Source organism: Arvicola amphibius, chromosome 2 (assembly GCF_903992535.2).
Source record: "Arvicola amphibius chromosome 2, mArvAmp1.2, whole genome shotgun sequence".
Classification (NCBI taxonomy): Eukaryota; Metazoa; Chordata; class Mammalia; order Rodentia; family Cricetidae; genus Arvicola; species Arvicola amphibius.
Window position 1 is genome coordinate 150,055,006 of NC_052048.2, and position 143,040 is coordinate 150,198,045.

At 44.6% G+C, this 143,040-nt stretch overlaps 1 protein-coding gene, 1 long non-coding RNA gene and 13 other non-coding genes across 29 annotated transcripts; 10 read left to right on the forward strand and 5 right to left on the reverse strand.

Moving 5' to 3' along the window:
* Positions 1 to 21,204: 21,204 nt before the first annotated feature.
* Positions 21,205 to 43,794, reverse strand: Krba1 (KRAB-A domain containing 1). 14 transcript variants are annotated; one of them, XM_038318038.1, is made up of 21 exons: positions 43,415 to 43,794; positions 42,512 to 42,652; positions 42,241 to 42,355; positions 41,010 to 41,158; positions 35,430 to 35,556; positions 34,913 to 35,032; positions 34,300 to 34,449; positions 33,497 to 33,652; positions 32,214 to 32,348; positions 31,630 to 31,803; positions 30,833 to 30,982; positions 29,898 to 30,098; positions 29,302 to 29,475; positions 28,752 to 28,928; positions 26,866 to 27,018; positions 26,274 to 26,402; positions 25,474 to 25,668; positions 25,243 to 25,383; positions 24,486 to 24,605; positions 24,104 to 24,214; positions 21,205 to 23,066 (listed from the first exon to the last, which is right to left on the reverse strand). In XM_038318038.1, exons 4-21 carry the CDS (start codon positions 41,040 to 41,042, stop codon positions 22,258 to 22,260), a joined length of 3,255 nt encoding a protein of 1,084 aa, XP_038173966.1. In that variant the 5' UTR covers positions 41,043 to 41,158; positions 42,241 to 42,355; positions 42,512 to 42,652; positions 43,415 to 43,794; the 3' UTR covers positions 21,205 to 22,257. The 14 variants fall into 14 exon arrangements, with proteins under 14 accessions (XP_038173966.1, XP_041910370.1, XP_038173962.1 ...); XM_042054436.1 differs by having other exon boundaries at positions 41,010 to 42,355; XM_038318034.1 differs by lacking the exons at positions 41,010 to 41,158; positions 42,512 to 42,652 and having other exon boundaries at positions 42,326 to 42,355.
* LOC119806378 lies at positions 43,779 to 57,036 on the forward strand. 2 transcript variants are annotated; one of them, XR_005284205.1, is made up of 3 exons: positions 43,779 to 44,309; positions 44,514 to 44,674; positions 56,922 to 57,036. It is a non-coding gene; the product is annotated as an uncharacterized LOC119806378 (long non-coding RNA). The 2 variants fall into 2 exon arrangements; XR_005284206.1 differs by having other exon boundaries at positions 43,779 to 43,917.
* Positions 48,043 to 48,114, reverse strand: Trnac-gca. The gene has a single exon. It is a non-coding gene; the product is annotated as a tRNA-Cys (tRNA).
* A 5,528-nt stretch (positions 57,037 to 62,564) lies between the features above and the next one.
* On the forward strand, positions 62,565 to 62,636 carry Trnac-gca. Its single transcript has one exon. It is a non-coding gene; the product is annotated as a tRNA-Cys (tRNA).
* Positions 62,637 to 68,653: 6,017 nt separating this feature from the next.
* Positions 68,654 to 68,725, reverse strand: Trnac-gca. The gene has a single exon. It is a non-coding gene; the product is annotated as a tRNA-Cys (tRNA).
* Positions 68,726 to 72,887: 4,162 nt separating this feature from the next.
* On the forward strand, positions 72,888 to 72,959 carry Trnac-gca. Its single transcript has one exon. It is a non-coding gene; the product is annotated as a tRNA-Cys (tRNA).
* A 903-nt stretch (positions 72,960 to 73,862) lies between these two features.
* On the forward strand, positions 73,863 to 73,934 carry Trnac-gca. Its single transcript has one exon. It is a non-coding gene; the product is annotated as a tRNA-Cys (tRNA).
* Positions 73,935 to 84,332: 10,398 nt separating this feature from the next.
* Positions 84,333 to 84,404, forward strand: Trnac-gca. The gene has a single exon. It is a non-coding gene; the product is annotated as a tRNA-Cys (tRNA).
* Positions 84,405 to 99,159: 14,755 nt separating this feature from the next.
* On the forward strand, positions 99,160 to 99,231 carry Trnac-gca. The gene has a single exon. It is a non-coding gene; the product is annotated as a tRNA-Cys (tRNA).
* Positions 99,232 to 103,128: 3,897 nt separating this feature from the next.
* On the forward strand, positions 103,129 to 103,200 carry Trnac-gca. Its single transcript has one exon. It is a non-coding gene; the product is annotated as a tRNA-Cys (tRNA).
* Positions 103,201 to 104,064: 864 nt separating this feature from the next.
* Positions 104,065 to 104,136, forward strand: Trnac-gca. Its single transcript has one exon. It is a non-coding gene; the product is annotated as a tRNA-Cys (tRNA).
* Positions 104,137 to 107,100: 2,964 nt separating this feature from the next.
* Trnac-gca lies at positions 107,101 to 107,172 on the forward strand. The gene has a single exon. It is a non-coding gene; the product is annotated as a tRNA-Cys (tRNA).
* A 23,089-nt stretch (positions 107,173 to 130,261) lies between these two features.
* Trnac-gca lies at positions 130,262 to 130,333 on the forward strand. Its single transcript has one exon. It is a non-coding gene; the product is annotated as a tRNA-Cys (tRNA).
* Positions 130,334 to 132,518: 2,185 nt separating this feature from the next.
* On the reverse strand, positions 132,519 to 132,590 carry Trnac-gca. Its single transcript has one exon. It is a non-coding gene; the product is annotated as a tRNA-Cys (tRNA).
* Positions 132,591 to 134,173: 1,583 nt separating this feature from the next.
* On the reverse strand, positions 134,174 to 134,245 carry Trnac-gca. The gene has a single exon. It is a non-coding gene; the product is annotated as a tRNA-Cys (tRNA).
* Positions 134,246 to 143,040: the final 8,795 nt, after the last annotated feature.

Genomic DNA, 143,040 nt, shown 5'->3' on the forward strand with positions numbered 1-143,040 from the left:
TCCCCTATCTCCTTTACCACCGCTTCCTAGCTCATTCTAACACAGACCCCCCCCCCCCTTCCTCTTCTTCAGAATGACACCTGCAAGGTCATTTGCTGCTGTTTTTCTGCTTGAGTCAAAAAGCAGCCACTTGAACTTTTCTTCTCCACTTAATAAAGGATCTCTCTGTGAAAAAAGGTGTTTGGATGTAGTTTGTGCCTAATCCGGGGTCTGAAAGGAAGCCCCCTGCTGTGCAAGAGTCCTCTTCACTATGACAAAAGCATCTTATGGAAGGAAGGATTACTTTGGTTCATGGTTTAAGGACGATACAATTATCTTAGTCAAAAAGCAAGTTGGGGAGGAAAGGGTTACTAGGCTTACACTTCATCATTGCTGTTCATCAGACAGGAACTCAAACAGCAGGATTCTGGAGGCAGGAGCTGATGCAGAGGCCATGGAGGGGTGCTGTTACCGGCTTGCTTCCCCTGGTCTACTCAGCCTATCTTCTTATAGAACCAAGGACCACCTGCCTAGGGATGGCACCAATCACCATGGGCTGGGCCCTCCCTCAATGATTACTAAATGAGAAAAATACCTTCATTGAGTCATTTCCTCAACGGAGGCTCCTTCCTCTATAATGACTCTAGCTTGTGTCAAGTTGAGACACAAAATCAGCCAGTGTAACAGTCTATCTCGGTGGGCAAGTCATAGTAATGGGAGCACAAGGCAGCTGGTGACATTGTTATCTCCAGTTAAGAAGAAAGAATTGCATGCTTATGCTTAGTAGACCTTCCCTCCTCAGTTAAACATCACTCTGAATATACAGAGGTACCCAAGGTGTCTCCAAGGTGACTCTAAATTCAGCCAAGTAAGTAATGAATAGCAATCCCCACACGTGGGGTGGTAGTTAGAGGTGGGCTGTGCTGAGTGGCTTTGACTGGCCTTATTTAGAATAAATCTGACAGTTATAATTGTAGGACCCTGCTGTGACAGGCTCAATAGAGGCACCCTCGGGCAATACCTGGTTCCAATAAAGACCACAAACTGAGACGACCCAGGCACCACCCAGGAACAGACCATCCAAAGGAAATTCCTAACGTTCCAAGCATTGTAGATAGGATTACCTGCCAATACACACCTATCGCTTTTCACCAGGACACCCCTAGACAAAAGTCTGCCCATCAGGTGTCCTGAACCTTAGAAATCCCTCACCTCCACCTTTGCTACTGTAAAACCCTAACTGAGCTAGGGGCTTTCTGATCACTCCAATATGTTGGACACACAGAGGGACCAAGTTTTCAAGATTTTTATGTAAGAATAAAGGCTCTTTGCTTTTACATACAGGACTCGGTCTCCAGATTAGTTTTGGAGGAACTCAATAATGATATGGGCACAACAATAATCACCTTTAGTGCTCTTGGGACTCCAGACCCGAATGGTACAAGATGTCTCTACTTTCAGTCTGGTGGTTGGTTCTAGCTCTTGGCTGGGCTTCTCTCTTCCTCCAGGAAGTTTGTTCTGTGTTTCTTAAAATGACAGCTCTGAATCAAAGAGAGTGGGAATAGCCTTTACCTCAGGTCTCATGCAATGTCACATCTGCCATATTCCTGTGAACACATCAAGTCATCAGCCATCTTTGTTTACAGTCTCCTTCACCCACTACTGGAACTTGTGTGTAGATCCCAAAAGAGCTTGGGTGCTTGAGTAGTTCCCCTTTCAGCCATTGCAAAGTTCAATCAAATCTAACCTAAAACTTCCCCTATTTTACCAGCTTGGTGACTTTCTCCTGGTCCTACTGAGGCTACTCAATGACAGGAGAAAAGCCCCAGGTCTCCATGGTCTCCGTCTTGTTTTCAACTGGGACACTGTGGACTCTCCCATAAGAAGACAGGGATTATAAAAAGAGAAAGAAATATCTCATTTGACTCATTAATTGTCACTCAGCAAGGGATCTTTGTGTGTTTGTGTGGCTGGATGCTGTTGGGATACTAACCTTCTATGTTCTAAGAAGCTTTGCTGAGTTCTGTCTGTGTCCTGGCATGAGACCACACGAGGCTCAACTGTTCTCTAATGGATGCCCACCCTTCACTTTCTGCCAAGCTGAGACACCACAAACAACTGCTTTCTTCATTCTGAATTGCTATAACAGCATGCCTTAGTCTGAGTAATTTATAATAAATGCAAATGTATTTGGCTCATGATTCTACACACCGAGTACCCCTTAGCCCAGTTACCTTGATGTATGACATTGACCATTAGAAACAGCTCAACTAAACTAGCAAAGATAAAAAAGAAAATGATTCACTAAATCCATGGGAAGGCTTGTTTGGCCAAGCAGGACAGAATGAGAGGTTTATGAGGTAGTTCCCATGAGAGGAAAACAAAAAGCAAAAAGATAGGCATCTGAACCATACAGTGCTTATGGCCCCCTGAAAAGTAAGATGGGAGTCGGGAGTAGCCTCACATTTCCGTGCTCAAAGCCTCAGCAACTCAGCAGGGAGTTCTGAGCCAAAGATGGGTTGTCAGATGAGCCTACTGGGGGCAGAAGAACCCGGCCTAGTACCCTGCTGTTCTCAGATAGGGCTGGTACTTCCCAGGGAAAGTGTGCTGATGAGCTGAGGTGAATCCTGAACACCAGTGACTGCAGACAACAGCCACTGCTTTCTTAAACTGAGCAGCATTGGGTTTAGGTGAGACATTCAAGGGTGGCATCTCTCCAGTTCCTAGGAATGTAGGGCTCTGATTCAGTCTCAGGAATAACAAGAATCCGTGGTTCCTTTAATCTCAAGATTCCCTCCATGTCACATCCTGCTTTCCTCCTGGGTCATCCCTCACTGGAGAGCAGCCTTCTCCACACAGCAAAAAATATGGTCAATGAAAGCTCTCAAGATTTGCTACTTATAGCTTTTGCTAACCAAGAGAGTAATGCACACACTCCCTGATTTTAAGTTCCTGACCTTGAAGAAGGTATTCTAGCTTGTCCAGCTTGGTGGGTACTCCCTTTTGGACCAATCAGCAGGTGCCAAGAGCAAGACCACAGGAAAACATGGCAGCTATTGGCCAGGCGGGTGAAACAGGAAGAATAAAGGGCTGCTGTAGCACAAATCTAATTGGTCTTAATAAAAACCTGGAGTCAGATATTAGGGGATGAAAGCTGACAGATCAGAGAAGTAAAGCAGCCAGCTAACGTCCTTCATCATTTCACCATTTATGCCCGGCAATGCTAAGCATGCATGCACAGCCCATTTATGGTGGTTCTCCAGTTGTTCCTACCCTGGGCAGTCCTAGATGCTGTGTCATTGTCAGACCCAGGGTTCCACGTCTTCATCTATGGTGTCTATCCACTGTTTTCTGAGACTTCCTCTTCTCCTTTTTCTGTTCACTCCTCTAAGCAGTGCTATCTTTGGGTATCTTCTGTCATTCATTTTCATAATGTAGTAGGTGCTGCGGGCCGGCTTCCTGCCACCTGGCTCCTGGCCACCGGCTTGCTTATGCCCCAAAATAATTACACAGAAACTGTATTCTTTTAAACACTGCCTGGCCCATTATTTTCAGCCTCTTATTCACATCTTGACTAACCCATATCTAATAATATATGTAACACCATGAGCGGTATCTTACCGGGAAGTTTCTAGCGTACGTCCATCTTGGGTTGGAGCTTCATCGCATCTCTCTCTCTGAGGAGAGGCAAGGCAGTCTGACTAACTTAGGAGAGGCGTGGCATCTGACTGAGCCTTCTACCTCACTTCCTTCTTCCTGTTCCGTCTACTCTGCCCACCTATGTTCTAACCTATTAGGCCAAGCAGTTTTCTTTATTAATTAACCAATGAAATCAACAGATTGATAGAAGACCCGCCTCCATCATTTCCCCTTTTTCTGTTTAAACAAAAAAGAAAGGCTTTCACTTTAACATAGTAAAACTACATATAACAAAACAGTTATAAAGCAAGAATTACAGTTACAATATTTATATCTATTTTATCTTTTATCATAACAATGGAAAACTATAACTATCTATCCATTCTTCAACTCCATCAAAGACTCCAGAAAGATATAATACTACCTAAGTAAACAAGAAATAATCAAGTTCCAAACTGTAGAAATCACAGAGACATCTTGCTACCTGGACAGTCACCCAAAGTTCTTTTGTACTGTTGGGGCATCCATCTTCGGCCTACAGGCCCATAAGTATCCAGCAGACATTTCTATGCAGCAGGAAATTTCAAAGGCAATCAGTCACTATCTGCTGTGTCCTTCAGAATGTCTCACAGACTCTTTCTTGAATCAGGAACCCCAAAAGATCATCTCACATTTAGGCAAGTTCAGCAGTCCTCTCTCTAAGGGTTCTCTGTGTCCAGTTTATGCAATAGTCCAGGCAAGAGCAGTTTCTTGCCCAAATGGCTATCAAACTCCATAAGGATCCTCTTCGATGCCCATCATCTTCTTGAAGTAGATTGGTGCTGCCAGGAGCAGACATGTCTCATTGTCATGAAAAGCTCTAAGTTATTAAAACATTTAAAATGCGATATTCTGTAGTCTTTGAAAGATATGAAGAATGCCTATTTAACTTAAATATATCTCTATATATCTAGAAAATCTAACTAACATAACTACAAGTTTTACTATTATTGATGACTATCCATTAACAACCTATATACATTACATTTTTAAATGAACTACACAATCACAATACATTAATCAGTATCAGAAATACACATACATATAAGAAAATTGACCTTAAATTTAAATCACTAAAGCAAAATCCATATCAATGCAAATTATTCATATCTATATCATCATAACATGGTTGAAGTATCTCAAGTGCCATTGGCCTATCCTGTAGCTTGCTTCCTTCTGTAGATGGAGATGTTTCTTAATGTCATCATTGTACAGCCTGTCTCCTCATGTGACGCCTAGAGTCCTCCTGAGACACGCCATCTCAAACACATTCAGTCGCTGTTCTGAGGAGCCTTTCATTGTCCAGGTCTTGGAGTTGTGGAGAAGGCAGCTCAGGACAAGTGTCTCATGTACTTGTAATAATGTTAATGTTATGTCGCTTGCTGACCAAACTTTTCCTAGTGCCTGGAATGCAGCCCTCGCTATCCCTATCCACCTCTTGACATCTGAAATAGTTCCCTCCTTTGAACTGAGGGTTCTTCCCAGATGGACAAATTTGACTGTTTGCTTGAGGTTCTGATTCTTTATTACAATGTTAAAATCTTTGTGCGCCCTTCCCGTGTGTTGTATCTCAGTCTTCTCCATGCTTGCTTTCAGTCCAAGGTTTTCACTGACTTCCACCGCTCTGTTTACCATGGCCTGCTGCTCGTTTGGACTTTCAGCAAGTAGTGTGGTATCGTCGGCGAAACTCAGGTTATTGATTCGCACTCCACCTATCTGCATCCTATCTCCTCATTCTCCAGGGCTGTTGCTATAGTTAATTCCAGGAGTATACTAAGAGTAGTAGTGAGAGGATGCATCCTGCAGCACTCCTACGGTTGTCTTAAACTGATCACTTAGCTCTCCACAGACTTTGACTGATGCAAAGATATCTCTATAGACATCTTCTAGTATTCTTATAATTTTCTCTGGGTACCTGTTGAACATCATTGTTTCCCAAAGTCCTTACCTCCAAATCCTATCAAATGCCTTCTTGAAGTCAATGTAACGGACATATAAGTCTTTTCCAAATTCTTCATATTTTTCTTCCAGTTGCCTCAAAGTGAAGATCTGATCAATTGTGCTCCTGTTAGCTTTGCACCTGCAATGGGCCTCTGCTAGGATTTCCTCTGTTCTGCACTTGATCCTTTGCAGGCTAATGGAGGAGAAGATCTTGCTGCTATGGCACAACAGACTAATGCCCCTGTAACCTGAGCAGTCCAGCTTGTCCTTCTTCTTATGTACGGAAATTATGACTGAGTGCTGCCATTCTGTGGGAATCACTTCATGTTCCCATATCTCCCTAAAGAGTCTAAGTGCCTTGGTCCCTGAGCCTATTGTAGCCACCTCCAACTCTTCTGCCATGATGTCATCCATTCCCGGAGCTTTCCTGCATTTCGCTCTCTTGATAGCTTCCTCTATCTTGTTCCTGACAATATTTAATATTTCCTCATCTCTGGTGTTCGAGTGGCTGCCAAAGTGTTTCTTGTTGTAGTCTATGTTAACAGCATTAGATCTGTTGTATAGGGTGTCAAAGTATTGCCTCCATCTTTGCTTTACTTCCCTAGGTTCTGTTAATAAATGACATGGCCTTGCCCATCTTTAGTCACTCAAATCTGAGGAGCATATCTGGCAGTTATCTGTCTGATAGCTTCGTAGACAAGATGTGTTTTATTATGGAGTCTAGCCTCTTTGACCTCTTTGCAAATAGCTTGTATATACAACTCTCTACCCTTCTTTTGCCCACCTTGCACAGATAGTTGTGGTGTCTTGCTGCCTGCAGATTGCCTCTTCATTTGCCCATTAGCTTCCTTCTTTCTTTCACCAGGTTGGTCTCCTGGTAGCTGCCTTCTCGATGGCGAGACTGGGAACGACCATCTAGGTCCTCTGGAAACCTGGGTAATTTAGTACATGGGTGGGAAGAAGTTCAGCTGGTGGACTAAAGGCTACCACATGAAGAGGAAGAGACCTGGTCAGTTGTCCTCATCAATTCAGACCATGAAACCCAATATAAACAAGCTAAACAGATTCTGGGTGAGAGTCCCAGAATCTGACAGTGCCCAAGTACCTCCATGTCCTAAGAGCAGGACAGATGATGCATCTCTCTTAAAGTCAAAAAGGGGGAAGAAAGCTGATAGAAATAGACAGGGAAAGCACTTCCTCACACTGAAAAGAGTCACAATAAGGACCTGGAATGTGAGAACATTAAACATAGTCGGGGGGATTGGCTTGCTCATGCATGAGCTCAGTCACTTCAGGTGGGATGTCATTGGATTGGCAGAAATGCATTGGACAGGATGCAAGATTATAAACTCAGGTAGAGAGGGAAAACATGCAGCAGGTGTTGTTTTAGTGCTATCCAGTTTGGTCCAAAAATGCATGCTTGGGTACAGACCTGTAAATGACCAAAGTAATCAGCCAGATTTCAGACACTTCAAGTACCTATCATACAGGTATATGCACCAACAGCAGAAGCAGAAGAGGATGTTATCAACCGTTTCTACTCAGATCTACAGAACAAGGTCAGCAAGGCACATAAGAATGGCATACTCATCATTATGGGTGACTTCAGTGCAAGAGTGGGATCCGGAAAAGAATAGACTATAGTGTCATGGGAACATATGGATTCAGACAAAGAAATGATAGAGAGGAATAACTGCTTGACCTCTGCTATGCAAGTGATTTGTACAGATCTAACACAAAATTAAAGCAGGACAAACCATCGAGATACTGGATGTGGGAATCCCCTGACAAATGCACATACAACCAAATTGACTACATTCTGGTCAGCAGGAAACTCTTATCTAGCATCCAAAACAGCCAATCATTTCCTAGTGTTGACTTAGGCTCAGAACACCAACTTGTTATGGCCGACATTCAGCTGAAACTGAGGAGAGGCATGCCAGGCAAGATGAACTGGAAGATAGATCGTAAACAACTCATGGACCCAGCTCTATAAAGAGAGTATAAGAGAACTGCTGAAAAGAAAATAAGGGAAATCACTAAACAACCCTTTACAAATATAGAAATCAAACGAGCTATATAGGAGGCTTCAAAGGAGACGCTTGGTTATGCAAAAAGGGCAACACCAGTAGAATGGCTTACTGCAAATACTAAAGTTTTTAACTCTACAAAATCCTCAGACTGAAAGGGGCTGAGCTCCTCCTGTCTCTATGAATCCTCAGACTGAATGGTCAAGAGATTCTATCTCTATCTGCTTTATATTCCTATCTCTACCTCCCTAGTGCTGGGATTACAGGCATGAGTGTCCCAAGTACTGGGATGAGATTTCAAGTGCTGGGATTAAAGGTGTGTGCTACCACCGCCTGGCCTCTATGGTTAACTAGTGGTTATCTCTACACTCTGATCTCCAGGCAAGCTTTATTTGTTAGAGCACAAACAAAATTCACCAATTTCCTCTTTTTTGTCTAAAGTTATAACTAATATAAGAAAAACTATATATAATACTTACAATAACTATATACAATATAAAAGACAATAAATACACCAACAATGTCTAGTCCATTAACATTTGACAAATTCAGAGAAAATACTCCATATCTATCCTATCGTAGTGAGTCCAAAAGGTTGCACCTAGTTCATCTTATCCTAATTTGCATTAGCAACCCAAAACTATCTTTTTTAAAATATTTATTTATTATGTATACAATATTCTGTCTGCGTGTATTCTTGCAGGCCAGAAGAGGGTACCAGACCTAATTACAGATGGTTGTGAGCCACCATGTGGTTGCTGGGAATTGAACTCAGGACCTTTGGAAGAGCAGGCAATGCTCTTAACCACTGAGCCATCTCTCCAGCTCCCCAAAACTATCTTTTGATGTCTCTCAACCCTATACTCTTTACACTGCATCTGGTAAAAAGGAAAACTATAACTATAAAGTCTTCAACTCCATCAGAGACCCAAGAAGGAAATATTATTACCTTAGTAAGCAAGAAATGCAAGCAAGCTACTTCCAAAACATGTGAGCAATTCCAGAAATAGCAGGCTGCCTGGACAGTCATCCAAGGTTACTCTGTAATAGTGGAGCATCCATCATTGGTTTACAGGCAATATCTGACAGAATTTTCTGTGAAGCAGGATATTCTGAAGGGCTGTTCTACCTTGTCTTAGCAAAGTTCAGCAGTCACTTTCTTTTGTGTTCTGCTTGTACAATTTGTATAGCATATTGCCAGCAGTTGAGGCATGAGCACTTCCTTGCCCAGTGGCTAACTTTTGCCACAAAAGAAAGTAAGCTCCGTGTGGAGTTTCTTCAATGCCTATCATCTTCTCAGAAGTAGATTTGTGCTGCCAGGAGCAGACATGTCTCATTGTCATAAAAAAGAACCTATGTTATTAAAACATCTTAAATGCCATATTTTGCAAATCTCTGAAGTGTTTGAAGATCACCTGTCTACCTAAAATATATCTGTTTGACCTTGAAAACATACCTAATATAACTACAAGTTCAATTGTAATAGGTGACTAAATACTAACCTGTATTTTCTTATCTTAAACAGTTGGTAATAAAAACTTTCAAAGACTAGAAATTTGCATTACATTGTTAAATGACCTATATACATACAATACCTTGAACAAGATTAGAAGTGTATATATAGTATGTTCTAACAATTTGTATCAATATAAAAATTTGTATCAATATAAAAATCCATATCAATGCAAAATATTTAAGACTATTAGTTGATTTTTTTCATTTAAAAGTAGATTCAATAATCTACCCTTATCCTGTCATATCTATATCCCCCTTTTTTCTTTTCAGAACAAGATCCCTGAATCTAATCTCCTTTGTTCAGCTTTTGTTTTCTGATCATTACCAATAACAACTTATAACCAAGCACCCTAAACAATGACAAATATCCATAACCCAATGAAAGACCAAAAACCACCCACTCCACCTCTTGGGAATGTGGGTATCATGTATTTAAATTTACTTTGGATTTAAATTTATTTTGGATTAATTGTCAAGTCCTGGGATAGGCAGCTATATCATTTGTTGTCCAGTCTCTGCATAATGGGAAAGGGCAGGGCTTGTCTCGAATCCTGGCTAAAGTAGTCTGTGAGGTTGGACCATCTCAGCTAACAACCGCAAAATTGTTCTGAGCAGCTTTTAGTCCAAAGCTCATCTTTAGGTGGTGTTTCCAGCTTAGTGGTGTTATGATAGTCCTGGAGGAATTGTTGTGGAGCCTCATCCTCCTCCTGGGGACTTTAAAGGTCGCTGTTAGGCATGGTCATGGTTCTTTGCAAAAAACTTAAACATTTTAAGTGTCATATGCAGCAGATCTCAAAGAGGTTAAAGATCAATACTTGTTTGTACATCCAGAGTACAAAAACTTAATTTCTAGTTACCTGATAGAGACTCAAACCTGAAATCATGTACAGGAAGCTAGCTAGATGAATCCTTTTTCTAGAAATAGGTAATACTCTATAGGACCATTAATATCATGACAAAAATTTAATATATATTATAAATTTTGAGATAATATTTACACCTTAAGAAAAACTTAAGGTCAAAATAAAGCCAAAGGATTATGAGGCTAGTGGCAATAAAATAGTTCCTAAATTTTTTTTTCTTCTGTCCCATATCAGGTGGCTCTTCTGACATGAATTGGATTTTACTTTAACAAGTATGCTTGGGTTTAGAGAAGGCAAGAACTACACTCCAACTCTAAAGCCAGCTTTAAATTGTAAATGGCTGGGACTACAAAGGGACATATGTCTGTAGAGAAGGGCAGAAACAAACATTTAGGAAGATTTATGAAATTTTATCCTGTTGGAGATATAATATACTAATAGGCCAATTTAGTCTTTTTCTTGGAACTTTTTTTCTGGATGGTTTATCCTTCTTCTTCACATGTCTTGTTTGTCTACTGGTCTCCAGATTCCTTAGCTGGATGCCTTCGCTCTCCATAAAAGACAAAACCGAAATCCTGCCCCAACCCTAACTTTGGGGAGGTTCTCTTTTGGCAAGTTATATTTGATCAAATAAAAAGCATTTGTAAGTCTTATAAGTTAGTTTAGATTGAACAGTCACACTGTTAGATGAACTATCACCTCTTCTAATTAAGAGGTCTTTCTTGTTCAAATCTAATCTTTATTTATTTATTTTGATTTTTTGAGATAGGGTTTCTCTGTAGCTTTGGAACCTGTCCTGGAACTAGCTAGCTCTTGTAGGCCAGGCTGGCCACGAACTCACAGAGATCCGCCTGCTTCTGCCTCCTGAGTGTTGGGATTAAAGGCAGGCGCCACTGCCGCCTGGCCCCAAATCTAATCTTTATACTATTTGCTTTATGGTTTCTCCTGAAATTTTTGTCTTATCTTCTAAAGCTGTTCTATCATCTAGAACAGTATTTTTTTTTTTAACAATAGGCATTAGATTTTTTAATTGCTCTGGGAAGTAGTTTCCTCTACAGTGACAGGAAATAACTGAACCAGATTTGGTAGGGAGTCCTTCAAAAGCATCCCCTCAAGGCTGTTCCTGACTCAAGGCAAAGGGTTACCTTGACTGTCTCTTGTTGATCTAGGTTCATTAGTCCAATGCCTGCCTTTGCCACTTTGTTTGGATTATGCTTACAAAAAACATTGTTTCTAGGAATGCCCTGTTTACAATCCTTTTTTAGGTGATCTTGTTTATCACAATTAAAACACTTGACATTTTGATTTTTCTTCACACCTCTGGAAATCCTATCAGCATCATGGTTATGAGATTCACTACTGATTGTATCTTGGACTCATTATTCCAAGGGTGCTGATATTGCCTTTAATGGCCTAATTACCCTTTTGAATTGTGCATTAGCATTTTCAAAAGCCAGAGATTCAATTATTATTTGTCTAGCTTCTGAATCTGATATCATTCTATTTAGTGCTGATGTCAATGTTTGTAAGAAATCAGTGGTTTCCTGTGTAACTTTAAGAAATGACTCAATTCTCTTTCCTACTACTTCAGTTCTGTCCCAAGTATTCAAAGCTGCTGCATGGCATAGAGTAAGGGTGTGGCCATCATACAGAGATTGCCTTTATATGTTAGCATAATCTCCCTCCCCAAGAAGTTGTTCTTGGGAGATTTCCATACCTCTAGCCCCACTTCATTGTTCAGTGGTCTTAGCCTCTTCTTTCCACCAGGTTCTCCACTGTAATTGAAAGCCAGGCTCCAAGACTGCTGTAACCAAGTCTCTCCAGTCTTTAGGGGTAATTATGTTACAAGTTAATCACATTTTTAACATCTGCTTCACAAAAGATGACAGCATTCCATATGAAACTATTGCTTTCTTCAATCTCCTTAATCCACAGGAGTTCATTCAGCTCCTACACAGCCTCGGTTATATCTATCATTTGTCAGTCCCTGTAAGGCTACTGGATAAATGAACGTTTGTTGTTTGAAAACCTTAGGCTGGTCCTCTCTAACCTTAGAATGCAAGGCTAAAATTAGTTCTTCTTTAAATTCCTCTGTCTTAATCTGAATATCTCTATGATATGTTTTAAAAAGTTTTTCTAAAGCCTGTATCTTGGCACTCATATCAACCACCTTTTTTTAGAGATAAACCAAGAATTATCTAATTGATAATAAAGATTATTAAAATAATAATTAACATTATGTCAATCCCGGTTAAGTTGATTCTCCCTTCATTTAATTGATTTAATTGCTCCAAATTTAAAACATGCATTGCATAATCATACAGAGACCTAACTCTTTCCATCGTAATAGTGTTTCCCATTTTTTAATGTGGGAAAGAATTCTCTCTTTTAACTAATTCCTCCCTTTAATAATTCCCAGTTGTCTCACTAAATCTGCTGACAACGATGACGATTCAGAAGACAGCGAAGAGTGAAGCTGACTGCTGTGTAGAATAGAAGCCCAAGAGGGTTTCAAGACAGCTACCTAGTTTGGCAGCAGCCCAAGGAGGGGGTCCAGGAAAAGCCCACAACCCATTGAGAGAAAATAAGTCAAAGAGCAGCCATCTGCTTGAGGGAGTGCGCAAAAGCAGCTAACTCCTGTGGTTTGGAGTCAAAACACCTGTGGAATCTGCGGCAGCGAGGCTGTCACAGAAAAATTCAGACCTGCTCAGAGGGCTTGGGGAAAAAAGAAAGGAAAACCTATCTGGTGAGGCCGTGATTCAGGTGGGAGCCCCCGTGTGCAACTCTGGTGTTTGCTGGTGGCTGCAAAGCCACAGGCAAGCGGCTTTTTTGTGAACTTATGCCCCCAAAAGTTGGATGCCAGATGTGCTGTGAATCTAACTGGTTTTAATAATAAAAAACCTGGAGCCAAATATTAGGGAGTGAAAGCTGAAGAGCTGAGAAGTAAAGCAGCCTCAGACTGAAAGGGGCTGAGCTCCTGTCTTTTCAAACCCGCAGGCTGTCTCCACCTTCCCTATATTCCTATCTCCAGCTCTCTAGCACTGGGATTAAACGCACGTGCCTCCCAATACTGGGACCAAGGGCATGAGATCCCAAATACTAGGATTAAAAGTGTGTGCCACCACTGCCTGGCCTCTATGGTTAACTAGTGACTAGCTCCACACTCTGATCTCCAGATAAGCTTTATTTGTTAGAGCACAAACAAAATATCACCACGAGCTGCTTTTTATCCAGAAGAAGAGTGCCACTAGGCAAATACAAATTGCATGCCTAGTCTATGCATGCTGGTGCACGCCTCTGATCCTAGGACTTGGGAGGCAGAGGCAGGTAAATCTTTGTGAGTTTGAGGCCAATCAGCTCTACATAGTGAGTTCCAAGCCAGTCAGAGCTACACAGAGATACCTTGTCTCAAAAACAGAAATAAAAAATTACTTATCTATTCTAAATAGTCGATACATCTTGTCTCCACTTCCTCACTCCCATTGGCCACTAAACCACTAAATTCCCGCTCTCGTTCTCCTACTGAAGCAACCTTTTAAGTGAAAATCAGCACTTTCATGATTAGTAATCTGACTGTCCCCTGGCTAAGCAGACAACATGCCTATCTCAGCTTCAATTTCCTTCTCTGAAAAATAAGTACAAAACAACACTGTATTGGGTTGGCACCAGCATTAAATAAAATAATGCAAAATGATGATATAACAGAGGGCATAGAACATTCTGGATGTATTTCTTAGCTAAATTTAATTTTACAAAAGACAATAAAACCATTAAATCTTATTTCATCAAACTGATCAAGAACTAGTCCCAAATCTTCAATGCAAGTCCTTTTTAAACACATGTTGAGGTTAGCACATAGGAAGTCTCCACAGGACTGGCTGGGGAGATGGCTCAGTGGTGAAAGAGCTGGCTGTGCAAGCATGGGGACCAGAGTTCAGATCCCCAGCACTCATGGAAAGGCTGGGTGTGGCAGTGCACATCTGACCCCAGGGCTCGGGTATGTCAGAGGCAGACAGATATTAGGAGCCTGCTGGCAAGCCAGACTAGCCAAAATGGTGAGCAGCTAGTTTACTGAGAGACCATGCCTCAAAAAAGAAAGTATAAAAACAATAAAAACAGGCATCCTGTTCCTGGCCTCTGGCCTCCACATATGCACACACAGGCACGTGTGCCCTTGCACACACAGACACAGTGCATAGCCCTTCTTGAGTGTGAGCAGGTCTGTAACTTGGCCTCTAAGTGATATCTATGGCAATGCTGGTGAAGGCACAGAGCTAACTTGCTAGCAAAGCTTCTCTATGCAGGCCTGATATGAGTGTTGTACTGGGAAGCCTGTGGCAGAGAAGCTTGGGTTCTCTCCTGGGCTCTGAAAACAGTTTTCCAGCTAGGCTATTAAGAAGCTGGCACCTCTCCCCTCAGCCCTGCAACCCCAATGAAATGAAATCTGCCAACGCACACCCAGAATGTTCTGTGTCCTCTGGTATATCATCATTTTACATTAATGCCTGTGACTCTAGCTCCAGGAGATCTGATGCTATCTTCTGTCCTCCAAGGGCACCTGCACTCAGGTGCATGGGGGTGGAGCATGCCCACACAAAATAACAATAAAATAAAAATAAGTCTTTGCAACAAAATGTGGGAAAGGAAAGTACAAAGAAGAAAATAAAAATATCTTCGTATGCCTCTCACACTCAAGTGTTTGTTATAGGCTTTCTCTGCCCTGGGCAGTTTTGCACACTTACACATCCTAGCAGGCTGGTAAAGTGACCAAGACTTTGAGAAGTCAGGGGCTTGTCAGGACTCACATGCCTAGGTCACAAGCATTCATTGTCTTGGAATTTGAGGAATCCTTTCAGACAGAACTTTGACAGTGTAGTACAAGAGATTTTAAGATTTGAAATAATGTTACTGAGTCGGAAAAGCCAAACACAATCACAATTACATTTAAAAAAAATGTATCAGCAAATCTAGAAAATTATTCCGCTACCCAGTTTGTTTGGTGGCCTTTCCTTTCTGTCTCACTATTTAAAAGAATGACTTGGAGCCAACACGACATTATACCTGAGACTCCTGTAGCAAACTTCCTGGATTTCTCAGCAGCACCTCTTTGACTGTCACATGACTTTTCACATGTCGTATCATTTGCACTTCTGCTTTCTGTGACTGGTGCCTTACCCGATTCAGTGGTGTAACACCATGTGTGTGTGTGTGTGTGTGTGTGTGTGTGTGTGTGTGTGTGTGTGTGTGTGTTTGTGTGTGTGTGTGTGCCTGGTGTAGTGGCTTGAATGAGAATACCCTGCATATGCTCAGATGTTTGAACATTTGGTATCCAGCAGGTGGCACTGTTTGGGGAGATTTAGGAGGTGCAGCCTTCTTCTTGGAGGAAGCCTTGGGAGGCTACTTTTGAGAGTTTAAGGTCTCTTGTCACTTCCAGTTTGCCCCCTCTCTCTGCTCCAGGCTTGCAGTTGAAGATGTGCCCTCTCTGCTTGCTGCTCCTGCTGCCATGACTTCCCACCATGATGGATTCTTACTTCTCTGGAACTGTAAACCCAGTTAAACGCATCCTTTTTTTTTTTTTTTTTTTTTTTTTGGTTTTTCGAGACAGGGTTTCTCTGTAGCTTTGGAGCCTGTCCTGGAGCTAGCTCTTGTAGACCAGGCTGGTCTCGAACTCACAGAGATCCGCCTGTCTCTGCCTCCCGAGTGCTGGGATTAAAAGCGTGTGCCACCACCGCCCGGCTTAAACGCATCCTTTTACCGGTTGCCTTGGTCATGATGTAAACTGAAGCTGGGATAGGCAGCCTGGGCAGTCAGATGTACTAACAGTGGCCATGGTAGCGTTTTATCACGCTCACAGGAAAGTAACTACATATGGGAAAAGATGAGTGAGTGTGTGTGTGTGTGTGTGTGTGTGTGGGTGTGTGGGTGTGTGGGTGTGTGCTAGTAAGCAGGGTAAAGACACATCCATACAACTAACTAAAGGCCAGGCAGATACAGAACTAACTTGTTCTGTGTGTGAACTTCAGCATCAGTTTGCCTGTCTTTGAAAGGCATCTCCTTCAATGTTGTCAGGCAGAGGAAACAAATATGACCATTCCAGAACATTCTCTTCTATCTATTGGGGCTGCTGAATATAAAAAGGTCACTGCAGCTGGGCATGGTGGCACACACTTTCAATCCCAGCACTCGGGACGCAAAGGCAGGCCATCTCTGTGGTTTGAGGTCATCTGGTTTGTGTGGCGAGTTCCAGACCAGCCAGGGATACAGCATGATATCCTGTCTCAACGACCAATCAGTGCAAAGATGGATAGGCCCAATCGAGGACCTGCGATGCTGAGAGAATTAAGAGTCAGGAACGAAGAGGCACTGGAAGTCAGGAGAAAAGGTGCCAATTAGAGGCATGCCCAGGTTTAGGTAATCTCACTTTTGAGAGGAGTTTATGGAGAGGAGCCTGACAGGCAATTTTCATGTCTTGGAGTGGCTTAAACATTGGGAACAGAACTCTGAATAGGCCTGTCCCTGTTCACAGGAAGCAGGAAGAGCCTGGTCTGACTCCCAAAGGAGACTACTTTTAACTGTAGCAGATGTAATCAAGCTTCCAAAGCTCTCAGTCAGCTGTTGGAGACTCTGACCTGAGAGGGAAAGCCGACTTACTGGGAGGGCAGCCAACACAGACGATGAGGACATTGGGAGAGGAGAGCCGTGGAACAGTGCCATCTAGACCCCATCTTGGGAGCTTGTAGACTCAAGGGACCCAGCCCAGGACTGTGAAGGCCACGTTGGGCACTGGTATAGAATACGCCATCTTCCCAGAGAGCTGACTACATTGTGCTGAGCTGAGCTAGGTCCCACAGTGCTGAACTAGAGGATTCCTAAGATGCTGTAGAGCATTAAAAGTCAAAGTTACAACCAAGTGACACACAGGAACCAGAGGCAGGGGAATAGCAGTTTGAGGCCAATTGAAGCTATAGTGAGACTCCTGACTAAAAAATAGATAATAAAAAGATAAAAGCTGTTAAGTCTCATCTTCAATGAAAGACAGACTTGTCTAAAATTTATTTTCTCTGGTTTCTTGGTGGTGGGGATAGGATAGTGGTGTTAGGTAGGGGTGTGGGTGTGGGGTGAGTTAGGGGTGTGGGTGTGGGGTGAGTTAGGGGTGTGGAAGTGAGTGGGTAGAGCAATCTTCTGGATGATAGCACCTGAACACTGGGACACGCATTTTAACTGTGTTTTGAATGTTAGCCTGAATGTATGTCTGTGCACCACATTTAAGTCTTGTGCCCATGGGGTTTAGCAAAGAGTGTCAGACCCCCAGGAACTGGAGTTATAGATGGCTGTGCTCTGCTGGGAAACACATCCAGGTTCTTTGCAATTACAGTAAATACTCTGAACCACTGAGACATATTCCCAACCGTTTTTAAAAAACATAAAACGGATTTGTTTAGTGGGTTCACTCTTTGTTACTTAGAGGCACTGGATTTATTTTAAATGTTTATTGTGGAGGCTCAAGAGATGGCTCAGCAATTAAAAACACTCAGTGCTCTTGCGGAGGACTGGATTGGGTTTCCAGAACCCACATTAGGCAGCTCATGCTGCCTGTAACTCCACTTCCAGGGGATCCAAGGCCCTCTGACCTCTGAGGGTACCTGTATGTACCTGGTGCACATAAACATACACACATATACACAATAAGTAAAATATTAACTGTGTGCCTGTTGTGTGTCAGGTACTGTGGTCATAGCAGCTGAGGGAGCAGTAATGCACAAAGCAACATAAATCTATAAGGAGTACAGAGAATAGCAAAATGAGTAGCTACACTAGCACCTTGTTAGTAAAGTGCAGCCGGGAAGGGGTAAGGAGGGCTATGGGCCACACTGCAGTTTTAGCAGAGTGGCCAGGAAGATCACAACTGAGGAGGTGACATTTACATTTAGGGACAGTATGTTTCAGTGGCACAAATGAATAAATACAACAGTTTCTATATGTGTTTTCCTACCTTCCCTTCTAGTGAGACAGGGTCTCACTGTGTAAGCCTGGCTGGCCTGGAAATCACTTTGTAGAGCAGGTTGGCTTCCAAGCGCTTGGTCTCAAGGTGTGCACTAGCATGCCAGCTTAAATGGTCATCCTTTCTGAAGCTACTGATTGTGGGATCTTTCTCCTTTAGTTAATGATGGTGGTGGGTTACCACTGGTGATTTCCAGATGCTAAAGTTGGTTTTGAATCTCACAGACATACCCAATGTGATCACGACTTTCTGTCCTTCTAATGTACGACGGGTTGTTGGTATTCTGGTGCGATTTCAGCTTCCATGAACTCCGAGGCTTGCACTGATGTCCTTTTGGATTGTCAGCAAGTTTTAGCTTCAAGGTTGAGGTAGCCCTGTACCAAGCTGGAGGCCAGAGCTCCATGCCTCTGGATTATTTGGTTATTTCTACTCTTTGGGTAACCCATGAGGTTCTTGGCTTTATGAACAACCTTCTCAGCAGTATAAAACTCAGGTTTCCTATTCTTACCAGTCTGCTTATATGTGCTTTATGCTGATGTGAGATTCCCCTCTGTATGCTATGAATATGTTTTATTACCATTGTTTTATTAACTGCCTATGGCAGGGCAGAATATAGCCAGGCTGGAAGAATATACAGAGAGTATGCGGAGTCAAAGAGATACCATGTAGCTGCCAAAGGAGAAAGATGCCCACCCAACGGAACATTACCGGTAAACCATAAGCCTCATGGTAAAATATAAAATAATGGAAATGGGTTCATTTAAGATATAAGAGCTAGCTAGCAATACACCTAAGAGATTGGCCAAGCAGTGCTATAATTAATATTGTTTCTGTGTGATTATTTCAGGCCTGGGTGGCCCGGAACAAATGAGCAGTCTCTGTCTGCAAGGTCTTGGCAGAAAGTTTCTTACATCATCTTGTTACCTTTTACAGCCATAACGTCTACAGTAACATCCTCTTTCATTCCTGAAGACAGGTTATTTGTGCTTTCTTTCTGTGTAGGTATTTCACCACGGGCTAGCTACTTGGATTAGTTTTCATAGTATAATCATTGCTTTTTGAATGTACAAATGTCTGGGATTTGCTATTTGACTCTAGTATGAAGGTAAATTGTGGACAGAGAACACATTCCATGTAATTTCAATACTTTTAAATGTTAAAACTTGCTCTGGAGCTTAGTTGGTTAGGTCAGTTTCTGCAGTGTTCTGCGTACTTGTGAAACAGCAACCCTGTAGCGCAGTGTGCTTACACTCGTGAATTTTGTTAATCAGGTTGTTCAAAATTTTGGCTTCTTTCCTAACTTGTTTTATCAGTTTGAGAAAAGAACACTGAAATCTTCCAAAGAGGATTATGAATTTGAGTATTTTACCTTCTAGTCCCTAGGAAGGATAAATTTGGGAGAAGTGGAGTATGAAAAATAAAGACGAAAATACATGACAGCCAGTCCAAAAACAACAAAAAACAGGAAAGAAGGAAAACAAAAACCAAACCCAGCCAAACAGCCCCAAACTCTGAAGTGGAACAAAGCACAAACTACAAAGGTGTGATCAAGTGTACTGTATCAGTAACCAATGTCACCTAATTGGGGTAAGGCCTCCAAGAACAAAAACTGTCAAGGTGAATTAAGAGGGAAAAGCCTTGCAACTGGGTAATTCGTAGGAGCCACATGTGAAATCCAGAGACCAGCCAGTCCAGAGTTAAGTCATATTACCAATGGGTGACACTACTTTGGTGGAATAAGGACTCTTAGGGTGCTGTAGAAGTCACAGATGTCCCCGTGACCACCTCCCTCAGCCTTCCATCTGCCTGCTCAGTGAGCTGGACACTCCCATTTTTCTGCCCTCTGGGTGACAGAAGTTCCCCACCCAGGTGTGGCCTAGGGTCACTTCCCAGAACAGTACGGGACAGACCCTCCCCGGACCCCACTTCTAGGCCCTAGATCTGCACCAGATTTAAACAGATTGTTCTAGAACAAGCCTCTGCTGGAATTGTTCTCAGTTAATACAGAAGGCTTTCTGGTCATCAGCAGTGACAGTAGTGGGTCCTGGAGGCCTCCTGTAGTGTGACTGTTAGCAACCACCACACTTCAGCTGGTTCCATGTTACAATATGAACCACTCAGGTTCTGTCCCAACTGCCTTTATTCGTCCTGAGCAGGCACAGCAAAGGGAGGAGGTACTTAGCACCCAGCAGACGCCAGGCCCTGGCAACTCAGTCCTGCATTGTTGTTTGTCCACTCGTGCCAGCTGTCTGCAAGGCAGATGTGCCAGGCAGAGCATCACAGGGAGCCCTTTTCACTGACTGGCCTCTTGCTTAGGATTAAAGGAGTCACTCAAGGAGGGCAGACATCCCTGTCCTAGCCAGGGCCACTCACACCAGGTGCCAATTTGTCTTATCAATTTAAGAACACCCAAGTCTTCCAAGTAGGATTATGAATGTGAATGTCCTTCTCCGCCCTCTGAACCTGCCTCACCCCTGCCCTTTGCTTCTACTCCAGCCTGCAAGCAGGGAGCTGGACTTGTCAACGCCCTGTGCATACTTTGTATTACATTCTAGGCGGACGTTTTAGGGGTTTGCCTTAGTCCCTAGGTCAGTGGTTCTGAACCTTCCCTAATGCTGTGACCCTTTAATAGAGTTCCTCATGCTGTGGTGACCCCAACCATAGAATTATTTCTTTGTGACTCTGAGAAGCATGGCTCTAACACACTTTAATCTCTGTGCAAACCATACTCACCAAGTCCCAGGCATGGCCGCCTAAGGGACACTCAAGTCCTGGGTATCTCCAGAGACCAGAGTGTCACTGGCAGAGCAGCACCAAGACTGCTTATGATTGTCATGGACAAAGCCACACTACCTTCCCAGCTCCTGTGTGTACAGGCACATCTCCTGAAACGTTCTCAGGTTTAAAAGGAATTCAGATCAGCTCCGAAGGACGTGAGCTGAGCGAATGTGGATGGGCAGCTGTGGCAGAGCCAAGCATCTCACTGGGGCAGAAGCAACTGGAATGGCATCTAGTCAGTCAGGCCAAATCCGAGACCGGCCCAGGTCTCAGCTGTATTATAAGCTAGATGGTGCCCTCCTCCTCGTTTATATGCTGAAGTCGTAATCCTAATAGGCCCAGCCAACCCGCAACCCTCCTAACCTGCTTGAAGCTAAGGAATATTACATATGCAATCTAACACAAACTTGTAAACATATTTAAAACATGAGGTTTTGTTTTTAATCTCAACTGTCTGGTTCTTGAATGTGAACTTTCTAGATGACAACACTATGTCATAATGTCAAAAGGCTGACCATACTGCGCACCCTGCTGGTACTTCAGAAGGTGATGTTCCTTAGAGTCTTTGGAGATTAAATTCAAGTGAGAATGAGTGCCATCCAAAACATCTGTGTTGTGGCAGGAAGGGCATTGGAGAAGATGCCATGTGAGCATGAAGACAGCCCCCAGCAGAGCCAGATGCCCTCTGGAGAACCAACCCTGACAAGACCTTGATTTGGGACCCCTGGTTTCAGCTGCCCAGACTAAGCCTGTAACACTTGTGCACAGCCCTAGAGACTGATAGATGTGCATGCTCTTCCCCAGGAGCCCCGTGGCATGCTGCACCAGTCTCACCGCACATGCTCAGTTCTTGAGGTGTATGTTCGGAAGAAGGGAACGTGCCTAACTCTCACTGTACTGGTGATAATCCAAGCCACCATGCCTAAGTGCCTCTGAGCACCCTTCCATAGAAGCCGATGGCCTTTTCTTAGCAGCTAATGTATTTAGTTTTAGAATCCATGTGGATCAATTCAGCTCAGACCACAGGCCAGGCTCTCCCTAAATGAGATCTGTGAAGTATTCACTCTAGACAGATAAAGGCTGGCCTGTTAGTGTCCTTGAGATTGGGAGTAGGTAATCAGATTAAGGTGCCTTCACGGTGCCATCTGCAGCTGGCTCTGAGCATATGTGATATGCATGACACCCACCTGGAACCTAGACGGCTCTGATAATGGAGGAAGAACAACTGGCTGACTGAACCTGAGCCAAGAAAGCCAGAGGTATGGCTGAGAAATGCCTCTCTAGTGGCTCTATGCAGACACCAGGAGCGCCTGGCACAGCAGAGGCAAAGGGTCAGACTTGCAGCAGCACTGAGAGGGCTGGCTGAGCGGTAAGGAAGACACAACCCCTGGAAAACAGGCAGCCTGCAATGGCTGTACCCCAGAGGGTCCCACCAGGAACCCTCACAGGCCTGAGCAGAGGAACAGCACAGTTAATGGGTCCCCCACCTTGGATCCCTGTGGTCACCTCCCCAGAGGTCTTTGCTGAGGGCTCCCCCCAGCAGGCTGTTAGGTTCCTTGTGCTGGTTTGGAATGCTGATCGCTGCCACTCTAGCTGCCTGAGGTTCTGTGTCTGCACTGGTTGCAGGTGAGGCCACAAGGGGGACCAAGGCAGGAGGCACTGAAGGGGAGAGGGGATTCTGGTGGCAACCAGTGTGTTCCAGAAGGGGATGTGCAGTCAGCACAGTGTGGCCTCCAGATACTGAGATCTGCTGGGATGAGCTACAAGTGGGCCTGGAAGATTCTACCGAGGAACCATCTGGAGGCAGTTGAGGCACCAAATTGCCCTTCCCTCTAGAGAGTCCTGGGCGGTCACCAGCCTTGCAGCCTTCTGTCTGGGCCCGCAGGATCTTTGGTCTGGGCTTGGTGGGGCCCTTCTGCCTCCAGTAAGGTAGGTGTCTGTGGTCTAGTCTGCTGGCCCAGCGAGGTCTCCGGGGGAGGGCCAACCGCCAGGAAGCCTGGCCTTTTGGTCCAAGGCTCTGTGGACGCCTTCCCAGCCGGTCCATCCGGGTCCTCATGGTGGCCACTTCCTGAGTCAGGCCTGCCAAGGCTGCTGCAAGCTGGTCCAGCTTGTTCGTAAGGGCAGTACCAAGGCTGTGCAGCTCCTGCTGCAGGGATCTGCCACATGGGCATGGTGGCTGTGAAGAAGTGGGTGGCCATGTTGACAAGTCAGTTGTGGGAAGGGGAGACTTGCTAGGTGGCTCCAGAGGGTCCCCAGAGAGCAGCTTTCCTTGGGTCCTGGCTAAAACCAAAAAAACAATGGGTAAGAGTGCTTAGGTTGTTAAGGGCCTTCTCTATGGCCTCAGAGACGCATTTAGTGTACTCAGTGTCCTGCCACCATAAAGCCCGGTATCCAGAGAATTTTGATCTTAGGGCTGCCCCAACCCAGAAAAAAGTCTAGTTAATTCTTCAGTTCCATATCCCCTGGAGTAGGTCCCACCCCAGGCAACTGAGGTGCTGGTCAAGGCCCCCGCCATTCTTCAGCCATTTAGCTCAGAATGGAAGAGGGGTCTGCTGTTTGCTAAACCCCAGCCAAGGCTCTGCTTTTGTCTTTTCAGTACCTTTAGGGCTGCAGACAAGGAAGGACCCACACCCTGTCTCACTAAGTTCTTGAATTAAAGTAAGGATCTGAAATTGAGGCAGGAGGATCACGAGTTTCAGGTGGCCTGGGTTACTTGTCTCACACAAAATCTTTGAAACCTTGACTGAAACAAAAACTAACAATTCAACATCACAAAACACTGTGGTCTGATGTTTCATCTGCGGGAGGGCAGCCAGGGCTTGTAACAAAACCTTGCATTCTCAGAGGGGCCAAAGCTTACAGGAAAAGAAGGTGCCCAGCACCCAGCACAGGTACACAAGTCAGCAAGGGACATGGGGCACAGACACCTGAGTCCTGCAAACCAAGGACGGCTCAGGATATGGGTGCATCATCCTGCCTGTTGTCATTGTGGGTCCCTGAACAAAACCATGTGAAGCCTATGCTCTGTGCAGGATCCCAGCCAGGTCACTCAACAGTGCTGAGGTTCAGTTCCCTCAAACCCAAACTTTGTCTCCAGATGCCTCTCAATGCCTCTAAAAGGTGAGCCTGTGCGCTTTTTATGAAAACCCGGAAGTAAAGTGAACCATGTACCGGAGTGGCTTCAACGGAAGACTTCTTCTACCCATGACCCTGATGATGAACTTGGACCACGTTTACCTCCTTAGGCTGGGGCCTGGGTTCTGATTTTCCCAGAGGCCACTAAAGCACAGCAAATGCTGGAGAAGCCACCAGCTCACCTGTGCTGCTGGGTTGCCCATGTCCAGGCTCCAGGTCCCTGGGGTCTTCAGAACCCTTGGGCTCAGGCCTTTCCTCTGGCTGAGAGGCAGGCCATGGGTACGCAGTTGCCTCTGCAGAAAGAGTACAGAGCATTTGGGACATGGACAATATTGTTTTGCTAGTGTCACTCCAACATGGGGATATTCTGATGTGCCACATGAACCCAGTCCCACTCTCATCCCAATGGCAAATGTGCAACTTTTAAGCAGTAATTGAGTCGGGTGCAGTGTGTTAGGTATGCTAACACTGGTGGGCTGGCCTGCTGTGGCATGTGGAGCACTTGCCGCTGTCCTACAAATCCCCAGTGACTTGTAAGGAAATGTGACAATTCCAAGCCCCTACCTCCTCTTTTTCCTTCTCCTTTAACTTCAGCACTGCTGACAGGGCCAGGCTGGCATGTGTGCTCTGCAGTCCCTTCTCTTCTGGGTGACTGGGACTTGACTCCTGTCCCTTCTGCCCTTCCTGTTAGGAACAAAGTCTGGGTCACAGCTCAGGTGGAGAGTAAAGTGGCTTATAATACCAGATGTCATTTCTAGATTTCTGAGCTAATCCCAAGAAGTTCTATTCTCACTGTGGTTAAGATGTTGGGGACCATACCCAGGGCCTCACGCATGCTAGAAAAGTGAAAACTGAAAAAGATCACTTCTGATATATCCTTTGTTTGCCAAGTTTTAGGAAAGGGGGAGGAGGAGGGGAGGGAGGGAGGAAGAGGAGGGGAGAGAGGGGGGAGGAGGAGGGGAGGAGATGGAAATTTTTTAAATATAAAAAAATAAACCATGAGAAAAAAATGTTATTGAATACTAACTATATGGTGTGTGTACATATACATATATATATGTATATACGCACACATACATATATATGCATGTATTAATGAGCATATATGTAGATATTATGTATCTATCATTCAGTGGTTTACCAAGATCTCTTTACAGAACACAGCCCTTGGACTGCTTCCCTCACAGGATCTAAAGTTCAACAAATTAGGGGGATGCTTTAACGAGAGTCAACAGAATGACAATGAGACTCAGAGAATAAAGTCTGGACCTACGGACCAATGGGGACTGGTCTCTGTCATCCTGGGGGACTCCAGGCTTACCTGTACCGAGGCTGCTGCAGTCTCTGGGCTCTGTTCTCTCAGGGTCTTCAGCAAGACAACTACTGTTGTTGACTCTTGGAGATGCTCCAGAGACAGGGCACAGAGGGCCAGGACCCTTACTGGAGGGAAGGGGGTCTCTCTCTGTGTCATAAGTAAACTAGCATCAGAGTACTGACAGGCACCTCAAGGAGCAGCTCATTGCCACCCCCACCCCTGCGGCAGCAGACTCACTCTGGAGGGGTGGCTGCCAGAATGCAGGCTCTGGCCTTAGGTCTTCTCCATCAGAGCTGCTGATGCTGGAGCTGGAGCAGGGGCTGGGACTGGGGGCAGGGCCAGTCACACAGGTGAAACGCAAGGGCCTCACGGGCAAGATCCCCCTCAGAGAGCTCTCCAGGCAGTGCAGGGGGGAGGGCAAGGTGGCTGTCTCTAAACATAGGAGAAAAAGAGTTCAATGCCCAGTACCTGACAGCATAGTTGTGATGGTCAGGTACTCAGGATTCATCTTTTTCTGCTCAGCCACAGTCCATTTGGGCTCTCGGGGAGGGGCCTGAACAACTTACTTTCTGGTCCCATGTCCCTCAGCAAGTGAGCTGGGGAACTTTCTGGAAGTTCCAAGCCCCTAGAAGCTACTCCTGGTTAGGTTCCAGTTAGGTCCCGTGTCTTGCAGGCTAGGCAGCCCTTCCCATCGGGTAGGCTGCAACTCTCAACTTAGCAGACCCTCTACCCAGCACTATGCAAGAGCTGGCAGCTGAGGGCTACCGATGAGCTAAGTCATCCTTCCACCCCATGAAGACTAGAACGTCCTGCTGGAGCTGCCTAAGGTCAACAGTGTGTACAGGGATACCCCTCAATCCCAGCAGCATCTCCACTGCAGACACCCAACAAGTAAACCAAACATCCTATTCTTTCTCAGTGCGCTCTGTTTCTGTCTACTTCTATATTCCATGCAAGGGAAGGAACAGAACAAGGCTATTGTCTTGGCAAAAGCTAACTGGAGGGAAACTATGGTGTGAACACTCAAGGTAGCTCACCATCTTTTGGCCATTGCCACGTTCCTGGTCTGGCAGTCATTTGTGGACTGCCTAGATGGAGACTCCTGCTGGGTACTTCTCCTCGACCCTGTCCGAGGTGGGGTGGCTCACAGGCCTCGCCCCTCGGTCCTGTTTTAATGAGAAGAGTTCTGACAGTCCTATGGGACCTCATACTGCCATAGAATGGACAGATTTCTACCACTGCCAGGCTTTTAGCACACAAGTTTCAAGTGTGGAAATGACCATGCTTGGTCACTACACCAGCCCAAACCCCTGGGATCTCTTTACTCCCAACTCAAACGACATGGAATCCTAGGAGGTGTATAATTCAGTGCCCAGACAACAAGGCACAAGGGGATGACACAGTCAGCAAATCGGAGCAGCTCACTGGAGCAGCAGACAGTGGTGCTGGGCCTTCCCATCCTGGACTCCATCACTCATTTAACTGAGTCTGCATGAGTGGGGAAGTGACTCTTTCCAGAATATCCTCTCAGCTCAGCTGAGATCTGGCCTGAGGGCTGCTATGCCACTGCCAAAGTCACAGTGCATGACGGATTGCTTTTCTCCCAGGTTCCCACAAATACCACGTTACCTTCTCGGTCTGCAGTCCAGTTCCTGGGCTCTGGTCTCTTCAATCCCCTGTCTACAGTCAAGGAACAAGGCCAGGCAGCCTGTGGCCTGGGAACAGGGATCTCTCTCAGACAGTTCTCCAGGCCTTGGAGTGGAGAGTTTCCTGGTGGATATCCTGTAACCAAACATGAACAATCTCAGATGAGTAGCCAGTGCTCTGTGAATCCCTGAAGCCTGCCTCTTTTGCCCTGATTAGAGCAGAGGAAGGAGGCTCAGAATATAGGACATGCCCTGGGAGCTCAGAGCAGGAGGAGACAGAGCCCCACACACTTGTCATCCCTGGTTTGGGGCAGCTCTGCTCAGGCTGCCCTGGAAGAAGCCTACACAGAAGTCTGCCTTGGGGGTCTAGTTTAACACAGCAGTTGTCACCATGTCGAGGGGTGATGCTGCCTGCTTAGAGTGAAGGACACCCTAACAATCAAATGTGCACAAGGCTTCTTTCACCCCTCTAAAGAGGGCAACGGTGCAGGCCTTCTTGCCTCTCGGTGCACTCCTACTGACAGAGTCTTGTGCAGACAACGGGACTATGAAAGTCTAGAGGGATAAGGTAAGTAGACAGTACTGCCACGAGGCCACGAGGCACCTGCTGTCTGCTCTGGAACCGTGCAGAGGTTGTAAACAAGAGACTATCACGTGGGGCTGCTGTAGCATAGCACAGGGAAGTATAGGCCAGGTATTTGCCAAGCACACCCGAGTTTGATCTCCAGAACACATATAGTGTTGGAAAATTTAGAACTGACTCTTGCAAGTTATCCTCTGACCATATGTAAGCCACAGTATACATGGGGGCGGGGTACTGAAGTTGAAGGACATTTGAGTTTTATACTGGGGGAGGTTCTTCAGTGGATTCAGGAAAAGAGAAAGCAGGCTCTGTAATGAAAGCAGTCTCCCATACACTACAATACTATCTCCTACTTGTAGCAAAATGTCACTTGGCTCTTCCATGTGCCAGGCAAGAGCAAAGTAAGGCTTCCTGCCCACGATTAGGCAGTGTTTGGCAAGACTACCAGCATCTCTGATCAGGGCAATAATAGAGTATACATGAATGTGTGACTGGCCCAGCACCTGGTTTTGTCTGTGCCTTCTGTCGTCTGGGCCTGTATTCAGCTCTGCTGCTTTAACATTGGGTAGCACTCCGAGCCAAGCCTTACACTGATTCTGCTGTAGACTTAGAGTCGTATAAATTAGGAGCTTGGTAGGTGTGGACTTGGGGACTTGGAGAAAATGCAGCTGTTTACAGCTGTCCATGATGGCTGAAGAACAGCAGGCAGACTTGTGTAACTCCTCAGGGTAAACTAGAATGAGTCACTCTGGGCTGCTGGTGCCATGCGACCAAGGCAGATGCCAATTTACATTTCCAGGCCTTTAACAATGGATGTGGCCAGGGCACAGCTGGGCAGATGCACTGAGTATTCACTCACAGGACAAGACAGACATGATTGTTGCAAGAGGAAAGCACAGGGGACTGCTGAGAGAGCTCCAGAAGACCCCACAGTCTCCAAGAGTGACTTCCCTTGGCAGGGCCCAGGGAGGCACAGGTGACTGAGTCTTCTGAGATCCTTACTCTATCTTCCCTAAGTCAAAGGTCATTTAGTATTATAGACACTTCTCTTTGTCTGTGATAGGGAAGTGTTTATTATAAGGGAGATTCAGGGCACACTGCCAGCCATTGTCCTATCCCTTCTGGGCCAAGCTACTACAACAGACCCTTCTCACCCTGCCAAGACAAGTCTTGGGTCTGTTTCTGCTTTGGTATACACAGTTCTGGCACAATGTCAGAGATAATAGTGGGCAAGGACCAATGTATTCCTTCCCTGAGGATTCCGACCTCAGGCTGGATCAGCTCACCTTTCCCAAGTCGTTGCCCCAGATTGTTCCTGGGGCTCCTGAAATCCAGATCCCCATCACTGCTGCTGGCTGAGGAGAAGCTGGTAGGGGTACCCTGGGAACAAGAGGGTTGAATCCCAGGTCCCTCTCTCATGCAGCCCTGCAAACTCAGAGGCAGAAGTGGCTCTCTCGTAGCTTCTGCAGAATGAAGTGTAATTGGGTCAAGGTAGAGCACGATGGAGAAGTCCTTTAGCCTTAGAGTATACGGCACCAGAAGACCCAGTCCAGGGAACCCCTTCCCCTACCAGGGTTTCCCATGGCACTGATGAAAGTCTCCCTATCACTCCCGTCCCCCTGCAATATAGTCTTGGGAATAAGAAGTCTCAGAATAGGGAAGTGGGTGGGTAGAATGTGGCTCTCACCAAACCTGGATAGCTATTTGGGTCAGGCATGAAGCAGGGGTTAAGAAAGACACATATTCAAGGAGGCCCAGAGAAGATGACCAGATGGTGTCCTCAGTATCTCCCCTCACTGTGTGTACAGAAATAATTGTCAGCCTGGGCCCAAGTACCTTCACTGTGGGATCCTTGTGGCTGTAGTTCAAGCCTCTGAGATCCAGAATCTCCTGGCTGGGGACTTCTGGACCATGAGGTGGCTAGTGGCTGAAGAGGTGATGACCCACCTGGAGGAATGCCCTTTAGACAGGCCTCTAGAGCTTCTAGTGGTGAGCTTGAGGCCCTGCTGGCTGGACAAGAGAGGTCACCTTGTCATCTTCTCTTGCTGGGCTCCGGCCTGCTAGTCAGAACCCAGCTTGGCCCTTGGCTGTCTGGCTGGCCCACAGCCTAACTTCTACAGTAGACTCCAGGGATCTGCTAAGCAGGAGATCCTCCAATGAGGAAGCTTGAATGTGTTTTCTGCTTCTACAGAAGGAATGACACTGTCCCCAGTTCTGAGGAGGAGGGTGGACTAGCCACCTGCGTGTTGTGGTCAGCTTCCACAGTCAGGACCTCACTGTAAAAAGAAGGTCCTGAAACCAGAGGGTGACTGAGCATGGGCCTGGATTGAGAACACGGACTAAGAAGAGCTTGGGAGGACAGACAGGGGAAAGGCTCATTGACCAAAAGAGAAGCAGGTTCTTCCCTGTGGGCTTTGGAACCCAGAACTTACCAAGAGTCATGGGGCCCCAGCGGGGTACACGGACCTCTCTGGTATCTCCAGTGAAATAGGGACTGTGGCCCTGCCTGCTAAGCTGGCAGGATGCTGGTGCTGGGGGACTCTGAACCCAGCCGTCTTCTACTTTCACCATGGCAAGCACATTTCCAGCTCCATGACTCCGGCGGAGAGGAGGAGTCTGGGGGCATCTCATCCCTGTGGGAAAGGCGGCTGCTGGAAACCCAGGTTTCAGGCTTAGACTCAATCTAAGTCTTGGGAGCTCCACTTCATAGGACTAGGAGAGACTTCCAAGGCTCCTCTGCCTACACAGCAGTCACGGGCTCTGGGTATGATCCCCTCTCAAGCCCAAGCACAGTTCCAAGTAACACCCCTACCATCTCTAGGATGCTTGGGAGCGTTCTAAGGGATGTTACAGTGAACCATTCCCTGGTCAGCAACAAATCAGATCTTGCTCCTTGTGCAGCAGGTTTGGCTCAACTCCACCCTCTCAAGGCCAAGTTCTCAGGAACACAAGCTTATTGATAAACTGACAAATAATCCCGGTCCAAACATACGTGCTGGGAATCACATCCTCCAGCCACAGACCCTAGCCTGAACACAGGATGGCAGGAATCCCCCAGCCACAATTATGGTCTACTGTGCTACAACTCCTGCCTATTTCATTCCCTGTCCCTCCCCAACAGCCCTTCGAAAAGTTTCCTGTAACCCTTTTCTTCCTATAACAGGAGCCAGTTTGGAAAATTATGAGACACTCCTATATGCTTTGCTCTTGCACAGCGTGATGAGGTTCAGCATGGGATTGCCTAACCTGCAGGCTGACTTGAGGCATGAATTTGGTTGGGAAGGGTCACATACAGCTGTGCTCAGAGCAGAGAAGCCAAAGACAGACATCTAGCTCCCTGACCACTAATCTAGCCAATGACCTTTACCTCCAGAATTCCTTTTTCCTGGATCCTCCTGCAGCCGCACGTCCCCTGCTCCTGAGGGGCTGGGACGTCTGTCTGGGGCTTCTGGGATTTCCTTCAGACAGTTCAGCAGGCCTTGAAGTGGACAATCCCCAGATACTGGCTCCGTCTTCACTAAGGGAAAGGACACACGTTTCACTTAAGCTCAGTGTCCTCAGTTTCCTGACAGACAGACAAGGACTGTCCTGGATTATAGTCTGAGCAGCACAGGGCTAAAAACCAGGACCTGTAAATCCTATGTGTGGGTAGCACCTAGCCATAGCTAGCACTCAGGGTGCAAACTGAAGGGTGCAGGCTGGCAGTTTCTGAGTATAACTTAGCTTCAAGGTCTATCAGGCCTTGACATACACATGAAATGTTCATACTCATGAGAGGAATTCTGTAGTTAAATTCACCCTAACCCAGAGAACGGAATAGCTGCCTTCTACAGATGCAAGAACAAAGCTTGAAGCTTCAGCAGTCTTTTGAAGGGAAACCTCAGGCAGACCTCAGTGTCCACTGACACCCCATTCATGTCAAGAGAAAGTAACATTTGAGCACCAGAGTCCTCCTCAGAGTCCCATATCAGGAGTAGAGAAGAGTGAAGAGAACAGGACAAAGTCTGCTGCTGCCATCCTTGAAAGCCACTGACCCTAGGGACACAGGAGTGGTCATCTCACGGGAGACAGCAAGGAGCACAGCAATAGCTATCAACGGCAATCTGAGCTTCCCAGGGACTGTGGAGACTTTGCTCTGTGCAGGCCAGGTGCCCAGGGACTCACCCGGGCAGGGTAGGCTCCCTGGCTCCACCTCAGCTCTGGTCTGCTTCAACACACTCAGGCCAGGGAGAGAAGGTGGCAAGTCTGGAGCTGTCCCACGGTGCTGGGGCCTGGGCACAAGGATTTCCTTCAGACAGTTGATGAGGCCTTGCAAGGGACTGTTCTCTGGAGCGGTTCCTGTGCACATACAAGGCAGCTAAGGTCAGTGTAGTCCTGAGAGGCAACGCGACACCCTCAGTTATTTCTGCCATCAATAGGCAGCCGAGAATCATCCATACAAACACCCAAAGCTTATCTTACGGCAGTGGCTCTCAACCTGTGTGTTGTGACCCCTTCAAGGTCACATATTGGATATTTATATTATGATTCATAATAGTAGCAAAATTATAGTTTTGAAGTAGCAATAAAATAACTTTATGGCTGGGGGTCACCATAACATGAGGAACTGTATTAAAGTATCGCAGCACTAGGAAGGTTGAGAATCACTGTCCCATAGGGTTGTCTTGAAGTTCAAATGAGAGAGACATGGCCTTCTCTGACTTTGCTCAGCTTTAGACTGTGAGACCCCAGGAAAGCCAGTCTTTCACCTGTTCCTGTGCTGTCTCTATCTTTTCTTCGATGGCTCTTGCTGTGGTCCAGGCTTTGAATGGGATGAATGGAAGGCTCTCCTGAGGCTCCTAAGCCTTCCTTCTCTATAGACAGTGAGTTATCAGCAGTTTCTACTGCAAAATACAAAGAAAGCAGTGTTATGGGGGACTTGGATTCTGGAATCACCCCAGATCTGCTCCCCAAGAGGACAGACCACTCAAACTCTCCAACCCTCTGAGAGTCACCCAAATCCTAAAAATTAGCCTCATGCCAGTACTATCTTTGGAGGATTTGTTCCAGGAGGGTTGGAGGCTATTTCCTGTTTCCTTCTGGTTTAGTTGTAAATACCAAGACTCATTTATGCTGAATGTTTCCAGACCCATTCCCTGACCTCAGTCTCTATCTGGCACAGTTGATGAAGCCAACAGTCACAACACAGGTCAGGCTTGTACTCATGCTTTTTCTTATTCTGGTGTGTGTGTGTGTGTGCGTGCGCGTGTGGTGTTTTTTGTTGTTGATGTTTTATTTTTCCTTAGAGACGCTTTTTCTCTGTGTAGCCCTGACTGTCCTAGAACTTGCTTTGTAGACCAAGCTGGCTTCAAACTCACAGCGATCAGCCTGCCTCTGCCTTCTAAATGATGGGATTAAAGACATGTGCCACCACCACCCAGCTGCACTCATGCTTCCTCTGTGGGGCTTGTAGACAGATGGCACATGGAACCATAGGCTAATTGGGGTGTATTTTAGGGGAGTGTCCATTTTAATCTTTATTACTTTAAATATTCTAAATTAAAATACCAAAACAGGGCTAGAGAGGTGGCTCTGCCATTAAAGGCTAAGCTTGCAACCAAAAATAAAAATTCAAAACATTCAGACAAGTACAGTTTTGAAGTATTTTAGAAGACAAACTGAGACCCCAGGGAAACTTTAGTGAGCAGCATTACTTCCCTGCTGTTAGCTGTGCTGAGGCAGTCTGAGAATCAAAGCAGGTGCACACAGATAAGTGACCTGCCGGGTGTGCACATTAGGAACTGCCCAGAGTTCTGTGTGTCTACAGTTCTCGGCAACCAACAAAGGGTTGGGCCATCTGGAACTGAGCATCAGATTACCGGGTCTGCAGCAGAGGCCAGGCGTGTTTTCTCATGATTCAGAGACCTCTGTCTCCAGTCACCAACAGAGGAAGCTGAGCTAGAGAAAGTGAAGAGAATGCAGAGTCCAAGGCCTGATTCGGGGTAGGCCTCTGCAATGCTGGGTGTCCCTGTGTGCATTAGGTCAGACTCACTGGTAGGTAGGGGGCTTTCTTGTGCCCAGTCTCCAGGAGGGCCACTGGAAGATGAGCTGCCTGTGGGTGTGGCGGCCAGGCTGGGGTGGCTTGCAGGGCTCTCCGGAAGAGAACTGAGCAGGCCGCGGGGAGGGTAAGTGTCCACAGCCCTGGCTACTGTTGGGAGATGGAGAAGATGCCAACTAGTAAGCTGTCTTACCATTTCCACAGTCAGAGCTTTCCCTGTCATGCTCCACTAATGACAACCAGGAGCCAGGGACCTATTCACTGCCACTGCTGAGCTCTGAAACTTGAAGATTTCTGCCTTGGCCATGGCCTGAAAAGCACAGAGCGGTGACTATGAAGCCGGTGCCGCTCTACACCTCTGCTCCCTTCCCGTGTCATCCAACATTAACTGAAGAGGGCTGCAGCAGGTAGAGGGACATAGTCTAGGGTGAGGTGGGTCCTGAGCTGACCGAGTGGAGAGGGAAAAAACAGACAGTTGGTGAAGCAGAAAGAGAAAGGCTGGCAATAGGATATAGGACCCACTAGCTATCTGGACAAAGCTCAGCTTCTCTCCTGTTCCCCTTCTGTTTAATAGGGACCAACAAACTGCTCACCGCCATGCAAAGTGTTAAGGCAGCAGGGAGGGATCACCGGGTGACTGGACAAAGAGACACCGAGAGATGGCAAGAGCTGTTCCCATATCCACTAGGTCCCAAAAGCTCAGAGGATGAGCACACAGAGGAGGTCAAGAGCTGGAAGGTAGCTATGCACTGCACTGCGGACTGTAGGGAGGCCACGTTTGAAGCTGTGTGACTTACCCTCAGGGGTCGCTCGATCCCCTTCCAGACTGGTGCTCCCACTCTCGGAGCAGTCCTCAGCGCCCTTCACCTCTCCAAACAGGAACTCCGGTATCTCCTTTACCAGCTGCACTAGGGCGGTGAGGTGCAGGCTCTGCTGGGGCTGCCCTCCTGTGGAAAGTGTGAGCCCTGTGCTCAGCCACCTAGCTCCCCAGGGGACCCTACCACAGATGGAGCAGCCCCAGGGAGCAAATTGCTCAGAGAAGGGAGGGCTGAGCTCACGAGGTTCTGCACTGTTACCCAGTAGCTCCTCTTGCCTCCTTTCCATTAAGAGCAATACTGAAGGGCCCCATGGCTCCATCTGGCCTGCTACCTTTCTTCCCTTACTCTGACCCTAGGTGCCACCTCTACTGTCTAAGTTGCAGGCTGGCTCTGGGTAGTGGCAAGTGGGGTCAAAGTCAGAGGTTCTCCCCCATGTGACCTCAGGTTTTATTCTGAACATTCCTCCACGGACTAGACTACATGCAATGAGCCTCCAACCCAGAAGAATAGGGGTAAGTCTCGAGGAGGCCTAGAATGAATTAGCAGAAAACCATGACATGAAGGAGGTGCTCAGAGTCTATGGGGGACCTACCCTGGGAGCCATGCTCCACTGGGGGTTCTAGTCCTTTATCATGGTGGCTCTCTCCTGCTGTGGCTCCTCCAGGCCCCGAGGGTGACAGGAAAGCGGAGAGAGGAAGTAGCTCAGAGGTCCCTGGGGAAAGAATGAGCTAAAGTTACTCTGGGAACTGAGTGGCTTTTACCCTCCCACAGTCTCGTGATGGCCCAGATGCCTGCTTATCTATGCATAGCTTTCCATATGTTTGTGTGGTGGTCACCAAATTCAAAGGCCATATACCCCTAAAGCTCTGTACCCAGACCCCCACTCTGGCTTGTAGAAACGAACAAAGGAACAAAGAAAAGTGAGGCTCTGGGCAGCCTCAAGCTCTGAACACCCCTAAAACTACTCAATTTACAGATGAGGAGGCCAAGGCCTGGAGGAGCCTCAGGTCTCACAGAGACTCAAAACCCCTGGGCCTGGACCCTGGCCTCCTTCACTACTACCCTCTTCTGTCCCTGCAACCCACACTCTGGAGGCCTCGGGCCCTCACCCACAGACACCAACGTCTCGTAGTTTTCCCGCATCACGTCTCTGTAGAATTCCCGCTGCCCCTCTTGCAGGAGCCGCCACTCTTCTTCAGAGAACCGCACGGCCAAGTCCTTGAAGCTGATGGGCACCTGTGGGCACAGTCTCCGGGGGGGTTGGCTGCATCCATGCCAACAAGGCCCACCCAAACTGTCCCTTAGCTCAGTGAGCCACATGGGTCTCCTGGTAGACACTGGGAGCAGGCACTGCAGACATGGGTGGGACCTGGCCTGGGTCTAACAGTTACTGGGCCAATGCTGCAGCGAGCTGGGCACCCAGGAAGATGCGCCATCAGACACATTTTAGAAACAAGGTCACCACAGGTGTAACTAGGAATGAAATTACATTCCTTAGTGCACAGCCAGCCCTATTTGCTGTGCCAGTTGACAGGTGAATATTTGGGAACCTGGAACTCCAGCACGGCGGCACTGAGAGGAGGACATTGGTTACTACAAGACCAGCTTGTTACCAATGTCTAGTACTCTTTATCCCAAATTCTTGGGGTCGGGCATGTTTTGAATATTTAATTTTGAATGTTCTCATGTACATAATGAATTATTTTAGAGATGGCACTCAAGTCTAAATAGAGATTCATCTATATTTTGTTCTTTATACACCTAACTGAAGGTAACTTTTACAGTGTTTGTTTTTTAAATTTATTTATTTATTATGTATACAACATTCTGCCTCGATATATGCCCGAACACCAGAGGAGGGTGCCAGATCTCAGTACAGATGGTTGTGAGCCACCATGTGGTTGCTGGGAATTGAACTCAGAACCTCCGGAAGAGCAGCCAGTGCTCCCAACCTCTGAACCATCTCTCCAGCTCCTTACAGTGTTTTTTGACGGCATTTGGACTGCAAGCGATCACAGGAGCTCTTATGTGGACTTCTCTCCACAGGGCATCTCAGTGCTCAGAAGTATTGCCTTTTGGAACATTTCCCATCTCAGATTTCCAGACTAGGGTTAACCAACCCATATAGAAAAATCCCACTTACTTGCTCCTCAGCAGTGATGACATAATTCATGTCAGATATGAACACCCCCAACAGCTGGGGGGAGAGGCAGCAACAACAACAACAAAAAACTCATGAAGCCCTGAAGGTCTAAGGAAGATAGACCCCTTTTCACCTGCCAGCCAGGCAGCAGGTGAGCCAGGCACTCGTAGGTCTAACCTGTGCTTAAGGCCCCCGATCTCCAGACTCCAATCTGCTGGGCAGAACCCACCTTCACTTTTCCAGTCCCACCTGCTCTGCAAGGCTTCAACTCACCACAAACCCTGGTCCAGCTGTGGTCAGTTCCACAGGGAAAAGCTGTGACAGCCACCAGCAGGTGCATGTAGCAGAAGCATGCAGAGGGAGGTAAGGGTCACAGAGCCCTTCTAGAGGCCCCACCTAGAGGCCCCATCTCACCATGCTCCCTACCCTGCCTCCCCCACAATTGCCACTTAGCACTGAAAGCCTCTAGTATATAGTCCTCAGGGACTCAGAAGAAATCTGAAACCCGGGAGCTTCAAATAGTTCTTCATAGCCACACTCCACACCTTTATCTGCTATGCTCACCTCCTGTACCCTGTGACTCTGTAAGATGAAAGCAATCTCTTCCTTTTTGTAAAAGTCATCATTCAGTAGACTTTAAAACAGCCATGAAAACTGAGACAATGACCAACATCTGATAGCCATGAACTGAAATTATGGGAGAAATTAACCACACAAGTGACATGTAAATTACGGGAAGAATCCATCTAGGTTAGAAACAAGCGTGATCTGCAGGAAGGTCCTGTGAAACCGGGAACACTTCTAATAAAGCAGAGGAGAGTCAACTGTCTAGTTCATGCATTTAAGTCAGTGACTTTGAAAACTGTCTCTTTCTAACTGGCAGCCTTGCCACCCACTGCCTGCCATCTCTCTGCCTCCCATTCCTGACAGCTGACAGCTACCACTGTACACACACTAGGCTCATATACCTAATGCCCTGACATTTTGAAGTAGTTAGGCTCCAACAACACATCTGGCTAGAGATCGCATTTCCAGTTACTGTTGACAGCCAGAAGGGATCAGAGGCAGTGAGCACCCTTTGCCTTTTAGCTCACTGTGCTAATCTCTGTGGTCTGCTGGTCAGCAGCCTCCTTCCCCAAGCTTAACTTGTGTCTCTGGCCCACTACAGCCACTATCCCTCAGACACCTAGGATACTCCACAAACCTCTAGCAGGGAGCCATTTTGCATTTCTTATTGGCCTCCTAGCATATAAAATGTGGACAATCTTAGGTTCTGTACTGAGGAGCCAATGCAGCAGGCCTGCCACTGCTGCCCTTCAAAATGCCTAGACCTAGGCAGGCACCTGGGAATGTGCATCTCAAAGGATTTCTACTTAACCAGTTAGAGACTAACTGGTTAACACACTAGCTAATCTGTATGATACAGCTTGTGCTGAACACATGTTTTCTTTCTAGGTGTCTGGTACAAGGCAGGTGCCAGGAGAAGGTACCTGAGTGACCTGTTCTCAGCAATAATCCTGGGTGTAGCATAGGTAAGTAATAAGAGAAAGTAATGAACAAAAATACTGGGGGGAAATATAGTAATAGGAAAAAAGTTGATGGCCTGTTACCTTCATATGACCTTGTGTCAGGCGGCTTCTCTGAATGCAGTTGAATGACTTAGGGCCAGACAGGCAGGTTGCAGAATGTTAAAGCTCCCTAGACTTTCTGTCTTTTTTTTTTTTTTATTAAAAATTTCCGCCTCCTCCCCACCTCCCAATTACCCCCTCCCTCCTCCACTCCCCCTTCCTCTCTTTCTGTCTTGATCGGAGTGGTCTGGAAACTGCCTTCTACTCTTATTCCTCTTCTGCTGAAGTAATGCTCCTATTTTCTTCCTTCCTTCTTTCCTTCCTTCCTTCTGTATTTTTTTCTTCTCTTTTTATTTATCTTTTCGAGACAGGGGTTTGCTGGAGTACCCTGCATTTGAAGTTGCAGTTCACCATGCCCTGATAGCTCCTTTTGCAGAACGACTCCCTCTCTATTCTGTTTGGATAGTGTCTCTAGGCCTACATGCTTGATCTTATTTGGAAGCTGTCCCTGAACTGGGATGCCTGACTTAAGGGTGATTTTAGGGACAGTTCCCTGCAACTGCTCTCCTGCCACTGTCCATATGATAATTACGTGTTGTGCTCTAGCTGTATGACTGGAACATGCTGCTAAATGCAGATTAGGTGACGCCCCCACTGCTGTGCCAATTCTATATATTCCCTTCACCCTGAAATAAAGTTGAACTCTCCCACTGAAGCTCCCTCCTGGGAGGCTACTTCCATCATACTCACAGGCCATACAAAGCTCAGCACTCCACAGCTGCTCCCCTTTGTCCTTATAGCCTGGTGGCCATGAGACTATGCAGAAAATGGAATCCCCTCTGGGTTTTCCTGAGTAATAGCTATGGCTGTCCTGTAACTTGTTTTGTAGACCAGGCTAGCCTCAAATTCACATAGATCCACCTGCCCCTGCCTCCTGATTACTGTGGTAAAAGGTGTGCACCACCACACCCAGCTCCTATTATCTTTCTTTATATTCACTTTCCTCAATAAACAAAATTCATTCATTCTACAAAAAAATAAAATAATAATCCTGGGTGTAGAGTCTCTGGCAAGATTCTCCCAGTTGGCATTTCACATGGGTCATTTCACCATTATGCTGGGGGAGCTAAGTGCTTCTTGGAGACTGCACTGGAGGCCTCTGGGAAGCTGCCCTCAAGTTTCTCCTAACCTCGCATCTGCACCTTTGCTATCTGCTGTGAGTCTAACTACCTGCTGAGCCTGAATCCTTATGGGCATCTCTAAGTCTCAGATGCTCTTGGGCATGCTACCACAGGACCCCATGACACTTGGCCACCTTATGACACCTCCCCCACACCCATGCATTCAACCTATCACTTCTAGTCTTGCCTTTGGCAACTCTGCCGTAGCTCTGTCCTCTGGTCCTTTCTGTGCTGCCCTCTTCCACCTCTTCCTTCTGGCATCCTATCAGCCAATGCCTGGGAGTCATGGGGGCCGGTTGGTAGAGGGGGAAGAAGCTGGTGAGTCCTCGTGTGTGAGCTGCAGGCCCCAGGCCTGTGACAATAGGTTCAGAGTCCAAAGGGGCATACACATGCTCCCTACAGACCAAATACACATTTTTGCTTACACACTTTAATTACTGTTTAAACATGTTCAGATGCTGCTGTGATGAAAAAGCAGGTCCTTTAAAAGTCATACAAATTATGACATATGAACATCTACCATCCAGCAGCACTAAATAGAAAACTATGGGACATCAGGGAAGTTTCACCATCAAGAAGGGGTCACAGAGGCAAAAAAATAGAAGCCCCTGTTTATAATCCAACTTTCTCACTGTGATAGCTAAGGGAACAGGAGTGATCAGTCATCTGAAAGGGTGACCAAGCCATGGCAAGAGAGGCATGGTCCAATGGGGCCTGCAACCTAAGAACTGGAACCTGGTCAACTGTTCCAGACCTGTCAGAAGCAAGGTGCTCCCACAGAATTGCGTAAGTTTGTAGATGGAGTCCAGCAAAAGGCAAGGACTAGCTTGTGGGTGCTTGACCTTAACCACAGGATGTGTGTCCTCTGGCCTACATTGCAGAACTCTTCCTAAACAGCAGTGTGGTTCAGGCTGCTACAGCTCCATGCCACCAGCTGTCAAGCTTGTCCGGCACCTCTGCACTTACGAGACAGCTCTCCATTAGCACCTGGCTTCCCATGCAGGGTCCACTCTAGGCACAGGAATGAATGATTAGGCCATGCATAGATTAAGGCCATTATCTGGGGGAGCCATTTTCTGATTAAAGGATGGGTTCAGCCCTCTTCTCCCTCTGTTTACTTATGTTCTTCTGCCCTTCTGCCTTCCACTGTGGCTTGACAGTGCTATTGGTTGAATGTGAAGGTCCCCACCCCCACCCCCACAAGCTCATGTTTTAAAAGCTTGTTCCTTGCCCGCTGGACTATTTTAGAAGATTAAAGACACTACAGAAAGTGGACCTAGTACGTCACTGGAGGTGGGTCCTTTGGGGTGTAGAACTCCTGGTTCCTTCCTGGCACACCCACTATCTTCCAATTGTCAAAACTTAGAGAACATACACTTGCTGCTATGATGTTCTGCCCAACTACGGGGGTCAAATGACCATGACTGAACCCTCTGAAAGCACGAACCAAAATAATCCTAGCCTCTCTTAGGTGTTTCTGCTTGGTGTTTGTCAACACAATCCTTGCCAGGTGTCAGTTCCTTGCCAGACACTGGTCCTTTGATTTTGGATTTCTCAGCAACCCGAACAGTGAAAGAGAAAAAGAAAGAAAGATCTATTTTGTAGTTGTTTGCTTTTTGAGAGAGGGTCTCACTATTGCAGTGCTGGCTGTTCTGGAACATATTATGTAGGCCAGGATGGCTTTAAACTTAGAGACTGGGCTGACTCTGCCTCTCAAGTGCTAGGATTAAAGTCAAGAGCCACCACATGCAGTCAAAATCTCTGTTTGTTGTAAGTGGTCCATGTTAGGTGTTTTACCATTGAAATACAAACAAGACCATGGCCAGACATCCCACAGCTGTCTCTTCATGCTTCGTGCACTCTCAGTTTGTCAGCTCCAGTTTGTACTGGCTTCCTCTCTGTCTGTGTCTGTGTCTGCTTCTGTAACAGATACCTGAGCAGGGAGGCTTATAGAGAAAACAAAGTGATTTCTTATAGTTGCAGATGCCAATAAGTCCAAGGTGACGGGGCAATGTTGGCTGAGGCCCCCATTGCCACATCATATAGTCTATAACAGTTTGATGGGGGGGGGGGGTCACACGGTGAAACAAAGTAAGCAAGCCAGAGAGGCCTTTTAAACAAGGCGATTCCCTCAATAACTCATTAATAATAAGTCCAATGACTTCCCCACAAAGCATAAACATGACACTGGGAACTGAGTTTCTAACAGGCAAAATTTGGAGGATATTGTTAAACTCCAGCATTCTAATTCATTTGTCTTTTGTGAGTCTGCTTAGTGTTAAGTTGGTCCTCTTGAGAACCACAAGCTAAGGTGCACCGAATGCCAGCATATTAGTTCTGAGACGTCAAACAGTGAACCATCTGAGCCTTGGCAAACTCATCTGCAATAGTGGCTCATGTCCTAGCTCACAGGGACATTGTACATACAGAATGAATAAGAACAAACGCTGGGGCATGCAAAGTGCGAGACTTGTGTCGCTGTAGCCAGGTCTATCTGCCTAACGTTCATCTCCAGAGCATGGTTTGTCACCTCAGGCTCTTCTAAACACTTGGCTTGGGGGTGGCATGTGAGGCTCTTTATCTCAAGGCTAAATATATCTGCCTCTTTTAGGCCTCTGTGTGCAATATTTTCCAGACGTCTCTCCATCCTCGCCTAGGAAATCTTCACTGACAATTATTTTATAAATTGTTTATGAGAACTCCCTGTGACTCCTGATGTTCCCTTCAGGGGTTTCCCAAACAGAAGAAGTGGAGCTGGGGATGTTGGTCAGATGGTAAACTGTTTGCCTAGTGTGTTCTGGGATTAATCCCCAGTGCCACACAAGCCAGATACAGTGACACATGCCTACAATTCCAGGTGGTTGGAGGATCAGAAGTTCAAGGTCATATTCAGCCACATGAGTCCTTGTCTCCAAAATAAATAAATAAATAGATAATAAAAATAAAAAGTGAAGAAAGAGTGACTAGTGTACATGAGAGAGAAGGAACAGGAGGAGGGGTGGGGAGACTGATGCAGGAAGACAGTTACCACTGGTCTGTCACATGGGTTCCTGCCTCCAGCCATCAGAAGAAAAGCTTCTGGAGCTAACTTAGGACCACTGTAGATGACCGACCTCCTTCTTAAGGCTTCCACAATGGGTCTCCTAAAAAAAAAACTGCCTTTACTGTGTCAGTCTCTAAGAAACTGCACTTTCAGCACTCAACAGTATTGGTCTGTCTACCTCACAGTCTTTGTCAACCCCATTGCCCCATCATGCCTCTGGCTACCATGTCGGAACTTGTAGTCACACTGAACATACAGATTGCAGGCCTTCCCTATCCGTCTCCATCGGACTGTGTCCTTCTTGCATTCCCAGAGACCATACTTGACCATCTTCTCCATGCAGCTACACAGTATGAGGAGACATCCTTCCTTGAACATCTGAGAGGTTCAACTCCCTCTGGATACAGAACGGGAAACCCAAATAAGCAGTCTCTACTACGGGGTCAGTGAGCATTTCTGAGTAAGAGTGTTCTTGGGTTGTCAGCCAAAGCTACAAAGGATACTTCTGGGCCAGGCAACATCCCATTTACCTTACTTACTGTTTCTCCCCAAGACTTATGGGTACTAGTGATGTCTAGCCACACGCTGTGCTAGCCACGACCCCAACACAGTTGCCCAAGTCTGGCAAAGCTCCTAGGATCTGATTCTGTCTACCTACAAGGCAGTGCAGCAACTGCCCTGCCATTTTCACAGCCTACGACCATACCCAAACTGTGCCTAGGCCACAACAGATAGACTCTTCTTCCAGCGCTAGGACTGACACATTTTACCAGCATAACTTGGATTTTTTTTCTTTCCTCCCACTTTCTTGGCCCCACTCCCCGGGATTCTATATCTTAACAAAAGTAAATGTCAGATTTAGTTATCCCCTCAAATCCCGCCGAGGCCTCGATCGTGCACACTCTCTCATTGATATCTTAAATACTGAGAACCTCAAGGAATAAGCTCCCCAGGTAGAAAAAAAAAAAGCTCCTGGGGGAAGGGGAGAGCTCTAGACTTCTGGCCTGGGAATCCGGGGCATCTAGCTGGCCTGGCTGAGTTCACCGGAGCTCAAAGTCGGCGGTAACGGCCCCTTTCGCCGCCCCCTCCCCCAGCCCCGGCCGCGCTGCACCGAGAAGCACGGCCGAGGCGTCCATCGGTCCGCAACGGCTCGCCTTACCTGGAGCGCCATGGCGGAACTCAGCTTCGTGACTCCCTGGCCCACCCAGCTTCCGGCGCGGCTCCGGCAGGAGGCTGCACCGAGACCCTCGAGACCCTCGAGGACAGCGGCACAGCTCCGCACGACAGGAGGCGGGGCCGGGGGCCGGGCCGCGCTGGGAGCCGCAGTGTAGGCTCGCCTGGGTCGGCCCGGCAGCTTGCATCCCGGGAGGGGGGTGGTCCCACTTCCGCCCGCAGCCCCCGGCCTCACCGCGAAAACGACGCAGGCGCGGACTACACTTCCCAGAGAGCTCCGTGGCTGGGACGTGGCTCCGGGAGGTGTGGCGGGGGCGCTCTTTACTGCTCCGCCCCTCGCACCTCCTGCACTTCAGGTTCTGGGACCCGCTTGGAGTCGGCTTCGTCCAGGCAGGCTTGCGGCTGCGCATGCTCAGGTGCAAAGAACCGTTCACCCAAACAACCACCCACCCACTCGTGCCTTCTGAGCGTGTCCTGTGCAGGTGCCAGGTGGGGATGCCTGGATAAGAAGGGACCTGTTTTTCCCATAGGCCGTAGTCACGCAAACCCGACCTCGAGTGCCTGAGGGGCCAGGGCACAGTGACTCATAGCCACATTGACCTGTGTCATATTTTTTGTGACTGTTTGCTGGTCTTGCCCGCGGATGATGGCAGCCCCAAGTAGTCTCTGACAAAGAGTAGGCCTAAGTATAGGTGTGATGTATGGACTAAGTGTGAGCCCCACCATTCCTGGGTTCGTTTGTGCTCCTGTCTGAGGTGCGTGCGCAGGCCGCAGGATGAGCCCTGGAGTCTCCTTTTCCTTCCTGGAGGAGCTCCTGCCCGTTATGGGGGAAAAACTCAATGAGGAGAAGGTTGTGAAGCTTCGCCTGCTCTTTGAAACAGGTGCTTGGAACCCCAGCAGAAGCCACCCTGCCCAGTGCTTGTGCCTACTGCCCTGCCCCCCCCCCCCAGCCTGCAAACGCCTGCAGCATAGCCCCAAATCTGCGATTTTCCTAGGAAAGCGGATTTCTCTCCTAGTCACTCCAGTGTAGTTCTTCTTTAACGACACTGACCTACATGAGCTCCCCTGGTTTTGTATCCTGATAGCCAGAACACTGCCTGTGGCCCTGGAGGGAACAAGTGAGCAGAGACCATTAACCACTGCTGCTCAGCACCGCTGAGAGAATTTCCTACTTCACACTGCAGGACAGGACTGGAACCGGGAAAAGGCAAACAAAGCGCACTCTCATCTCCAGTAGCGTCTTAGGGTAAGTCCTAGGCCAGAAGCCAGGGACCCCTGATCCCTAAGGCTTAAAATCCTCTCAAATTAAAACCTTAAAAAAAGAGAAAGGCGCAATGTCCAGCATGTAAAGTCCTCCTCCTGGCTGGGCTTGGTGCAGCATTTGTAGATTCTGGGCCATCTGTCACTAAGAACAGCTTAGCAACATCAAACTCGCTGAATGGCCAGTTGTTAAATTTATGGAAAAAAACCATTATCCCTTTGATGGTTCTTGTCCCTACTCTAGCCCTTGTATCTCTGCGTTAAAAATTTTACTCCAGGTGGCAGGGGTTGTAGTCTGGGGTGTGCTACCATGACAAACTATGATTATGTTCAGAGAGGCAAGAGAAGGCAAAGGTTTTGTTTTGTTTATCTTTTTAAAAAAAAAACCAAAAATGACCAGGGTTGCAGAATTATTTTGAAATGAGTCCTTGGCTATAAGGATCAGAAAGGATCAATAAAATGTTATTAGTCCCACTCTGAAGAGGCACTCACTAAGCTGGCGTCCTTTGTAGAAGTACTTTTCCCTACAAGGTTGCTGTGGCCTTTGTGTAAGGTGGCCTTGGCAATCTTTTATGACCATTTTTGTTATCAGCAAATATGTTTGAGGAAAGTCCCATGACTCTTTTTTATCGCCATGGCTTCCTGACTGCTTTCTGTCAGCGGTTGACATGAGCGATCCTGTCAGTTTAATGTGAGTGGCTCTAGTTTGATCTCAGCAATTACACATGAGCTCTGTATGTGGACAAAGGGTGGAGCAGAAATGGAACGCATTTGAAAAATCTCAATAATTTAGGTTGGTTGTTCAGGAAATTGATATCTAGGGGCTTAGCTTTCTACATATTTGGCATTTGGTTACCTGGCCATTCAATGCATTGAATGGACCAAGTCAGCTGTTTTGCTCAAATGAAACAGCTAGCTTCTGCTAGTGGTGAGCTGTGCTGTTCATTTCTCCATCTGAAAAATGCCTGGGACTTAAAATAGCTTCTGATTTACATTATGGTTTTCTTTTCCACCCATGAGTTAACTTAAAAAGACATTTGAATTTCCCATGATGAGGATTTTACAGAAGCTGCAAGTTATTTGGTTTCACCCTATATTCAGAGACTGTGATGTTGACCGTGATGGGTGTATCCAAACTTTGGACGTTGTGATAAGTTTACCACCCAATCGAGTTACAAAAAATAGCAAGAGAAATCTCATAAGGTTTTAAGTAAGTTCATTATTTTGTGTTGAATTGCACCCATAGCTATTGTGGGTCAGGAGTTACACACACCTGCTAGAATTTTCTGAGACTTATTTTGTGGTAAATAAAGCAAGAAACATTTAAATGTTTCATATTTCCTTCAGAAGACTGTTCCTATTCTAATATAGGTTGTAATGAGCTACTTAGAGATTACCAATCATATTGATTGTGTTATTTATGCCTTTTATATAGTATCATTTATTTGTCTTTTGAATTATTTTAGGTTGTTGAGCTGTGATAAAATCTCAAGAATATGCATTTGTCTATTTTTCACTTTGTGTAATTGGTATTTAGAATTGTAGTATTTTCCAAGAGAATTGTTAATTTTAATTTTCGGAAGGAGTGCTATTTCCAACAATATATTTTGTCTATGATCTATTTTTATCTTATACTGTGCTTTCTAGGTGTGTTGGTTTGAGTGAGAATGACTCTCATGTGCTCATATATTTGAATACTTGATCCCCAGTTTGTGGACCTGTTTAGGAAGTATTAGAAGTTGTGACTTTGTTGGAGGAGGTCTGTCATTGGGCATGGGTCTTGAGGTTTCAAAGGCCTCTCATCCATAGTGTGTCTCTCTATTTGTACATTGGTATGAAGGTGCATTGCTGTGTTTGGTGTAATAAAAAGCTGAATGGCCAATAGCTAGGCAGGAGGTATAGATGGGATTTCCAGGGAGAAAAAAGAAGAAAAGGAGAAATCTAGGCGCAGGGAGACTCCAGGAGACATGGAGAAGAAACGGGAGGCACAAGACGGAAGAAAGGTAATGCCAAATGATAGAATATAGTTTAATATAAATGGTTTAATTTAAATTATAAGAGCTGCCTAGGAACAAGCCTAAGCTATGGGCTCAGGTTTCATAATTAGTAAGTCTCCGTGTCATTATTTGGGAACTGGCTGAAACAGACTTGTTACATCTCTCTGCTTCAAAGCTGTGGATCAATAGTGAGTTCTCAGCTATTTCTTCACTTTGCCATCATGGATTCTAACCCTCTACAAGGTTAGAGTAGCCAAATTAAATGCTTTCTGTTATAGGTTACCTCGGTCATGCTATTTAATTGCAGCAATAGAAAAGTAAACTTGGTGGTGGTGACATGCGCCTTTAATCCCAGCACTTGAGGCAGGCAGATTTCTGTGAGTTCAAGGCCAGTTTGGTCTACAGAGTGAGCTCCAGGACAGCCAGGACTGTTATACAGAGAAACTCTGTCTCGAAAAACAACAACAAAAACAAAGCAAAAAGAAAGGAAGGAAGGAAGGAAGGAAGGAAAGAAAAGTAACTAAGACAGTAAGAACCTCTTGCCTGAAGCTTTGCTTGTGGGTGGAACAGGTGTGCTCTGTGCCAAAGCAACCCGAGTCCTCTAGAAAAAAGGGATACTGCTTTTCCTTGGAGCCTCAAGAAGGAGCTTCAACCTGTTCGCACTCTTGATTTTGGTCCAGTGACTCAAATTTTGAATATCAGTCCTCCGGGCCTATAAGATGATAAGTTTGATTTGCTTTAAGCTATGAGTTTTAATTATCTTTTCTTCATTCACTGGACCCTCCTGATAGGTCAAGTCCCTGAGGCTATGCAAGGATAGTTTGATCCCCAGAACCCACATGACAAAGACAGGCATGGTGGCATGTGCTATAATGCCAGCACTGGGGAGATGGAGGCAGGCTGATCCCTGGGGCTCGCTGGCTAGCCAGCCTAGCCTACTTGGTGAGTTCCAGGCCAGTAAGAAATCCTGTTAAAAACAACAAAAAAAGTGAATGATACCCGAGAAGCAATATCTGAGTTGTCCTATAGCCTTAACATATACATTCTTGCCCAGCATGCGTGCCCCACAACAGATACACACAGACACACAGACACACAGACACACAGACACACACACACACACACAGAGAGAGAGAGAGAGAGAGAGAGAGAGAGAGAGAGAGAGAGAGAGAGAGAGAGAGGCACACTTTAAAAGGAGGGACTTGCAGTTCTAGGGCTGTGGCACTTGATGACACAGTTTTAAATCACTCCAAATTTTCTCTGAGATTTTAGGAAGTGCAGTAACCTAAGCTTTAGGATTAGAGTAAAGAATGAGTTTTCAGCACTTATCCTTAGTAATAAAAATAATGATAATAATAGGGGGCACCTGGATTTGAACCAGGGACCTCTTGATCTGCAGTCAAATGCTCTACCCCTGAGCTATACCCCCTAATGATGACTAGGATCTAAATAGTGCCTTATACCTGTGTAACCATGCTCATCATGGCTATAAAATATTGCTATGGGTATTCATTCCACTGTGACTCCCAGGAGCCACCAAACTTGCCTGACTACAAATTTACCTCTGCAATATAAAACAAACAATGGGTTCTCTTCCCAATCTTGAACTTTCTGGGACAAGACTGGCACTGGCACTGATGACTGATAGGGTCTAAAGAGTCAGTCCTCAGCATGAGGACTATGGGAGAGGGTAGAAGGGGAAGGGAGAGGAAGGGAGGGGAACGGAGAAAAATATAGAGCTCAGTAAAAGCAAGAAAATAATAATAATAGTAATAATAAGTCGTGAAGAAACTTATTTTAAAACAACTCTGGAATTAAAAAGAAGAGTCAGTCCTCCGTGCCCTCATAGCAGGCATGTGGCAACAGAATGTCAAAATTAACATGCTTCTCAGGCACACATAGCATTAGGAACTGAGTTCATTCTTCATCACTGGGTTTAGGACCCTTTACTAAACCATCTTATATTTTCCCCTTGCCTCAGTGCAAAGACCATACCATGAGCTACGTGGATAGATTTATATGCTCTTAAGGCACTCGGACTGGGGGGACTGGAACACAGATTTGAGAGGGCAAATCCTCTACAACTCAAGGACCTCAGAGTTGACTGATGGGAACCTTGAGGATTTGAACAAGTGCTGAATCACTCCTCTGGGGACAGTCTACAGATTTTATGTTCCAGAAATCATCCAGGGAGCTTGCTACAGACATCACTTGATATTAGGAATAAGATTCTGATGGCAGTTGGGAAACCCCTTGGAAGAACTCCTGCCCTAGATCTAGACCTGCTGTCTACACTCAGAAGTAAGACCTGCAACGTAAGAAGAGTCCAGTATAGGCATCTCAGAGTGGCACCCAGTGTTGGTTCAAAGTGCCAGGATTTAAGTAGGGACCTTACTAAATGCTCTGAAATGTTTTCTAAACTAGTGGCTTCTAATTTTAGGGTGCATCGGGGTACCAGAAACAAACTCAGAGCGTAGGTCTAGTGGGAAAGGGGAGCATTACAGTGAGGGAGGTCAGTACTAGGGGGAAGGCGCTGGCAACGTGCCAGTCCTGCATCTGCAGGTAGCACCTGGGTGGTGTCTGACCTTGTGACCAGGGAGTCTGAGAGCTAAGAGTAAGCTGGGCTTACTCCAGGGGTCTGCCTGGGGACCTGGGGAAGTGACACTGGCAGCCCAAACACTAATCCACTTCAGGGATGTGCTGCACCAGGATCTGGGCTTTTGTATCCTTGTTCACTATAAATCTAGACTCCACGTGGAGTGTTGCACATAAGAACCTCTTGCCTGAAGCTTTGCTTGTGGGTGGAACAGGTATGCTCTGTGCCAAAGCTACCCGAGTCCTCCAGAAAAAAGGATACTGCTTTTCCTTAGAGCCTCAAGAAGGAGCCTCAACCTGTTCGCACTCTTGATTTTGGTCCAGTGACACAGATTTTGAATATCAGTCCTCCGCGCCTATAAGAAAAGTTTGATTTGCTTTAAGCTATGAGTCTTAAATGGATTGTTGCATTCTTACAGGCAAAACATTGATGTTCTGGCAGTCTGACTTTGGAGGACAGTAGTTTCTCAAAGAAGGCTTGTTTTGACATTCTGGAGCCTTGCCTTTGGGAGAAATAGCTTTCCATGGTAACTTTACAATTTAATTTTGTGTCTGCCTGTTGTTAATCGGAGACGATATTCACTTTTATACACTGAATTGATTGTTACTTTTATGGTCTCTTTTTGTGGAACAAAACAAAACAAAGCAACAACAACAGAAAACCAGTAAGTAAACAAGGTAGATGTGACTTTGAACCGAGGACCTCTTGACTGGCAGCTAAATGCTGCCCTAAATTGTAATCCCAGTGTATTAAACACATCCTAATTGACACTTTTAACTCTTGGCAGCACATCTAAGACTCCAGTAACTCGTGGAGGCTTTGAGTGTGGGCTGAGTTGTGTCTTGAGTCCATGTATATTAAAGCCCTGTTCCTGGAGAATGTGCTCTAGTTAGGATTAGTCACTCAGTCATAATCAAGTTGATTCATGCTGAGGTAGAATGGTTCTAACTCAATATGGTGGGTGTCTATATAGAAAGAAGAGGGGAGACATAATCAGGAAGAAAGGCTGTGGGAATAAAGACAGAGATGGAAGTGATGCATTTACAAGATGAGGTGAGCCAAAGACTGCCAGCAGCTAAAGGGGGGGTGGGGGATGACTTGATCCCAAACTGTTAGCTTCCAGAGCTCTGAAAGAATAAATTCCTCTTTAGTCCCCCAGTTTGTGGTGACCTCTGATCACAGCTCTAAGAAGCTGATTCTCCTCCTCTGGTCCTGCAGACTGCTCCTGTCTGGTCCGCATCTCATGAGACTTGGGCAAAGCCTCAGCAGGGAGAGAGCATACCTCATTAGTGGAGACTTCAACAACCAGCAGGTGTCTTGTCTTACCAGAAAAATGGATCTTCTCACCCAGAACCACACTGTCCTTTACCCCGCAGCCTGAACCCAGGGTCCACATCTCAGACTCTTTACATATTTTTGATTTTATTCTTTAGGAAGAAGGAGATTACAAGATGTTATCTCCAGGAACTGGAGAAGGAATTGACCTCTAAGGAAATAAATCCCACACAACTAATAAAAAGTGCTTCTGAAGACAGGAGGTTGTTGGGGGTGGCAGAGTTTCTGGTGTTGGGTGGGCCATAGTGAAGGAGTGTGGTATGAAGTAAGGATGTAGGTTCAGGGTCGAAACTGAGTAAGTGCTTATGGACGGCTGCTGTAGGGAGGCTCGCAGCTTGAGGTTACCCGCCTACTGGGGCGTGGCCTCTCTGCATCCGGCCCTTTTTCCTCCTTTTCACGGGCTGCTTGTTCAGATTGTTGGATTGCTGGATTCAATCTATGCCCATCGTTCAGGCAGAGAATTCTGATTTGTGAGTTTACCCCTAAATAAAGAACTATCTATTTCTCATTTCTGAGCTAGTGTGGGATGTCTTTCAAGCATCCGTTCATCACTTGGTTCAGTCATCGCTTGGCACCCACATGGATTTAAACTCCATGCCTACTGGGTGGACGGCCTGGCTGTTCCATTGCCCAGATGGGCTTGCTTTTGCCTAAGCATTTTTCTTTTGTAGAATCCCCGTCACAGAAAGAAAGAGAAAGTTAGTTTAGCCAACTAAATATTTTTGTTCCTGGCAGACAAATCTAAAACATAAGAATACAAAACTGCTAAGAAATAGAAAGACGGGGGAGAAAACCTTCCAAGATAAGCACAAAATAAAGCAATTAATGACCAGTAAACCTCTGCTACAGAAGAATTCTACACAGAAGTGAGGAAGAAATACGGTGACAAACATTAAAGCTCAGGAGAGAAATTAGGTGAGAAGAATGATTGGAAACAAGAATTAGAAAGGCATCAAACACGTTGTATTCAGTAAACCAGGAAGGTCCTACACTGAACAACGGGTAAACAAATGAGCAAACAGTGTTTGCATCCACCAGGAAAAAAATACAACAAAATTCCAGGACTCATAATACTCAGTGGCAATCATAAATGTGAATGATCTTAACTCCCCTGTTTAAAGAAAATGCAGACTAGCTGACTGGATTGAAAAAACCAGAGCCAACTGGGGTTTTTTTCCTGCAAGAAACACACCTCACTGGCAAAGACCCATGCAGATTCCAAGTGAAAGGATACAAAGTAACATACCAAGTGGTAGCTGAAACACCTAGAATATATTTAAGCTAAAATAGTTGAAAGTGACAAAGAAGCACTGTATACTAAGAAAATAAACAAACAATCCACAGATATAATGATACAAATACATACACTGGATGCTGATACACCCAATTTCATAAAACTAACTACTGGGCTTAAAGAGTTGGATAGGCTGAGGCAGTGGCGGTGAGTGCCTCCAGGACACCACTATCTTTGAAAGACAGATCAGGCAGACCAGAAAATGAAGAGAAGGGCTCCAGCGGCACAGGTGTCAAACCCCGTGCACGCAGAGTTGCAGCCCTTGTCCTGTCAACAGTTCAGAAAGCAAGGATGCCTTACACTTCTGGAGAAGTGCTGACTTTAAAATGGTGTCTGAGTCTGTGAGTCACCCACTCCAGAAAGGTGGCTTCTGTATTCATCTCAAAAACTGACAAGATCTATTTCCGAAAAGACCCAGACTAGGATACCAGATTAAAGGAGAAGAATCACATACCATTAACACAGATGAAGAAAGCTGTTGGAAAGAGTGAATCCATGTTCATGGTTTCAAAGTAGTTTTGGTCGATTAGGACAATCATTTTATCTCTTTAGTGTGCTCCGAGGAATCTCTATAAACATAAAATAAATCCTATGAATGGTGGGGTGTTGAAAATTTTCCATTGAAACTCAAAACAAGATAAAATTATTCATTGTAGCTACATCTGATCTTTGATAAATGAAGGTCTTAGCCAGGGAGGAAGGAGATGATAAAAAAATGAACGAAATATATGGTTTTAAGGGGAGAACAATATTTTTTCTGAAGACAAAATTATTATAGTATAGGTGAGAATTTTGCAGACCACCACATAGATAAGTCCAAATAGAATCCATCCCTTATTTTTGACTGACAATCGAGAGTGGCGTAGAGCCTCAGTCCCTTGGTGCCAAAGCTCAGGGGTACAGCATTTTTAAAGGTAAACCATAATTACATCCATTTTAGAGTTGCAGTCAGAGTTATTGCAACATTTGTTTCGGCAGAACACAGCAGTTATTGCAGACACAACATGACAATTAATTTTGACTTATAGTCTTTTAAATTATTTTAGCTTATGTTTGGTTTTATAAACATTATTTTGGCTACTACATCTGGACCATGGTCAGGATCTTGGAAATCCCGAATGTGTTGTCAAAGGAGACATGGATGTTGGGGGTGTAGAGAGCTGAAAAGTATGTAAGCAGACACAAAATGGAGTCAGGACATGATAGTGTTACCTAAGTCATTTCAATATGATCATATGTATAGAACTTAAAAAGATGTCCAAGGCACACTAATTAGGATTATTGAAATTATTAGATCAATAATTATATTTCAGTGTACCAAAAAGAAACTGGAAAAGGGGGGGAAATTCCGTTTAGAATAACATAAAATGTCAACCTTCTGCATCAGTTAATTTCCTTATTGTTGTGAAAAATACCTGGCAAATACAACTCAAGGAAGGATGCATTTTGTCTCGCAGTTTTAAAAGGGATACAATCTGTCATGGTGAGGGAGGCTTGGTGGCAGAAGCATAAGTGACTGGCTAAGTTACTTCTGCAGTCAGGAAGTAGAGGAAACAGATGCTGCTCTCTTTCTCTCTTATATTTAGTCCCGAACTACAGCTTGTGGGTTAGTGCACCCCACCTTTAGGCTCGTTCTTCCCTCACCAGTTTAAACCTTTCTGGAGTCACCTTCACGAATACCCACAGGTCGGTTTCCATAGTGATTTTAAATCTAGTCAAATTTATAAGATTAACTATCATCCTTCCTAACCAAAGATGAGCAAAAATTACACAAAAATTTCTGCAACTGCAAAACTCTGAAAAGTAACTGATGAGCCAAAATTCTGAGAGGACTGATGACGTGTGGGTTGGGAACCTGGTTATCAGAATTATATAGATCCTCCCTGCATTTGTCTAAAATGCCAATGCAAAAAACAATACTGGAAGTGTGTTTGTACTTGTTTAATTGCACAAATAGTTCCTAAAACATTTAAGTAAGTATAGTAGCCAAAAATAAGGATGGTCTTGGATAAAATATAGAAGGATGTATTGAACTAGAGCTCATTTTAGAGAAAGGAAGGAAGTGTGGAGTTCTCATAAAGATGGGCAGATTCACAGGCTGAAGCTAGACCCATTAGAAAGAATCATTTCTAACACTCCTCCATTACTGATGGGAGTACAAACTTGTATAGCCACTTTGGAAATCAGTACGGCGGTTTCTTAGAAAATTGGGAATCAGTCTACCTCAATACCCAGCAATACCGCTTTGGGGCATATACCCAAAAGCTACACAATCATACCACAAGGACATTTGCTCAACTGTGTTTATAACAGCATTATTTGTAATAGCCAGAGCCTAGAAACAACCTAGATGCCCATCAACCAAAGAATGGATAAAGAAAATGTGGTACATTTACACAATGGAGAACTACTCAGTGGTAAAAAAACAATGACGTCTTGAAATTTGCAGGCAAATGGATAAAACTAGGAAAAAAAGCATCCTGAGTGAGGTAACCCAGACTCAGAAAGAAATCATGGTATTTTTTCTATCATCAGCGTATATTAGATATAAAGCAAAGGATAACCAGGCTACAATCCAGAGAATCTAGGAAAAATAGGGGACCCTAAGAGGGACACATATAAAGGGCCCCAGGAAGGAAAATAGTTAAGTTAAATAATCTCCTGGGTAAACTGGGAAGGGGAGTAGAAGGAGGGAATGGGGGATGGAAACTTGAGGGCTTGAGATAGCCGAGTTGGGCGAGGCATGGAGACGGGGAGCAATGAAAGAGATATCTTGATGGGGGAGCCATTATGGGGTTATGGAAAAACCAGATGCTAGGGAAATTCCCAGGAACCCACAAGGATGACCCCAGCTAAGACTCCTAACAATAGTGGAGAGGGTGCTTGAACTGGTCTTCCACTGTAATCAGATCAGTGACTTCCCTAATTGTAATAATCAAACTTACATCCAGTAACTGATGGAAGCAGATACAGTGACCCACAGCCAAGTGCTGGAGTTCAGCTGAAGAGAGGGAGGAGAGAGATCATATGAATAAGGAGGGACAAGAGCATGATGGGGAAAACCACAGAGACAGCTGACTCGAGCTGGTGGGAGCTCATGAACTGTGGGCTGACAGCTGGGGAACCTGCATGGGACCGAACTAGACCCTCTGAATGTGGGTGATAATTATGTGGCTTGATCTATTGAGCGCAGCGTGGGGGGCGGGTCCTGGCAGTGGCACCAGGACCTGTTCCAGGTGCATGAACTGATGTTTGGAGCCCATTCTCTATGGTGGGATACCTTGCTCAGCCTTGATACAGGTGGGGATGGCTTGGTCCTGCCTCAATTTGGTATCCCAGACCTTGTTGACTCCCCAAGGAAGGCCTTACCCCCTCTGAGGAGTGGATTAGGGTTGGAGCGGGGAGGGAGGGATTGGGAGAAGGGGAAGGAGGGGTAACTAACTGGGTTTGGTATGTAAAATGAAAAGTATTTTTTAGTGAAAAAATATGAAAAAGAAAGAATTCTTTCTGTATGTACGTGTGTGCGTGTGTGTGCTTGTGTGTGTGTGCTTGTGTGTGTGTGTGTGTGTGTGTGCGTGCACTGAAGGTGGAAGGGACCTAAGGAAACACCTGAGGTTTCCTCCTGTCACCTGAGACACACGGAGAGAGGAAGGAGAGACTGTGTTGAAATGATGAGTGAACACAGGTGAGTGGGGTAGAATAGGTGTGAAGAGGTCAGCCACTGATCAGGAGGAACGTGATGAGCTCTGAGAGCTTCAGTCCTAAGGCACTGTTACTATTTCTGGAACCACAGTAAGGATATAGAAGCCCTGTGCTGGAGCTTAAGCAGCTGAACCCCTAAGCAACGACACTAGGAAAAGCTGGCGGGCTTCAGCCATGGATTCAGGAAGAGACTAAGTAATGTCACTGTGTTTAGACATCATCCTTCTGTACTCCGAATTCTCTCCCTGTATTAGTACTTTTCACTTCATTATAACAAACTACCTGACAAAAGTCAAGTTAAGGAAGGAACGAAGGTTTTATTTGGGCTCACAGTCTAAGGGGGCACAGTCCATTATGCTGGGGAAGGCAAGGCAGAGGGAACATGGGGAAGCTGGACACATTTTCTCCACAAACAGGAAGTGAAGAGAGAGAAGCATGTTAATGCTCAGCTCACTGTGGTGCTACCCACATTCAGGATCTGACACCCTCTTCTGACCAACCTGGGCACTAGGCACACATGTGGTACACATACATACATGCAGGCAAAATGCTCACAAAATAAAAGAAATAGTTTTAAAACTTTATATCTTAGTTTAGTTGCTTGTTAAGTAGCTTCTCTATACAGTATGTGGTGTTTTGTAAGAACCTGGTATATGCAAATGAGTGGACATAGGTTTGTTCATTTGAGCGCCACGGAAGTTTGGACTGGCAAGGGAGATAAGTGAGACCAAGATGCAAGATGTGAAAGACACAAAGAATTAAATAAATAAGTGAAATTTCACTCAATTAAAAAAATAAAGAAGATTGTTACTACCCTCAGGAAAAGCAAAGCATTCAACACAAATTCTTAGCCCTATGTATCATGGCATTTATACTCACCGTTAGCTCTTCACCGCAGTAACACAGAGGATTGAGCTCAGAGTGGAGGTATAGATATATTGGAAAGTGACATGCTTGTCTACACAAGAATGCTAATGATTTCTAAACTTGATTACTTTCCACCTACCTATACCTAATCCTAAAGATGCTAAAGTACCAGAAGAAACAACCAAAACTGTGGAAAGTGGCTGCCTGTGGGTGACAGGAGGACTATACAAAGCATTGCAGGTTTTTATGAACAGCTTTAGAACAATATTTGACTCTGAAAAATAACTGTAAAAATACTTTGAAATAAGTGATACTTTGTTATAAGTGCAAATATATACAAAAGTGGACACATTCATGTAGAGGGGATGAAGGACACAGTAGAGCTGTCTCCATAGAGGCCCTTTGTGGCCCTCATTCTGTGTTTTCTCTTGATGGGTCTCAGAACTCCTTCATTGTCCATTCAAGACCTGGGAAGTCCACAGCCTTCTTTTGCCACTATCCTTAGGATCCTTGGGCTGGAGAGATGTGTTCAAATGTGGGTACTTCTGGTGTCTCAGGTAAGTTAGACATGCTCCTTCCCTGAGTCTTTGTGGTATATGTACAACATGAGGAAGCATGGCATATGAATGCTAGAGCCTCTCAAGTATTGTGTGTGTATATATGTGTGCTGCTCCCACAGCCTGAAGAAAGGGGAAAAGATGTGCAAGACGCGTGAGCAGGGCAGAGCTGAGGTCTGGAGAAGGAGCCTCTAGGTTGAGTGTAAGAAGAACCGGTGCTGGTCTTACAACTCTCTAGAGATAAATCAAAATTTCCAGCATATTGCCGAAATGCTATGTGTGTGAATATAAAAGATATTTTGTAGACCCTTATCATAGAGCAGAGGGTATAGCTCAGGGGGTAGAACATCTGGCTTTAGAGCATTTAGCTTCTAACCAGTAAGGTCCCCGGTTCTAGTTCGGGTGCTCCCTGCTAAGTCATTTTGTTTTTCCTCTTAGAAACTGTTGCTCATAATCATTTCTGCTTTTCTCTCATTTATTCCAATTCTTCGGGATCTTTCCACAGCAGAGCAAATACATAGCTTATAGAAAGAGCCCACATCCCAGCAAGGAGCCGACAGAGCACTCACCTGTGAAGTCCCATCCAGGTCACAGTCAGTCACAATTGCTATGACCCAGATAGTCTCCTGAGTGACCCTGAGACTTATTTCAGGAAGTCTAGTCTAGAGGAGCCTGAGAGGTTGTTGTAGTTTGAATAAGAATGACACACACAGTCTTGTATATTTAAATGCTTAGTCATCAGGGAGTAGCATTATTTGAGAAGGATTGGGAGCTGTGGCCTTGTTGGAGAAAGTGTGTCACTGGGTTTTGAGGTTTAAATAAGTCCACACCAGGCCCAATCTCTCTCTCGCTCCACTTCCTCTGTCTGCAGCTCTATGGCAGGTGTCAGAAGTGACAATTACTGGCTTTTTCTCCAGCTATATTCAGGAGTAGCTGCAGAGCAAATAAAGAGACCAAGCACAGAGATTGGCTGATAGAGGGGCAAGGGCATCAAGGGAGCATGAAGATGGGGTTATGATGATGGGCACTGAGTGGATAAAGAGGAAACGGGAGCTTTAGTGGACAGGAACAGTGATGAGGGGGTGGACTATTATTTAAACTAGAATGAAGAAGCTTGTATGTGTGCAGAGGTCTTGATACATCAGCCTTTGGACTGGCTGTTTGTGGCTGGGGCATCTTGAGACTCTAGCTGGACATCATGTACTTGGATGCTCCCTCTCTTTCTGGTGTTTAGAACTTACCATTATCTTCAATGCTATGCTGTGAGAAAGTCAAGATGCCTGAAACTCCATCTGGGCCCTGGAAGCCCTGATGTACTCGATGCCAGGATGTCTGCTGTGGGGTGTGTATGCACACACAACGCGGGTGCATATCTTTGTCTCTTGAGTCAGGACTTGTCCAGCCGAAGAGAAACTTCTGGTATTTGCTACTCCACCTGGGCTGACCATCTGGTGTGTCCATGCTGTGCTTCTAAGTCAAATCATTATTAGAGAGTGACTTTTCTATTTATTCCTGAGCTCAGTTAAGATCCTGCCCCAAACTAAGACATAACTTGTGGGAGAATTAGAAAGAGCAGAGGGGAGAAGGTGGCCAACAAAGCTCTCAAATGATGTGGTGGAGGTTGGGAGGGAAGAGAATTCTGTGCCAAGTTTACTGCCAGTGAAGCTTACTGGAGATGCAGAGGAAGGGAGGGAGGGAAAGAGCCAGAGGGAGAGTGGGGAAAAGAGGCATCCCAGATCTTAGCAAACGTTTTTCAATTAGATGCCTCTAAATGGCACTAAGAAAAATGAGCTGTAAAGATTTTGTAGAGACACTTTGAGTACCAGGATGAGGATGAGGGCTATATGGAAGGAAAGGGCAGAAAGGTAATAATAATCTGTTGTGAGATAAAATTTATTTATCATCAAAACTTTCTTAGGTTCATATAAAGTCTGTTCACAGGACAAATGGTGTTAGAGTGCAGATAAGATGGTGTTTGTTAGACATCCTCAGCAGGACTGATGGTATAGCTTAGGGGTTGAGAACTATGGATCAAGAGGTCCCTAGTTCAAGTTTATGTACCCCCTGTGAGGTTTGCTTTTAGCACCCTATATACAGACAGTACTTCTTCAGGTTGCCTCATGCCATTGTCCAGGTCAATGGGCACTAATAGAAGGTGATAGGAGAGAACACTAAGTGATAGAGACACACTAGGCAGGAAGGACACTAGTCTAATCATCCGTTGAGCTGGATCAGTGGAATGTTCCAGAACCAGAAATGTGGTTCTAGAATATGATCATGTTACTAAGCATCATGTGACTTAGGCAGGCTGCCTGTCATGGTCTTTTCCTTCAGAAATACAACATAGAAGTGCAGACTAAAACAAGTGTTTCTACATGTGCTTGAGTTCCAGAATGATCTGATTCTTGTACAGAGTCCCTGATCCCATTTCCAGACTTTGTGCAGGCAGAGACTGGAGCCGACCAAGGCAGAGCTTATATATGCTTCAGGGAGCAGAGCTGGGGATGTAACGCTGCCCAAGAGTGCTGGAGTACAGGTGTCCATCATGAGCCTGATGCCAGGCCTGGAGCAGAAGGTGTTTCCTGTTGAGTTGCAGTCTTACTTTGGTCCAGTATTTCTTTGCTGCACCCCATTCCTCCCTTTTGGAACAGGAATGTTTATACTGTCTCTTGTATGTTGTAGTTTGAGTGAGAATGGCCCCCACAGGCTCGTATATTTGAATGCTTGGTCCACAGTTGGTAGAATTATTTGGTATGGCCTTGTTGGATGAGGTGTGTCTGGGGTGGGCTTGAGGTTTCAAAAGCCCACACCATTCCCAGTCAGCTCTCCCTCTTTCTCTGCCTTATGCTCCAGTCATGCCTGCCTGCCTGCTGCCGTGCTTTTCACCATGATGGCCATGGTCTAGCCAATCCTCTGGTACCATGAGCTCCCAGTTAAATGCTTTCTTTTATGTGTCTTCATAGTAACAACAGAAACATTGTATATTGGAAGTATATAACTTCATTTTCCTATTTTTCAATGACTTGTGGTTGAGAGAGCATCCTGATTCTCAGAAGAGACTCTGGACTTTGTGCAGTGCTGAGGTTGTTAGGGCTTCAGAGACTGTCTGAAGCTGCTGTGTGCCAGGAGAGACGCACATGACTGTAGGAACCAGGGCTGTAGCGTACAGTTCACAGAGGGCGCAGTGATCGTCAGCCATTGAAACACATAGGTGTATCTATTCGGGTGTTTAAAATATAAGGTTGTCACTAGCTTCCAGGAAAGCAAAGGTTCTACTCAAAAACTTAGCCATACTTAACGCCATCTGGATAACCCATGAATCCTATTACCTAATCATCATGATAGAAACATTAAAGACAATTTAAAAAAAAAGTTGAGGTAGAAATATATTTGAAAAACGAGCCTAGCAGGAGGTATATGTAAATAATTCTTATTTACAAAGTCAGTCAGTTGCTGATTTCAGACTGAATTGAGTTAGACAAGCCACACAATAGTGATTTTATTTAGCAGCACACAGACCAGGACATGCAGCCAGATGGAACCATCTTTGAAACAGACCAGGACATGCAACAAGAATGGAGCCATCTTAGAAATAGACCAGGACATGCAGCCAGAATGGAGTCATCTTAGAAACAGACCAGGACATGCAGCCAGATGGAACCATCTTTGAAACAGACCAGGACATGCAACCAGAATGGAGCCATCTTAGAAATAGACTAGGACATGCAGCCAGAATGGAGCCATCTTAGAAATAGACCAGGACATGCAGCCAGATGGAGCCATCTTAGAAATAGACCAGGACATGCAGCCAGATGGAATTTTCTGAGAAACAGAAAGTAGATATAAAAAGATGGTTTTCTTGATAAGCTTATGTCCTCCTGTTTCCAGCTGTGCTGTTTCCACAGCTGAGATGTGTGTGTGTGTGTGTGTGTGTGTGTGTGTGTGTGTGTGTGTTATGTCATGGCAACAGGGGTCAGAGTTGGAGACACTAGGGATGTCTGGGATGAGTTAGTGGAGGCAACAATGCTGGTCTTGGCAAATCTTGTGATACAAATAAGTTGTAGGAATGTTGGGTGTGACTAGGAAGTTGAAAAACACTTATTAAACATCTCTGACAAGGACGGGGCATAACAAGGAGGTAGCATGAATAATAGAAACCCAGAGACAGTTGAAGCTGAAAATCGGGAAAACAAAATAGCTAACACCTAGAGAGACCTTTTGCCCCTACCAAACCTTCAGACTGAAAGGACTAGATCCTGTCTCCACAGATCCTCAGACCCCACACTCCACTGAGTTCCTGTCTCTTTCCCTTTATATTCCTCTCTCTACCAAGCCATATCGCGCCTGTCTCCACCTCCTTAGTGCTGGGATTAAAAATGTGTCATTCCCAAACACTGGGATTAAAGATGTGAACCACCACCACCTGGATCTGTTTCTGGATTGATCTTGTATAGTCCAAGGTAGCCTTGAACTCACAGAACTCTTTTTGCCTCTGTCTCCTGAGTCCTGGGATTAAAGGTGTGTGCCACCACTCACCACTCCCTGGCCTGTATGGTTGACTAGTGTGGCTGTTTTGCCCTCTGATCTTCAGGCAAGCTTTATTTATTAAAACAAATATAATATACCACTATAACTCAGGGGTAGAACATTTGACTGCAGATCAAGAGATCCTTAGTTCAAATCCAGGTGATCACTACCATGAATTTATTCTTTAGTTTATACCCAAAGAGTTATCACTCAATACTATTTTTCTTCCATCATTCCACTTGATGGTCTTCAGCAGAGCTGGGAGCTACAGATCATGTGGATGGATGGCAACCTCCCATCTATTCCTACAAGCTCAATTGCCCCCCCACCCTGCATTCTTATTATGACTCCTTTCTTCCTGCATATATCTGGTTTCTCTGGTTCTGTTGGGGTCTTAAAGAGAAGGCAAAGACCAGGCACAGCAGCCATACAGACAGTTGGTGTCCAGGGACCAGAAAGGAGGCCAAACATTTTCTTCCTCTATGAACATATGTCCAGAACTAAGGAAAAAAAATCCCAGAACCCAACTTTCTGTGGGGGTGTGGACATTTACCCACATGAGCTTCTTCCCCTTCCAGAGTCCACTGCTCTCTTGCTTCATCCTCACAGGCTAAAGCCCGGCTCAGCTGCTGAACCAGGGAGAGAGGGACCTGCAGTGTTGCTGCTCCAGTGTCAGCTGGGGCCCTGTGAGAACCTTGATTGGCAGCCCACTCTGTCTTCAGGGAAGGAGGAGAGGGAGATGGAGGCCCAGGTGGAAGGCAGTTGGCCCTCAGGATAGCAGGGTGAAATGGGCTCTGGTCTGCAGACTGCCCCTCTAATTTCCGTGACTGATGATGCTCGTCAAAGATGGGCCTGGAAAGCTGCAGAGCTGAGGAAGGCATCTCACCAAGCAGGTCTGGCTGCTTCTGGGAAGTAGGTTTGAGAAGATCTGTAATTTAAGTTTATAGTCAGAATTTATCACCACTCAGATGAAATGTATTAACTGGTACACTGGTACCAGTGGGGGTATAGCTCAGGGGTAGAGCATTTGACTGCAGATCAAGAGGTCCCTGGTTCAAATCCAGGAGCCCCCTTATTTATGTTGGAATCTGGTTACTGACTTACTGGATTCATCTAAGTCAGGATGCCCATGAGATTAGAAAGTCTTCATTAGCTGAGGTTTCTGGAATCAGAGCTTCTATGCCTCATTTACTTCTGTGGGTTCCATTCTCAGCCACACTATAATCAGCCACTAACCCAAAGGCTGGAACTCCCAAAGTACATTAGATCATTAGTACAATGCACACAGCTGACCTCTGCTGAGTCCTCTCTACCTTCTTGTTCTCCCCATCTGGATTCTCTCATCCTCACTGGGATAGTAAGTTTTAATTGTCAGTTTGACACACTGTAGAATCACCTTGGAAATGAAGTCTCCATGAAGGATACAGTGTCTAGATCAGGTTGGCCTGTGTTCATGTCAGTAGGGGATTGTCTTGATGATTAAGTCAACTGATACATGATGACACAGCACTGTTCTCTAGGCAGGGATCCTGGATAGTGTGAGTGTAGAAAGTGAGCTTAGCACTAACGAGCATGTGTGCATTCATTCTTCTCTGCTGTTAAGGGTAGATGTGATGTGACTAAGTGTGTAAAGTTCCTGCTGCCTTGACCTCACTGAAATAAGTGACCGTATCCTGAAATTGTGAGCTAACACAAACCCCTTCTCCTCTCACTTGCCTCTTGCCTCGGCATTTTATCAGAGCAGCAGAAATGAGGCTTGAACAAATCTTTCTGTCCCCTCTTACTGAGCAATGGTCCCAGTGTGGTCCAGAGCTGCCCATCAGGTGAAGAACTGCATTCTGAATTTAAGGATGTGCTGACAGGCTATGATGTGTAGTGGGAATTCAGAATCTGGGGCTGTGCTAGCATGGACAAACACTACCTGGAGGCAAAGACTCATAGTAAGTGCAGGACGTCAGCAGAGGTTGGCTGAAGCATTTTAGTCACTAAGCCACTAATGCCCTCTGCTGAAGGGAAGCTAGAACAGTGCTCTCTGATTAGGAAGGTGGTTTGTTCCTTTCATAAGTTTAGCAGCATTAGGATGTCACTGAAACGTCTACTGGGTTGTCTTGTTTGATTAAAAAGTACAGGGCCTGCAGGATGCTCACTGCTGAAAAGATAAGGTACAATGGCTGTCGTGAAGACCCATAGGCATAAAAATCTATACTTGAACTCACAGAGCTGAGAGGCTATTTCAGAGTAAAGCAATGGCTGTGTGAGACATTTCTGACAGGCTGGTTTTGCCACAGAGTCTATGGGTGGAGCCAGACTTCCCATGAGAACCGACTGGTCATGAAGAGAATTCAGAGGCAATGGCAGATAGCACTTTGCTGTTGGAAAAGTGAAGCTGATTCCTCTCCATGGCAGGAGGCATTGACTACGTCAGTTCAAGGCAGGAAGAGAACCGGGCGTCTTCTAGTTACATCCATCCTTGGCTGTGTGGCTTGCATACCCTTGTGAAGATGGATTTGATTCAAGTGCTACCTAGACAATTCTGTTAGATGGAAACAAGCATCCCAGAAGAAGGAAGACTGTCCCACAGAAGCCCAGCATCTCCAAAAATGCACCACTGAGCTGTGCTGTGACCATGGCTTTTGAAAAATGGGGTGAAGCTGGGCGGTGGTGGCTCATGCCTTTAATCCCAGCACTCAGGAGGCAGAGGCAGGCGGATCTCTGAGTTCGAGGCCAGCCTGGTCTACAAGAGCTAGATCCAGGACAGGCCCTAGAAACTACAGGGAAACCCTGTCTCGAAAAACAAACAAACAAACAAACAAAAAACGAAAAATGGGGTGAAATTATTTGAACCCCAAAATCTCCTTTGGGAGCTCTGTTGACAAGCCATGATCTCCACCCCTGTACCCCACATTCATCAGGTACTAACCAAGGGGAAGGCAGAGTCTCTGTCTTATTATAGGAATTCAGATTGTGGTTCACAGTTGAGAAGAACCCTTGAGATAAATGAGGGGCCTCTGATGATGGAGAAGGAAACTCATAGTCTCAGTCAGCTGGTTATGGGCCTGCTTTAATAAAATACACAGTATATTATCACATCCACAGGCATGGCAACAAGGCAAAATACCAAGCAACCTCTCTCAGGTCATGGGGATTCAACCCATAAATAGAATGTTTGAATGTAGAGTCAGGTTCAGAGTTCAAATCCAGGTCCTTCCTAATTCTGTTTCTGTTCATTTGTAAGCCTAAAACTGCTGTCTTTCTTTAGTGTTCTTCTTCCTAATCACCGCCAACACCACCCTGCCTAGGATCCTGTCAGTGTCTTTTGGGAACATCGAATATCATTCATAAATGAGAGTCCCATCGATGGTTAATGATCTGTGTCTATGTCAGAAGTTCTCTCAGTTAGTTGCTCCATAAACCTGGCATTGTGGAGGGATGTCCTGAGTCAGAGGCTGTTCGGGAATCCTGAGGCACAGTCATTGGGTCCGTTTGTCCCATTCTCCCCACTGTGCAGCACCACCAACATGTCCTTAAGTCATTGTTCCTTTTTAATTTTATGTGTATTGTGTTTTTCCTGCATGTCTGTCTGTACAACGCATGGCTGCCTGGTTGCCAAAGAACTCAGGAAAGCATGCCAACCATCATCCTGGAGCTGGAGTTAGAGACCATTGTGAGCTTCCAAGAGGGTGCTAGGAATCACACCTGGGTCCTCTGGAAGAACAATGTGTGCTCTCAAGCAAGTGCTGTCTCTCCAGCCTCCCGCCCCTCAGTCTTGTCTCTTTTCTTGGTGGTCAAATCTCTTGTTTTTTTTTTTTCTATTTACTTTGTTCTCTGCCTAGGAGGTCTCTGTCCAAGGTTTAAAAGTTCACAGTTATATGCGACAAAATGACTCTGTTTCTAGCCTCAGACACCAGAACAGAGCAAATCTTCTCCCTTGTTCTGGCCACTTGTGGCCTACCAGGCTCCTCTTGTACTGCCCCCAGAGTGTGATGAGAAGACTCAAATGGTCTGGAATCCCGCCCCCCACAGGGCAGTCATTTGCCATCACCCTATCTACTTGCTCACCAGTGTAAGGTGCATGTCAGATGCCTGTGTGTCTTCCTTGGATTCCAAATCTCTCAGGTGCCCAAATCTTCTTCATAATTACAAGGAGGAATGAGTTTACTAGTCCTAGGCCTTGGCGGTTTCAGTAGAAAGGACCTGTATCCATGTCTAGAACCATGTGTGGAAGTTTGCACAGCAACTGGAGATGGCTGTGGGCAATGACACTAAAGATGGGGGTGAAAAGTGTGCTGTCTTTCTGCCTAACCTGGAGAACTCCAGTTGGTTCTTCAGAGCCAGGGATTAGGGATCCCAGGCCGTGGGGGTGAAGCACACAGTCTCCTGGATACCAGCCAGGCTGCTTGTTGGTCTGGTGGGCATCTAATGGTGGCCGTTGGCTGGCATCGCTCCTAAATCATCAGGATCTGTGGTGTGGCAGCCGTGCTTCAAGCACTTTAAGTTTTACTTCGCAAACCAAATTCTCAGCCAAGATTCTAACTTTTCCCAGACAGCATTTGCTACACTGCCTTCTTTAGGGCTAAGCAGAGCTGGACAGCTCTGGAGCTCCAAGGCTTACAATGGACAACTCTACAGCCTAATATCTTAGCTGAAGACAAAAGGAACATGCAGACCACCAGTACTTGCAGAGACTGAAGCTATTTCTGCAGAGTAACTAAGATTGCATGAAAGCAATAATCAAATTATCACTATGGTGTCTAATGAGATGGCCCAGCAGACATCAGCACTTGCTGCATAAGCCTGAGAACCTGTTTGGACATATACCCATCTACATATCCCATATGATGAAGCCAGATGCAGAGGTACATGTATATAATCCAAGCACTCCTAAGGAAATGTAGGAGTTGCAGTCAGGAACATCTGGCTGGACCTCATGGCCAGTTAACCTGGAGTGTGCATCCCAGTTATAAACAATAAGACGGTCTCTACTTCACATAAAGCAGAAGGTGAGGTCTGACATATGAGGCTTTCCTCTGACTTCCCCTCATACTCCATGGCGTGCACATAACGTCATGTATAAACACATCATATATGCACACAGATAGACAGACAGAAAGACACACAGTCAGTCAACAATGTACAGAGTTCACAGTGTACTCATCTCTCTTGAATGATGATTGTCAATAGTGGTGAATCAGACTCCATAGGACACTGGAGATGAGAAAACACAGAGCATCCTTGGCTGAGGCAGTACTGTGTTGTGGTGCTAACGAGGAGAGTACACAAAGGTAAAAAGGCACAAAGCACTGGCAAAGCACCTTCTAGTTCAACCAAAGCTAGTCAACATGGAGGAAGTTTCCTGGTCAGCACCAACTTGGTTCCCCCACCTCCTGTGACTAATAGGGGTTGTGTCTTCAGCAATAGGGCTCTGTCAACAAGTTCTGGTGAGCAACTGAAAGAAATGGCAATAGCCTGTATTGTTCTGGAGGGACTCTGGGACACCAGAGTTTAATTGGAATTGTCTTACAGAGGGGCTCATGCTCACCCGAGAAGCAATAGATTGCCAAAAAAAGCATCCATTTCCAGGCATGGAACACTTCCATTTGAGTTGTTGGTCAGAGGTATCCTGGAGTCCCCAAACATGTTTTGTATTGTCTTCTAGTGTCAAGAACTGCTGTTGAAAGGTTACCTGGCATGATGATTTCTTGTCCTGTGTGTATCACCTGCTCCTTGTAGCCTAGGTTTTTAAGACGTTCTCTTTGGACTTAGATTTCTTTGACATTTGCTACTGAGTTTGCATTTTCTCAATTATGCACAGTACATGAAAAATCTGATGAAGTATATATCTTCCTTTATGGTAAATTTTCTTATATTTTTTCCTCCTATCATTTTCAGTTTATGACTATTGTGCTAATGGGGGAAGTGGGTAGCTGTAGAGTCAGGAGTGTTTGGTTCCCTGAGTGAGAGTTCTGCTATGAGACTAAGTCATCCTCACCTGAGACATGAAATTACTCTTTATTTTGGATCCCAGAGAGGTAGGCTCTAATGGAAACATCCTAGCTTCTCTGAGGTCCTCCCCAAGGTGAATGTGGTAGGTTAACTACTAAAATCATATTTAAGGAAGGGGGCACCTGGATTTGAACCAGGGACCTCTTGATCTGCAGTCAAATGCTCTACCCCTGAGCTTATAGGGAAGGCAGCCTCTCTCTTATTAGTACCTCTTCCACCTTGCACCACACCCAGGTTTCCTATATGTTCACAATCTACTGGTTCCTGATAATGATCTTGACGTGGCAAGATTTTCCTATTTCCATCTGCCTCTGTCTTCTCCTCTCCAACCTCAGTGAGCCCATCTCAATGCCCCCTCCCTCAGGTGTCCTAAAGACATCAGCTTTCACCCACAAAAGGACTCTTAACTGGTGTTTTCCTTAAGTTCACACTTAATTTTCTTGAAGTGGCCAAGACAAGAGCTGATGTTCTGGGTTTCCAATGGTCCAAACCTTTTACTCAGAGAGAACTTTCTCTGTCTTCCACGATATGAGGAGGGTGCCCTTTATGTCACACCATCATTTATTCACTCAGCAAACACCATGGAGTTTCCTATGTTGTGGTCACTATCAGTCATGTTGAGGACACAAAGCAAGGTCAGTCATTTTCCTTTTCCTCAGAGTCTTAGTCTAAATAGGAGACAAATACATGGATCCTAGTATTTCTTCAGAAGTATCAGGAATCAAAGCACAGGTTGTGGGGGACATCATGTAAGGATCCCCCTTTCTGGGTGCTCAGGAGGGTTATCCCAAGGGCTTGACTCTGGAAAGTTGCCAGAGGAAGAATCTGCTCTTCAACCTTGTAGAACTCCTCTGAAGTCCTGCACTGATGGAGCCTTCCCAGTGCATTGGAGGTCAGCCTCTGCCACAGCATGAGTGTGACCTGGATGGGTTTACAGTGAGTCCTGTACTAGCTCCTCTCAGGGAAGAGAACAGGGTCCAGTCCTGAGCAGAACACAGAGCACAGGGGAACACAGTAAGTATATCAGTTGCCTCTGTGTTAACCAATATCAGATTTTGTTTCTTGTATCTAAAAGAGACATCTAGCAAGGGGGCACCCGGATTTGAACCGGGGACCTCTTGATCTGCAGTCAAATGCTCTACCCCTGAGCTATGCCCCCATCTGCTTCATATGTATCTAATAAACATCTCTGAACCTGTATGGCCACTCCCTGACATGTGTTCTTGCTAATACTGCTTTCTTCTGTGAGGCCCAGTCCTCTGCCACCTCCTCATGGCAGCGCCCTCCTATCTTAGTTCACAGCTGTGACAGAAGCTCTAATGCATGGAAGCCTGCATTCAGCTCATCTCACTCACCCATCTCTCAAGTGAAGCTCAAATGGTTGGATCTTAAGCAATTGATGGCTTATGAGGGAGAGAAAACAGTTTTCTGTTTGGGTATGCCTTGTGGTAAGTCAATGATATGGATGGCTTCCCTCTTAGAAGCACACGATAGCACAAATTGAAGGACACAGTCCTGGGGATGTAAGGTGGATTGGATCTGTGAAGAGGAGTTTAAAGAAATAGTTGAAAGCAAATATGATCAAAATACATTCTATGAAGTTCTCTAAGAATCAATGAAAATATTTTGAAAAAATAATTTTTTATTTAATCTTTGGGGCATTCACACCAAATCCCACACATTTGCTGTTCCTTCCATATTTGCCCTCCAACCATGTAGAATCCACCCCAAAAGTAAATAAAAATAAATTAAAAACAGAAAAGAAAGAAACGGAAGTCAAAACAAGCAAACCATCTAGTCGACCCCTTTAGTCAACAACCTGCTCCTGTATCAAGCACAGCTTTCTGTGCACAAACCATTCTGCTCCTCTGTCTTTCTCTAATCTCCATCACATACTTATTTGTCATTGTGCCGTTGGAAGTTGTGGTATGCTGCACAGTATATACCATTTTTATCCAAACAGTTCAAACACCTTTACTTGCAAATGTTCATTGCACTAAGTCATGCAGCTAGTTCATGGCCTCTGGATTCTGCTACAACATCAACACTGAACCCTCATAGAAACTCTCAGATATTCTGCTGTTGCTCTGAGTTGCAGGGATCCTGCAGCTATGGACCTGCAAGGCCACCTCCCACATGTGCTCCAACACCTCCTAGGCTGGGAAGTTGTTGGTGTGAGCCAACTCAAAGCCTTGGATCTGGGCCTGGATGGTAGTTGAGTTGGTCTGCATTCCAGCTCTCCGGCTCTCCCATTCCCAAGCCTCTGGGGCCAGCAATCCCTTACCACCTGGGCAAGAGATGGTCGCAGCTTTCCTACCCCCATGCAATCAGGGCCAACTCTCCTGCACTCAAACCACCAGGGTCAGCTCTCCCACTCTGCCCAGTTGAGGGATGTGACAATACTTCCCATACCAGTAATGCTACAGGTGAGAGGTGAGACTGGTTCTTGCACTCCCATGCCACCAAAGCCATTTCTTCCACTCTGCCCAGGTATTTGTTGGGGCCAGTCCTCTTGCACCCCTGCCATCAGGTGTAGTGTGGAGCTGCGGACCACTTCCCGCCGCCCAGCTCTCAGCCACCTGGCTAGCTTATGCCCCAAAATAACAACACACAAACTGTATTCTTTTAAACACTGCCTGGTCCATTAGTTTCAGCCTCTCACTCACATTTTGATTAACCCATATCTAATAATCTGTGTAGCACCACGAAGTGGTGCCTTACTGGGAAGATTCTAGCGTACGTCTATCTTGGGCTGGAGCTTCACCATGTCTGACCCAGAGAGCAGAGGCATGGCAGTTTTTTAACTTCCCTTCCCAGCATTCTGTTCTGTCTACTCCGCCCACCTAAGGGCTGGCCAATCAAATGGGCCAGGCAGTTTCTTTATTAACCAATGAAATCAACTCAAACAGAAGACCCTCCCACATCAATCAGGCTGACTCTCCTGCTCTGCTGAGGGGAGGGGAGAAGCCAGCTCTCCTGTATGTATGTGTTAGCTGGCATAGGGTGGGGCCAGCTCTCTTACTCAAATGCCATCTGGACCAGCTCTCCCATGCCCCTTCCTCTCCTGCACCTCACCATCAAGGCAAGTTTTCTCAATACCCCTAAGCAACTGGTACACCAGCTATTCTGAGTCTACACTACTTAGCCTCTGATAAGGTGCAGGGCCAGCGCTCGCACAACATGCATCAATGAAGAGAGGGACAGCTCTGCCATGCACACATGATCAGGGCCAGCTCTTTTGCTCCAGCAAGCGTCACGGCCATCTCACCCATGTCCATGCCATCGGGACCAGCTTTCTCACCTTGCCTCTTTTGAACTAGAACTTCACAACCACATTGCTGTGAGCACTACTGTTTTCTACATTCCTAATGATATGGCCCAGTAAGTCAAGTTTACAGCACTCAATTGCCTTTCTAATCCAAAATCCCAACTTCTTTCATATTCTTCCAACAAGCAGCATGGGCAGGCCTGTCAAAGCAATACCCAGGCCCTGATAATGAAATTCTCACTTACTATTCTGTGTTACTATACTGTTACGTAAATAGTTAATATACTGTTCTATTGCCATGAAGACACACCATGATCAAGAAAACTTATAAAGAAAGCATTTAATGGGGGATTGCTTACAGTATCTGAGGTTAGTTCACGATCATCATGGTGGGCATCATGGTGGCAGGTGGGCAGGCATGGCACTGGAGCAGTAACTGACAGTTTACATCTGATCCACAAGCAGGGGGCAGAGAGTAAGACTGGGCCTGATATGGGATTCTGAGGCCACAAAGCCCCTCCCTGTGGATACCTTCTCCAAGAAGGTCACACCTCCTAATCTTTCCTAAAAGTTCACCAACTAAGGACCAACATTTAAATATATGAACCTACTGGGTTTGTTCTCAAACTACCACGTTATTTATGAAAAAAATATTTAAGGTAAGTGTCCTGACCATCAGTATAGTATGTGAGAAGAGTTATAGGTCTTATCAGTCATACAAAGTTTAGAAATTTTACTTCTATTCACCTCTCACATGAGTAGTTTGTTAAGAAACATTGAAGAAGTTGGCACCTGGGAAAGAGAGACTTCCACATAGAAGAGGTGGTTGGGCAGAAGCAGGTTATGGTGAAGGTGAAGGAAGTCACAGGGCAGTGATTATGCCAAAGATTTTGGGGGCAGCTAGAACGAAAGGAGCAGGAGCCAAGGTCACTCCTGGAAAACAGAAAGGAGAATATTTATTAAACAGTAGAAACATTTCCATGCATGGAAAATTATTCTGACAAGTGTTTCGTAGAGAACTCAAGGTTTGTGGAAGATGCAGATGTTTAAAGGAAATGAAACAATTTAAACATAATATTGTCACCAACTTCAGGACAATCAAAAGTTCTACCACATGTCTTTGTCCTGTTTAGAATGACACACATTCACCATACACAGCAGTAACAAATCATCGTGGTAGAAACATAGAAGCTCATCCAACTAAAACTTGGATCAGGAATGGAATAGGATACTGAGAACGGAAGAAGGCATGGAAATTATAATACTCATCTACAAGTCAGTCAGTTACTGATATCTGCCCTGAGTAAATAGGACATCCCATGCTGTATGTAGTTTACGTAAGTGCACAGGCAGAGAAGAGATGGCTAAACCTTTAGAGAATGGCTCCCTTTGGGTGACAGGAGCAATATGAAGAGGACTCAGGAGAATGCATGTTTTTTTTAAATAATTTTAAAAAATATTGAGTATTCAAAACAATTTAATTGTGCCATATTTGTTGATTGAAACTCATGGCAACGAGTTTGTTTAGTGGTTACAGATCTGAAGGACAGGGTAGGGTCCACAGCTTCATATCCCCTGACCCTCTGTCCTCCTGCTCTGCTGTCAGATCTCCTGGATGACCACTCAGGCCTGAAGAGACATCTCCATCGCCCCAGGAGCCACCCTTAGGGCTAAGACACAGATCATCCATGGGCTGCAGAGTTGTCTTCACATGCAGGTACACATGGTTCCCCAGAGAAGTCAGGCAGGGTCTTTTCACACTGAGAGCTTGTATATAACTGAAGAAATCAGACATGTAAATCTGAAGTCCTGTGTAGTAGCTTATGTCTACCTGTCCCCAGCTGTGCTGCTCCCATAGGCTCAGATGTGTATGGAAGGGTGTTGACATTAAATATGGGACAAAGTTGGAGATACCAGGGGCAGGAGAGGGACCTGTCTGGGCTGAGTTTGTGGAGGCAGCAGTGCTGGTCTTGCCAAGTAAAAAGTATAAGTTGTAGGAATGCTGGGTGTGACTATGAAGGATAAGGCACTTATAAAACATCTCTGACATGGAGGGGGCATAGCTCAGGGGTAGAGCATTTGACTGCAGATCAAGAGGTCCCTGGTTCAAATCCGGGTGCCCCCTACCATAAGTCTTTTTGTTTATGTTTTTACCCATGGAGTTATCACACACACTCAGTCCTATGTTTCTTCCATTCATTCTGCTTATGGTACTCAACAGAGCTGCTCAGCCCTTCATGAAGATGAATGGCTGCCTCCCATCTCTTCCTACAAGTTCAGTGTTCCTCCCATTCTTATTATGTCTTCTGTCTTCCTACATGTATCTAGTTTCTCTGGTTCTGTTGGGTTCTTAAAGAGAAGGCAAGGATGATGGTGGAGAATTCTTTTGAAATTTCCAGGTTCGGCATCCATACAGACTGCTGGTGTCCAGGGACCAGGAAGGAAAGCCACACCAAAAATTATCTCCTTTCATGGTTGTCTGATAAACATGTGTTCAGAACTAAGGAGACACATCCTAGAATCAGGTATTCCATGGAGGGTGGACATTATCCACGTGAGCTTCTTCCCCTTCCAGAGCCCCCATCTCACTTGCTTCATCCTCACAGGCTAAAGCCCAGCTCAGCTGCTGCAGCAGGGAGAGAGGACCCTGCAGTGTTGCTGCTCCAGTGCCAGCTGGGGCCCTGTGAGAACCTTGAGTGACAGCCCACTCTGTCTTCAGGGAAGGAGGAGAGGGTGATGGAGGCCCAGGTGGAAGGCAGTTGGCAGCTCAGGAGCTCACCCACGACAGCAGGGTGAAATGAGCTCAGGTCTGCAGATTGCTCCTCTAATTTCCTTGGCTGATGATGCTCATCAAGGATGGGCCTGGAAAGCTGCAGAGCTGAGGAAGGCATCTCACCAGTCAGGTCTGGCTGCTTCTGGGAAGTAGGTCTGAGAACTGAGAAGTAGGTCTGAGAACTGTAATTTAACTTTATAGTCAGAATTTATCACCACACAGATAAAATGTACTAACTGGCACACTGGTACTAGTGGGGGTATAGCTCAGGGGTAGAGCTTTTGACTGCAGATCAAGAGGTCCCTGGTTCAAATCCAGGTGCCCCCTTTCTGTTTGATTTAACAAAAGTGACCACATACACAGAATAGACCTACTTTCTCTCTTGTCTCATATGTCTTGGGATTCACCCAGTTAGGGCAGAGTTCTGCCATCACCTATCAGATCCAGTACAAGAATGTGATAAATGCATTTATCTAAAAATAGCTCATTTGGACACACACACAAATATATACACACACACACATTCTAGAAGACTGAATATTAAGGTTATGCTGGCTTCACAGTGTGTGTTCTTCTGTTCCTGTTATTTGCTTACATATCTGAAGGAATTCACCAGTGAGGCTTCTGAGCCTGGTTTTGGTGTAATGGTTTTACTACTATGGGGAAGTCTTGTTCTGTGGATGAAATATACACTGGAAGTGTATTTATGAGATTAAATTTGCATGAATCCTTTCCCAAGAAGAAGCATTCTGTGATTGCCCTGATATCTTATTTTTTAATTTTAATTACATTTTACATTCCAAGCACAGTACTCCTCCTTACCCTTCCTCCTGCACCCCCTCGCCTTCCCCCCAGCCTATCCCCTATCCATTCCTCCCAGTGGGTAGGACTCTATGGGGAGTCATCAATGTCTAGCACATTAAGATGGGGCAAGACCAAGCCCCTCCCCGCTGCATCATGGCATCCCACCACAGGGAATGGGCTCCAACAAGCTAGCTCATGCACCAGAGATAGCTCCTGGTCCTACTGCCAGGGCCTCTCAGATGTTCGAAGCTTCACCACTGTCTTCCACTTATGGAGGGCCTAGTTTGGTCCCACAGAGGCTCTAAAGCAAAAATAAATAAAGCAAAATGACAACCCACAGAACAGGAAATGATCTTCACCAACTCCACATCTGACGGGCATCTCAAAAATATATAAATAACTCAAGAAACTAGACACCCAAATACAAAATAACCCATTTTAAAAATGGCGTATAGATCTAAACGGAATTCTCAGCAGAAGAATCTCAAATGAACAAAAGACATTTAAGGGAGTTTTCAACATCCTTATCACCAGGAAAATGAAAATCAAAATGACAATGAGATACCATCTTACATCTATCAGAATGGCTAAGATAAAAAATACTGAGGATATCTAAAGTTGGAGAGGATGTGGAGTAAAGGGAAACACTTCTCCACTGCTAGTTGGAGTGAAAACTAGTCCAGACACTTTGGAAATCAGTATGGCACTTTCTCAGAAAATTAGAAATAAATCTACCTCAAAACCTAGTGATACCACTCCTGGGCATATACCCAAAGGATACTCAGTCATACCACAAGGACACTTGCTCAACTGTTTATAGCAGCATTATTCACAATAGCCAGAACCTGGAAATAATCTAGATTGCCCTCAAATGAAGAATGAATAAAGAAAATGTAAATTTACACAATGGAGTATTACTCAGCTTTAAAAATCAATGACATCACAGACATCATTCCAGAGTAAAGGGTTGGAAAAATATACCAATCAAATGGACCTAAGAAACAAGTGGGTATAGCTATCCTAATATCTAACAAAATAGACTTCAAGCTAAAATTAGTCAAAAGAGACAAAGAAGGTCATTTCATATTAGTCATAGGAAAAATCCATCAAGAGGAAATTTCAATACTGAACATCTATGCCCCAAATACAAGGGTACCTTCATATGCCAAAGAAACACTTCTAAAGCTTAAATAATAGATTAAACCACACACACTAATAGTGGGAGCCTTCAACACTCCACTCTCAACAATGGACAGGTCAATCAGACAAAAAGTAAACAGAGAAATAAGAGAACTAACAGATGTTATGACTCAAATGGACTTAACAAACATCTATAGAATATTCCATCCAAATATAAAAGAATATACCTTCCTCTCAGTACCTCATGGAACCTTTTCAAAATTGACTACATACTCAGTAACAAAACAAACCTCAACAAATACAAAAAATTGGAATAACCCAATGTACCTTATCAGATCACCATGGTTTAAAACTAGAAGTCAACAGCAATACTAATTCCAGAAAACCCACAAACACATGGAATTTAAACAATGCTCACCTGAATCATCAATGAGTCAAGGAAGAAAATAAGGGAGAAATTAAAGACTTTCTAAAATTCAATGAAAATGACCACACAACATACCCAAATTTATGGAACACAATGAAAGCAGTGTTAAGAGGAAAGTTCATAGCACTAAACGCCTACATAAAGAAGCTGAAAAATCCCACACTAGTGAATTAAAAGAACATTTGAAAACTCTAAAACAAAAAGAAGCAAACTCACCTAAGAGAACTAGACAGCAGGAAATAATCAAATTGAGGGCTAAAATCAACAAAGTAGAAACAAAGAAAACAATACAAAGAATCAATGAGACAAAGAGTTAGTTCTTCAAGAAAATCAACAAAACAGACAAAACTTTATCCAAACTAATCAAAAGGCAGAGAGAGAATATCCAAATTAACAAAATCAGAAATCAAAAAGGGGACATAACAACAGACATGGAGGAAATACAGAGAATCATCAGCTCATATTTCAAAAACCTGTAGTCCACAAAATTGGAAAACTTAAAGGAAATGGACAATTTTCTGGATACATATCACTTGCCAAAATTAATTCAAGACCAAATAAGCAAATTAAACAGACCTATAAGTGCTGAAGAAATAGAAACAGTCATCAAAAGTCTCCCAACCAAAAAAGTCCAGGACCAGATGGTTTCAGCTCAGAATTTTACAAGACCTTCAAAGAAGAACTAATACCAATACTCCTCAAATTGTTCCACACAGTAGAAACAGAAGGATCATTGCTAAACTCTTTATGAGGTTACAATTATCCTTATACCCAAACCACAGAAAGACATTACTAAGAAAGAGAATTACAGACCAATCTCACTCATGAACATTGATGCAAAAATACTAAATAAAATACTGGCAAATCGAATTCAAGAACACATCAGAAAAATCCACCATGATCAAGTCAGCTTCATACTAGAGATGCAGGGATGGTTCAACATATGAAAATCAGTCAGTGTAATCCACCATATAAAGAAGCTGAAAAAAAAACCACATGATCATCTCATTTGTCAAAAACCTTTTGACAAAATACAACATCCCTTCATGATAAAGGTCTTGGAGAGAGCAGGAATACAAGGATCATACCTAAACAAAATAAAGGCAATATACAGCAAGCCAACAGCCAACATCAAACTAAACGGAGAGAAACTCCCAGCGATTCTACTGAAATCAGGAACAAGTCAAGATTGTCCACTCTCTCCATATCTATTCAATATAGTTCTTTTTTTTTAAAAAAAAGGAATTTGGCAATGATTCCTCTGTTTCTATATTATGAAATACCTTAAGGAGTATAGGTATTAGGTCTTCTTGGAAATTCTGGTAGAATTCTGCATTGAAACCATCTGGTCCTGGGCTTTTTTTGGTAGGGAGGTTTTTGATAACAGTTTCTAATTCTTCGCGACTAACAGGACTATTTAGATTGTTCACCTGGTACTGGTTTAACTTTGGTATGTGGTACTTATCTAAAAAACTGTCCATTTCTTTTACATTTTCCAATCTTGTGGCATAAAGGCTTTTGTAGTAAGATCTAATGATTCTCTGAATTTCCTCTGTGTCTGTGGTTATGTCCCCCTTTTCATTTCTGATCTTATTAATTTGCGTGTTCTCTCTCTGCCGTTTGATTAGTTTGGCTAGGGGTTTGTCAATCGTGTTGATTTTCTCCAAGAACCAGCTTTTGGTTTCATTGATTCTTTGGATTGTTTTCTGTGTTTCTATTTTGTTGATTTCTGGCCTCAGTTTGATTATTTCCAGTCTTCTACTCCTCCTAGGTGAATCTGCTTCTTTTTTTTCTAGAGCTTTCAGGTGTGCTGTTAAGTCTCCAATGAGTGCTATCTCTGTTTTGTTTAAGTGGGCACTTAGTGCTATGAACTTTACTCTTTAGCACTGCTTTCATTGTGTCCCATAGATTTGAGTATGTTGTGTCTTTGTTTTCATTGAATTCAAGAAAGACTGGTGATCCGATAAGACACAGGTGGTTACTAATATTTTTTTGTAACTGTGGAAGTTTGCTTTGTTACCCAGTATATGGTCAATTTTCGAAAAGGTTCCATGAGCCACAGAGAAGAAGGTATATTCTTTCCTATTTGGGTGGAATGTTCTATAGATGTCTGTTAAGTCCATTTGGTTCATTACCTCCATTAAGTCTTTTAATTCTCTGTTAGGTTACTGTCTGATTGACCTGTCTATTGGTGAGAGAGGAGTGTTGAAGTCTCCTACTATTAATGTGTGTGGTTTGATGGCTGCCTTGAGTTCTAGTAATTTTTCTTTTACATAAGTGGGTGCTTTTATATTAGGGGCATAGATATTCAGGATTGAGACTTCATTCTGATGGATTTTTCCTGTTATGAGTATAAAGTGTCCCTTTCCATCTCTTCTGAATGATTTTAGTTTGAAGTCAACTTTGTTAGAAATTAGTATGGCCACACCGGCTTGTTTCTTAAGTCCATTTGCTTGATAAACCTTTTTCCAACTCTTTACTCTGAGTAGGTGTCTGTCTTTGTGGTTGAGGTGTGTTTCTTGTAAACAGAAGAATGTTGGATCCTGTTTTCGTATCCAATCTCTTAGCCTGTGCTTTTTTATAGGTGAATTGAGTCCATTGATATTCAGTGATATTAATGACCAGTGGTTGTTAACTCTGGTCATTTTTTTTCTGGTAGTAGAGTTTGTGTGTTACCCTTCTTTGAGTTGTGCTGGTGAAGGGTCGCTATATGCCTGAGTTATTGTGGGCATTGTTCGACTCCTTGGTAAGTGATTTTCCTTCTATTACTTTCTGCAAGGCTGGATTTGTGACTATGTATTGTTTAAATCTGTTTTTGTCCTGGAATATCTTGTTTTCTCCATCAATGGTGAATGCAAGCTTTGCTGGGTATAGTAGTCTAGGCTTGCATCCATGTTCCCTTAGTGTCTGTAGCACATCTATCCAAGATCTTCTGGCTTTCATGGTTTCCATTGAGAAGTCAGGTGTAATTCTGATAGGTTTCCCTTTATATGTTACTTGACCTTTTTCCTTTGCAGCTCTTAATATCTGTTCTTTATTCTGTATGTTTTGTGTTTTGATTATTATATGGCGTGGGGATGCTTTCTTTTGATCCAGTCTATTTGGTGTTCTGTAGGCTTCTTGTACCTTCATAGGAACATCCTTCTTTAGGTTGGGGAAGTTTTCTTCTATAATTTTGTTGAATATGTTTTCTGGGCCTTTGAGTTGTAATTCTTCTCCTTCTTCTACCCCAATTATTCTTAGGTTTGGTCTTTTCATTGTGTCCCAGATTTCCTGAATGTTTTGTGTTAAGAATTTGTTAGATTTGTTTAGTTCTTTAATCTGTGAGTTTATTTCCTCTATAGTATCTTCAGAGTCCGAGATTCTTTCTTCCATCTCTTGTATTCGGTTGGAAATACTTGTCTCTGAAGTTTCTGTTCGTTTACTCAGAATTTCCATTTCCAGTCATCCCTCAGATTGTGTTTTCTTCAATACCTCCATTTCATTTTTCAGGTCTTGTACTGTTTCCCTTACCTGTTTGATTGCTTTTTCTTGTTTTTCTTGTTTTTCTTGGGTATCTTTGAGAGATTTATTTATTTCGTCTACCTTTTTGTTTGTCATCTCCATTTCTTTATGGCAGTTTTTTACCTCCTGTTTAAGGTCCTCTATTATTTTCATAAAGTACTGTTTAAGGTCGGTTTCTTCTATATCTTCTGGAGTAGGGTGTTCAATTCTTGTTGTTTCGGGATGTCTGGCTTGTGGTGATGTCATGTTTCCTTTCATGTTGTTGGAGGAGTTCTTGCATTGGCGCCTGCCCATCTCTTCCTTCAAATGGAGCCGGGAGGCACTTGGTGTCTTAGACCAATCTTTGCTGTGACTGAATCTGGTTGGATCTCCCCAGTGCCAGAGCAGACCTATTCCTTGCAGCATAATCTGAAGAAGCCCACACTCCCTTGCAGGAATCCTCAGACCTGCCTGGAGGCCAGACTCTCACCCCTTTGGGTGAATGGCCTTAGTACAGGAGCAGGACACTTGAATACACTAGGGAAGGCTTGGGAGAGGCAGGGACGTGAGAACCAAAGACAAGCCTGCAGCAGGAGCTGGGGGAGTGTGTCTGTGCTCTCTTCCAGGGCAGGTTGCCCCAGGGTCGCACACACTCACCCATCCAGATGGACCTCCACTGCACCAGATCAGGGATTCCTGGCAGCCCAGGGACGCTGCCAGGACCAAAGGGCCAAGGTGGAGGCAGGGCGGGATGGAATATCACACAGCGAACCTCGCAGCACAATCTGAAGGAGCCCACACTCCCTTGCAGGAATCCTCAGACCTTCCTGGAGGCCAGACTCTCACCCCTTTGGGTGGATGGCCTTAGTACAGGAGCAGGACACTTGAATACACTAGGGAAGGCTTGGGAGAGGCAGGGACATGAGAACCAACGACAAGCCTGCAGCAGGAGCTGGGGGAGGGGTCTGTGCTCTTTTCCAGGGCAGGTTGCCCCAGGGTTGCACACACTCACCCGTCCAGATGGATCTCCACTGCACCTCAATATAGTTCTTGAAGTCCTAGCTAGAGGAATAAGACACCAAAAGGAGATCAAGGGGATACAAATTAGAAAAGAAGAAGTCAAACTCTCACTGTTTGCTGATGATATGATAGTTTACATAAGTGATCCCAAAATTTCAACCAAGGAACTCCTACAACTCATAAACACTTTCAGTAATGTAGCAGGATACAAGATAAGATTAACTAAAAGAAATCAGTAGCCCTCCTGTCCACCGATGATAAAAGGGCTGGGGAAGAAATCAGTCAAACTCCGTTCACAATAGCCACAAATAGCATATAATATCTCAGAGTAACTCTAACCAAACAAGTGGAAGACTTGTTGACAAAAACTTTAAATCTTTGAAAAAAGAAACTGAAGAAGACACCAGAAAGTGGAAAGATCTCCCATGCTCTTGGGTAGGAAGAATTAACACAGTAAAAATGGCAATTTTACCAAAAGCAATCTACAGATTCAATGCAATGCCCATCAAAATCCCAGAAAAATTCTTCAAAGACCTCAAAAGAGTGGTACTCAACTTCATATGGGAAAAAACCAGGATAGCCAAAACAATCCTGTACAATAAAAGAACTTCTGGAGGCATCACAATTCCTGACTTCAAACTCTACTACAGAGCTATAGTACTGAAGACAGCTTGGTATTAGCATAAAAACAGACAGGAGGACCAATGGAACCAAATAGAAGACCCGGATATCAATCCACACATCTTCAAACACCTGATTTTTGACAAAGACACACACAAAAAATCAAATGGAAAAAAGAAAGCATACTTAACAAGGGGTGCTGGCATAACTGGATATCAACATGTAGAAGAATGAAAATAGACCCATATCTATCACTATACACAAAACTCAAGTCCAAATGGATCAAAGATCTCAATATAAAGCCAGCCACTCTGAACCTTATAGAAGAGAAAGTGGGAAATACACTTGAATGCATTGGTACAGGAGACCACTTCCTAAATATAACCCCAGCAGCACAGACACTGAGAGAAACAATTAATAAATGGGACCTCCTGAAACTGAAAAGCTTCTGTAAAGCAAAGGACATGGTCAATAAGACAAAATGACAGCTTACAGAATGAGAAAAATCTTCACTAACCCACTTCAGACAGAGCTCTGATCTCCAAAATATACAAAGAACTCAAAAAAATTGGTCGTCAAAAAAACACATAATCCAATAAAAAAGTGGAGTAAAGATGTAAACAGAGCACTCTCAACAGAGGAATCTAAAGTGGCTGAAAGACACTTAAGGAAATGTTCAACATCCTTAGTCATCAGAGAAATGCAAATCAAAACAACTTTGAGATTCCATCTTATACCTGTAAGAATGGCCAAGATCAAAAACACTGATGACAACTTATGCTGGAGAGGTTGTGGGGAAAAGGAAACACTTCTGCATTGCTGGTGAGAATGTAAGCTGGCACAGCCCCTTTGGATGTCAGTGTGGCAATTTCTCAGAAAATTAGGAAACAACCTTCCTCAAGATCAGCAATCCCACTTTTGGGTATATATTCAAAGGATGCTCAATTATGCCACAAGGATATGTGCTCAACTATGTTCATAGCAGCTTTGTTTGTCATAGCCAGACCCTGGAAACAACCTAATGCCCCTCAACCAAAGAATGGATAGGGAAAATGTGGTACATTTACACAGTGGAGTACTACACAGCAGAAAAAAATAACAAAAGCTTGAATTTTGCAGCAAAATGGATGGAGCTAGAAAATGTTATTTTGAGTGAGGTAACACAGACACAGAAAGACAATAATCACATGTACTCACTCATAGATGGTTTTTAAACATAAAGCAAAGAAAGCCAGCCTACAAACCACAATCCCAGAGAACTTAAACAACAGTGAGGACCCTAAGAGGGACTTACATAGATCTAATCTACATGAGAAGTAGAAAAAGACAAGATATACTTAGTAAATTGGGAGCATGGGGGCCTTGAGGGAGAGTAGAAGGGGGGATGGGAGAGGCAGGGACGAGAGCAGAGAAAAATGTAGAGCTCAATAAAAATTTAAAAAAGGAAAAAAAATAAAGTAGGTAACAAAAAAAATCAATGTTGTAAAATTTGCAGGCAAATAGATGGAACTAGCATAAAACAACCTGAGTGAGGTAACCCAGACTCAGCAAGACAAACCTGGTATGTACTCACTCATACGTGGATATTAGATGTAAAGCAAAAGATAACCAGACTATAATCCGCAGCTCCAAAGAAGCTAGGTAACAAGGAATACCCTATGAGGGACGCATGGATCACCCTGGGAATTGGAATTAGATAAACTTTCCTGGGTAAACTGGGGGAGGCAGATGGTAAAAGGGAGGGGATGGGAGATGAGAACATGAGGGAATGGGATGGCTGAGGTGGGGGTATGGAGTGGAAGAACAGTGAAAGAGAAATCTTGGGGTTAGGGAAAAACCTGGTGCTAGGGAATTCCCTGATCATCTTATGCCAATCACAAAAGTGTGCTTTAGACTCTCTGATGTCCTCCCCTGTTCTGTCTGCACACACTGCATCTTCCGGCTGTGGTCCTATCTTAGATCTTGGCATTTGTGTGGCCTTCTAGCCTCATTGTGATGGAGGAAAGTTCCACATGGGAAAGATACCTGACCGCACTTTAGTGCTGTCCGAGGGCTGAGCTCTGAGTCTCTGTACCTTGTTCCTGCAAATGCTGAGCTGATGGTTTGGGGCAAGCACAGGGCCAAACATCTTTCTGATTTTGAGATTTTCTTTCAAATATAGGACCAAAAAATGATACGTCAGGAGAGAAGAGAATGAAAAGCACAGAAATGATTCCCAGTACAGGCTTCTGCTGAGGGCTGGAGAGAAGAGGAGAGAGAACAGCAAGGGTGGGGGACTTGGAGGCAAAACCACAGGAGGGAGGTAGGGCAGGACTCCAGCCCTGCACGGTGATTCTCCTACCAGGACTGCACATTGCTCAGCAGCAAAGGCTGCAGTGTGCTGGGCATACATGGGTGCTGGGCTCCTGGGATAGGTCTATGAGGAAGGACACGATGAAACAAGCCTGATAGAGTCCTCTCTGAAGCCGGTGGTTCAGGTCCCTGAGGGCATTGGAGATGAGAAGTCACCATGTACTCTACATCCCTGGTGGGGCAGTGCAGGTGGCCTGTGCTGTGGGAGTCTACACAGGTACAAGGGTAAAACTTGGGGACTTTTTGTCCAAGACTCTGTCACCTGCTGATCATATGTTAGCAACCACTGTCCTGGGTCACGCTCTAGAGTCATGGCTCTAGAGTCCTTTGTCATATTCCTGGACTCCGCTTTGACTCAGTTATTAAGCAGGAGTGCTTTAGTTGTCCTTAATGTAACCATTGTCTTTTATATCTACAGCATGGAAGGGGAGGGGGAGGAATAACACCCAATAGTGTGTCAGTCGGAATTGTCCACAGAGCTTGCTAGAGACACATCGGACCCCGGGTCCCTCCCGAAGAGTCTGACCGAGGAGTTCCCAGTGGACAGAGAACTTCCCTTTTGTCCACTCCCATATCCCACTCACCTCCCAAGGTCAGTCAAGCAGTCAGTGTGTTTGCATGGGGCTCCTTTGGGTGGGTTGAAGAAGGCTGTAGCAGCAGGCCTCCTGAATTTACTACCCCTGGCTCAGCTAGGATCTAAGGCAAGAGGATGCTGGTCATTCATGAGAACAGGGCAGTCATGTGCAGAGGCAGCTCAGGGCTGGGCCTCCTAGGAGGAGGCAGATGATGCCAGGGCACTGGCAAGCATACCTGTGATGTTAACAGTCAGGGAGTGGCCATGCAGGTTCTAAGTGCCTGAGAGACATTAATAAGCAGGTGGGGGTATAGCTCAGGGGTAGAGCATTTGACTGCAGATCAAGAGGTCCCTGGTTCAAATCCAGGTGCCCCCTTGCTTAAATATTTTGGCACTTAACTTACCACATTTACCTTGGAGAATTCTCATGAAGCTAGGAGGTCTTTACTAGTTGGGAGTTTTCTCAAATAATCACAAATCCTCCCCTCTGGACTTCATAATTCAGGGTGTGTGTAGCTTAGCTCCTTAGCCCACTAGAGTTCCCCAAGGTCCCAAAGCCCACAAGGCTCCCAAGCCCTCACCTGAGCACCAGACGTGCTCACTGTCGTGTCTTCCCCACTTCCATGCATCTCCATGCTTGCATTTCCCACTCCACTCCTCACTTCTGTCCTGTTTTCTGACCACAGAGAGATCAGCTTTACTCTGCTTCAGTTGGGCACTACGAGATGAGGCGTGTCCTAAATACACAGTTTCCATCTGGGAGTCTATTTGACAGGAAGGGCTGTGGCTATAATGTCAGCTCAGAACCAGCTGACTCCTGCGTCCTTAGTGTGTTTGTCTGTGGAAAGGCAGGCAAGCCAGACTGGAGCAGCTCTCCAGACTCAGGAAAAGCGACTATTAGGGTACCTCAGAAGCCAGCCTGGTGCTATGGGTTCCCTTAATAGTTAAGAGCCAGGGCAGGAGCCCATACTTGCTCCACAAAGTTTGTGACCTCCACTCCCATGTGCCCCCTTCCCTGGGCACAGAATTGACATTGAACTACACTTTGATAAAGAAATTTTAGACTGAGTAGTGCATGTGGAGGCTTGAACCAGAGAACTCTCAGTCTGCATCTAATCCTTAGATCCAAGCTGTTACCTACCCTGGTAGCCAACAAATAAATGGGTTTTTCTTTCTAATTAGTTTTTTTATGTGTAAAAACCATACTGCAGCTTCACCCTCCTCAGTAAGCATGGATGATTCACTGGGTACAGGCAACCCTGGTAGCCTGGATGCCAATCTCTGTTTCTGTAGCATGCTTCTCTTCTACCTCACCTTCAAGAGGCCCCCTGCCTGATGCTGTCAGATACTGAAGCCCTGCCAGCTCTCTCCCTCATCTCTGAGTGTGTAACTTGAAATAAAATCTAGAGAGCTGTGGAGTTACTAGGTGTCAGTACTCAGCACCCTCAATTAACAAACTGTGTCTGGGAATGGGTGGCTAGAGAGACTAAGGAGACCTGGTCATGACACTTCATCCTTGTCCTATTTTGGTGGACGCTGGTCTAGTGAGAATGATGTGCAACACAAAATCCTACTAGATGTGATGAGAGGAGAGTAGCAGCACAGAGCAGGGCTGACTGGGCTGGACTTAGTCATAGCCTGGCAGAGATGGCAAGGGATAGTGAAGTCAGAGATGAGAGTGTGATGAACTAGAGTTGAGGCACTATTGCTGAAGACAGGCCACATTTTTGTGGTAGGACATAGAGAAACAAGCAGGAACTTACCTGAGGACTTTCTCTTTGGAGGCTGCTTTTCCTAGTTCTGGAAGGAGCTACACAGCTGCCAGAGGAGAACAGATATTGACAGTGTCCCTGCGAGGAACCCTGCATGCCCCAGTACTGACCTACCAGACAAGGTGTGCCCACTTGCCATGAGTCTATGGGTGTATCAAACTGCTTTGGATTGGTTTTAAGGTTTTAATTGGTTTTGAGGCCTGCTCCACAGGAAGGAGTCCAGCCTGGTGCTGCAAACCTGGTCAAAAGCCCAGGACTTGGGAGGTCACAGGTCCTAGGCAGGAATCTACTACTATTGTTTTAATGACATGTTGTCAAACTGTCCTTTAAATATGTTTATACTGCTAGGTTAATGCTTCCTCCCCTCATCCTTGGCAGGAAAAGCTTCTCTCTTTAGTGATCAGAAGTTAACGCAGACTCATAACTGGCCAAAGTGCTAAGTATATGTGACTGTTGAGTATTCAGACTTAAATTAGACATCTGCATCAACCCCTGACCGAAACCAGCAGGTCATTCTTCAGTGACAGCATCCTAAGTGGGAGAACAGGAGATGAGGCGATGAAGAAGACAGATAGTCGGGGTCAGTGGGTCTTGCACAAATGATGTCTTATGCCAAGCAAGTTTATTAAGAAGCACAGCATCTTGTATACTGTTTTCAGAGGAAAATTTAGCAAAGGTCAGCAGAAAGCTAAATCAAACAATGTTGGCAAAGAGACCACAGGATACCTTAGACACAACTGCCTGAGGACCGATAACCACCGCTCTTAAAGGGGGAAATCCGGGTTCCTAGGAGCTGAAACCTTAACTCCTTCAAGGCTCTTGGCCCTAGCACCAGAGTAGATCTTACCAAGTCTGCCCCTACGCAAGGACCCAGAATGAGGTCCCTTTTTTATCGGGCATCTAACAAAGCCTTGGGTACATCTGGCTCCCAATGAACTCTCTCTCCAAAGCTTAGCGAACACCTCAGAGAATGAGCAGAAAACAATGTCAGAGCTGAAGAATGGGGAGGAGCGCTCGCTGTCATTCTGTCTTCTGAACAAGACATGGCCGTTGTACCATGAACTCACTACAGCTATGGCACCTGTACAAGATCAAGTCAGAAAGATAAGTCAACAGGCAATACCAATAGGATTCAGCAGGTTATTAACAGAGGAAATGAGAGAACATGGATCAGGGAGAAGGGTGTGTTGGGGCTCCTCCAGGGAGTAGAAGGGGGATATGGGGTGTATATCACCAAGGTACATTGTTTATATGTATGTAATTATCAAAGAATAATTAAAAGACATTCTTTTTTTTTAAGATGAGAGTGTAGACAGCATACAGGAAGGTTCTACCTGACAGACCATAGGGAAAAAAGGAATAGAGAGCTTTCTAAAACTCAAAGGGGTATGTGGGGGGGGATTATGATGCATATAAGAGTCAGAGGTTAATGATTAGATGGAGAGGTATCTTTCTAAGAGATGGGTTGGAGTTCAGACTTTGTTTTGGGAGCCCCAGGCAGTCCAGTACCAGTCTCACAGGAGCATCAAGGTGGATATTCATTTGAGATTTCTTAGGACATATGACAGACAGTGGTTTGGAACCATCCAAAAACAATTAAAAACCCAGGTATAAATGGAAACAGCATTTTCATTTCCCAGTCACTCAGACCTGAATAATCACATAAAACTATATTAATTACAATACTGTTTAGCCAATAACTCAGGCATATTCCTAGCTAGCTCTTATATCTTAAATTAACCCATTTCTAATAATCTGTGTATCATCACAAGGCTGTGGTTTCCCTGTAAGTTTCTAGTCTCTTTCTCCTTCAGCATTTATGTGGTGTCTTCCTGACTCTGCCTTCTTTCCTCCTCTATCTCTGCTTGGATTTCCTACCTTGCTGTATTCTGCCCTGCCATAGGCCAAAGCAGATTCTTTATTAACCAATGGTAATAAAACATATTCACAGCATGCAGAGGGGAATCCCACATCACCCAGGATATGATACTTGCATTACTGAACAGAGAATTCTCAACAGAAGAAGTTCAAATGGTCAAAAGACACTTAAGGTCATGCTCAACCTCCTTAGTGATCAGGGAAATGCAAATCAAAACAATGCTGAGATACCATCTTACACCTGTCAGATTGGCTAAAATCAAAAACACCAATGATAGCCTTTGCTGGAGAGGTTGTAGGGTAAGGGGTACACTCATCCATTGCTTGTGGAAATGCAAACTTGTGCAACCACTTTGGAAAGCAGTGTGGTGGTTTCTCAGGAAATTTGGAATCAACCTACCACAGGACCCAGCAATTCCACTCTTGGGAGTACACCCAAGAGATGCCCAATCATACTACAAAAGCATTTGTTCAACTATGTTCATAGCAGCATTATTTGTAATAGCCAGAACCTGGAAACAACCTAGATGCCCTTCAGTGGAAAAATGGATGAAGAAACTGTGGAATATATACATATTAGAGTACTACTCAGCGATAAAAAACAATGACATCTTGAATTTTGTTTTTTTTTTTTTCTTTTGGCTTGGTTTCAGTTTTTTTTTTTAAATTTCCATCTCCTTCCCTCCTCCTCCCCCCTCCCTCCCCTCCTTCTCCCCCTTCTCTCCCCTCCTTCTCCCCCTTCCCTCCCCTCCCCTCCATCCATACCTCCCCTCCCTCCCTCTCAAGGCCAAGGAGCCATCAGGGTTCCCCACTCTATGCTAAGACCAAGGTCCTCCCAACTCCCCCCAGGTCCAGGAAGGTGATCAACCAAGCTGAGAAGGCTCCCACAGAGCCCGTCCATGAAGAACAATCAGAGCCCAGAGCCATTGTCCTTTGCTTCTCAGTCAGCCCCCGCTGTTGGCCACACTCAGAGAGACGGGTTTGGTCGCATGATCCATCAGTCCCATTCCAACTGGAGTTGGTGATCTCCCATTAGTTCTGTCCCACCGTTTCCATGAGTGAACGCACCCCTCTCGTTCCTGACTTTCTCCCTCATGTTCTCGCTCCTTCTGCTCCTCATCGGGACCTTGGGAGCTCAGTCCAGTGCTCCAATGTGGGGCTCAGTCATCTTCCCCATCTGTCGCCAGCTGGAGGTTCCCTCACGGTCCTGACTTTCTTTCTCATGTTCTCTCTCCTTCTGCTCCTCATCAGGACCTTGGGAGCTCAGTCCGGTGCTCCAAGGTGGGGCTCTGTCATTTTCTTCATCTATCGTCAGGTGGAGATTCTATGGTGATATGCAAGAAATTCATCAGTATGGCTATAGGAACTGGCCTTTTCAGGCTCCCTCTCCTCAGCTGCCCAAGGAACTAACTGGGGGCGTCTCCCTGGAAACCTGGGAACCCCTCTAGGGTCAAGTCTCTTGACAACCCTCAGGTAGCTCCTTAAATTAAGATATATGCTTCCCTGCTCTCATATCCACCCTTCCTATATCCCAAGCACCCCATTCCTCCGAGCTCCCCCCGCTCTCCCCTTCACATTTTTCTCTCCCCATCTTCCCTTGGCCCAGTCTTGCCCAACCCTCAAGTTCCCAATTTTGCCTGGCGATCGTGTCTACTTCCAATATCCAGGAGGATTACTATATCTTTTTTGGGAGTTCACCTTCTTATTATCTTCTCAAGAATCCCAAACTTATAGGCTCGATGTCCTTTAATCATGGCTAGAAACCGAATATGAGTGAGTACATCCCATGTTCATCTTTATGGGTCTGGGTTACCTCACTCAGAATAGTGTTTTCTATTTCCATCCATTTGCCTGCAAAATTCAAGATGTCATTGTTTTTTACCGCTGAGTAGTATTCTAGCATGTATATATTCCACAGTTTCTTTATCCGTTCTTCCACTGAAGGGCATCTAGGCTGTCTCCAGGATCTGGCTATTACAAATAATGCTGCTATGAACATAGATGAGCATATGCTTTTGTTGTATGATTGGGCATCTCTTGGGTAGATTCCCAATAGTGGAATTGCTGGGTCCTGGGGTAGGTTGATCCCGAATTTCCTGAGAAACCGCCACACTGCTTTCCAAAGTGGTTGCACAAGTTTGCATTCCCACCAGCAATGGATGAGTGTGCCCCTTACCCCACAACCTCTCCAGCAAAGGTTATTATTGGTGTTTTGGATTTTAGCCAATCTGACAGGTGTAAGATGATATCTCAAAGTTGTTTTGATTTGCATTTCCCTGATAGCTAGGGAGGTTGAGCATGACCTTAAGTGTCTTTTGGCCATTCGAACTTCTTCTGTTGAGAATTCTCTGTTCAGTTCAGCGCCCCATTTTTTAATTGGGTTAATTGGCATTTTACCGTCTAGTCTCTTGAGTTCCTTATATATTTTAGAGATCAGACCTTTGTCAGTTGCAGGGTTGGTGAAGATCTTTTCCCAGTCAGTAGGCTGCCTTTGTGTCTTAGTGACAATGTCCTTTGCTTTACAGAAGCTGCTCAACTTCAGGAGGTCCCATTTATTCAATGTTGCCCTTAAAGTCTGTGCAGCTGGGGTTATGCATAGGAAACGGTTCCCTATGCCCATTTGTTGTAGAGTACTTCCCACTTTCTCCTCTATCAAGCTCAATGTGTTCAAATTAATATTGAGGTCTTTAATCCATTTGGACTTGAGTTTTGTGCATGGTGATAGATATGGATCTACTTTCATTCTTCTACAGGTTGACATCCAGTTATGCCAGCACCATTTGTTGAAGATGCCCTCTTTCTTCCATTGTGTACTTTTGGCTCCTTTATCAAAAATCAGGTGTTCATAGGTTTGTGGTTTAAGATCCGGGTCTTCTATACGATTCCATTGGTCAACTTCTCTGTTATTATGCCAATACCAAGCCGTTTTCAATACTGTAGCTTTGTAATAGAGTTTGAAGTCAGGGATGGTAATGCCTCCAGAAGTACCTTTATTGTATAAGATTTTTTTGGCTATCCTGGGTTTCTTGTTTTTCCATATAAAGTTGATTATTGTCCTCTCAATCTCTGTGAAGAATTTTAATGGGACCTTGATTGGGATTGCATTGAATCTATAGATTGCTTTTGGTAGAATTGCCATTTTTACTATGTTGATCCTCCCAATCCACGAGCAGGGGAGATCCTTCCATTTTCTGGTATCCTCTTCAATTTCTTTCTTCAAAGACTTAAAGTTCTTGTCAAATAAATCCTTCACTTCCTTGGTTAGCGATACTCCCAGATATCTTATGCTATTTGTGGCTATTGTGAAAGGTGATACTTCTCTGATTTCCCTCTCTGCTTCCTTATCCTTTGTGTATAGGAGGGCGACTGATTTTTTGGAGTTGATCTTGTATCCTGCCACGTTACTGAAGGAGTTTATCAGCTGTAGGAGTTCTTTGGTGGAGTTTTTGGGGTCGCTTATGTATACTATCATATCATCTGCAAATAATGAAAGTTTAACTTCTTCCTTTCCAAATTGAATCCCCTTGATTCCCTTATGTTGTCTTATTGCTATTGCTAGAACTTCAAGCACTATATTGAAGAGATAAGGAGAGAGTGGACAGCCTTGTCGTGTTCCTGAATTTAGTGGGATAGCCTTGAGTTTCTCTCCGTTTAATTTGATGTTAGCTGTCGGCTTGCTGTAAATAGCTTTTATTATATTTAGGAATGACCCTTGTATCCCTAATCTCTCCAAGACCTTTATCATAAAAGGGTGCTGAATTTTGTCAAATGCTTTTTCAGCATCTAATGAGATGACCATATGGTTTTTTTTCCTTCAGTTTGTTTATATGATGGATTACATTAATAGATTTTCGTATGTTGAACCAGCCCTGCATCTCTGGGATGAAGCCTACTTGATCGTAATGGATAATTTTTCTAATGTGTTCTTGGATTCGGTTTGCCAGTATTTTATTGAGAATTTTTGCGTCAATGATCATGAGTGAGATTGGCCTGTAATTCTCTTTCTTGGTTGAGTCTTTGTGTGGTTTAGGTATCAGGGTAACTGTAGCTTCATAGAAGGAATTTGGCAGTGACTCTTGTGTTTCTATATTATGAAATACCTTAAGGAGTATAGGTATTAGGTCTTCTTGGAAGTTCTGGTAGAATTCCGCATTGAAACCATCTGGTCCTGGGCTCTTTTTGGTAGGGAGGTTTCTGATAACAGTTTCTAATTCTTCGCGACTAACAGGACGATTTAGAGCATTTACCTGGTCCTGGTTTAACTTTGGTATATGGTATTTATCTAAAAAACTGTCCATTTCTTTTACATTTTCCAATTTTGTGGCATACAGGCTTTTGTAGTAAGATCTAATGATTTTCTGAATTTCCTCTGTGTCTGTGGTTATGTCCCCCTTTTCATTTCTGATCTTGTTAATTTGCGTGTTCTCCCTCTGCCGTTTGATTAGTTTGGCTAAGGGTTTGTCAATCTTGTTGATTTTCTCCAAGAACCAGCTTCTTGTTTCATTGATTCTTTGGATTGTTTTCTGTGTTTCTATTTTGTTGATTTCTGCCCTCAGTTTGATTATTTCCAGTCTTCTACTTCTCCTAGGTGAGTCTGCTTCTTTTTTTTCCAGAGCTTTCAGGTGTGCTGTTAAGTCACCAATGAGTGCTTTCTCCGTTTTCTTTAAGTGGGCACTTAGTGCTATGAACTTTCCTCTTAGCACTGCTTTCATTGTGTCCCATAGGTTTGAGTATGTTGTGTCTTTGTTTTCATTAAATTCAAGAAAGACTTTAATTTCTTTCTTTATTTCTTCCTTGACCCAGGTGTGGGTCAGTAGTTGACTGTTCAGTTTCCATGAGTTTGTGGGCCTTCTGGGGGTAGCATTGTTGTTGAATTCTAATTTTAATCCATGGTGATCCGATAAGACACAGGTGGTTAGTAATATTTTTTTGTAACTGTGGAAGTTTGCTTTGTTGCCAAGTATATGGTCAATTTTCGAAAAGGTTCCATGAGCCGCAGAGAAGAAGGTATATTCTTTCCTATTTGGGTGGAAAGTTCTATAGATGTCTGTTAAGTCCATTTGGTTCATTACCTCCATTAAGTCTTTCAATTCTCTGTTAGGTTTCTGTCTGATTGACCTGTCCATTGGTGAGAGAGGAGTGTTGAAGTCTCCAACTATTAGTGTGTGTGGTTTGATGGCTGCCTTGAGTTCTAGAAGTGTTTCTTTTACATAAGTGGGAGCTTTTATATTAGGGGCATAGATATTCAGGATTGAGACTTCATTCTGAAGGATTTTTCCTGTTATGAGTATAAAGTGTCCCTTTCCATCTCTTCTGATTGATTTTAGTTTGAAGTCAACTTTGTTGGAAATTAGTATGGCCACACCCGCTTGTTTCTTAGGGCCATTTGCTTGATAAACTTTTTCCCAACCCTTTACTCTGAGTAGGTGCCTGTCTTTGTGGTTGAGGTGTGTTTCTTGTAAACAGCAAAATGTTGGATTCTGTTTTCGTATCCAGTCTCTTAGCCTGTGCCTTTTTATAGGTGAATTGAGTCCATTGATATTCAGTGATATTAATGACCAGTGGTTGTTAACTTCAGTCATTTTTAGTAGTAGAGTTTGTGTGTTTCCCTTCTTCTAGTTGTGCTGGTGAAGGGTCGCTAGATGCTTGAGTTATTGTCGGCGTTGTTGGACTCCTTGGTTTGTGATTTTCCTTCTATTACTTTCTGCAAGGCTGGATTTGTGGCTGCGTATTGTTTAAATCTGTTTTTGTCCTGGAATATCTTGTTTTCTCCATCAATGGTGAATGCAAGCTTTGCTGGGTATAATAGTCTAGGCTTGCATCCATGTTCCCTAAGTGTCTGTAGCACATCTATCCAAGCTCTTCTGGCTTTCATGGTTTCCATTGAGAAATCAGGTGTAATTCTGATAGGTTTCCCTTTATATGTTACTTGACCTTTTTCCTTTGCAGCTCTTAATATCTGTTCTTTATTCTGTATGTTTTGTGTTTTGATTATTATATGGCATGGGGATGCTTTCTTTTGATCCAGTCTATTTGGTGTTCTGTAGGCTTCTTGTACCTTCATAGGAACATCCTTCTTTAGGTTGGGGAAGTTTTCTTCTATAATTTTGTTGAATATGTTTTCTGGGCCTTTGAGTTGTAATTCTTCTCCTTCTTCTACCCCAATTATTCTTAGGTTTGGTCTTTTCATGGTGTCCCAGATTTCCTGAATGTTTTGTGTTAAGAATTTGTTAGATTTGTTTAGTTCTTTAATCTGTGAGTTTATTTCCTCTATAGTATCTTCAGAGTCCGAGATTCTTTCTTCCATCTCTTGTATTCGGTTGGAAATACTTGTCTCTGAAGTTTCTGTTCGTTTACTCAGAGTTTCCATTTCCAGTCGTCCCTCAGATTGTGTTTTCTTCAATACCTCCATTTCATTTATCAGGTCTTGTACTGTTTCCCTTACCTGTTTGATTGCTTTTTCTTGTTTTTCTTGTTTTTCTTGGGTATCTTTGAGAGATTTATTTATTTCGTCTACCTTTTTGTTTGTCATCTCCATTTCTTTATGGCAGTTTTTTACCTCCTGTTTAAGGTCCTCTATTATTTTCATAAAGTACTGTTTAATGTCGGTTTCTTCTATATCTTCTGGGGTAGGGTGTTCAATTCTTGTTGTTTCGGGATGTCTGGCTTGTGGTGATGTCATGTTGCCTTTCATGTTGTTGGAGGAGCTCCTGCATTGGCGCCTGCCCATCTCTTCCCCAAAGAACGATGGATCCTCCTGCAGACTGTCAGGTCCCCTTGCAGGCTAAGCAGCTCTCAGACAAAGGCCTACCGTGCTCCGGGCAGTCAAATGAAGGAGGGGACCTCCCACCGGCCTGGGTGCACTCAATTCCAGGTCCCCAGAGCCCAAACAGGCTGAGCTGTGGGATTTTGTGGCCCCAAAGACGGGAGGATGAGGAAGGGGGAGGGGGGGAGGATTCTGGGTGCAAGCTGGGAAGGGACAGGAAGAGAGAGGCAGTATCCGGGGAGAATAACCCCTGCAGGAAGAGCAGGAAGTGTGCTGGTGGCAGGGGGAGTTGTGGAGAGTCGGTGGTCCCTCTCCGGGCAGCTGCCGCGGTTCGGGCACTCACTCCTCACTCACCCCAGAGAACGATGGATCCTCCTGCAGACTGTCAGGTCCCCTTGCAGGCCAAGCAGCTCTCAGACTAAGGCCTACCTTGCTCCGGGCAGTCAAATGAAGGAGGGGACCTCCCACCGGCCTGGGTGCACTCAATTCCAGGTCCCCAGAGCCCAAACAGGCTGAGCTGTGGGATTTTGTGGCCCCAAAGACGGGAGGATGAGGAAGGGGGGGGAGGATTCTGGGTGCAAGCTGGGAAGGGACAGGGAGAGAGAGGCGGTATCCGGGGAGAATAACCCCTGCAGGAAGAGCAGGAAGTGTGCTGGTGGCAGGGGGAGTTGTGGAGAGTCGGTGGTCCCTCTCCGGGCAGCTGCCGCGGTTCGGGCACTCACTCCTCACTCACCCCAAAGAACGATGGATCCTCCTGCAGACTGTCAGGTCCCCTTGCAGGCTAAGCAGCTCTCAGACAAAGGCCTACCTTGCTCCGGGCAGTCAAATGAAGGAGGGGACCTCCCACCGGCTGGGTGCACTCAATTCCAGGTCCCCAGAGCCCAAACAGGCTGATCTGTGGGATTTTGTGGCCCCAAAGACGGGAGGATGAGGCAGGGGGAGGGGGGGAGGATTCTGGGTGCAAGCTGGGAAGGGACAGGAAGAGAGAGGCAGTATCCGGGGAGAATAACCCCTGCAGGAAGAGCAGGAAGTGTGCTGGTGGCAGGGGGAGTTGTGGAGAGTCGGTGGTCCCTCTCCGGGCAGCTGCCGCGGTTCGGGCACTCACTCCTCACTCACCCCAAAGAACGATGGATCCTCCTGCAGACTGTCAGGTCCCCTTGCAGGCTAAGCAGCTCTCAGACAAAGGCCTACCTTGCTCCGGGCAGTCAAATGAAGGAGGGGACCTCCCACCGGCCTGGGTGCACTCAATTCCAGGTCCCCAGAGCCCAAACAGGCTGAGCTGTGGGATTTTGTGGCCCCAAAGACGGGAGGATGAGGCAGAGGGAGGGGGGGAGGATTCTGGGTGCAAGCTGGGAAGGGACAGGAAGAGAGAGGCAGTATCCGGGGAGAATAACCCCTGCAGGAAGAGCAGGAAGTGTGCTGGTGGCAGGGGGAGTTGTGGAGAGTTGGTGGTCCCTCTCCGGGCAGCTGCCGCGGTTCGGGCACTCACTCCTCACTCACCCCAAAGAACGATGGATCCTCCTGCAGACTGTCAGGTCCCCTTGCAGGCTAAGCAGCTCTCAGACAAAGGCCTACCGTGCTCCGGGCAGTCAAATGAAGGAGGGGACCTCCCACCGGCCTGGGTGCACTCAATTCCAGGTCCCCAGAGCCCAAACAGGCTGAGCTGTGGGATTATGTGGCCCCAAAGACGGGAGGATGAGGCAGGGGGAGGGGGGGAGGATTCTGGGTGCAAGCTGGGAAGGGACAGGAAGAGAGAGGCAGTATCCGGGGAGAATAACCCCTGCAGGAAGAGCAGGAAGTGTGCTGGTGGCAGGGGGAGTTGTGGAGAGTTGGTGGTCCCTCTCCGGGCAGCTGCCGCGGTTCGGGCACTCACTCCTCACTCACCCCAAAGAACGATGGATCCTCCTGCAGACTGTCAGGTCCCCTTGCAGGCTAAGCAGCTCTCAGACAAAGGCCTACCTTGCTCCGGGCAGTCAAATGAAGGAGGGGACCTCCCACCGGCCTGGGTGCACTCAATTCCAGGTCCCCAGAGCGACATCTTGAATTTTGTATGCAAATGGATGGAAATAGAAAACACTATTCTGAGTGAGGTAACCCAGGCCCAAAAAGATGAACATGGGATGTACTCACTCATAATCGGTTTCTAGCCATAAATAAAGGACATCAAGCCTATAAAATTCACGATCCTAGAGAAGATAATAAGAAGGTGAACCCAAAGAAAATCATATACTTATCCTCCTGGATATTGGAAGTAGACAAGATTGCTGGGCAAAAATTGGGAACTTGGGGGCAGGGTGGGATGGGGGCAAGGGGAGATGGGGAGAGAAAAGTGGGAAGGGGAGGATGGGTAGAGCTTGGGGAGATGGGATGGTTGGGATATAGGAAGGGTGGATATGAGAGCAGGAAAGCATACATCTTAATTAAGGGAGCCATTTTAGGGTTGTCAAGAGACTTGACTCTAGAGGGGTTCACAGGTATCCAGGGAGATGCCCCCAGCTAGTTCCTTGGGCAGCTAAGGAGAGGTAGCCGAAAAAGGCCATATCCTATAGCCATACTGATGAATATCTTGCATATCACCATAGAACCTTCATCTGGCAATGGATGGAGATAGAGACAGAGCCCCACATTGGAGCACCGGACTGAGCTCCCAAGGTCCAGATGAGGAGCAGAAGGAGGCAGAACATGAGCAAGGAAGTCAGGACCGCGAGGGGTGCACCCACCCACCAAGATGGTGTGGCTGATCTAATTGGAGCTCACCAAGGCCAGCTGTACTGGGACTGAAAAAGCACGGGATAAAACCGGACTCCCTAAACATGGTGAACAATGAGGGCTGCTGAGAAGCCAAGGACAATGACACTGGATTTTGATCCTACTACACATACTGGCTTGGCGGAGGGCTAGCCTGTTTGGATGCTCACCCTCCTAGACCTGGATGGGGGGGGGAGGAAATTGGACTTCCCACAGGGCAGGGAACCCTTACTGCTCTTCAGGCAGGAGAGGGAGGGAGAGTGGAGGGGGAAGGGGGAGGTAAATGGGAGGCGGGGAGGAGGTGGAAATTTTTAATAATATAAAAATAAGTAAATAAATAAAAATGAAAAAAAAAGAGCTAGTTCCAGGACAGACTCCAAGGCTATAGAGAAACCCTGTCTTGAAAAACCAAAATAAAATATTACTATCATTAAATAATCAATTAACAAACAAACAAATTATCAATAAACAAACAAAACCCCCACAGGATAAGATTGTGTTATGTATACCAAGAGTTTCAGAACTTAGACAAACAATTGCAGGAAATTTTTAAAAGGAGGGGTACTTACTTCAACTCAATTATAAGTCTCATTAAGGATGCTGTGAAAACCATCAAAGAATATAAGAAAAACAAGACAACAGGCCAGCCTCACTTATTAAACCCATATTTTTCTAAACCATAAACAAAAATTTTAGTAAATAAAATTCAGCATTGTACTAAAAAAGAGTAACAGGTATTAACCAAGCTAACGTTGTTTGAGGAGTGCAAGGTTGGTTCACCTTAGAAAGCTCTGCATTCATACTGTGCTACCTCATACTATATAGCAAATGACTCTGATGTACACAATCAGGTCCTCAGCACATTTCTGGGTGTGCAGGCCAAATGGTAACTTTAGCACTTTACAACTGAAGTATGTTCATGTTGCAGAACATGCAACATGCTACAAACATCAAGGAAACAACATTCTGTCCCATGAACAGCCTTGGCAAATACTGCTGGAAGGTTGTAGCTAAACATACCAGCTCCCTTTGAAGGAGGGTGACCTGAGGCATCCTATATGGCTCAGACTTGGAATAAACCCTAGATACATATGATAGATGAATGCTTCATCTCCCACATATATTTGCCTTTCTTCCTTTCCCGGCATAACTTAACAATCTTCTACCAGTGTTTCCTAGATTTTTCTGCAAAGCAAAATTACTTGCTGTCAAATTCTAGTTGCAATATCTCCTTGTAAAGAAATGTAAACTAATATACCAGATTAATGAGAAAATGATATGATTATAAAATAAAGACATCCAATCAGATGTAACATACACCATGATTTATTTATTCTAAAGTACAGTTAGTAAGGGTCTATAAACTCATGCAAGGACAGGCTAAGAATCTAACAGAGGAGAAAAGCTGTTAGCAGACACCCCATGTACACACACTTTCTCTAGATGGAATAGGGCTTTGTCCACCACCCACTCGGGGCACATGGGTTAGCCTTGTAATATTTCCTGGCCCTAAACCTTTTTGACTATTGGTCCTTTAACAGTTTGGGGATTCCAAAGTCTACTTCCAACTATCTATTGGAGGGGCTTATTCTTCATCGTTCTCTGTCTGTGTTAACTAAGTGAGAGTAAGGCCTGGCTCTGTCATCACATCTGAGAGGAGAAACACTCCAGTCCTGTGGAGTTCCTGTTTGTAGGTCACACCCTGATGAACTCAAAGCTTGACTCTGAGAATCATCTTAGCCAGTGTTGGTGCCTCTCCAGGACTGTCCAACCCTGGATACTGAAGCCTGGGAGAACATAGGCTGGAGGGTTTTTAAGGAAGGAAGCCTGTGACTTTTTATTCAGGAGAGTGATGTATTTCTACTGACTTTAGCCTAGGAGTTCCAAAGTGATGATGCATAGGGTACAATTGATGTGGGTGTAACACTGGAAGTGAAGGATATTAATTAAGCTGTATATTAATAACAGGGGGTATAGCTCAGGGGTAGAGCATTTGACTGCAGATCAAGAGGTCCCTGGTTCAAATCCAGGTGCCCCCTACTCATACCTAGTATTTTTTAACCTTTTTAATATAGATACTGGATTTTAATTTCTTCTTCCTTACTACACAACAGAGTTAGAAATCATTTTCTTAGAAACAGCAAATATTAAGGCTTTATTATTGCAGTTTGCCATCAAAAATTAATTATTATTAATCAAAGTGCCTATAAAAATCCCATTTCCCAGGCCTCACCTCAAACAATGAGAACACCCTGCATGGAGCAGTTTCTGGGTGCTTTTTAGAATCAACTGAGATGAAAAGCAGCCTGACAGCACTTCCTGGAAGCCGCCTCAGCCCAGGCTGCTTCAGCACAGCTCTGTCTGTGCAGTTCTGTGCTCCGGGTCTTCATTCATTTCTGCAAGCATCTGTGTGTGACACGCTGGTGTGTAAGATGCCTGTAACTCTACCACAGCTGCACCTTTAAGGAACAGACAATTTCTTTTCAGTTCCTTTAGTTTCTTCATTTTTTTTCTCTTCTCTATTCAAGAATTTTCTCCAGGAAGGGATAAGATTGATCTTCTATCCCTGCCATATCTAAGTCTAAATCCAGGCATGGGATCTTGTAGAGAGTGAACTAACGAGTCAGTAAGGGGTAAATCAAGCTATGTATGTGTTCAGTGCAACAGACAAAGGTAACACCATATGGTATTCAAGGTTTGGAAAAAATTCTGCAGAAAAATTGAAAAATCATATAGATTATCTTAAAACTAAAAACATGGTTCCTTTTTATTTTGGAGAACAAATGGCTTTTTGATAGAAACTCTCAGAACCCATTGTGGATACAGATAGGAAATTATAGCTCAGAAGTATAACTCCTGGTTTTTACCATCCCTCACGTGAATCATCTTTTATGGTCTTTAAAAATAAGTGCCTAGAACACATTTCTTGATTCACTGGATTTGTACACAAAACAGGAGTATGATCTTGTATTGTCAAACATGGGTTCTTGTAATAAATTTGGGATGCAAGAACATTTTGCTTTCTCTATTCAATGGCAAAGAAATTACCATGTATGACAGAACCTGATCATATGTAGTACCCCTGGAGTCTTTGTCTAGATAATTTGTTTATTGAGGGGATTCAGGTTTTCACTACAGGCTGGAAAGGAGCCTGTCAAACATGTGGGGATAGAGTGGGGGTTCTGACCTTAATAAAAACAGACCAGTCCTTTACCTTTAGGGGAGTATAATCTTTTGCTAACATTGCCCCAACATCCAGTGACCTTGAGCACCAGGTAGCATGCTTACAGCAATGTGCAATGCAAGATGGCATGGCTGTGTCTAATGCCAGTGATGTCCCAATTAGTAACTTCATACCTGAGGGATATAAGATGCTGGGCCGTTAGTACATATAATGACCACGCATGCAGAAGAGCAGACTATGGAGAAGACTGGAAAGTGTGGGCTCGGCTAAGAAGTGACCGTGTGAAGAGGCACATTGTTGTTTGGATGGATGCTCACTATGAGAACTCAGCTCTCTGCTTTAAAGCTCAGAACTGAAGTTTTCTCTCCCAATACTGAAGACACTGGTTCACCTCTGTCCTGCTTACTGAGCACCAGTTGTTTCTGGACTGAGGATCACGAGTGCCTGATCCCAATTTTTATATTACTACATCTGTTTTTGACCATGGGACTTTAGAAAAGCTTCCCTTTTCCTCCCGGACTCTGAATGCTGGGTCTTCCTGCAGGGAGAGATGAGAGACTAAGTCAGTATGTCTCACCCTCCTTCCACCACGTTTGCTCTCCGAATGGCCTGCCGACACCCTACCTTCAGTCCTGTTCAGTCTCGTCTTACTCTTCTTGGGGAGACAAATCTCTCATGTGATTTTCCATTCTTATACTTTCTCAAGCCTGTGAAACCTGTCCACATTTTAAGAACCATCAGTGGTGGCCCTCTGTGAAGAAATGACTGCTTATAGCCCCACAATAGGGTAGGCAACAACCTAGCCCTCTACCCAGCCAGGTTCCCCTGACTCAAATTCCATGTATTGGGTATGATATCCAAAGTCAACAGCTTCACATAGAATTCTTCAGTCCTATGACACACATTAGAGAGATTCAAAGAGTGTATATTATTTATATTGGAAGGTACATTTCCTAGCTAGTTGAAATAATTAAATAAGTTATTGTCCAAAGAATAAAACACAGTTGTTTCCCTGAATGTCTCTTGCATATCATGATTCATTGTTGGGTTGGCCTCCATGGCCTCCTTCCCATAATCACTGTCCCAGTGGGTAAGGCCCCTTTGGAGGATAGTTCTCACTGTGTATCATACAGTCTATGGGGTCTTTGGACTTCAAAGGCAACTAGAAGGGTCCCCATGGAAGAAAGCCCAGACCCCACTTGACTGTATCCTGATGCTGAGCTCGGGGTGTTATAAAGCCTGTTTTCATGTTGGCTCCCTTTCTCACAGTAGGGCTGAACTGACAGGTCATGAACTCTCCAGTAAAATATCTCCCTTTCAAACCCAGGACTAGGAAATGAGAAAAGCAGAGAGTAAAAGTCAGAAAGCCAGTTCTACGTGAATGGGGAGCAGTTGAGAGTGAGGTCAAGAGGGTGGTGTAAGCTTTGGGTGATGTAAAAGAAGATATTAGGAGAGAAGGAGAGAGGTGGACTCAATTTTCCAAACTGAAGTGCCCCACAGGACCCAAGGAGGAGGCTGGGGACCCTGGGTAGGGCAGGTTTCTAGAAGTCCAGAGGTAGGTCTGTGAGAACGGGCAGGGAAGGTTGAGAATAGACGGAGGCCTGTGTGGATAAAGCCAGCCATGTCCCGCTAGTACACAAGAGCCCATGGTGGGCTACTGGGTAAGCCAGCCAGCACAGCCAGCACAGCAGCTACTGGGAAAACCTGCACAGATCAGGGTGAAAGCCTTTGTCTCTACATGAAGCTGCTCCTGTTGGGTGACAGTCACCTGGTGGCCCTTCCTGGTGTAGTGACATGCTGGCAACACCATCAAGTTGCATCCCAACAACTCCTCTAAACCTCTGTGGATGGTTCCTTTCTTAGGATAACTTCTGCCTGCAAATGGAGAATAAGGAGGAAAAGAGACAAATCAGGCAGTTTGTCTATGGCCCCAGGACACCTTCAAAGAGGCCACTTAGGCATACATGTGGGTCCTGGGTATGACTTGGTTACTAACGGGTGTATTTCCTCTTGAAGTGAATTGGATGACAGTGGTTTTTTTCATGTCTACAATATGAAGGGTCACAGCATCAAGTAAATATCTCTAATCTGTCTGTGAGTGAGAATTATCATTAAGCTTGACAGACACATATTTCTCCTGGCTCCCCTTCTCGAAGAGTCTACATCAGTTTTCAGATGAGTACCAAGAACTTTTGCTTTTGCTTAGGCCTGCCCTTTCCTTTACCTCCAAAGGATCTGTTGAACAGCTAGCTTTCTGGGTCAAGCTCTTGTATGTGAGTCTAAATGGTATTTGTCTGGAAAACTCTATGATGTTTTTTATTATTTTATATATATATGGCTGCTTTACTTGCATACATGCCTGTGTACCATGTGCATGCCTATCATCTGCCAAGGTCAGAAAAGGGAATCAGGTCCCCTTGGATTGGAGTTACAGATGGTTGTGAGCTGCTGGGTGCCGGGAATTGAACCTGGGTCCTCTGCGATAGTAATGAATGCTCTCTTGACCACTGAACAATCTCTCCAGTCCTTGGATTCCAAGATTTTTAATGTGAATGCCTCTGCTTGGAACTAGGGCAGGAGGGTGCTGGTCCTGAGGATGTGACAGTCACACATACAGAGGTAGGTCAAGGCTGGGCCTTATAGGAGAAAAGCAAATTATGACAGAGCACTGGCAAGTGTACATGTCAGATGTCAACAGCCAGAGAGAGGCCATGCAGTTTTAGAATATTTATTAGATATGTATAAAACAGGTGGGGGCATAGCTCAGGGGTAGAGCATTTGACTGCAGATCAAGAGGTCCCTGGTTCAAATCCGAGTGCCCCCTTGACTTTTCTTCAATGAACACACTGTTTCTAGTCCTATTTTTTTCGTTATCCACATTAAATTCTGCATGGAAATTTGGTGAGAGAAGACAACAGTGGCAGATAGGATACACTGGTCTGGATATGTGTGTTTAATCAAGGCTGTCCAGAGAGAATAAGACAGAAAGGTGAAGGGAGACAAAGACAGGGATAAGAGAACATTTTTATTTGGGCACCCCAGAGGCCATAGAAGGTGACATTTCCTCTTCTTTAGAGACATGAGTGGTGTTTTTTCTCTTAAGACTTCAACAGCTACAGAGCCCACTAATATACCTTATCGAGAGCAATGGGATTTTCTCAAAGTCTACAAAAGTATGATCACATCCCCAAAATACATGTATATCCAACAAATGTATTTGGCCAGACTTCTGGTCTTGACAGCCTCATCAAGTTGATCATGGCATTATTCAGTATAACAGGTAATGCCTTGGCCAATGGAATGTCCACAAGTAAGGCCATGAGTGTCAGGAAGTTGCATAAATGATGGGTGGCTTTGGATCATTCTGGAGGGGATAAAGCTCACGCTATATATGGCTAGTGTTCATGGTACAACTTCATTGACTCTATAACCAAACTGGCTAAAGTCCTGGTCCCTGGCTTCCTTCATGCTTCATGAAGCTGTGACACCATGTCCCCCTTTGTGCATGAACTACTCACATTCCTGCCAATGACTCTCTGTTTCCATTGGCCTGAGATTACTGAATTACTGACACCACTGAAAAGGAGAGTTGATCCTGCAGCAGCCAGGCTCCTGTGCTTCCTTAGTTTCTTTATGTGGGTGTAACTCTGGAAGTGAAGGGTATTAATTAAGGTGTATATTAATAACAGGGGGTATAGCTCAGGGGTAGAGCATTTGACTGCAGATCAAGAGGTCCCTGGTTCAAATCCAGGTGCCCCCTACTCATACCTTGTTTTTGACCTTTTTAAATATAGATACTTAAGGTTTTTTTTTTTTTTTTTTTTTTTTTTTTTTGTTTTTCGAGACAGGGTTTCTCTGTGGCTTTGGAGCCTGTCCTGGAACTAGCTCTTGTAGACCAGGCTGGCCTTGAACTCACAGAGATCCGTCTGCCTCTGCCTCCCGAGTGCTGGGATTAAAGGCGTGCGCCACCACTGCCCAGCTGATACCTAAGTTTTAAATTCTTCATTACTATACAGCAGTGTCTGCTATGGCACATATGTGAATATATTAAAGGGCAACTTTTGAGAACTGATCTTGTTCTTCCACCATGTGGGTCCTGGGGATCAAACTCAGCCTTGACAGCAACTGTCTTTACCACTGAGCCATCTTGGCAACTCAAATGTTTGTATGTTTGTTTGTTTGTTTGTTTTTAATCAAACTATCTGCAGTGGTGAATATTGACTGTCAACTAGACAGGATCTAGGATCTCTTAGGAGGCAAGCCTCATAGCATATCCATGGAAACTAACCACAATTAGTCTAACAAACCTGTGAGGGGCTGTCTAAGTTAAGCTGTTGGCAACTGTAGGTGGCACCATACCCTGGGTAGGGGTGCTAGAGAAAGCAGGCTGAGCACCAGCATGTCTCATTCTCTGCTTCCCAACTGCAGGTGCAGTGTGGCCAGATGCCTCAGGCTCCTGCCTCCATGCCACAATGAGGTGTTTTCTTGCAAACTGCAACCTAAAATAAACCTGTCCTTCCTTGAGTAAAGTTTTTCAGATATTTGACCAAAGCAAAGAGAAAAGTAACTAATATACTATGGTTTAAAAGTTAAAATGGAGGTGAGTAGAGTTAAATAACTGCCTGTAATGGAGGTGAGTGGGGTGGTGACTCCTGTAATGGAGGTGAGTGGGTGCTGACTCCTGTAATGGAGGTGAGTGGGTGGTGACTCCTGTAATGGAGGTGAGTGGGTGCTGACTCCTGTAATGGAGGTGAGTGGGTGCTGACTCCTGTAATGGAGGTGAGTGGGTGGTGACTCCTGTAATGGAGGTGAGTGGGTGCTGACTCCTGTAATGGAGGTGAGTGGGGTGGTAACTCCTGTAATCCCTGCACTCAGGGGACTGAGAAAGGAGAAGGGAGGATTTTTTAAGAAAAACTTGAGTTACATTCTGCAACCCCATTTCTAAAATCCAAATCAGGCCAAGTATTAAAAAAAAAAAAAAAAACAATGACAATCATCCTGCAAAGACATGTGCTCAGCTATGTTTGTCATAGCCAGTACCTGGAAACAACCTAAATGCCCTTTGACCAAAAAATGGATAAGGGAAATGTGGTACATTTACACAATGGAGTACTACACAGCAGAAAAAAATAACGACATCTTGAATTTTGCAGACAAATAGATGGAGCTCAAAAGCATCATTTTGAGTGAGGTAACCCAGACACAAGAAGACAATTATCATATGGACTCACTCATAAGTGGTTTTTAAACATAAAGCAAAGAAAACCAGCCCACAAATCACAATCCCAGAGAACCTAGACAACAATGAGGGCCCTAAGAGAGACATACATAGATCTAATCTACATGGGAAGTAGAAAAAGACAAGCTCTCTTGAGTAAATTGGGAGCATGGGGACCTTGGGAGAGGGTTGAAGGGGAGGGGAGAGCTCAGTAAAAACAATAAAAAAAACCCAAAGAACAAAACAGACTAAGCTCTCATTCACATAGCAGCAGTGCCCTTTCCTTGTGAAATGGCCTCACTAGAATATCCTTTCTTGATTGTGCCCAGGACCCATTTTATTTTCATGGTTGTGTTGTATTCTGTCCTATGAGTGTGACATCACCTTTTCAATAATAACCTCTGATGAGCATGCAGCCAGCACTAGTTCTTTGCTGATTAAAATCAGGGTGCAACAAATCTCAACATCTGAGTACACCTATGTGACTACCTCTAAAAGAAAAATTCCTACAAATCTACAAATGGAACAAGTTTTTGCAAGGAACTAAAAGCAAAAACAATAAAAAAAAACAACCTCACTAAGTAGTCTAGGCTAACCTCAAACTCAGAATCCTGCCTAAGTCTTTGAGTGTTATTATCTTCACCATACCTGGCTAACTATTTTTCTTTTAACAAAAGCAATATGCTTGATATGAACAAATAAAATATAAACAACAGTGCGTTGTTTATAAAAAGAAGTTGGACTTATCTGTAATTCCACTCCCATGAATTCTGTATTGTGCATGTGTGTAGACAGAGGCTGCTTGTTTGTTTCCCAGCCACCAAGACCCAAATAATAACACAGAAACTATATTATTCACAACACTGTTTGGCCAATAGTGTAGGCATATTCTTAGCTAACTCTTACATCTTAAATTAACCCATAATTCTTGTCTGTGTTAGCCATGTGACTTGGTATCTTTTATCAGTGAAGCATTCTCATCTTGCTTCCTCTGTGTCTGGGTAATGACTGCAGACTGAACCTTTCCTTTTCCCAGAATTCTCCTAGTCTGTTCCACCCGCCTACACTTCCTGCCTGGCTACTGGCCAATCAGTGTTTTATTAAACTAACATAAGTAACAAACCTTCACGGGGTACAAGACCATTGTCCCACAGTACCTATATGCTTGACAAATTATCAGAACCCTTGTTTTTTTTATTAAATAAACATCAAGTCAAAAGCTGAAATACTAAAATACTGTTCCTTGCAGAGGAAGATCCTGGCATGTAGTGACTATCAGGTACCCACCCCACGACAGCTGATACAATCAGTACTCCACCATTGCTACTGTTGAAGGTAAATCTTTGGCCGGTTTAAGGATATCCTCAGTTGTATAACTCAACAAACCAGGGGGCTGAAATCAGTCATTATAAGAAGTAGTGAAGAACACTTTCCAACTTATAGGACTGCCTTGTTTATGGTATTCCAGTCAGGTAAAGGTTACTAATTATACCTCCTCTTAAGCCAGGGGGTATAGCTCAGGGGTAGAGCATTTGACTGCAGATCAAGAGGTCCCTGGTTCAAATCCAGGTGCCCCCTACAGGTGTTTTTTTTTTTTTTGCCTCCCCAGCTTGGGGCTATCCTCACTAGAATTGTCTTCAGTCATTCTTTTATTTTTTTCAGCATATTTTAATTTTTTCTTTGGGAATTTCATATCATGTAGCCCAATTACACTCGCTTCCTGGTTCTTCCATGCCTACCTCCACCCTCATGACTCCCTCCCCAAATTTTTTAAATAGAAATTTTTTAAAGTCCAGTTTGTGTTACTGTATACTCACTGGAGCATGGTCAAACTCTCTGTGGCCTGCTCTTTAAATAAAACTGACTCATCCCCATTCTGCACCCCTGCCAGAAGCCAAAAGTTTTGGAGAGCTACACTTCAGCATTATCACACTTTTTACGAGTTCTATTTGATGACTTCCTGTTTAGGCTGCTACTTTTGGGAGTGAGGGGTGCTTGGGAGGATAGGGTTGTCACGGAAGCCTTCCATGTCCCTCATTTTCAACTATGTGTCTGCAGTCATCAATATCACTGCCAAAGTAGCTTCCTTGCTCTTTTCAGTCAGCATGCACACTGATCATGGGTTTCTACATGGTTTCTGGTGACAGTACAGACCACAAACACAGCCCCCAGCTGTAGCGGGACCACGAACCCAGATGTGACCCTTGGAGGCAGTCTGGATAATGGACATCAACATGGCTTCAGGCTGCAACACCGATCGTGGGTGTCTACATGGCCTTTGGTGGTAATCCAGCACATGGACATCAACACAGGCCCTGGACATCAACACAGACAGCGGTCACAGTAGGACCATGGACCCAGACATGGCCCTCAGTGGCAGCACAGACCCAGAAATTGCCATGGCCTCAGGTGGCAATACAGGCTACTCACATTAATAAGGTCCCCAGTGGCAGCAGTGAATTGGGGTTCAACCTGAAGATCCAAAAAGCAAAGCAGGCAGCCACTGGCTTTTACCTTGGCCTCAGTATGAAATGGTGGTTCTGCCTCCGGGAATCTCGGAATGAGACTGCCTCTGAGAGCTGATTCCTCCCATTTGAATCCTCCCTAGGGCTGGGATTAAAGGCATGTACCACCCAGTTTCTATGGAAAACTAGTGTGGCTACTGGGATTAAAGGTGTGTGTTATCACTACCTGGTCTGTAAGGCTGACCAGTGGGGCTATTTTACTCTCAGATCTTCAGGCAAGCTTATTATTAAAATACAAATGAAATTCTACTACACAGCAAAGCCTTTGGTCATTCTTAACCCCTCTTTGTCAGTCTTATCTTTGTCCCCCTATTACACTGAGTGGCAGTTCACACCTCTACCTGGTTCCTCACCTCTCTGATTCCATACTCTGAGCTTTGTGACACTTTCTCCCTCTCTTGGTAGCCAGAAACTTCTACATCCTGTGCACTAAGCTTGTGAGATGAATCAGTCAGAGTCAAATAGGAGATATAAGGCCGATGGTTACACAGGGAGAATTATACAAAGACAGAGTGTAGAGATACAAAGAAAACTCTGTAAATAATTCTGTAGGAGTGTGAGACCCAAGCAAGGTCAAAGGAGAACAGCAAGCATCCAAGCGAAGGGTCAGCCTCCTGGAGAAGGTTTTGTTTGTTTCCAGTTACAGCTTTGGGTTAGTATACAAAGTTCTGGGTTTCACCACAGGGTAGTGTCTCCATACATATGGGTCCTTACACTTTGTCCTCTTTCGTTCCCTTCCCTACCTCCATCTCCATTCCTACTCAGGTCCCTTTCATTCTCAAATTATTCCTAGCTCTTTCTTTCTCAATATGTGTCCCATTACTCCATGTACCACTTCATTAAGATCTTTCCTCCCCCTCACAATCACTTTTCTAGTTTTATGACCTACACACACACACACACACACACACACACACAGAGAGAGAAAGAGAGAAAGAGAGAGAGAGAGAGAGAGAGAGAGAGAGAGAGAGAGAGAGAGAGAGAGAGAGAGAGAGAGAGAGAGAGAGACCCATGTCTACGGGTGTGACAAGGACTTTCTGAATCCACAACCTTGCATAAAGCACACTGAAACCTTACCCAGAAAATACACAAGAATTACAGATATTTACAGATGCCTGTCCAGTGTCTACCTGTTCAGCTGTGGGCAGGCACCACCTCATTACCAACCCTTGTCTCTGATAATTGAATAATTGTTTCAAATAGTGTATGCAACCTCATTTTCTCTTGCTCGCCTGAGTGTGCCTGCGGGTTGTCAGACCCTGTGTATCCTGGATTCTAATTTCTCTTCTGTTTCTGAACAAACTCATTTCTATGTCGAGCCTCTCTCAGTGTCACCCTTTTTAGTCAACAAAAAGCCCAGTCTAGATCGTTCTATTCACATCCCAATTGCAGACTCACAGGCGCCAAGACAGATGGGTATATTTTGTGACACTAGATTTCCCCATGGCTTGTTGTGCAACATCACTGTGAATAAGACTGCCAAATGCTGAAATGGGTTGATGGAGGGGTTCTTTCTGGGACAAATCCCAAAATACACGACTTTCTGTGCAGCAGGGCATGGCAAGCAATCTGTTCCTTCAGCTGCAGGAATGGGGAGGAAACTATGTTGAGAGCAGGAAGGCAGCAGCCTGTGAAAGCCTGGGAAGCAGAGGCGCCCTTGGTGCTGCAGAGCAGTGGTGTGGGAGGTCCTTCTGTATATGTGTTGCTTTTATTGGTTAATGAATAAAGAAGCTGCTTTTGGTCAATGGGTTAACAGAATATAGCCAGGCTGGAAAAAAATATATAGAGAGAGAGTAGGCAGAGTCAGGGAGAAGCCATGAAGCCAGCCGCCAGAGACAAATGTGCCAGAAACTTAACAGTAAGCCACAGCCACGTGGTGATACACAGATGAATAGAAGCAGGTTAATTTAAGATATTAGAGATAGCCAATAAGAAACTAGAGCTAATAGGCCAAGCAGTGATTTAACTGATACAGTTTCTGTGTGGTCGTTTTACGTCTGGGCTGCCAGGACTCCAACAACAGAGCAGGTAGGGGATGTTGGGCAAAAGGCTTGATGCATGAGTTACTTGCTCTAGGCTGCATTTGACAAGGGGTTTCCAAAAAAAAATCTGAGTTCAGATGAGAACTGTCTTGTTTATAAGCAGAATTCAAGGATAGTATGGATTACTCAGAAATTGTGTAGCTGGGAAAATAAAATTGATCTGTCCACAATCACCATATTAGTTTAAGAGGAAGGAAACTTGACACCTTCCATAGACACAACTCAACTGGGTGACTTAAAAGCCTTTTTATCAAGACTACTGACATCACCAAGGTGGCACGAGCTACATTTTCTCACTGGACAAGTATTCCTTGGAAAAGGGTGCCGTCCTATAAGGACCAGATGTGCCCAGATACTTACAACTGAGCCAGGGAAAGCAGTATCAAAGAGGAGTGTGGTGATAGCTGTTGGGAGTGGAACCGAATTCATAAGCAGCCCACGAGTTTCCTGAGAGCCTGTATCAGCCAGGCTTCTGTGCTGCTGTGTCCAGATACCCTAGGACAGCATCTTAAAGGAGGAAGGTGGGTTCTGCTTATGATCACAGGGCTTCTGCTCTCACAACAGGGGTGGAAAGCATGTGTGGAGCAGAACAGCTGATATCATGGTGGCCGGAGAACAGGAATACAGGAAGGTGCCGGGACAAGATGTACTGCCCAGTCTGTGCCCTATGGTCTGCTTCTTACAGAGTGGTTGATGGAGGAGTGTCTATATGTTACTTTCATTATTAATAAAGATACTGCCTTGGCCCTTTAAGAGAACAGAAAATTAGGTAGGCAGAGTAGACAGAACAGAATGCTGGGTAGCAGGAGTGGGGAGACGCTTCAGGCAGTCGCCATAGGCAGTCGCCATGCTTCTCCTCTCTGAGATGGACGCAGGTTAAGACCTCTCCTGGTAAGCGATCCACCTCATGGTGCTACACAGATTACTAAATATGGGTTAAAGCAAGATGTGAAAAATTAGCCAATAAGAGGCTGAAATTAATGGGCCAGGCAGTGTTTAAAAGAATACAGTTTCCGTGTAATTATTTCAGGTGTAAAGCTAGCCGGTGGCCGGGTGGCAGGACGCAGCCCCGCTGTTCCATCAACAAGTGGTCCTGCTGTTTCAGTGCCTTCCCCTAACTCTATACTGTGGGAATTCACAGAAGGGTAAGTCCTTGGTTAGCTCAGAGCCACCATGAGCTAACCGACTCTAGGAACTGCCTTCTAGTCAACCTCAGTATCTTAGTGTTTTCTCCATCCCTTCAAGCTGTATTTCCAGAAGTGTGAGCAAACCGCTCCAAAGGAAATAAGAAGGACTGCTGTGTCAGAGACATTACACACTTGAGAGACAGGCAAGATAACTTCTCAGCCATCAGAAATAATATATTTCTAGTGATATTTTCAGATATTTTAAAGGATGGTGGGAAGGGAATGTTTTAAGATGGCAGAGCCAAGAGTTATGTAGAATGATCCAGAGAACCACTCCTGTGTGGCAGAGCAAGGATCTAATAAAGGAACATTTCTAATTCTGGGGTATGTTTCCCTCTGTTACTTTGGGGATAGTTTATCATGTGTTATGAGAGTGAAAGGCTGGAAGTGCTTAAATTGGCGTGTACAAGGGGACAGATGGAACTGACAGTAATAGAGAAACACGAATACTTCTTCCTGTATTAGAATTTCTTTTCCTCTTTCTTTGTTCCTTCCTGCCTTCCTTTCTTCCTTCCTTCCATTTTTTTGCCTTTGACCTAGGATTTACTGTATAGCCAAGGATGACCTTGAACTTCTGATCCTCTTGTCTCTACTTTCTTCCCTACCACACCGGGCTTATGTGGTGCTGGGGTTCCAACTCAGGGCTTCATGTATCTACATTCCCAACTATATATTTGCGGTTTGGTTGTTTTTTATAGCCAGTTTCTAAGACCAGGTACATTCCTACCATTTTCCAGTATATAACTGTGCTACTGAAAGTCTGATTTGGAATTTAGAATCACTGTGTCCTCTGATTTGGAATTTAGGGAGAACCAAAACCTTGTCTATTGAGTTCATGAATCAAAGGAGCCTTGGGTGATGGAGGAGAGTTATCTGTCTGTGTTGCTTTCATTGGTTAATTAATAAAGAAAACTGCCTTGGCCCTTTAAGAAACAGAAAATTAGGTAGGCGGAGTAGACAGAACAGAATTGTGGGAACAAGGAAGCAGAGTTGGGGAGACGCTTCAGGCAGTCGCCATAATGAGTCTCCATGCTTCTCCTCTCCGAGATAGACGCAGGTTAAGATCTCTCCTGGTAAGCCACACCTCGTGGTGCTACACGGAATACTAAATATGGGTTAAAGGAAGATGTGAGAATTAACCAATAAGAGGCTACAGATAATGGGCCAGGCAGTGTTTAAAAGAATACAGTTTCCGTGTAATTATTTTGGGTAAAGCTAGCCGGGTGGCGGGACACAGCCCGCCGCTTCCTTCTACAGATTGGCGCTCCAACGTGTTGACTAAATCCAATTAAAAACCTGAGAGGGCTTTAAATAAAGGAGAGAGAGAGTTTAACACAGCTTTTTGCTGTTTGCTAGGACGTGCCGTAGAGAGATTTCCTGTTTCGGCAATAGCGGCAGAGAAAACGCTGAGTCATTTTAAAATGCGGCTTCCTGGTGCTGTGCCGCCAGTGCAAACTCTGGCTATAAAGCATTTTAGTGGCTTTTATGTGACTGGATATTTGTGTTCCTGCTTGGGATCGGAAGGAGAGTGCACTGAGACCATGCCAATGGCTCACTGCTCCCTGCCTGCATCTGGGCACATGGCAAAATCAGGCTTAGGCAGGCAGAAGAACATGGCGGATTCCTGCCACAATACAGAGAGATGTTTTCAGACTGCGCAGTTGTCTGCGTGTCAGATTTGGCTGTAACTTGGATGAAAAGAGTTTCTGTGCTGCACGCTCAGTCTCAGAATTAAACTGCTGAGTGCGGCTCCAATGTCGACTGCTGTGTGCCTGGAACTGTGTGCGGCTCAGGGGCACCAAATAACTGAGGCAGGAGTGGCTTTGGCTCTGTCCGATGCTGAACTGTACTGATCTCAGGCAGGATCTATCGTAATTACCATAATAACAGCGCAGTTAAGGTTTAGACTTGGCTGGAAACAGGCGGTACCGTATTACCTCTACACGGCGCAACTTAAGTTTTTAAGTGCTTAACCTTTTAAGAAGTGCTCCTGGATAGTAAAGAATTACAGATTCACAATAGGACAGATTCAGACAGAAAAGACCTTTAAATGGCTCACAATGTTGGATGAATATACGTAGGCTTGAGAGAGAGAAAAATAAATATATAGAGAATAAAGTTAATGCCTTAAAAAAGGGTAAAGTCTTTAAAGAGACAGAATAAAGTAAGTGATAGAGTAAAAATAAGCCACGTAAAAATGGAAAATTCACAGAGAGTCTGGATAATGTATTTTATTGTGTTTTCTTTGAAATTTTTGACTGTAAAGGAACTAAATACAGAGAGACATTTCATTATATGGGCTGCCAGTCTAGACCAGAATGGACATCTTAACGGTATGACTTCAGAATTTGGATCTAAGAACATGATGCTTTGGAAAAGAGGGTCTTCTTTTGTTTTCACAGAGGATGACACCCTGTGGATTGCTTCTATCCCAATATGGTATGATAGACCACGCCCTCCTGAAAAGTTGCTGTGAGCACCCTCAAAAAATTACTTCGCTCAACTGCCGACTGAGATGAACGTAGCAGACAGGTTATACCATAAAAGACCTAAATAACAGCGCCCCCATTCAGCAGGAAGCAGTTTGGAGAGAAATAACTGCGCCCATTTTCCCAAATATTGTTTATAAATGTTCTTTTACATTTAAAGGGGGAGATGATATAGATATGAATAATTTTCATTGGTATGGATTTTAAGGTCAATTTGTTATATGTATATGTATTTCTGATCTTGATTAAGGTATTATAATTGTGTAGTTCATTTAAAAATGTAATGTATAATTAGGAAATATAGGTTGTTAATGGATAATCATCGATAATAGTAAAGCTTGTAGTTATGTTAGTTAGATTTTCTAGATATATAGAGAGATATTTTAGTTAAATAGGCATTCTTCATATCTTTCAAAGACTACAGAACATGGCATTTAAGATTTTTAATAACTTAGGGTTTTTCATGACAATGAGACACGTCTGCTCCTGGCAGCACCAATCTATTTCGAGAGGAAGATGGGCATTGAAGAGGCTACTTATGGAGTTTGATAGCCATTTGGGCAAGAAACTGCTCTTGCCTGGACTGTCGCATAAACTGGACACAAAGAACCCACAGAGAGAGGACTGCTGAACTTGCCTAAAGGTGAGATGGTCCTTCTGGGTTCCTGATTCATGAAAGAGTCTGCGAGACGTTCTGCAGGACACAGCAGAAAGTGACTGAACTGCCTTTGGAATTTCCTGCTTCATGGAAATATCTGCTGGACACTATGGGCCTGAAGGCCGAAGATGGATGCCCCTACGGTACAGAGGAACTTTGGGTGACTGTCCAGGCAGCGAGCTGTCTCTGTCATTTCTAGAGTTTGAAAGTTGCATATGACTTGTTTACTTAGGTAATATTATATCCTTCTGGAGTCTTTGATGGTGTTGAAGAATAGTTCAATAGTTAAAGTTTTCCTTAGTTATGATAAAAGATAAAATAGGTTTAAATATTGTAACTGTAATTCTTGCTTGATAACTGTTTTGTTATATGTAATTTTGCTATGTTAAAGTTGAAGCCTTTCTTTTTTGTTTAAACAGAAAAAGGGGAAATGATGGAGGAGAGTTATCTATCTGTGTTGCTTTCATTGGTTAATTAATAAAGAAAACTGCCTTGGCCCTTTAAGAGACAGAAAATTAGGTAGGCGGAGTAGACAGAACAGAATTGTGGGAACAAGGAAGCAGAGTTGGGGAGACGCTTCAGGCAGTCGCCATAGTGAGTCTCCATGCTTCTCCTCTCCGAGATAGACGCAGGTTAAGATCTCTCCTGGTAAGCCGCACCTTGTGGTGCTACACAGATTACTAAATATGGGTTAAAGGAAGATGTGAGAATTAGCCAATAAGAGGCTGAAACTATGGGCCAGGCAGTGTTTTAAAAGAATACAGTTTCCGTGTAGTTATTTTGGGTAAAGCTAGCCGGGTGGCAGGAAACAGCCCCGCCGCTTCCTTCTACACTTGGGTATTACTTTCCTTGTTGCTAGAACAAAAGATCTTGCAAAGGCAGCTGAAGAGAAAGATTTGTTAGTGGGGACGGCATCACAGTCGGAATGTGTGGCACCTGCTCAGTTAGTGTCCACCGTCAGAGTAAATTAGATACTTCTGTTCAGTTAGCTTTCTTTTTTACTTTAGTTCAGGATCCTAGACCTAGGCATGACACCACCCACATTAGGGTAGGTGTTCCTAGCTTACTAACTGGACCTAGGAAATCCTCACACACTTGCCCAGTATTTGTTTCCACAGTGATTCTACATTCCATAAGGTTGACAATTGAGATTAGCCATCAAACTCAATAGGATTCAATGTGGAACACAAAATCCTGAGCTGTGATTGCAAGCTGGGCTGGGAGCAGTAGATGGCAGTGAGCATGTTGGACATGGAGGCCTAGGTAAAAGGAGAGCATGCCAAATAAGTTCTGAGCCCCAGATCTCTACTATTGCTGCCCAGACCTTCTGATCAGAGGTGGAACACACATCCTGGTCCAAGCCTGGGATGGTAGAGAGTGCCCATCAGAGTCTGAAAACCTGTTCATCTAGTCAGACTTCCTCACTTGCATTTCCGGCATTGCCAGCTGCCACTCCCCCATCATGAACATGAAGCAGGCCGAAACCATAGCACAAAGAGAAGAGGAATACAGATGGACCCGCAGCTTGAGGCAGATCCAGCTAAGCACAGCCTCGACCTACTGAAGGGCATCCACGGGGTGAACTATGAGAATGAAAGTGATGCTTAGCACGCATGGGACTCGACTTTGTATCAAGTAATTGGATGTTATTGTTGTAGAGGTGACTGATTACCTCAACCATGGTCCCCACACCTTCCCTTAGAACCCACCAAGTGCTGACTAAAAGAGGAAGAGGCTTAAATCTGTTGGGTTCAGAATGTGTGGATGGAACAGATGTTCAGATAAGTGAGAGAACTCTCAGGAATGTAACGGTAGGTTCACGGCTGGAAATTGAGTATCTAAGCAGCTGATGGTGGGTTGCCAGTTTTCCTTGCCTACCAATGAGTAAGACTTACCGTCCAGTATGAGATGCTTTGCTGCAGTAACATTGGTGCCATGGTTTGGATGTAAGTATTTCCTTAAAGGCTCATGTGTTGGAGGCTGGAGAGATGGCTGAGTGATTAAGAGCATTAACTCTCACAGAAGATGTGAGTGCAGTACCAGCACCCACATGGTGGCAAACAGAGGTCTCTAACTCCAGTCCCAGAGCATCCAGTGCTCTGTTCTGGCCTCCATGGGCACTTCCCACAAGTGCACATAAAATCATACAAGCACACATTTACACACATAAAAAGGAAATAAAACATCTAAAAAAAAAAAACCAGAACAAAACCCAACACAGCAAGGTTCAGAGGTGGGTCTTTGAGGAAGTGACTCTATTTTGAGGAATCTCACTTCCCCAATGGCTAATTCATGGGCCAGCAACCAGCACCACACCAGCAGCCTGTCAAAAGCAGGCAAAGGGAGCTCCCATCCCCAACCATGGCACCAGGGAACAATGTTCTCTTGACTCAGTGTTCTGATTGCTAGTCCCTCTGATCAGCACTCCTTTAAAGACCTTACTTTTTAAGATTTATTCTTTTTATTTTATGTATCTGGGTGTTTTGTCAGCATGTACGTCTGTATACCACATGTGTTCAGTGCTGCCAGAGAACAGAAGGTGTCAGATCGACTGTTAGCTGCCATGTGGGGGCTGAGAACGGAATCTCGGACCTTTGTAAGAGCAACAAGAGCCTTATCGCTCCAGTGCGCCCCTCTGTTTTTTGAGACAGGTCTCACTATGTAGGCCTGGCTGACCTAGAACTCTTTATGTAGACTAGGCTGGCTTCAAACAGAGATCCACTTGCCTCTGCCTTCTGGGTGCTGGGATTAAAGGTGTACACCACAAATGCCTCTCTCTGATCGCCGCTCTTGCCTAGAACGTGTTTCAGGGTTCTCTGGTGATGTCACTAGTTTGACATGGAACATGGTTACTATGGTTACTATTGCTATGATGAAACACGATGACCAAGCAAGTCGAGGAGAGTTTGTCTCACACTTCCACACCATAGTCCGTCATAGAAGGAAGCTGGGGCAAGAACTCAAACGGCAGGAACCTGGAGGCAGAAGTCAATGCAAAGGCCATGGAAGGATGTTGCTTAAAGGCTTGCTCAGCCTATTCTCTTATAGAACCAAGGACAACCAGCCTAGGATGAACCCACAAACAATGGGTTGGGCACTCGCACATCAATCACTAATTTTTTAAAAAATGCCCCACAGCCCTACAGATATTATGGAGGCCTTTTCTCATTTGAGACTCCCTCCTCTTTGATGAATCTAGCTGTGTCAAATTGGCATAGAACTGAACAACACAACTGACCTCTTGTCAGTTTGACACAAAACCACATCACTACTAAGCCGTAACCTTTCTTCTCTTGTTCATCCCCCCAGATCACACATTAATAAGAACATCACAATATACAACATTTTACAAATTTGAAAAGTTACAAAATCATTCAAACACTTTAAAGGTTGTTTCTTTAAAAATATCCATTCTCTTTTAAAATCCAAAGTCTTGGCAAAACTCCAAATTCTCTTTTTTAAAAGTTTAGAGTCTCCCAGCTGTGGGCTCCTGAACAATCAAAAATTAAATACTTCCTTCCAAAGGGACGAACCAGGGCACAGTTGCAATCTGAACAAAATAGAACAGAGCTACAACAGTGTAAATAACTCACTGCCCAATAGCTGAGATTCACTCAGGATCATCTAAGAACCTTGAGTCGTCTCAGGCTGCCCCCTCTGCAGCACACACAGCTTGTCTGCTCGGCTCCAGCTGGCTCCACTCCACCGCTGCTGCTGTTCTTGGTGGTCATCCCATGTACTGGCATCTCCAAAAGGCTGGGGTCTTTGGTGCAACTGAGGCTTCCCATTCACCAGTAGCCTCTCCTAGGCTGTCTTCATAATGCTTAGCCTGAGCATCTCTGCATGATCCCTTTAGTCCTCAGCCATCAACTGCCACCGAGGCTGCGTCTTCACCAGTGGCCTCCCCTGGCCTCTCACAGTGCCAAGCTTCAGCTGCTCTCCATGAGCCCTGACGCCTTCAAAACCAGCACCAACTGGGTGATGCTTACTCCACCAAGCTGCCAGAGTGAGGTCCAACCATGGCCACCTCTGAACACTGCTTCTGTGTGCTGGCTCTGAGGAAACACTGCCCAGAAGATTTCACCTCGCTGCTGCCGCTCTCTTCTTACTCCCCCCAGTGTCTCAGTCCCAGCTGCCCAGGATCAACTCCCAGCAGAGCAAAGGCTTCACTTCAGTGGTCTCTTGTTAATCACAGCCGATTCTTTAGCCCAGCTGACCAGAACCATGGATTCTCAACTCAAAATAGCAACCAGCCTTGATAATCTTTAAGTAAGTCTCAGAATTCACTCTAGAACAGTGGTTCTCAACCTGTGGGCTGTGACCCCTTTTGGGGGTTGGATGCTCCTTTCCCAGCGGCTGCATACCAAGTGTTTACATTACCATTAAACAGTAGCGAAGTTACAGTCATGAAGCAGCAATGAAAAGAATTTTATGGCTGGGGGTCCCCACACCGTGAGGAACTGTATTAAAGAGTCGCAGCATTAGGAAGGTGAGAACCACTGCCCCAGGCCCTCACAAGTCAGGCCACCACTGTATTTCCCTCAACACTCCGTTTTCCCAAGCTCCCACAGAACAGCTCACAAAGTTTTGAACACAAGATGACTGTTCTTGCACAAATTTCCTTCTACAGTCTGCCCCAAATCAACACAGTCAGGGCTGTTATAGCAACACCCCACTAACCTGGTGCCAATTTCTGCCTTGGTTAGGGTTACCATTGTTGTGATGAAACACCATGATCAGAGCAACTTGGAAAGGAAAGGGTTTGCTTGGCTTATGCTGCTATGTCGCTGTTGGTCAGCAGGGGATGTCAGGACAGGAGCTCAAACAGAAATGGGCAGGGTGGACCTGGAGGCAAGAGGTGATGTAGAGGCTGTGGGTGGGGGATGCTCCACATGACCTGTTCAGCCTGCTTTCTTTATTCTCTTCTTTTTTTTTTTTTCAAAAAAATCTATTTTGGTAGACTGGCAGAGGTGAACATTTGTTCTTTTATTGCAATCTTAATTACTAATATTATCTCCCGTATCACACAGCATGTAGTAAATATGTTGATAAGTGTATACATGCATATATGTGGGTTACAGGATGAATATAAATTAAAGAGGCTGAAACAGAATTTAAAAGGTTTTAGAAATAGCCTTAAAAGAGTCTATGTTGACAAGGGAATGAACCGGACTTGTTCAGCCTGCTTTCCTACAGCACTCAAGCTCACCCAACCCAGGGGTGGCCCCACTCACAATGGGCTGGGCCCCAGTGACACACAAGGTTCAACAAGTCTGAACCTCCTAATCCTTGCCAAATGATCCCACAAACTGGGAACCAAATATTTAAATATATGACCTGTGGGACATTCTCATTCAGACCACCACAGAAGGGAAGTGGGTACCAGTCCAGAAGAAATGGCAGTCAGATGTGCCAAGGTGGCTCAGAACTGGGCCCCATAGAAAGAAGCTGACGATGTCTAGAACTGGCAAGTGAGTGTGTCAGGGGTGTGACATCCAGGGAGTCGTACTGAGGGTTTAGAATGCCTGTGAGACACAAACAGGGAGGTGGGAGATAGCTCAAGGGTAGGTAGAACATTTGACTGCAGATCAAGAGGTTCCAGGTTCAAATCCAGGTGCCCCCTTGCCCGAATCTGTTTTGGATACCAAAGAGTATACCAAAGAGTCACCTTACCTACACTTCCCAGTATGCCCCACTGAACTGTACCCCCTTGTGTTTTAAGTTCTTCTCAGGCCTGGTCTGTGTCCTTACCTCTGGTAGGAGCCAACAAAGAGCAGGTTATGAGAGGATCACGTGTACTCACACTGTTGCGCCACGGTCCTTTGGTTAGTGACCATGGAGCTCACTCCCTCTGGTAGCTCTTCATTATCACCCCCAAGCAGCTCACCCTGACCTCCTACAGGGTGCTTCTTATTCTCAGCTCTCATTGGGTCCTGCCTAGCCTCCCACATCTGTGGAAATACTTAGTCCATGGCTTTGCCCCCTATTTGTGATAAAACTCTGAAGAACAAGAAAAATGTTTCACTGTCTCTGTTTCTGCAACCTAGATGACAGGGAGCAGTACCTGTGGACCTCTGAGTGTTGTGAATGAACACTCGTGTGACTAAGGAGCACCTCCTGAGGTTGTGCAGTTTCTACGCTAGCAGGCAGTGTAGGTGGTTCATATAGACCTTCTCCAACAGCTGCTGTCCTGACTAATTACCACATGTGGGCTGGGAGGAAAAATCACAGCAGGGTGCACCTTCCAAAGGCAGGTACCCTCACCACACCCCAAGATGGAGGGGTCTTGGCAGCTAAGTAAGGTGGGGAGAAAAGAACAGATTGCAGCAGAGACTTTCCAGTCCTCAGAGCCCCCCGAGCAGCCAATGGAGTATAAGTTCACTGTAGTCTGGGTGTGGTGTCATGGATGGATGGGTGCTAGTGGGAGACTTCACTAAAGTGAGGGTGAAACTCAGGTAAAGCATTTGATAGATCAATAGGTCCCTGGTTCAAGTTTAGGTGCCTATCTTTTCTCCTCAATGTACAAAATATCTTGAGTCTGAGTTATAACCACTGGGCCAGGGACCATTTCCTCACTGGCTCGGTCTAGGTGGAGACAGGATCCTGCATCTGGTTACAGAAGACGGTGGTGGTGAATTGCTGTTACAGAAGACGGTGGTGTTAGTCGTGGCTGTCCGGAGCAAACAGACCTGATAGGGCATGAATATGAGTGTGTGAGTATTTGTGCAGCGAGGATTTTGGCAGGTAGTTTGAGACAGAGATTCTCTGTGTAACCCTGGCTGTCTTGGAACTAGCTCTGTAGACCAGGCTGGCCGTGAACTCACAGAGATCCACCTGCCTCTGTCTCCAGAGTGCTGGGATTACACACCACCACTGCCACCACCTGGGATTTTAAGAAGTGACTCACACAACTGTGGAGAGGACAAGTCTCATGTTTGCAAAGCAGGAGGTGACAGGAAGATAGGGTCATCTCCAGCCAGCAGGCTGACTTCATCCTTCCCTAGAGACTTCAGGCCTTTCCTCCTAAGGCATCTATCTGCTGGTGCGGGAGACCCACCCACCCACCTATGGAGAGTAGTAGGATTTCCTCAAAGTCTACCAATTAAAATATACATCACAAACAAAACATGCTTTGACGGACAACACAGTTGTGTTGGGCCAAACATCTGTGTATGGTGGCCTCTCCAAGAGGGCTGCATAAGTTACCTAATGCAACAAGTAATTGTCTTAAGTTCTTCCCACCATGTGCTCCTAATTAAACCTGAGTGATACAGAGGAATCATTCCAAAAGAGGCAGAGCTCAAGTAATAACAAGGGTCCAAAAACTGAGGCAGTATTGTTTGAGCAGCCCCAGTGGCTTGTTGACACCCTGCCTTCCTTGAGTCCTGCCTACTTCATGAATCTAGGCCATCAGTCTTCCGTATTACACCAAGAACTCATAGTCCTGTCAATGACTACCTCTGTGTTTCCACAGATGTCTGTATTGAGAACATCTAGAGCTTCCATGGCTTCACTTTCCTTGCTGACAAAAAGGCAATGATTAAGAAAGTGTGGAACTTCAGGGATGGCCATGTGGATTGATGAGAGCATTGGGACAACTCAAGTCTTACCCAAACCCATGGCTCTGTATTATCTCCCTGTCAGTCAAAACAGCCCCTTCTGTCTGAAGGCCAGCCAGGTGCGCTGGGGACTTGCTTTGCAGTAGGAAATTGCCTCACACTTGGAGACCTCAGTCAGAGCCAGGGCTCAGTGCTCCAGCTTGCCTCCAACTGCATTCTGCTCCAGCTTCTGTGAGCGGCAGATGTTCTGAAACCATTTTAGTCAGCTAATTGACATCAGTAGATTAGAGAGAGCATGTGGAGAGGGGGATTTTTACAAACTGTATGAAGTTAGAAGAGTATAAATTTAAATAAGTCTAATCAGCATTATGACTATATTCAATTACCCTCATGCTTAAAATGTCACATCAGGAACAATTAGCAATCTTTTGTTCAGTGGAGTGAGACGGATCTGGATCCACAGGTGGTCAATTCAAATGTAGCGAAGATGCAAGGGATTTCCTAGCACAATGTAGAGAGACTCTCTAGACTCTGGGGGCGGGAAGCCAGGGGACAGACTGTTGATTGTGACTTCCAGGGGATAGACTGTTGACTATAACTTATTCTTCTAATCAACAGTACTGACTCTCTTCAGTCCCCACATTTGAGAGATGTCAAAGACTGTTCTTTGGTGGCTGAAGGATCTAAACTTTAAACAAATGCAATCATAATATCTAGCCATGCTCTATAGACATTCCCATTAGATTCCCCAAAGCCCCCTCCATCCACTTACCTGACAGCTCTATGCTGAGGAGATATGCCTACAGCATGTTGGGATGACTAGAGATCTAGCACCTCACGAAATTTGTAGAGATCCAGTGCTTTGGGGAACCTCAGAACACCCCATAAGAAAACACTGTTTCTACATTTTCTGTCTCACCCCCACCCCCCGGAGGGTTTGAGAGACAACATTGGCTACTTTGGGATGATGTTCTTTACTATTCTGTCCTTGGGGGTTCATGAGTCTCTGACAGATGAAGAGACTGTGACATCTCTGAACAGTTTGGTAGTGAACCAACTAAACAAACTCCTTCTTCTGCCAGTATATCTTATTTCCTGAGTGATATGCCGCCTGGGACTGCTGCTTTACCTAGTAACCTTGCTGTCATAGCTGCTTCCATTCCCTGTCCCTAGTATATCGTTGAGCATGCTCAGGAGCTGTCCCTGGTCTGTTGAGATGGTGTGTGTCACCCTGGCAAACAGATTTAAGGTATTGTCTGTTGCTTTAGCATCATTTCTATCCTGTATCAGTTCCTTTTGTGTCGCTGTGACCATTTTTATCTGACTAAACTAGCTTAAGGGAGGGAATACTTATGTGGTCTCATGGCTTCAGGGGGTTCAGTTCTTCATGGTGGGAAAGGCATGACAAAGTTCATGGAGACAGAAGCACGTGACAGGCCCCTCACAGCAGGATGGAGCAGGAAGTGAACAGCAAGGCAAGAGCCAGAACAGGTATAAACTTCAAAGGCCACGCCCCTAGTGGCCTGCTTCTGCCAACTAAACCCTATATCCTAAAGGTCCTAAAAACCAGTGCCATGAGCTGGGAACCAAGTATTCAAACCATGAGCCCGTGAAGGACAATTGAAATCCCAACCTAACATTCAACTCTTGCCCCAGAGATTCAGGATCATTGTATAGTGCAAAGTGTCTTTTCCAACATCAAGACTCTCTAAAGTCTGAATGATTCTAAAACCATTCGAGAGTCCAAGTCCAGATGCAGTCTCACAGCTGTGAGTCTCTGTAAAATGAGAAAAGAAATTAGCACGTTTCTAATCACAATGTCACAAAGTAAACACTGTCATTTCAAAAGTGGAGGACAGTAAACTCTAAACTCCACGGGACTGATGGTAGATGCCACAGCCCATATCTAGCATCCTAGGGCACATGGTGGCAATATCAGTGCTGCAATAGGTTCTTCTTCCCAACCATAATCTTATTTTTTAAAGAATGCATGGCCTCTATTGGGCCAGCTCTGCTCAGTGCCTGCAGGCTTCCTTGACAGACATCCAATGTTCCTGGCAACTCTAATATCCTAGTATCTCTGTTGCATCTTAGGCTTCATCTTCACAGCTTCATAGGTCAGCTTCTCAGAGAATCCCTTCAGAGATTTGACCATGCTATATATCGCCTAGTCTCAAAGGCTGACCTTAAAAAGTCTTTCCTTTCCTTATGGGTGCAAGCTTCCATAATCCTATAACTCTTGCCTTCTGCATGCCCGAAAAACTAGAACCATGGATGATGTCAAGCTCTGCTGTAACTTGAGTGGCAGCTGGGCCCTCCCTAGGACCAGAACTTTCTGAGTGCAGTTCTCTAACTTCCAGAGGCAGTCCTTTACCAGCACAACACCACTTTGGTCTTCTCTGTTGTAGGAAATCCTGCCAATGAGTCTTCAGTTTTATATCTTGGAACCTGTGATCAGCAATGTCCTGCCTTTCCGCCACTCTTCCTATAGTTTCACTGCAAAAATATATGCCTTCTTGTTTGCATAAAACTATTCTATTTATTCTTTGAGAATTTTATACATGCTTACAATGTATTTTGACCATATCTACTCCCTTCCAACTCCCTTCGGATCACCACCAACATGTCACTTCCCAACTTCATGCCCTCTTCTTTGATTTTATAGTCACTAATAGAATCTGATTAGTGCTCCCTGGATGCAAATAAGTATGGGCCATCTACTAGAGAACAGGCAACATACCTGGGTCTATACCACCAGAGTAAAGTGGCTTTTCCTCCCTTCCACAATTTCCATCAACTGTCAATAGCTCCTCAGATAGGGGAGGGTCCTCAGAAGCCCCATCTCGAGCCATGCTGGATTCTGACTGGCTTGACCTTGTGCAGGTGCCCACAGCTGCTATAAGTTCATGAGTGCCATGACCTTGTCATGCCTACGGAACATTTCACAGTTTCCCATCCTTCAGCTCCTACGTTCTCTCTGACTTTTCTTCCATAATGCTCCCTGAGCCTTGGGAGTAGGAGGGGCTGAGATAGATATACCATTTAGGGCTGAACACTCTAAATTCTTATTCTTGGCACTTTAACCAGTTATGAATCTCTGCCGTAACTGCTGCCCACTGGGGATAAGGGAGCAAAAAATCTTTTCCAAACAAAGACAAGACATAAATACTTAGAAGGAAGTTTTGATGCATGATCCAATAGAAGGTTCTCCCCTAGGACATCCTCAGCCAGGGGTTTTCACAAAATTTGCAGTACTACACCTGCAAATTCAATTGGTAAGCAGTTGGTTGCCCTTTAGTGTTCCTGCTCTTCAGTGGTTCTCACCTCTTTAACAACCGTGGCTGCTTTGTCTGCCCCTGTTCTGTCTGAAACTAAGTGTGTTCATACTAGACCAAACCAGAAGGGTCTTCATTGTTTTGTTTGCATCTCTCCACTCTGTTTTAGCTTCCTCAGTGTAAACCTGGGTAAGAGCAGGCAGCATTAACCTCACCACAGCCTGGATGCTACTCTGTCTTATCATTTCCTCTACCAAATGAATTAGTTCATCCCTTTTAAATCCAGCTTTAATTAAAATTCAGGACATGATCAAAAAAAATACATGATTTCCTTGTTGGAAAGCTCCTGAGTAGGCCCCACAGTCTGTGCTCCTGTGGCTCAGCCTGACTCTTGGGGACTGTTAGCAGCTGTGTCCAGGCTGCTCTTTGGCTCAGGTGACCAGAGACAGGGAGAGCACAGATGGCAAGGCTTCTGAGGAGGGGAGCCTGCTTCCTGTTTTGGGACAGGTTGATGAGCTACTTTTGACTGGGTCCTGGAAGCTTTGAAGAGCATCTATCCTGTGTCGTAGACTGCACCACATTGAGCTGCCATATGTCAGGGACCAGCGTCAACAAAAACAACTCTTACCAGAGTAGGGGGCATAGGGATTTAGAAATATTAGTAAAGTACACGAAGACACATAAAAATAATAAAAACAGAAACCATAGAATAGTACCAGGAGAAACTTCCAGTTAATACTGAAATCACCCACATTTATTTTTCCATATGCTTTTATTCCCAATTCCAAAGGGGAAAGAAGGTAACAAAAAACTTTATTAACATGATACAAAGGACAACTCAAACAGATAATTGCTTTAACACTATGAGACATCAAATTATTAGCATTCTGTTGTTTAGGCAGTGAGGCTACCCTAGACCATGTATCTTGAAGGCAGCCATTCCCCAGGTGACCTCATAATTACAAAAGAAGGAGCATAAGTACCTGACCATCTGTCAGGATGGAATGGATCTACTTGTATGAGCTGTTTTAATGTCAAAAGAACCAAGTAGTCACATCCTGAGTTGGGACGTGCAGTTATGCTTGTCAACCATTCTGAGCAACTTCCAAAATCTCTGACCATCAGGCAAGGTGAAAGTAGGCTCACATTTTTGGGCCTCCACAATTCCTCCCTCTTATTAATTTTAATAAAGCCTTTGCTTTATTAAAAACTTAACTGTCTTCGACACATGTATTTTAATCATACATGTCCATGTCTTAGGTGCCTGGGAGGAAAAAGGATCAAACCTCTCTGACTGTCAACATCTGTAAGCAAAGGGTTAAGGGGGAAAGTACCTCTGGCCTCTGTGTCTCTGAGCCAATTTTTTGTTAAGAGAGTTCATTAAGAGAGATAATGCTTTGTGACAATACATTCTCCTGTGACTACAATCTCCTAATTAAAGGAGTTGAGGATCACCAGGGTTGGGAATGCCCTTTTTGATTGGTCTAGAGTGTTTTTTAACACAATTTTTGCTGTATTAAAATTTAAATTTCTTATCAAATATGTCAAACCCATGAACTCATGGGAAATGTCAAACTTTTCTTAACGTATTATGGTGAACAAAAGCAGTTACAAACATTAACCAGTCAATACCATAATTCTAGAGTGGAAACTAACAATAAACACACAATTTGTCAATCACAATTTTCTTAAATCTATTCTAATCAAAAGAAAAGGAAAAGTTTCTCTGATAGGTGACAGTTCAGTTATAATTCTGCTTTTAAGTAATTGTCCCAGTCTCTGAGCAGCAGAAAAAAAATCCTTGGGCTACCCTTCTCATATTTCAAGAGGGGCTTCAGCCACTCATTGGAATGATTCCTTTTTCCCCTGAGGGGAAAATTGAGGTCTCAGTTCTTAGGTTCTATATTTCAACAGCAGACTGAATACCATACTGGCAAAATGAGTTCTGTGTCCCAGAGAGTAAAACAGTCAAATGTTCAGTCTGAGTTTCTGGTCCAGCTCCAAGGTAAACAGACTCACTGGGTCTGGAAGTTTGCATAGCAAGTCCATCAAGAGACTGGGAATTACCCATCGTCACCACGATCATCTCTCTGTTCCCAGACTGCAGCAAGTTGTAGTGAATCGGGAACACTGGTTCAGGTGCCCCTTTCCTTGGCCAGCAGCATGGTGGTACAAGGAAGTCAGGGTCATGGGTTTAGGAACCTCTTTCTGCTTCTTTTATGGCGTCTTTAGTGGCTATGATGTCATCGGGGTTAGTACTTCTCTGCTGTGGAGGTAGTCATCTCATTTAGCTTTTTTTTTCCCCCTGTGGAAAAAAGCACAAACATATCCTTGACCCCAAATTAGTACAGGGTCAGGTCCTTTTTATAATCTTGTGCAAGGGTCTTTTAACCTTGCCTTAGCAAAGGTTGCCTTGGTGTCATCATGCCAAAATCTGTCCACTGCAGATTGCTCACAGGCATCCATAAATATTGCATGACTTATGGGATTATGTGGCATTTTTAATTTTCCTATTTTTATTTTTTGAAGTTATGTTTTCAAGGAGCTGTGGGCATGCTCCACATTCTTTTTACCATTAACAACATATGCAGCTCTTTCATTGGAAGAACCACCTGTAAAATTTAGCATTATATTCCATTATCTTTTAAGGGATCTTTTAATACAACTTTAGGGAAAATAAAGGAATATAGCTGTGAAAATTGCAGTAATTGATCTCCTGGGAAAAGATTATTAATCTGACCTTCAAACTGAGCAAACACAATTGCCCAAAAATCATTATTTTGAAGTAATCAATCTGTTGCATTGATCATAGCAGGTTCTGTTCTCTGCCAAAATATCTCCTAGATTCCATCCCGCTCTTTTGTGTTAAGCAAGCTACTACTTCAAAATAAGGGTTTAATATCTTAACTGGAGAAATGGGATGGTAAAGTCATAGAAGCAGACCATTTTGCCATAACACTGCTGTAGGAGTAAGTTTTGTAGGTAATATACTACTCGCCAAGGTTGATCATAGTTGATATAATGTACTTGCTGTTTCTGTATAGCATACTCCACCTGCAATGAGTACCTGTCTGGCAGCTTTTGTAAGCTGTCTAGTGGAATTTGGATCACTGCTCCCTTTAAGAATTTTACTTAGTATCTCAAGACCTCCTGTAAGATATTTTAAATAAGGTTTTAGCCATTGTATGTCTTATTAAAAGTTTGTAAGCTATCTTTCTAATCCAAGTTGTAAGTCTGTCTAGCTGATAGAATTAACTTGCTCATTTACATTTTCCCAGCTTGACTGGCCTGAAGCTGCAGTTTTCTGATTCTACCTTTTTGCAGCTTGGCTTTCAGGCTCAGGCTAGGCTCCTAGCCACGCAGCAGGGTGCAAGTCATGTTCCCTCCACTGCTTGGCCATCCTGCCTGGGTACTTGGGACCAGGCAGCTGTCCCTCATGGCCTGCTGTGCCTCATTACCTGCTTTTTACCTTTAGCAGCCCCAGAAGAGGCCAGTGTCAGAGGCAGCTGACAAATTTACAGACTCTCAGGTGTCCACCATTGTAAGCTCTGAGACTACCATGTGATACCACAAGCTCAGATGGGTATAGCCATGCTGATTTTTACTGGTTTTGCTTTTTATTTTTAAGTTTTATAATCATAAAATTAAGAGATTTCTTGAATCCTCTCCTCTGTTGAAACCAGAGATTTATCCATTATAGGCTTCTTGGCTCATGGGCCAAATAGCTTCAAATGCCTGAATTTCAACTCCTCCATTTTAGTAGACACCATGATAAACACCATGGCCTTTTTAGAACCAGTGAATCATGGGGATAATTACAATGATCTTGGGCTCAATGCTTTTCTCATGTCTGTGACAGAATGCCTGACAGGAACCACTTAAGGAAGGAAAGACTTATTTGGGTGCATGATTTCTGTCTGCCACACTGAGGAAGTCATGGTAGAGGTCACGGCAGCAGGAGCAGCAGAGAAGACCAGGAAGCAGAAAGAGGAGACTTGGAGACAGGGACAAATGATAACCTTCAAGCTGTCTCCAGTGACCTGTGGTGGCCAGTTAGAGCTTGTGTGTCTCACAGCCTCCCAGAACAGCTCTGCAATCTGAGAACCAAGGATTGAAACCCATAATGTGTCCACCAAATCCTAACTTTCTGCTCCCGCCTCCTCCAGGCTCATGTCTGTAATAATGCAAAGAACATTCAGTCCACCTCATAATCTTAACAGGCCCAACACTGTTCACACCTCCAAAAGCTCTTCTGAGACCCAAGACAAACCTCAGCTGTAAAATCAAATACAAGTTGTGTGCTTTCACAGTACTGCGGCCTACAGAAAACATTCCCATTCCCAAAGGAAAAACAAGAGGACAGCATGGAAACACAAGACCAAAGCCGAGGAGGTCAGACATATTGTCATCCTATGTCTGCTGGGAGCAGATCCTTCAGTGGGTTTTGTCCTGCTATGGGGCCAGAGTTTTGCAAGAAGATTCCCTCAGCCCTAGCTCAGGGGCCTTACATTGTGCTCTTGAAATCTCCTCCTGGGAGGGAGCCAGTAGCCTGGAGTAGAGCCTGCAGCCTTTCTGGTCAAATACCTACCCTGGCATTGAGCAGGTCTGTGGGGACTCTGATCAGGCTACACACTTGCCACAGGATGATACAAGAAGACCCTGAAGGAGCAGGTGGATTTAAAAAATCCAAAACTCCATTCACTGGTTCTGGATGGGAATTGTGGGAACCCCAGATGGTACTAAGGGAGAAAAACATTAGATCAGATAAAGGAGGCTTGGGGGAATCCCCTCTAAGATCAGAGATGGGGGAACTTGCAATCTATACCAAGACCAAAGGGAGCCTAAGATGAGATGGGAACCACAATACTTAATAGTCTTAGAATGAGAGAAGGCTACCTGGTTATTAGTGCTAATCATAAGCTATGTTACAACGGGGGTATAGCTCAGGGGTAGAGCATTTGACTGCAGATCAAGAGGTCCCTGGTTCAAATCCAGGTGCCCCCTAATTATTGCTTTTAGGTCACCTGAATCAGCTATGGTCCCTCAACATTTAACATTCTATGCTATGAAACAAGAGGAAGTCAAGGCCAACCCAGTGATGTACAGACCCAGCAGGACTTGTGCAGTGTTTGTGCCCGTCTTATGGCTTGAGTCAGTCCTTGATGTTGTAGTCAGACCTTCCAAACCATCAGGACCTCTGTTAAACAAGTTTGAACTTGAGCTTGGATTTTGCAGCTGAGATGCTATGTGACCTCTAGTGGGGGAAGTTTCATAGTAAACCTGTGGTTTGAGGAGCTTAGGCTGGGACTCAGCAGCAATTGGGGAGCCTGCTTCTTAGTTGAGAAATCCCTCTGGATCTGCATTTGGATCCTAAGACAACCCCATTCCTATTCTTCCAAGTGTACTGACCTGAAGATAAGAGGTTTCCTGAGACCATGAGATTGGTCACTGGATTTGGCATCAGGCTCCTCACAAGCTCAGCCTAGCAAGACCAGTGCCATGAATTTGGCCTTGGGATAAAGAAAAATCTAGAAGATGGATAACAGAGCGAAATTCCAGGAGTGGTCTAAAGGATGATAATGGGCAGAAAAGAATCCAGGATGGCACACAGAGGTCATGCCACACAGCAAGAGCTGATTTCAAAGCTAGTGTCCCCCACTGGACACAGAAGAGAATGCACTAGGCATGACTTAGGAGCTCTCCCATGTTCAACTGAGGGGTTAGGAGGCAGCTAGTGACCGGAAGAGGAGTGGTTTGGATGCAGAGGTTAGGCTACAATATGGGGCCTAGCCTTTGATAGACAGAACTCCTAAGGGTTACGGGAAGAAGCCCAGAGTGGATAAATAGCACCAGTGATAGAGATTGCTTGAATGAGCTCCAGCTTGATGGAAGAACATTCAAATGCAGGTCAGGAGGTTCCTGATACAAAGTCCTGTGTGTGTCTGTCTTTCTATCTCCTTTGAAATCTATCTATCTCCTTCAGGTTATAATGAGACTAGTACTAACTAAACTAGAAGTCTTTGGGACCATTTCATAAGAAGACCCAGCTCATCAAGTCTTTAGGGACTGAGCAGCAGGTGTGTCCAACAGGTTATATTGTGGGTCCAGGCTGGGTTGGCAGAGAGAGCCCAACTCTATTTTTAATAAGGTGAATATGTTTAGACATGTCTCATAATCATGACCTGTTTTTAAGCCTACACTATAGGGCATCAAACAGGCTTGGAGGTTTTCAGTTCCTACTGGGATCATGGGAAGATCTTATTTTAAAAAATATCAGTTCTTGTCCTACTCAGGAGCAGGAGCGATGAGGTGGGGCCTGTGGATCTTTATTGCCCTGCAGGCCCACCCTCTGTCATCAGCATCTCCCTCATTTGAACCTGTGCTGGATGGCCCAGCAGGAGAGTTAAGCCTCACATTCTTCTGCAAATCTTCAAGGAAACTTTTCCCATGATGTCTATGGCTGTGGGGTGCTGCATATAGAGGGTGCCAATTGTTAATAGTCCTCAGGTTGTCACTAGACAGGGAGATGAGCTTTTAAGGACAGATCAAGTTTCTAATCCAGATCTTGTTTCCCAATCATTGATGTGACCTTGATTTTTTCTTTTCTTGCTTTTGATTCTTAGCCTGTTAGCATGTAGGGCAGAGGAAAAGAGGCCAGAAGTTCAGGTCAGTCCTCTAAGAAGCCCTAGTGACTTCCATCACCATTTCTCCCTAGAGAGCCTTCTTTTACCCTGTTCTTCCCCTAACTCCAGGTATGAACAGGGTAAGGCGTAAGTGCATGTGGTCATTAAACCTGCAGTAGCCCAGGGAAGGAGCTCCAGACTTGGGACACAGAGCCTGCAGCCTGGCATGGTGGAATCAGAAACCTGAGAGCCACTCCACTGCCAGGGACACAATGCTCCAGCCCAGGAGGCAAGAGAAGAGATGACCAGCTTCATCTACGAATCCCCAGCATCTCTCTGGGAGCTTGTCAACAACCCTAGAAATTCCCAGAACAGAGTAGAACCCGAGGGCTACAAGAAGCAAGGAGCCATGTCTTAAAACCTCTAACAGGTGCATCTAAGTCACCTGAGTGATAGTGAGTCTGCCCTTGTACTGTGGATTGGAGTTTGGTGTACTTCATCATTCTCTTTCAGGTGCCCTGGCCTAAAAGGAAGACAATACAGGATGTACTTCAGAGACAAAAGGTAGGGGGCACCTGGATTTGAACCAGGGACCTTTTGATCTGCAGTCAAATGCTCTACCCCTGAGCTATACCCCCACTTATTTACAACCTCTCATTAGTACCTCTTCAACCATGGCACAGCACCCAGGCTGCCTACATGTTTACAGTGGGTTACACTGTGGCCTCTCTATTCTAGAAACTAGATATCGTTCTTTACTACATACAGCTTGCCTTCACTTTTCTCCAACCTAAACCTGTACTCCTCAGCACCCCATCCTCAGGGTATGGCAAAGGTACAAGCCTTGACCTGAAAAGGATACCTCTCTGTGGAGTCCTCTAAGTCACACACTGGTCGGGACAAGAGAAGCTCATCCTTTCACACTCACGGCCTCAGGGGGTGCTCCTGTTGTGAGGTGTCAGTCTCTGTCCATGTTGTGCACACAGGGGCAAGTAAGACATTTCTTTCTCTTGAGACAGAGTTTCCAGGTAAATGACTGACGAAGGCTTTGAGGAGTTTAGCAAGAAGACTTATCCCGTGGCTGGCTGACGGGGAGATTATACACCGCTATAGATGTGATTGAGATCTGCCTCATCCCAGTGCTCTCATAGAGACACATTACCACCCCTGAAGTCCCATTCTTTCTGAACCACTAGCCTGTTTTCACCAAGGAAACCAGGGAAGCTGAAGATGCTACTCACACAGAAGTCAGACAACCAAGGATCAGCCTTTGTTCTCTGTCTTGGCTGTTTTTCATCTTTCTTGTTACCCAGTTTGGTTCCAATGGCAGTACTTTGTTTAATTAAGAGCCTATTTCTGGTTGATAGTGACATGGAAGGCCATCATTGGCGGGATTACAGAGGCCTCAAGATGAGGCAGGAAAATAAACAGGACCTAAGGAAATGTGGGATCAGGTCTTCAGTCAGTCGTCTTGCCTTCTTGTATGGGAACGAGACGATGAACACTGGCCTTGGTGTCTGGCCCCTTGTCATTGCCCGAGTCAACCAGCTCCAGGATGTTCCCAAATCTGTCCTCCTCTCCATGTGACCCACTCAGCACTCACAGCCTTGTTTCGAGACACATCACTGATAAGCTCAAGGCACTATCTGTTGTGCTGGACAATCCATGCTGTCATCTGGCGAGGTTGTGATGCCCAGATGTTTGGGCAGACAGCAGTGAAGAGGAAACTGTGAGGGCAGTTTCGGTCAGCACCCAAACTTCAGCCAGCAGATTTTAAGCAATGTGCATTAGGTCCTATGAGGTGGGTGGGTCACCTGTAGCAGTTAAATGCCTGGGAGGAAAGAGTGGTGTCCTAGAAAAAAAATTGACCTGTAGACCTTAACATGTAAACTCTTCCATGTCTCCATCCTGTATTCTGTCCTGCAGAAATCAGACTTTCCTACCCCCACAGGGGCGAGGGGGCAGGCATTTCTTAGAACACACAAAACCACAAATGTACACACACACACTCTGTCAATTTTCTCTGGGCAGCCATGACCAATGTGCCCAATTTAAACATCTGCCACTGTTGCCTTCCTTAACCAGAGGCAGGACTCTGCCTCCACCAGAACTGAGCCAGTGAAAACTAGGCTCAGCCCTACAAGCATGACACAAGTTTTCAGTAGACTGAGACTCTCCTGAATGGCATGCAATCAATTCAATGTTCATGGGAAGAAAAGATAGGGGGCACCTGGATTTGAACCAGGGACCTCTTGATCTGCAGTCAAATGCTCTACCCCTGAGCTATACCCCCACCTGCTTATATATGTCTAATAAATATTCTAAGCCTGTATGACCACTCCCTGACAGTCACCATCTGGCATGCATATTTGCCAGGGCTCTGCCATTATCTGCTTCCTCCTAAGATGCCCAGCCTTGAGCTAACTCTGTACACCTCACTACCTCTTCCTCCTGGCAATCACTATCCTGCCCCAGTTCCCAGTTGAGACATGGGCATTAAGTCATGGAGGTCTGTACTAGAGATCTTTTAGATCCAGATGAAGAGATCTGGCTGCTCAACTGACATCTGGAGATAAAAAAAAAAAAAAAAAAAAACTTGGGCAGGACTAGAGGAAAGAAAACTTCTTTGCTCCTACCCAAGAACTACTAAACATGACTCACTTGAGAAAGGGACCAGAGGATGACCTCTATCTCAGACAAGCTCAGGGGATGGCTCTGGCTCACGGACAGTTTCAACTAGTGGTTTAATCTGCTTCCATCCATTGTCTAGATATGGTTAAAAATATGCAGAAAAAACACATGTTTATGACCATAAGCAGGGTCCACATTTAGGGTGAAGAGCCTCTGCACCAAGCAGCCCAAGGCAAAGGATCCCTGACTCCCTTCCTCTCCCCCTTCTCCCTTTTATTTCTCATTTGAAGAAGGCTTCATATTCTTTCCTCTGAGTCACACCTCCTCCTGTTTTTACTGTTGGGATTCACATCTCTTTCCTGTGCTTTGCCATATACAAAGACCACAGTGGACACACCTCCTTCAGGTGGGTCTCAATTCAACCTCCAGCTTACACTGTCCTTCCTGTAGCCCCATCCCAGGACTGGTGTTTTGGGGTATCCACAGAGAAGACCACTTGGATACTGGTTTAAGGCAATAGAAAGTTTTATTAGCTGACTGGCTACTACACTGAGTGTTCAGGATCCCAGTGTAGCCCCAAACCTTTTTCAGAGTAAGATTTTAAGTAAAAAACCCTTTTCCTGGGTTGACATACTTCAGTTAACAAGAACAGCTAGCAAGAAACAGAACTACAAAAGCCAAAAGGCAAGGTTAGTACATTCAGAGACTTTACCAGAACTATGGATTTTGAAGGATTAGGCCTTTAGTTTCATTTTGGTTAGTGGTGCTGTCTAAATGATGAATGGTTTTGTTGTTGTTGTTTTTATTGAGCTATATATTTTTCTCCGCTCCCCTCCTTTTGTCTTCCCTCTGCTTCTAACCTCTCCCATGGTCCCCATGCTCCCAGTTTACTCAGGAGAGCTTCTCTTTTTCTCCTTCCCATGTACATTAGATACATGTATGTCTCCCTTAGGGTCCCCTTTGTTGTCTAGGTTCTCTGGGATTTTGAATTGTAAGATTTTTTTGTTTTTTGTTTTTGTTTTTGTTTTGCTTTATGTCTAAAGCCACTTATGAGTCAGTACATATGATAATTGTCTTTCTGGGTCTGGGTTACCTGACTCAATATGATGATTTCTAGATCCATCCATTTGCTCGCAAATTTCAAGATGCCATTATTTTTTTTCTGTTGTGTAGTACTCCATTGTGTAAATGTACCACATTTTCCTTATCCATTCTTCAGTCGAGGGGCATTTAGGTTGTTTCCAGGTTTTCGCTATGACAAACAATGCTGCTATGAACATAGTTGAGTGCATGTCCTTGTGGTATGATTGAGCATCCTTTGGGTATATACCCAAAAGTGGTATTGCTGGGTCTTGAGGTAGGTTTTTTCCTAATTTTCTGAGAAATCGCCACACTGACATCTGAAGGGGTTGTACCAGCTTGCACTCCCAACAGCAATGCAGAAGTGTTCCCTTTACCCCACATGCTCTCCAGCATAAGTTGTCATCAGTGTTTATGATATTGGCCATTCTTACAGGTGTAAGATGGAATATCAGAGTTGTTTTGATTTGCATTTCTCTGATGGCTAAGGATGTTGAGCATTTCCTTAAGTGTCTTTCAGCATTTGAGATTCCTCTGTTGAGAGTTCTCTGTTTAGGTCTGTACCCCCATTTTTTTACAGGATTATTTGTTCTTTTGATGACCAATTTCTTGAGTTCTTTGTATATTTTGGAGATCATACCTCTGTCCAATGTGGGGTTGGTGAAGATCTTTTCCCATTCTGTAGGCTGTCATTTTATCTTGTTGACCATGTCCTTTGCAATACAGAAGCCTTTCAGTTTCAGGAAGTCCCACTTATTAATTGTTTCTTCTCAGTGTCTGTGCTACAGAGGTTATATTTAGGAAGTGGTCTCCTGTGCCAATGCATTCAAGTGTACTTCTCACTTTCTCTTCTATGTGGCTCAGTGTGGTTGGTTTTATGTTGAGATATGTGATCCATTTGAACTTGAGTTTTGTGCATGGTAATAGATATGGATCTATTTTCATTCTCCTACATGTTGTCATCCAGTTATGCCATTTGTTGAATATGCTTTCCTTTTTCCATTTAATATTTTTTGATGATTTGTCTTTTTAGACAATCAGGTGTCTTTTTAGACAAATCAGGTGTTTCTAGATGTGTGGATTGATATCCAGGTGTTCAATTCAGTTTAATTGGTCCTCCTGTTTGTTTTTATGCCAATACCAGGCTTTTTTCAGTACTGTAGCTCTGTAGTAGAATATGAAGTTAGGGATGGTGGTACCTCCAGAAGTTTCTTTGTTGTACAGGATTGTTTTGGCTATCCTGGGTTTTTTGTTTTTCTTTATGAAGTTGAATATTGTCCTTTTGAGGTCCGTGAAAAATTTTGCTGGGATTTTGACAGGCATTGAATTGAATCTGTAGATTGCTTATGGTAATATTGCTATTTTTACTATGTTAATTCTACCTACCAAAGAGCATGGGAGATCTTTCCACTTTCTGGTGTCTTCTTCAATTTCTTTCTTCAAAGGTTTAAAGTTTTTGTCATACAGGTCTTCCACTTGTTTGGTTAGAGTTACTCCAGATGTTTTATATTATTTGTGGCTATTGTGAAGGGTGATGTTTCTCTGATTTCTTCCTTAGCCCATTTATTATCTGTGTACAGGAGGGCTACTGATTTTTCGAGTTAATCTTGCATCCTGCTACATTACTAAAGGTGTTTATGACTTGTAGAAGTTCCTTGGTAGAATTTTTGGTGTCCTTTATATAAACTATCATATCATCAGCAAATAGTGAGAGTTTGACTTCTTCTTTTCTGATTTCTATCTCTTTGATCTCCTTTTGTTGTCTGATTGCTCTAGCTAGGACCTCAAGCACTATATTGAATAAATATGGAGAGAGCGGACAACCTAGTTTTGTTCTTAATTTCAGTGGGATCACTTTGGTTTTCTCTCCATTTAGTTTGATTGGCTATTGGCTTGCTGTATATTGCCTTTATTATGTTTAGGTATGTTCCTTGTATCCCTGCTCTCCAAGACCTTTATCATGAAGCAATGTTATATTTTGTTAAAGACTTTTCAGCGTCTAATGAGATGATCATTTTTTTGCTTATATGGTATTTTACATTGACAGGTTTTTGTATGTTGAACCATCCCTGCATCTCTGGGATGATGCCAACTTGATCACGGTGGATGATTTTCCTGATGTGTTCTTGGATTCAGTTTGCCAGAATTTTATTTATTTTTGCATCAATGTTCATGTGAGAGTGGTCTGTAATTCTCTTTCTTAATAATGTCTTTCTGTGGTTTGGATATCAGGGTAATTGTAGCCTCATAAAAAGAGTTTGGCAATGTTCCTTCTGTTTCTATTGTGTGGAACAATTTGAGGAATATTGGTATTAGTTTTTCTTTGAAGGTCTTGTAGAATTCTGAGCTGAAACCATCTGGTCCTGGGCTTTTTTTGGTTGGGAGACTTTTGATGACTGTTTCTATTTCTTCAGCACTTATAGGTCTGTTTAATTTGCTTATCTGGTCTTGATTTAATTTTGGTAAGTGATATTTATCCAGAAAATTGTCCATTTCCTTTAAGTTTTCCAATTTTGTGGACTACAGGTTTTCAAAATATGCCTTAATGATTTTTGGGATTTCCTCCATGTCTGTTGTTATGTTCCCCTTTTCATTTCTGATTTTATTAATTTAGAGATTTTCTCTCTGCATTTTGGATAGTTTGGTAAAGGTTTGTCTATTTTGTTGATTTTCTTGAAGAACCAAGTCTTTGTCTCATTGACTTTTTGTATCATTTTCTTTGTTTCTATTTTTTTTATTTCAGCTATTAATTTGATTATTTCCTGCTGTCCATTCCTCCTGAGTGAGTTTGCTTCTTTTTGTTTTAGAGTTTTGAAATATTCTGTGGGATTTTCACAACTTCTTTATGTAGGCATTTAGTGCTATTAATTTTCCTTTTAACACTGCTTTCATTGTGTCCCATAAATTTGGGTATGTTGTGTGGTCATTTTCATTTAATTTTATGAAATTTTTAATTTGTTCCTTTATTTCTTCCTTGACCCATTGATACTCCGGGTGAGCATTATTTAATTTCCATGTGTTTGTGGGCTTTCTGGAACTAATGTTGCTGTTGAATTCTAGTTTTAAGCCATGGTGATCTGATAAGATACATGGGGTTATTCCATTTTTTTTTTTTTTTTGGTATCTGTTGAGATTTGCTTTGTTACCTAGTATGTGGTCAGTTTTTTAGAAGGATCCATGAGGTGCTGAGAAGAAGGTATATTCTTTTATGTTTGGATGGAATGTTCTATATATGTCTGTTAAGTACATTTGAGTCATAACATCTGTTAGTTCCCTTATTTCTCTGTTAAGTTTCTGACTGACATACCAGTCCAGTGGTGAAAGTGGGGTATTGAAGTCTCCCACTATTAGCATGTGGGGTTTAATTGTGATTTAAGGTTTAGAAGTGTTTCTTTTACATATGAGGGTGTCCTTGTATTTGGGGCATAAATGTTCAGTATTGAGATTTCCTCTTGATGGATTTTTCCTGTGACTAATATGAAATGTCCTTCTTTGTCTCTTTTGATTGATTTTAGTTTGAAGCCTACTTTTGTTAAGTATTAGGATAGCTATGCCCACTTGTTTCTTAGGTCCATTTGATTGGAAAAAATTTTCCCAACCCTTTACTCTGAGGCAATGTCTGTCTTTGAGGTTAAGGTGTGTTTCTTGTATGCAGAAGAAGAATGGATTCTGTTTTTGTATCCAATCTGTTAGCCTGTGTCTTTTTATAGGTAAGTTGAGTCCATTTATATTAATGGATATTAATAAACAGTGATTGCTAGCTCCTATTATTTTAGTTTTTGTTGATGATGATATTATTTTTTGTGTTTTCCCCTTCTTTGGGATTTGCTGCTGTGAGATCATCATTTGTCTGTGTTTTTGTGGATGTAGCTGACTTCCTTGGGTTGGAGTTTTCCTTCTAGTACTTTGTGTAGGGCTGGTTTTGTGGCTAGGTTTAATTAAATCTGGTTCTGTCATAGAATGTCTTGTTCTGTTCATCAGTGGTAATTGAAAGTTTTGCTGGGTATAGTAGTTTTGGCTGCCATCTGTGGTCTCTTAATGTCTGCATAAAGCTTGACCAGGACCCTCTGGCTTTCATTGTTTCTGTTGGGAAGTCAGGTGTAATTCTGCTTGGCCTTTTTTCTTTGCAGCTCTTAATATTCTTTCTTTATTCTGTATGTTTAGTGTTTTGATTATTATGTGGTAAGGGGACATTTTTTGATCCAGTCTATTTGGTATTCTATAAGCCTCTTGTATCTTCATATGCATATCTTTCTTTAGGTTTGGAAAGTTTTCTTCTATGATTTTGTTGAATATAATTTTACTCAAAATATGATTTTGTGCTTTTGAGTTGGACTTCTTCTCCTTCTTCTATCCCTATTATTCTTAGGTTTGGTCTTTTCATGGTGTTCCATATTTCCTGGATATTTTCTGTTCAGCTTTTTTTAGATTTAATGTTTTCTTTGACCCATGAGTCTATTTCGTCTATGGTATCTTCAGCACTTGAGATTCTCTCTTCCATCTCTTGTATTCTGCTGTTTATACTTGCATTTGTGGTTCCTGATCATTTTCTCAGAATTTTTGTTTCTATAATTCCCTCGGTTTGTGTTTTCTTTACTGTCTCAATTTCAGTTTTCAAATCTTGAGTCGTTTCTTTTATCTGTTTAATTGTTTTTTCTTGTTTTTCTTTAAGAGTTTTTTTTTTATTTCTTCCACTTTTTTGTTTGTCTTTTCTCCACTTCTTTGAGGAAATTTTCCATTTCCTCTTTAAGGGCCTCAAACATTCTCCTAAAATTATTTTTTAGGTCATTTTCTTCTGCTTCACCTATATTTGGGTGTTCAAGTCTTGCTGTTGTCGGGCCACTAGTTTTTACTGGTGCCATGTTGCTCTTTGTGGTGTTGAGTGTGTTCTTACCTTGTCTACTCATCTTTTCTTCTGATTGGTGTAGTTGGGGCTGTGTCTCTGATGATCAATCTTCCAGGGGCGAATAGATCCAAGGCTCAGATGGTTGCTGCTTGTGGTGCAGTCAGGGCCATGGTTCCAGTCACCCCGGAGGTCACTCAGTGTTGCTGGTGGGCGCTCTGCACTCCTGGGGTTTGCTCTGCAATCCCAGGAGTTGTTTGTGCCTCCTGGCAAGGAAGCTGCTTGCATGGGGCTGCTCCTGCTGAGGCTGCTGCCTTGAGCCAGCTCTGGCAGAGTTGACTGAATAGGCCTGTTCCTGTGGAGGTTGCTGGCTCAGGCCTGTTCCTGCAGATGTCCCTGTTTGGGCCTGCTCCTGCAGAGGTCCCTGGCTTGGCCCTGGTCCTACATAGGTCTCTGGCTTTGAGCTGATTCTTCAGAGGTCCCTGACCTGCACTCAGTCCTGCAGAGTTCCCTGGCTTGGACATGGGGCCTCTCCAGCTGAGGTTCCAGGCTCAGGCCTGTTCCCACAGATGTCTCTGGCTTTGGCCTGCTTTTAAGGGCCCAGTCCAGCAATGGTCTCTGGCTTGGGGCCTGCTCCTTTGGAAAAGGTTCCTGACTCGTGCCTAAATGCTGAGTTTTATGAGAATGGTACTTCCTTCATGGAGTCCGTTGTGCTGAGGTCTGAGGTCCTGTTACATTTGTAAAATCTTTCCTGGCCAGCACCCGTGGCCCTTGTGGAGCCTCAATTTGGAGGACTGCTATTCAGAAATAAAGCCTCGCTCCCGCCTTCCTAACTGGAGTCTTGCCTACTTTAGCCCCCTTTTCTACTGTTCTCTGTCCACCCCACTCTGGTTATACAATGTCGTACTTAGGGATTTGTTGTCTGTTTATATTCCTGTCTTCTCTTCAAACTCTCTCCTCGCTTTCTTTTTTTATGGTTTATTTTTTTTCTTTTATTTATTTTTTATTTTTTTGGTTTATTTTTTTATATTTAAAAATTTCCATCTCCTCCCCTCTTCCTCCCCCTTCCCAACCCTCCTCTCCACCCATAACCCCCCTCCCTCCCTCTTCAGGCCAAGGAGCCATCGGGTTAAGACCAAGGTCCTCCCAACTCCCCCCAGGTCCAGGAAGGTGATCAACCAAGCTGAGAAGGCTCCCACAGAGCCTGTCCATGCAGAAGAATCAAAGCCCAGCACCTTTGTCCTTGGCTTCTCAGTCAGCCTCCACCATCGGCCACATTCAGAGAGTCCGGATTGGTCGCATGTTCCATCAGTCCCATTCCAACTGGAGTTGGTGATCTCCCGTTAGTTCTGTCCCACCGTCTCCATGGGTGAACGCACCCCTCACGGTCCTGACTTTCTTTCTCATGTTCTCTCTCCTTCTGCTCCTCATCAGGACCTTGGGAGCTCAGTCCGGTGCTACAATGTAGGGCTCAGTCATTTTCTTCATTTGTCGCCAGGTGGAGGTTCTATGGTGATATGCAAGAAATTCATCAGTATGGCTATAGGAACTGGCCTTTTCAGGCTCCCTCTCCTCAGCTGCCCAAGGAACTAGCTGGGGGTGTCTCCCTGGAAACCCGGGAACCCCTCTAGAGTCAGGTCTCTTGACAACCCTCAGATGGCTCCCTAAATTAAGATATATGCTTCCCTGCTCCCATATCCACCCTTCCTGTATCCCAAGCATCCCATTCCTCCGAGCTCCCCCCATTCTCCCCTTCACGCTTTTCTCTCCCCATCTTCCCTTGGCCGCATCTCGCCCCACCCTCAAGTTCCCAATTTTTGCCCGGCGATCGTGTCTACTTCCAATATCCAAGGAGGATTACTATATGTTTTTCTTTGGGTTCACCTTCTTATTATCTTCTCTAGGATCGTGAATTTTATAGGCTTGATGTCCTTTATTTATGGCTAGAAACCGATTATGAGTGAGTACATCCCATGTTCATCTTTTTGGGCCTGGGTTACCTCACTCAGAATAGTGTTTTCTATTTCCATCCATTTGCATGCAAAATTCAAGATGTCATTGTTTTTTACCGCTGAGTAGTATTCTAACATGTATATATTCCACAGTTTCTTCATCCATTCTTCCACTGAAGGGCATCTAGGTTGTTTCCAGGATCTGGCTATTACAAATAATGCTGCTATGAACATAGATGAGCAAATGCTTTTGTAGTATGATTGGGCATCTCTTGGGTAGATTCCCAATAGTGGAATTGCTGGGTCCTAGGGTAGGTTGATCCCGAATTTCCTGAGAAACCACCACACTGCTTTCCAAAGTGGATGCACAAGTGTGCATTCCCACCAGCAATGGATGAGTGTACCCCTTACCCCACAACCTCTCCAGCAAAGGTTATTATTGGTGTTTTGGATTTTAGCCAATCTGACAGGTGTAAGATGATATCTCAAAGTTGTTTTGATTTGCATTTCCCTGACACCTGACAGCTAAGGAGGTTGAGCATGACCTTAAGTGTCTTTTGGCCATTTGAACTTCTGTTGAGA

Excerpts from the sequence above, each read along its gene's own strand:
- Krba1 (XM_038318032.1), bottom strand. The coding sequence starts at position 35,640 with ATGTGGCTCACTGAGCTAAGGGACAGTTTGGGTGGGCCTTGTTGGCAT. Across the intron at positions 30,983-31,629 it reads AGGGAGCCTACCCTGCCCGG|TGAAGACGGAGCCAGTATCT; the intron begins GTGAGTCCCTGG and ends CCTTTCCCTTAG. Across the intron at positions 26,403-26,865 it reads CTGGACTGCAGACCGAGAAG|GACCGAGGGGCGAGGCCTGT; the intron begins GTAACGTGGTAT and ends TCATTAAAACAG.